A 144,179-nucleotide genomic window follows, 5' to 3' on the forward strand; every position below is an offset into this window, starting at 1 on the left:
CCTAAATCAATCTTAACTCCAGATCTACCAAGCACTGAGAGTGATCAAATCTCTTGGGATGCAAACCTCTTTTAGAGTGAAAATAGATGTGATCCCTTTGGGCACTTGGTAGATATGAGTTAAGATGGATCTAGGCTGGTTAATATATCAATAATCAAGTTATTTAATTTATAAATAAAATTAAAAAAATAAAGTGAAATATATTCATTTTTATTTAAATTTATAATTTAAAAAAAATAAAACTTGAAAGTAAATTTATATTAATTCAGATTTTTAATTAGTTATATATTTTTATAAAATGAAATGATTATTTAAAAATAAATATGTATAAAAAAATCAATTACGCACATAGGTACAACTTTGCATATTCCATATGATGAACATACATATATTGTCGACAGTATATACATCCATCATGTCACTTGCCCGAATTGAACCTAGGTGGGGAGGATTCTATACCTCCCAACCACATGGAATACACCCAATTGGCTTTATATATATATATATATATATAACCATTCAAATTGTAAAGTGTCTTTCACTTTTCTTGAAGAATGATTTAAAAATAAATTTGTGTTAAAAATAGTTCTAATTATATTGTATCTTTATTAAATGTCTCAATACATTTAACATTTTGATGGTAATTTTACTTCAATTTTGTCTCAATACTCTTTAAAATATTAATGATGATTTTTCCAATGCTTTAAGATAGTCACAATGGTTTTGTTCCCACATGTTATTCTAGCATATAACATGTACTATTTTATAGTGAAGGTGTCTCTCCATGGGGTTGGGGTGGGCAAACACTATTCATCCTAGCCAATAAGATCCATCCATTTTTGTCTCCCTCCATATAACCATTTTTTACCATGTGGCACTCTGAACAGTGCAATATGCGAACATCACCACCAACATCTCTTGACACTCTAAAGAGTGCAAGTCGTCAACCTCACTGCCAACAACTCTGACTTGGTCAACACATAACTTTCCAAGAACGCCCAAAGAAGGTAGTTAGGACACAATCTCGCACACTAGATCCGAAGAGCTAGCTTATCATTTGAATCCACACTCACTCCTATAATCCTCCCGGGCATGATTCTCTTATACTCTTGTGAAGTATCCCAAAAAGTGGCATGAGGCCTTCCAAATGCCATTGAAACCCCCAAACTCTGAGTAGATCCAATAGCCATATCTGTTTTGAACTCCCCAAGGATTTCGATATCATCAAAGCCAACAAATGCAACCATGAAAACCTTAACATCATTAGCATGTGCATTCCTAACAAAATCAAAGTAATCCTAGACCTCCCCTTTGGTTCTAGGATACTAGACTAGAACCCCACAGACATCCTTGGAATTATTGTAATAAAAATCCTTCAAAATAACCTTCAGGACCTTCATATCAAGGGTGTATATCTGAATTGACATGGCTTATGTTGCCTCAGTCTTTTCATCGAAAAGAGAAGCATTGGACATGGGAAAGGTGGTGAGATCTGTAATCATTGTTTGGAAACTCAAGAGTGGCACCAAACTCCCCTAGGTAATCTCTGCCTAGTCATTTTTTTGTCTAGCTCTTTGAAGTTTTCCTCTGAGTTGTATTGACCCGTCTGGTAAAAGAAACAATTTGAAAATTGATCCATTTTGGCTTCACAATTTTCCTTGCCACCATGGCAACATAACAAACTAGCAATTTCCTCAATACTCAAAGAATTAAATAAGGAAGTGTATAATTTATGTGGTCATTTAGCTATTTACCTGTGTAGTTTTCCATTAGTCATCTTACTCTGGGCATAACCAAATGCTGCAATGACAAATTTTCATCAACAAGTAAGAAATCACTGAAGTAGAATGTTGCTCTTCGTAATGCAACAATTTTTGTTCTTTTCTTATAATAATAACATTATCCTCATTCCTAAAGTAGTGTCGACTAGACTAGTGGAATATCGTATGAGGACCCATTATGCAGCCTGGAGAACGAGTCGCTAGGCTCTAAGACCATGATGAAGATCGATCTTGAGCCCTAATGGAAATCTAGGACTGGCTGCACCACGTGGTAGAGAAAAGACAGATAGTTGGGTGTGACATACCTAGGGCAAGGTATGTCGACACTTTCTACTATGCATAGGTTGTGAGCAGTGGGTTTGCCTCGTGGCACCTACACTAGAGAGTTTGGAAAACCTTATGTTCATGCATTTATCGGTAGGATCTGTTCATGGTGCTTGGGGTAAAGATTTTTGCATTAATTAATATTATAAAACAGTTTTATTAAATAAAAAAATAAAAAAGCTTTATCTCTACAAATTTAAAGGACATGACAATGATGTTGTTGGTAATTTGGAAGTCCTATGAATTCAATGCCCTTTCTTGGAAATTCCACCATCTTTGTTTTGTTGAGTTTTGGAACAATTAGATGTGAGCAGGTGTAAAGAAATAGAGGAGTTAAGAATCACTGTCATCTTCAAAGACTATGTATTCACCAATGCAATGAGATACTAGAGCTACTAGGTGTGGGACATCTAATGTTTTTGGAGAGGCTCAACGCATCTATCTGTCCCAAAATCGAGTGGGATGCGGAAATAATGGAGCATAATAAATCCATGATTAAGTTGGTCCACTATTAAATATACATTATCTGAAGAAAATCATTGGCACGGGTGAAAACGAAAGCCATCATCCTAACTAAATTTGTTGTCGCTACACATCTATGACACTTGGTTAATTCTTTAGTTTCCACATTGCAATAAGGTTGCCATTATTTGTGAAAGATATATGACATTCATTGAATCCACTTTATTTCAACGCAATACATGCTACACCAAGTTGTGTTGTCAAATGTACGTGCAGTCATACATTTTATATATCTCAATTTTTTTTCAAATAATCTTCACTGAGCCGAGAGACTCATTCTACAACTTGGTATGAGGGTGAAGTGCAAGTATGTTTGTCCTCAACATGGAGTTGACACATATCCCTCTTAAAATAAAAATAAAATATTCTCTAAATAGAAAAGCAATGTCCACTAAAAAAATGAATATGTTATGCATGCTTAGTTAGTTTTCCATATGATATAATATAGTTTCATGTAAAGTGATTACAAGTAAAAAAAATGTTAAAAGAAAATGTTTTAATGTTGCATATAATAAAAATATTCAATGTGGGTGATCCATAAAATATTTTAATATGAATTGATATGGATGTACACTTGAAAATATATTAACCATATGATATAATATAATTTCATGTAAAGTAATTAGAAGTAAACAAATGTTAAAATAAAATATTTTAATATTGCATATAATAAAAATATTCAATGTGGGTGACCCATAAAATATTTTAATATGAATTAATATTGATGTATATTTGAAAATATATTAACAACCAAAAAAACCATTTTAACCGTGCACATGTTATGTAAAATATTTTAATGTCAACTATGTTTATGTACTCTATATCAGTAAAAAATACAACTTAAACACCTTCAAAGAGGTTTGCAGGTGAAGAAATTTGATTTATCTGAATGTAAAATATTTTAATGTCAACTATGTTTATGTACTCTATAGCAGTAAAAAATACAACTTAAAACACTTTTAAAGAAGTTTGCAGGTGAAGAAATTTGATTCATCTGGTCTCATGTTAGATCTGCTTAACATGAATTTATACTGGTATAATACTTATTCTATTAAAAATAAAAGTTTTTAAATTTAGTGATTCAGTTTTTAAATATAATCTTCCCAAATCTTCTATCCTTTTGTATATCTTTTCGCTTTTAACTGCCATTACTAATTAAATTTAAAAAAAATCTTCACAAATACCCTATCTACCCTATCTCAGGATTGGTAGCATTCCACGATAAAGCTATAATAATTTTATGATTGCCAGTATTCCACGAGGTCAATTCACGGTCAGGAAAAGTACCTAAGATCTAATAGTACTTGATATGTGCAATAGTTTGAAAGTTTCACTTTTGTAATACGTGCAATAGGTTCTAGCTGGTCCATGTTCTCTGCTAACAGGTTGTTCCCATTTAGCTTTCAAGTATCATTTCAGAATTTTGTTTTGTTTGCATAATACTTTGGATATGTGACAGCGATATTCGGCTTTAGAATGACATAATAGGTTAACTGTGAAAAAAACAAAGAGCACTAGCGAGAATCATGCGTTAGCTTCAATTCCGTAGGAGAAAAACAGAACAGCAACATAAAAAGAGAAAAGGACAGAAAGAAGAAAACTCTCATTTGTACACTGAGAGGAACCGGGCGTAGACAGGTAGTTGGGTGATTCACCTACCAAGTCCCAACTAGTAATAAGTCAAATATGCACAAGATCACTGTCCTAAATACACTTCACTACATGGCGTATGTACACCAACATAACAGATTGAGAATTTCTGGAATTTAATACACTTGAGACATGACTGGTTCCAGACTAAGAGAAGAAGAGTTAAGCTTAGAAAAAGAAGGGACAAGATGATTTACCTGCAAGACAATCGGGAGCCATAATATAGCAGAGTTTTAAGGATAGTTTGTGAAGTGGATGATTAGCTAATCAAATTGGAAGACATGGCTTCTGAAAACATAGCGCAGGAAAATAAAAACATGGATTGTGAAAATGTAGCAGCAAGAGGAATCCATTTTGTGTTGGTTCATGGAGTACAGCATGGAGCATGGTGCTGGTATAAGATTGTGGAGCTTCTTGAGAAAGATGGTCACAAGGTGTCAGCAATCGATCTGATGAGTGCTGGTACAAGTCCTGTTACAGCTGATTCCATCACCTCATTTGAGGAATATAATCAGCCTCTTATGCACTTCCTTGCCAAGCTCCCACAGACAGAAAAGGTGCTTGCATTAATTCTGGTTATAAATCCATACTTAAGGTTGAAATCATTTTCTTGTTTTCAATGGTCATTAATGTAGTTAGAGGAGATTATGCTTGAACTTGACCTACATGTCCTCTTTGGAGCCCTTTAGCAATTAGACTGATAAATAAAAGTGTACCCTTCCAGATCAATAGCTAGATAAAATGGGATATCTGGCCTCAAGAGATCATTTCTTCTGAATTCCTTTCCTGTACAAATTTTGGTGAAATTTCTTTGTTAGATCTCAGCAAGCTCAAAGCCACTGAACCATCCTAGATATTGACTAACAAAATGTGCAGTAGTTGAATAAAGGATGGAGACTCGTCATTGCCGTCAGATCACTTGCTAAAGTGCAGCCACACCAACTTTTGAATTGATGCTTTGTCCAATGCTGATCATTCCTGGCCTTAAACTTCTTTTAAGCCTTGGCCAGCTGTTCCTGCACCTTTGGATGGATCTACCTAATTCTCTCAACAAATTTGTTTTCTTATCTACCCCTGATTCTTCTAAATCCTTGATTGCTTGCCGCTGCTCAAGTAGAAGATGAAATGGGACCTGCAGAAGATATCTCATACATGTCTCAAAGGGTCACATGTTGGTAGATGAATGCACAGCCCAGTATTCACACTGGTGAATATAGGCTAACTTCCATCTCATGTCTTACGGTTTTGCGATTGTATCCCCACCAATGTTGCGAACATCAGCATCGGGATAAAATCTGCCACGGTTTGGAAAATCTAAAAATCTTAAAAAATAGAAAATATCGGTAAAAAACAGCAAACATCGGTAAAATCAAGATACCATCAAAATATTGGTAAAAATTGGCAAACATAGACTAGGCCAAAAAATAGTGATTTCGAGATAAAATGGGGATGGCGATTTCGAATGTTAAATTTGCTGGAGCATCAAAAGAATGCCAGTATTAATAAACTACCACCCTACAATCTGTGATCCATTCTTCGTCTAAGGAAAGGTTGCCAGTAATCAAATCGCATGCAAGGTCTGCCTTGAAGAGCACTCCGATCCTATCTTTCACCCGTTGCTGCATGGAACAAATCCAGTGAAAAGCCATGTCTTTCCTCCAAATGATTGAATTACACTCTCCTCTGATTCCCATGATGCTGCTTTGGCTACCACGTTACCCTCCCTGACTTCGACGGCTTACCTTAACCACATTCACATGCAATCGATTCAACATTTGAATGCCATGTACTTGACATTCATGGTGGGTTGTAATAAGATTTTTATTTTTTATTATTATATTCATCATCAATGGTCTACGGTAACTTTGTTTCCTGCAGGGATCCATTGACCCTCACAGTTCCAGGAGGTAGTGTTAGAGCTTGATTTGCCAAACTTATATACTGCCTTGTTCAGGCCTCTTAAGACATTTTTAGCTTCGATATGAGGATCGAGGTGAGTGATATCATGATTCTTAGATATAGATGACAAAGACGGGAGTGCAAAGGGAAGGTTCCCAATCAAGATGACGAATGGAATTGTTAGAGTCGCATATTATAATTAGAGATTTGATTAATAAGGATTGTCCCAAAGTAATGCCAGGATACATTTCACCCTGATTATTAGAGGCTGTGACTAGGCTCAATGAGTATTCCATCTCAATTTGTCCTTTGGGGACAAGAAAAACCCCCCTCATCTGCTGCCCTTGAACCTATGTGATATATTGGGTCTAGGTCACTCTAGTATTGCCTTGATCTTAGCAAGATCAAGTCTCAAATGCTGCTGAGAAAAATTCACACTTCTTCAAGTTTAGAAGCAACCTCTGTTCCGCAGCATTTCAAATACTAGCTTTAGGTGCTGAGTATGCTCTTCCCGTGTCTAGCTGAAAATAAGGATATTATTGAAATATACAATCACAAAAGAATCTACACATGGATGGATGATTTCATTCATGAGTCTCATAAATGTTGTCAGAGCATTGCAGAGTACAAAGAGTAAAACCAGCTTTGGTTTTAAATGTGGCTTTCTATATATCTTCCTCTTTCTTCCACACTTCATGGTATTCATACCTAAGATCCGGTTTAGTGAAATATTTTCCATTTTGCAGCTAATAAGCAGGTCATCAATCCTCAATAGTATATAATGATTCATGATTGTTATATGGTAAAGTGCCCAGTAGTCAATGCTACGCCAAGTCCCATCTTTCTTGGAAACCTACACAACAGGTGCTCCACATCGGGGAAGCACTTGGGCTTGGCTCCTTGGTCAAGTAATTCTTGGATTTGTCTCTTGACTTCCTCTAATTCCAACAAAGAAGACTGTATGTAGTATGTGGCAATGGGGAATTTAACAATCATTTAATCTCATGCACCACCCCACATTTTGGAAGTAACCTTTTGGCCTATTAGAGCATTTCCTTGAACTGATTTATTAAATTGTCCCACTACTTCCTCTGCCTCTTAGTACAGCTTGCACCTAAAGTCTCTGCTTCTAGACCCATCCCATCAGCTTTGGGTTTCAACACCAACATCACAAACTTTCTACCGACATTAGTCAACCTCTTCACTTGGTCAGTTGTTATAAGAGAGATCTTTTGCTTTCCGTTGCAGGCATTGATGAGAATGGTCTTCAATTCTCGACCCGTCTATATTTATGAACTCTTATGAGGAAAATGGCATCATTGTCCTAAACGTAGCGGCCGCCAAAACATGACATTTTCATGGAACAACGTCACATTCCACCTCATCCATGTAGCTCTCATTCATGGCAAATTGATCCTACGTTTTGCAATTTAGTGTCTTTATGTTGCCAACCCAATGGATAAGGCTTTGGATGGTTATAGGTCTTCAATCCCAACCTCTGAACTCAAGTTTCTAAGATTAAGTTCTTTTGAGTCCCTCAATCGAACGAAGCACTGACTTTTGTCTTTTAGATTTGAATTTAATGTGGAAGAGCTTTTCAGGTTCTCCAGCTTGTTTTTTTGCACCACTATTGCTATGTTCTGCTTTATGGTCCAAACCAGCCTATCATCTGGGTCTAAATGGCATTTACTTTCATGTCCCTCCACAGTTGAAGTCACGTTTTTTCTTCTAATGATGTTTTCTGTTTTGGGGTTGAAACTCAGGATGCAGTGTCCAGCACTTTGTGTCTGTGGCTCTCAATATTGCAATGAATCATTTTGGTAGAATCATTCTATTTTTGCAAAAAATTTACTTGTTTCCCTTGCTTGTTTTAATTCTGGGTTTTGACAAAGCTTTCTTTCTGAGATGTATTTCCAGAGCTCTTTGTTGGCCCTTCCCCTTCAGCTAAGTGTACAATACTTTGCTGCAAGCATCATCATCATCCTTGACTTCAAACAGTCTCCTGTACCTTATTGTACCTTATTGGGTTGCACTGTATTTTACTTCATGTGCTATTTTAGAGAGTTTAGCCATGCTTCTTGCTAGTACAAGAGATACTTTGGCACTCCTTGTTACCCACCAAAACTGGGAAACCATGTAGGAATTTGTTTTTGTCCTATCTTGGACAACAAGCTAGCTAGTAGCCCCATACATTGCTCAGTATATGATGATAAGCCATTCCTCCACCATTTGCATCAGGCGTACGCCTCTCACCATCCAACATTTTTATTGAAGGAAGGTGGGTTTCCTCTCAGCATGTAATTGAACCATTTTGCAAATCAAGTGCTTTTACTTAATGTTTTAACTTTTGGGCATTCTAACATGGATAAAGAGGTGATTAGGATGATTGACCAATATTGACTGTAAAATTGTTCTCTAACCTTACCAGGGGGATTAGTCTTTGGCCCTAGTCCAGTGGGACCTCCTCTGAGGCCTTAGGGTTATAGGAGGGGCACTACTTGGGAAACTTGGATTGAAGTAACATGTCCATGACCATTCCATACTTATCACTCTTCACCATTCCTTTGATTTCACATCCATCCTTTAGGTCGGCTATCATTGGTTCATTGGGATTTGGCATCCTCATATATACATCCTTGAGTTGGGGTCGGAAAACATTTCTCTAGAGGTTGATGCAACTAAAAGAAAGGTAAAAGCATACGATGGCCCTAGTAAAAGAAAAAGAAAAATTAAAATGCAAATGATGGCCAAAACATTTATTAGTGTGTGGGAAAAATCCTAGCATGAGCTCTACCCCCCTCATTAGCCATCACCCAGTTCTTGAGCACTAGATGCTCCATCACATAATAAAGGAACCCTTGCATGTCCCAACCCTAATGAGCGAGAATCGGACTCATCATCAAGGGGTAAATTAATGCTACATCATTAAAAGCAAGCTTGGACACCTGAGTTATGCTCCTTATCAAAGAATTATCACAAATAACTGAAAGGCACACCAGAGGGGTAGCAAACGCAGGCCGAGGAAAGGGGTAACTCATGCCTCCACGATTTCTCCCTCCATATATCTATACACTCAGGATGATGGACCTCCATCAGCTAGTCCCATGACCATGACACCTAGCCATGAAGCATTTCCCCTCTGTTGCCACCACTATTGCAAACATGTATGAATTGAATGGTTGACCTTGGATATGTCACCTCCTGTTAGGGATTGGAAAAACCTAATAGGGTTGAACATCTGGCCACCTCTAACAAGGTAGGGAACACTTTTATAGGACTTGGTCTAGTTAATATTTGAAGGTGATCCCCGCTTGAAGCCTTATTATGCCCTTAACAATTAAGTATGGTCGACTATGATGTATCTATGGTGACTATCTCTAATGAATGGTAACTTTCAATTTAGTTTGAGATGGATTTTCTAGGTGGTGCTTCACAGATCAGCAGAGGCCTTGAAGGCACACATTCCATGCCTTCACTCCACATGATGCTTGTTGATTTTTGGGTAGCATCGGATGTGCTCTAGCTCTGAAATTTTGTGGAGGGGCTAGAACACATGAGATCTCCAAGACCCAGAAATCGTTTGGTGAAATTCCACACGGATTGTATTTTATTAAAATAATTAATATTTTTAATGGGGTTCCTAAGCTTAAACTTAGGAAAATTAAATTATTAATGGGTATTAATGTAAATATGTGTGAGAAGCTTCTGAGAGACGAGGATCAAGTCTAATTTAATATTAGCCTTTGATTAGAGATTAGATAACAACCATTGATTTCTCAACATGAAAAGTATAAATGGAGGCTTGGGGTCAGTTGGAGAATACATGCAGAGAGATTGAGGAAATCGATTTTTTGAGGTAAGAAGTTCTCAGGAGGCAAATCGATTGGGGAGATCTTGCAGCTGAGGGGCAATGATAGTTCAGGAATACAGACAAAGAGGCAGAGAGAGACTTGTGGAGGCAACGTAATAGCCGGGAGAGCTTCCGCTCAGCGAGTCTGGCCCACGCAGTGTTGACGCAGAGCCAGGAGGGCCAGCGCGGAGGAAGAACTATCTTCCACGCAGAAAGTAGGGGAGCTACTAGAATAGCTAGGAAAGCTGACACATTGGGCAGAAGGGCTAATGCAGACTTGATGCAGAGACTCTGAGCTCCACGCAAGCCCACGCAGTTACTGCGAAGGGGCAGTGAAGTTGTAGTCGGGGTGAGCCAGATTTTGTCGGGTAAAGTGAGGTAAAACTCACTCAGGTTCTCCACTATTGTATTTCTCTGTCACTGGTTTGTCGGGAGGGCAACCAACATTTGTATTCAAAACTTCTTCTTAATAATAGAAAACCCTCAGAGCTGCTATACTGGTTTTCCCACATTGGGTTTTTTTGGGGACGTTTAGAACAAAAATAAGTGTTTCCTTTGCATGATGTCTCATTTATTTTTCAGTTCTTGATCTATATAGTGGTGTAGGTTGCAGTGTATTTACATTTATATTTTCTGCATATTTTCCAAAAATAACTTGTTAAATGAAGAAAACAACTAGGTAATGTAAATTAGTTTACTGTAGGAGGATTTCTGGTTTATTAGATTCATAATTTTTCACATGGTATCAAAGTGATTGTAGATCAAGGAGGACTAAAGCCATCATCGAAAGAACAAAAGAAAATCTATGTGCGAAGGCAGCGATCCCAAGTGACAACGTAGTTTCTGGCCGAGAGAGCAGAGGAGGGGTGACACAGTCACCAAAGGAGGCTCACGCAGAGCCTGCATCAACCTATTTGTATGACATTGTAGTTATAGAGGGCATGGCAGAGACTATTGAGTCTCATTTTTCCGGTTTCTAGGGCTAGAGGTGCAGCGCAGACTTCATCTGGAGTTGCTAGTGGGGTGCTGATTATGTTGGTGTAGAACAATACCTAGTGGGGCTAAAGCAAAGTAGAGGGAATCAGTTCCTCAGAAGATTTCTTGCCAAGAAATCTAGATCCAGTGTTGAGAAGCAACAAAGAGAGATCAGAGAGGGGTGGTTCGACAGTTTTTGGCAGAAGGATTTCCATGAAGGAAATCGAATTTCAGAGGGAGCTTATTCCTTAGAGGATTTCTAACGCCAAAGAAATTAGGATTCGAGTTTTGCTGGGGCAGCAGCGAAAGAGGGAGAAGAGAACCTGCTCAACACTCATTTGAGCAGAGACAACAGTTAAAGGATTGAGGGATCAAGAGAGGTTGGATGGAGCATCCAACTTTGTCATCTGGAAGGCTAGGATTCTAGTAGTTTGGACAAAAATCGCATCAAGGATTATGCCTTGAAAACAGTTGTTGTTCTGGTTGATGTCGATCCTCTCAAAAGGTACGAGGAGGCTCATGAAAAAGTGAAGTGCATGATCTTAGACGGGATCAAGTATCATGTGATCCCACATTGTTGAGTAGGACACAATAAGGGAAATGTGGGAGGCCTTGACCACTTTGTACGAGGGAACTTCCGTTCAACAGAAGATGTCGCTTGAGATCTAGCTGAGACAGTGTCAGATGTAGAAGGGAGAAGAAATCGATCCCTTCCTTCTCAGGTTGCAAAGGATCCGAAACCAACTAAGTTCCATAGGGTCTACACCAGATCCTGAATTCATGGTCAGGATTGCCCTGAATGCAGTCACTAAAGACTGGGAAACCTTTGTCCAGAGCATCTTGGGCAGGGCTTCTCTCCCTAGTTGGGAGGAGATATGGGCAGCTCTTTGACAGGAAGAGATCAGGTAATTGACTAAGGCGGGAAGTAGTGGCAAAGGGATTAGAGTGAGGAAGGAGGAAGAGGAGGATGCAACTCTCGCATCAGAAGGATAGTAAGGGAAACAAAAGAGGAAAAAGAGAGATATATCTAAAGTCAAATGCTTCAGATGTGGAGAACTGGGTCATTTCGCCACTCAGTGTCCTCAGAAGAAGGGCAAGGAAGAGAAGTCCGACTCAAAGGCTGCTCCAGAGCAAGCTGACAAAGAGGGAGATGATGATGATTGCGCCACGAACACTCATGCACCTCTAGAGAGGAGGTGAGGCAATATTGAGCTATAGTCGAGAGGACTACACTGGGGCAGGTTCCTTGAGTTGCCCAAACTCTTGGATCACATATAACTAAGGAATCCCTTAATGATAGTAGCAGAATGACAAGAGTCAGTTGACGCGAGGGATGATGGAGTGACAGTGGCAGAACTAGAGTTCCAAAGTCTGAAGTAGCGCAGTAGAGTTTTGCAGCAGTGCGGGAGGCACATAGCAGATACAACAACAACACAGTAGCATCAGAGGGTTAGCACAAATTAGCAACAAAGGTAGCTTTAGCATCACGGGGCATCCAAACTGACAAACATGTCAGCTTTTGGGTGAATTTTTAGTTACTTACTTCTCAACAAATGAGTTGCAGTGCAACAGTTAGTAGTGGCAGTGCTATGGGCAGCATAATGCAACATATTGAGAGGGAGCTGCAATATAGATGTAGCAATGACAGTGGCAGTGCCATGGGAAGCAGCACAGGTTGGAGTAGCATAGTGGATGAGGGGTAGCAGGTCGAGCATCAACAACATAGAGGACCGATGTCATGGATCAGTGTGACACATCTGTTGGGAAGTATTGCTAGAGCACATTCCTCGCTAAGAGGGAGTGTTGATTTTTGGGTAGCATCAGATGTGCTCTAGCTCTTAAATTTTGTGGAGGGGCTAGAACACATGAGGTCTCCAAGACCTAGAAATCATTTCATGAAATTCAACCCCGATTGTATTTTATTAAAATAATTAATATTTTTAATGGGGTTCCTAAGTCTAATCTTAGGAAAATTAAAATATTAATGGGTATTAATGTAAAAATGGGTGAGAAGCTTCTAAGAGATGAGGATCAAGTCTAATTTAGTCTTAGTCATTGATTAGAGATTAGATGAAGACCGTTGATTTCTCAACATGAAAAGTATAAATGGAGGCTTGGGGTCAGTTGGAGAATACACATAGAGAGATCGAGGAAATCGATTTTATGAGGTGAGAAGTTCCTAGGAGGGAAATCAATTGGGGAGATCTTGCAGCTGAGGGGTAGTGATAGTTCAGGAATATAGACAGAGAGGCAGAGAGACTTGTGGAGGCAGCATAATAGCAAGGAGAGTTGACGCTGGGCCAGTCTAGGCCCACGCAGCCTTGACGCAGAGCTAGGAGGACCAACACAGAGAAAGAACTGCCTTCCACATAGAAAGTTGGGGGACTGTGGGAACAGCCAGGAAAGATGACGCAATGGGCAGAAGGGCTAACGCAGAGCCTCAGAGAGCTCCATGCAAGACCATGCAGTTACTGCGAAGGGGTAGAAAAGTTGTAGATGGGGCCAGCTAGTTTTGCTGCCGGATAAACCACGTTCTGTCGGGTAAAGTGAGGTAAAACTCACTCAGGTTCTTCGCTATTGTATTTCACTGTCACTGCTTTGATAGGAGGGAAACTGACATTTGTATTCAGAACTTCTGCTTAATAATAGAAAACCCTCAGAGCTGCTGCACTGGTTTTCTTGCATTGGGTTTTTCCGGGGACGTTTAGTCCAAAAATAAGTGTGTCATTTGCATGATGTCTCATTTATTTTTCAGTTCTTGATCTGTATAGTGGTGTAGGCTGTAGTGTATTTACATTTATATTTTCTAAATATTTTCCGAAAATAACTTGTTAAATGAATAAAACAAGTAGGTAATGTAAATCAATTTACTGCAGTAGGATTTTTGGTTAATTAGATTCCGAAATCTTCACAATGCTCAATCCATACTACACTTTTGGAGAGCAGTGGTGAGCTTGTAGATGTAGTGTTTCCCCTCCATAGTAGAGCGTTGGCCATTTTAATGATAACAACAATTGATTGACACCTTAGAGCATTCCTAGATGTTGAAATGTTGAGCTCACTTTGCTTAGTGTTGGAGATCCTTGATGATGTACCCAACATGCCCCTGGGCTAGCCTTGACACTGTTTGATGAGCATAGCTTGATCCAAAGTCCAGACAATGATGGTCATCCCTAGGATGACAAGGGATGGCTTGTACTAACTCTTGGAGCCCTAATGCTAGAGAGAGATTGCACCATATTGTCTTTATATCCCCCTTTGAGATGATGCAAGGTACCCTGAGTAGGCTTTTGACACATTGAGACATTTTGAGTCATGACTTGAGGGTTTCCCCTCAATCATTGAGTTGATTATGATGATTAGAGATGCATCCTTCCTATTCCTATTCCTAGAGAGGAGTTTCAACCTACATGTGTGGGTTTTTAGTAGCTTATTTTTTTGTATTGAGCTATTAGGTTGGTTGTAACCAATTTTCTTCATGTACACTCAAAATCAAATGTCAGAAGGCTTTTAGGCTAATTATTGAGAGTGATTTACCTCATATTAATAGACGACCACTCCATCCTTATTTTTCATCATCACTCATGGATTTTGGCCTCCATTGAAGAGCTCAACTTAGCCTTGTGTAAAGTCGCTACTTATGGAGATGTGATCTTTTCCGAGCTATTGCTATTGGAGATTGATTTTCCTTGGAAATTTCTTTAGAGAACTCAACTTAGCCTCGTGTAAAGTCACTACTTTTGGAGATGTGATCTTTTTCGAGCTATTGCTATTGGAGATTGATTTTCCTTGGAAATGTATTTTTGGGATTGAAAGAAGGCTATTTCATGGATCAATTGTAAGTTTAATTGCAAATTTTTATCTTTTATTTTTTTTTCATGTGAGTAATTAATTCTAGGATTTTTCTTGTGCAATGTATAAATGCATATTGTTTATGGAAAATCTTGGTTGATTATTGCATGTTAAATTTATCTTCCTTGAAATCCATAGGGGACCTCCTAGAGAGCTTCCCCCATTTAATTTCTCTAGTCACAAAGAAGATAGTTAGGGTTTGTACAAGTGAAAATTAGGTTGTCCCCCTTACTCTTTCTGTTAAATTTAGCTCTAAAGACTCCATCACCCAAGCAAAGATAGGCACTAGTATCCTTGATGTTGGTCAAAAACTATAGAAGCTTCAATATTTTCCTTCTTTTTATTTTTCTAAGTCCTTCAAGGCAAGCTGATAGGTCTATTTTGTAGGGTTGAATTCAATTAGGGCATTTCTAGGTGAACATTGGAGCTAAAGATGCTTGAATTTAGGTTTGTTTAGTCAACTCACTCAAATTATGGTATTTTACATGGTTAAATTTGTGCTAGAAGCATTGTCGTCATCCTCTCTAAGTAATTTGTGCCCTAAAATTACCCTAATCCTAGCTAGGGCTTAATTTAAGGGTTTTCTCCTTTGTTGAATATATCATTTGAAAACCCTTTCTTCGCACTTGTACGCCTAGAAATTTCTTTGTTGATATATAACTTGAAACGCCAGGTCACACGTGCCTCTTTTAGGGCTTGGTCTATGGTGTGTTGTTCCTATGCAAGAATAATTGTGTCTTTGTCCAATTTTGAGTATATTTACCTACCCTATATTTACATCACCATGAGCCATATAATCTAGATTACCCTTTAGGTGATCATTAGGAAGCCTCCTTTGTGGTGCAACTCCACTAAAGAGTAAGATGAATATTGTTGAGGTGATAGTTGTTGAGAAATATAGGGCATTAATAGTTAAAATATTTCTCAGCTTAATAATTTCTTGTGATATACTTTTACTTCTTAACTTATAGCATTTTCTTCATTATGTTATTATTGTGTTCTTTTCATCAAGACAATTACCAATGTGCACAATAAAAGACAAGTGACACAGTATATAGGCTTGTTTTCCAGGTCCAAAACCTCTCACCTCTTGAGAGGAAAAACCCGATCAAAGTTCTTTTTCTAGATCTTCAATTGACAGGTACCATGACCATGACAAAGACCATTGAATCAAGTATCCTCCCAAGAACCTTGTCACTAACCTTGATGCTCTGACTCTTCCCTTCCTCGACTTTCTTCTTGATCTCGAACTACTCTTCTTGGCTTCCTCTAGAGAAACTCTATCTCTATCCTTCACACTACTTCTTTTTGACTTCCCCTAGAGAATCTTGGTCTCTAGACTTCACACTGCTCTACTCGGCTATCTATAGAGAATCTCGGTCTCTGGATTAGAAACCCTAATATCTATACTGCTTCTCTTCGACCTCCTTTTATGTAGCAATAAGTTCTCCTTTTATCTTCTCTTCATGCCTTCGGTTCTTCTTCTTTTGTACCCAAAACGACTACCCCAAAACAATACTTCCTTTGATGACCCCAGAAGAAACCTTCCTTTGCTATACCCAGAAGAATCCTTTCTTTGCTATATCTTCTTCGTACTTCTATTTTTGGTCTCTTCTTCGCACTTCTTCTTGATCGAGTGCTTGTGGAGTTTCTTGCGTCTAAGTGAGGCCGAGTGTGGCTATATATACACTTCATTACATATCCTTTAGGCCGACATGATCACAAGTAGTTAGGCCGACTTCTTCTAGCAATTTCTTCCATCGTTCTAGGCCGACTTGAAGAGGATAAGTGCCAAGGTCTTGGAGGATACTTTACATAGATAAGTTCGATGTTTTACAAAGTGTAACATGACTTCATTACATAACAATGACTCTATCATTTTATGACTAGATGACAAATAATTCCTAAAGACTCTCAATGGGGGTCTTGACTCAAAAACAAAATCTCTTGCTCATGAAATCCATGAAGCAAACAATACAATAATTGTATTTTTCTTATTTACATCTCATTACATAAAATAATAATTACATGTCATTATGAAGACCGAACCTAGTTACACTTCTCAACAGTATTCACAATGGTACTTGGACATTCTCAATCTGAAGAATTTCTCATAAGAAGAATTTTGGATTGGTAACTCATTGGTATAGCATCATATCAACCATTATTGTTACATAGAAAGGGCTTGACTAAAAAATCTATCTCTCCACAAGATCTGAGCTCAATGTTGCTGAGACCAATGATTTATAGAAACTCTCATCATTGTCTCTCGTGGAACATCCCCTACCCGGGTACTTAGGGTGTGTTCTGTGAGGACTATTCTTATCTTGGTCTCCCCAACCCTCAAACAATATCGGTCATCCACGATTACTCCTCTATTGGATGCCCTATCTCATCCTCATAGAGTATCAGATGCCAAATAATTACCCAATCCTCCATTTTGTCTTCCTAGGTGAAGACTAGAATGATATGTCTATCTCTTCCTCTTAGATAGGGAGGACATATTCCAATAAAGGAATGTACTCATTCCTACAAAAGGAATGTACCTAAGCTCCCTCTTGTCTTAGGAATTTTCAAGTTTCTTCCAAGTAAGAAACTTCTTTTCAGGTTCCCTCTTAACTAGGGACCTACAACAGCTCCTCATGTGGAGATCATGGAACAACTAGCTTCTTGAAGAGCTCCTTCCTTTGATGTCATGATTTTATTCTTCGTTATGAAGTCTTCATCTTTTGGGACTTCTTCATAGGGAACAAACCATCCATCACTTTTGTCCATGAGTTATTTATGTCCTTATTTCATCAGAAAGTGATCCATCAATTTCCCATATGGTTTTGCTTTATGTCATGCTTCTTTCTTCATGTCATATTTTCTAGAAGGATCTTACATCCTTCTATATGGTTTTTCCTGGAAGTCATCCACAAATCTTCCCTTTGACAAACCTACATAAGCCCATCCAGATATTAGTTAAAAAATAAGAAATGAACACTTAAATCATAATTACCTTTTTGATGATCTTTCATCATGACATCTTCTTGTAGGTATAAACATCTTGCATGCATGTTGACACATTTCCTAAAGATATTCATTGTCAAGGGTCTCCACCTTTTTCCGACTCCTATCAGAGTCTTCATATATTTTCAGGGAGATATTCTAGTCAAATCTTCTTGGTCTTAGATGTTGAATGCCTTTTACCTTTGTTGCATATTTTACGATCTCTTCCTCTCTTTTTTCACACACTTAATTCTAGTAGCTTCCAATCAAAGTTCCTCAATAGCCTCCTCATGTTCCATATGAGAACATATTATGTCGATTTCATCTAGTGTGACTTATTCCTTTCGGCAATCTTTCAGAGGAGGAGATTCTTTCTTCCTTTGATCATATTTCCCAAGATGGAAATAATGATCTATATTATCTGCAACCATATGACATGACTTTGATAATAATCTATGTAAGCATACATACCTCATCTTTCCTTTGGGTCATCTAGACTTCCTGCAATAGTGTCCTTTGAATGAGAGAGTTTTATCCTTTAGATCAACTTCATTGTTATGTCATCATACCATCATTCCTTGAATCCCATTAGTTGGAATTCCCGATGAAACACTTGCTTTCTTTCTAGATCGGTGAATCCTTTAATGAGGATTCCATGAGAGAAACTTGAGGATCTTTCATATCCTCACCCGACATATGTTTCCTTATTGACTATTGCATGATGATCCCAGTCAATGATGACCTCTACTTCTTTCTATAAGTATCACTTGAGGTTTCAATGAGGTTTACAAGGGCTCCCATTATTTGTAATTAATAGAATTTATTCCAGACATCCTTTCTGCTTCCCATGTCAAGAGCTCGTACTTCTAATGCTTGTTTCATGATGTTATTTTATAATTCGATGCGTCCTATCTTATTTACATTGCATCCTATCTATAAGTTACAAGTGAAAAGTACCTTCTAGTGAAGAAGAACATCTCAGTCATAGTAGAGATCTTTTACTTATTCCTTCTTAGGCTTCTTTGTCTCAGGTTCTTTCACTTCCTCAGTAATAATGGCTTCTTCCCTATCCCTCTTGTCCTTATTACATTTAGGACAATCTCATATATAGTGCCCAATTTCCTGACAACCAGAGCATCTTATCTTAGTCATGTTCTTCTTTTTCTTTGGAGGACCAAACTTTCCAAATTTTCCTTGTCTTCTTGTCATGGCAGCATATGCTTGATTCTGCTCATTTGGTCCTACATCAAATTTTTCCTTCAGTTTGGTTTCTTCAATCTTGCAGAGTGACCATAGATCTTTAAATGGAAGGGTCTCTTTCTTCCCATATAAACTTGAAGTGAAGTTACCCCATTTTTCTAATAGTGCATTCAGTACAACTGGGGTCATCTCTCTATCAGTCATGAGTTCTCCTAACTCTTGTACTTGATCTCAAATTTTGATATCCTCATGAAGTATGAGGCTATTCCATCTTCCTTGGATATTTTCAATTTGTAGAGTTCTTGCCTTAATTAGATTACTTCTCCTAGAGTACTCACGGAAAACAATTCTACCAGTTCATCATATATTTCTTTTGCAGTCTCCAACTTTTATACATATGGGATTAGAGAGTCTTTTATAGATTCTATAAGAATTATCTAGGCTCTCACTTCTCCTTCATGAATCTAGCATGTGCTTGAGTATCTTCCTTAGGAGGTTGGGTTATCAACCCCTTGATGTGATCCATGAGCTCATTCTCAATAAGATTTAGGTCTGTCCTTTTCTTCCTTGCAAGGAAATTTGTAGCCCCAACTAATTTATTATTTTCCTTGCAAAAGGAAATTTTGGTATTATCAGATATAGTCATAGACTTACTTGAGAGATTGTTACTTGCTTCCTCCTTAATGTTGATGTTGACAGAGGATTTTATTCTTGAGATTTTGATGAGAGACGGTTGGATTCACAATCTTTCTTAAATGTTCTAGTCTTCCTTCTTGAAGATGGTTTCAAGACTCTTGTTGGTGTAGATTTCTTTGATCTAGGGTTTTGAAGATCTTGCCCTTGGTAGCCCTTGGATTTTATACGATCCTTCTTCAAGGCTTGATGTCTTCTTGATTGAGTGCCCCTTCTTGACTTCAACACCTTAGCTCTGATACCATATTGAGAAATCTAGGGCATTAATAGTTAAAAGATTTCTCTACTTGATAATTGCTTGTGATATACTTCTACTTCTTAGCTTATAGTCTTTTCTTTATTATGTTATTATTGTGTTCCTTTCATCAAGACAATTACCAATGTGCACAATAAAAGACAAGTGACAAAGTATGTAGGCTTGTCAGCGAGGGCTAAAACCTGTCACCTCTTGAGAGGAAAAACCTGATCAAAATTATTCTTCTAGATATTCAATTGATGAGTACCAAGACCATGACAAAGACCCTTGACTCAAGTATCCTCCCAAGAACCTTGTCAATAGCCTTGATGCTCTACCTCTTCCATTCCTCAACTTCCTTCTTGATCTCGAACTGCTCTTCTTGGCTTCCTCTAGAGAAACTCGGTCTCTATCCTTCACACTACTTCTTTTTGGCTTCCCCTAGAGAATCTCAGTCTCTGGACCTCACATTGATCTAGTCGGCTATCTCTAGAGAATCTCGGTCTCTAGATCAGAAACCTATCTCTATATTGCTTCTCTTCGACCTCATTTTATGCAGCAATAAGTTCTCCTTCTTTCTTCGCTTGATTCCTTCGGTCCTTCTTTTGTACCCAAAATGAGTACCCTAGAAGAGTACTTACTCTAATGACCCCAAAAGAAACCTTCCTTTGCTATACCCAGAAGAACCTCTCCTTCGCTATACCCAGAAGAATCCTTTCTTTGCTATATCTTCTTCGTACTTCTATTTTTGGGCTTTTCTTTTCACTTCTTCTTGATCGAATTCTTGTCGAGTTTCTTGAGTCTAAGTGAGGCTGAGTGTGGCTATATATACACTTCATTACATGTCCTTTAGGCCGACATGATCACAAGTAGTTTGGCCGACTTCTTCTAACAAGTTCTTTCGTCATTGTAGGCCGACTTGAAGCGGATAAGTGCCAAGGTCTTGGAGGATACTTTACATAGATAAGTTTGACCTTTTACAAAGTGTAACATGACTTCATTACATGACAATGACTCCATCATTTTATGAGTAGATGAAAGATAATTCCTAAAGACTCTCAATGGGAGTCTTGACTAAAAAACAAAATCTCTTGCTCATGAAACCCATGAAGCAAACAATACAATAATTTTATTTTTCTTCTTTACATCTCATTACATAAAATTATAATTACATGTCTTTATGAAGACCGAACCTATTTACGCTTTTCAACAATAGTGGCAATCTCCCTCATTGTTGCGACAAGGTCTGGACTTTTCCTTATGAGGCCTCCCACAAGGCTTACTAGATTTTGAGGAAACATTTTTAGCACCATTGTCAGGGAGGAATTGAGTCAACCTTCTCGTAATCCAAGTCTAAGATTAATTTAATTAATTGAGATTATCCCATAAAAAAGGATAAATTTTATCATCTAGCGACTCCATTGGAAGAATGAAACCCTAGTTCTTCACTGAGCTTCAAAGTTTCAATGCTTGTAGGGTGAAGAAAGCTTCTCTTAAGGCATTGTGAATTCACCCTGGCAACTCTCCATTTGGTTGTTATGCAAGATCAAGGAAATGGTTCCTTGGGATCTACATGAGATGTACCCTACTTTGGATATTAAGGATATTCTTGGATATCCAAATCCTTTTGATACAAATGCTATGATAAATCTTTCGAAATTTAGTGGTGAGCCTTCATCAATTGATTAGGTAGCAAAATTCATCAAATCTGTTTTAGAGGTCAATGTGGTTCATGAGGATGTTCTCATGACATTATTCATTAACTGTCTCAGGAATAATCCAAATGAATGAGTTAAATATTATTGTGGAACTAAAATAATTCCCTTTATTAAGATATTTATTAAATTTGTTTTAAGTATTAGTGGGTAATGTTTCAAAGTTATGAAGATTCCCTTTAAAATTTGGCCATAGCCATCAAAAGGGAATGCCTTCTTCATCCCTCTGAAGATGTAGAAATTGAGGAAGAAGATCATTGTCATCTGAAAGAGAAGACCACCCCTATATCAAGTAGAGTATATTGAAAAAAATCCTGATCATTCTATTGATGAAGAAAATCAAGGTTGGGATGAAGAAGAATACCATGAGCAAGTCCCTTTTGGATCATCAAGATGAATATATTGAAAGTGATATTGAAGATGCTCTAGGAGAGGAGCATGGTGTTAATAAAGAGAATCCTACTAAAAATGATGCTTTGACAAGTGAATTTGAGGCTAACTCCACCCTTTTGATGGATATTAAGTTTGATGATACACTATGTGAAGACTTGAAAAGGGTGATCCCATTTGTTCCTTGGAGATTAGCACTGATGAGTTTTTACATGTGGAAAAGGAGAAGTGGGATATGAGGGCCATAATTTTGATAAGGATCTAAATTATGACACTAATGATGATGCCAAAGATGACTTTATTCTACCTTTCACTCCATATGACGATCAACAAGACATGATTGTTGATTTGTTTGAGCCATCTTCCTGTCTTCTTGATGTCACTCCTTAGTCACATCCGAGTCCCATAGATTCTAAACATGATGAGCCAGCTTTGGATGACCTTTATGAATTTCATTATTCTGAAGAGGAGCTTAGTCGTTGAGATCTTCTCCTCTAGCCATCTCCATCCTCATGCCACTCACAACATGTCGCTTGTAAGATCAATGATGGTTGGATGCCTGAGATAGCTATTGGACAAGAGTTCCTGAAATTGATCATTGATTATTCCATATCCAAGATGAAAGAAAGGATTCATGAGTGTAGAAAAAATTTGGTTTCTCCATTTTCATCATATGTCCCTTCTCATGGTAGCAAATTGATCTATGGGTCTTGTTGCACTCATATTTGTCAAAATTCAAAGGAAGCAGAAGTACAATTTTTTTCAATAGGATCAGATCATCTATCAACAATGTTATGTGTCATTATAAACCCATTTTGCAAGTTATGTAAGGTAAATTATCCTAGTAAGACCTTGTGGGTGTATAAGAACCTAGGTAAGCCTATTATTTTGGAGAAAAGTTTCATCCTAGGAGGTTTTTCATCTCAATGAGTTGTGTGTGTGTCTAAACATAGATGGTCGACAGAGTTTTTCCCTCCAACCTCACTGCAAAGCTAGGGTGGAATTCTTCTTCAAAGTCATATGTGAGTCCTAGTGTTATAGTTGAGCCTTATGTAAAAGTGATTTGGGAATAATTTAAGCTACTTGGCTAAATTATTTGATTACAAATCACTTGGTCTACTAGATCATGTTGTGTCACATAATTGGGTATGTGCCTTGACGGTCTAAGCCAAATGTGTATTCCCTCTTTAAGGGTTGTAAATGTAAACATATTATGTAAATCAAGGTTGAAAAAATATTAAATCCCCTCATGTGTAAAAATTAATTAATTTTTCTGGAAAAAAAATTAAATAAATCTTAAGCCAGAAAATTAATTCATTAGCGTCAAATTAAATTGTCTTAAGAAAATTAATTCTCCAAGTGGAAAAATTCGTAGGTCTTAAAAGAAGTCATTTTTGAAAGTCCTCCACTAAGGGAATATTGTATATTTCAAGAAAATTTGGACCCTTGGACCCTTGTGGTTAAGTCAAAGTCAAAATTTTGAGGAAATTAGCTCAAAATAATTAATTTTGAGCTAATAAAATGGAGTTAAATGAAAAAATAAAAAATTCCTCAAAAATAAAAATTCAACGGCTAAGATTAAAATATCTTTAAGAGTTTATCAATGACCGAGATTATTTTGACAAGGATAAAAAAAACTAGTCGTTATTTTTCTACTTGGAGGATTTAGCTATAAATTAGAGAGTCATTTGAGTCTCTAGAACAATGATCTTTGGCTAGAAAATTGTTGTTGAAGCTTTCATGTAAACTATTGTTCTACTGGGAACTATTTTTTCTATCATAATAAATACTTTGGAGTGCAATTTCAAGGTGTTCCATGTTCATGATTTGTGGTATGTACAAACTACAGACTTTCCTATGTTGTGCTGAATATTGGCAAGATCTGTTTTCATTAGATGGACATAAAATCATTTTATTGATAGTTTTGGGCTAATATTAGGTGGTTTGGTTCCCCATATGATTAACAAGTTGTCTTGGGATAAATACATAGTGTTTGTAGGTACTTTAGTCCTTGGTCTCCAAGTTCACAAACTTGGGCATGAATTATTTTGCCTGGATCCCAAATATTTGTATGGTGGATTTAATATTTTCTAAGGCTATAGTGTGTATTGGGTTTCTAAAGTATTTTTAGCCATACATCAAAGAAAAAACTCCATAAAAATAAAAAATCTAAAAAAACTTATTTCAAAACCCTTGTACATTTGTAAATTTTGTGAATAGATTTGTAAATTAAATTTGTAAATTATTTTTGCTAATTGGGGTTTAGGTTTCTTGAGATTTTGTATATATTTGTGGTTTTGAAATTAAAATTTATTTTTTTATATTGAGTATTTGGGTTTCTATTCTAAATTTGTTTCAGGATTGAGGAAGAAATTGACATTGGAGACCTCAGAAACCCTAGACATCTAGGGTTTTCAGGTTATTTTTGCAGGTTGCTTATTTTCAAATCAGGGAAGAAACCCATTTTCTGAAGGCCCTAGCCCTTACCCAACCTAAAAGGCTAGTGTTTGGGACCTATTTTGCAAGCATTAAGAAGGTCATAAGCCCTACAAGGGCTAGATCTCATTGCAAACAAGGGTTTCTTCAAGGGATTGACATTTTATCTCTAACAATTTGTTTTGCAGCGATTTTGGGGTTAACATTGTGTTTTCAGGTGGTCATCTTCATTGGAAGTCTTCCTAGCCATCTACAAGGCCCCAAGGCCTCTTGGTTTGCTATATGAACCCTAGCTTCTCACTGTTTTACCACTGTTGTAATTTTTATTTTTAACAATGATATATAAGCCCTAAAATCACATTTAATTTGGTCAAAATAACTCAAAATTGCAAAATTTGAATTTTCCTAAATTTTGGCCATTTGGGCATTGGTTATCTAGCCTAGATCTGATTTTTTGCTTGTTGGAATTTTACTACATAACTGAATATATCAGATCTGAACTTTTTTTGAATAATTCACCTAAAAGGCTCAAAATTTCAAATTTTCAGTTTTGGCAATTTTTTTCAAGTTCTGGGCATTTTTGGCATTTGTTCAAGCACTAATAGCTCACTGGTTTTTCTGATTTCCTCATTGCTATAACAAGTTTTTGAGATCTGATATTTCCAAATGTCACACTCTAAAAGTCCTAAAAACTTGATTTTTTCAATTTTGATAAAATTTTCCTAGTTTTGGGCATATTGGGCATTTGTTGTAGCATCATTAACTTGTTGATCTGATGATTTGTTTGTTGCTGTAATAAGTTACTTCATATTTGACATATTACTGAACTCCATTTTAAAGTGAGCTAAATTCATAAATTCACCTCTACTAATCATTCGGAAAATTTTTTGTTTCATATATTTGGTAAATTCCATGATCTAAAGTGATTTTCTTCTTGTTGTCATAAGTCTAATAAGTGCTGGAATTTTTTGAAATATTACTGCTGATTTGGATATTTGAGATCTAACAATTGCTTGTCTTGCTCCAAGTTACAAGGATTTCTGAATTTTACACTTAAAATACTCATACATTTAAGCTCTAAATTTCTGAACTTTTGGTTGGTTAAGTTGTTTTGACACTTGGAATCTAATTGGCATTGTGATAAGAACATATTGAGTAAATTTTATTGGCATCGTTTAATTATTGGCTAATTGACAAATTAGATAATTTATTTTAAGTATCTTATGGATTAATTCATTGGCACTTGTATCCTTAAGCACTTGCCTTGTATTAAGATTGTCCTCTATTTGCTGTTAAGTATTGTTGTGATGAGGAGTAATCATAATTTGAGTACTTAAACAATCTTAACTCAAGTAATTTCACTCATCTTCTTTGCACAGGCATTCTAGGATCTAGCTTGCAGTAAAAACTTACCTCCTAGCATAAGCTAGGTTGATAGACTCGTAGGGAAACCCTTTTCCGATTAACTTGAGGGATTCAACCCTTCTTAGTGGTTAACACAATGACCTTGCAATTGCCAAAGCAATAGTCACCGCATCGCCGAAGGCATTGGGTGGTTGGAACACAGCGGGAGGTATTGTTAATCAGGCATTTTTCTACTTCCTGTTGGATTCCATCCCACAACATACACTGAAGAATATTTCTCAAAACAATTAAGGAAGAGGTTCAACTTAGAATGGGAATTTAATCTAAAATTTACCAACATTCCTGCATCACACCTAGCTCTTAGAACTTGCATCCCATATAGGTTAGTCTATCATATCAAGTAGTGAGTGTCCATCCATTTACTTGGTATTAATTTACATTAAGCACGAATTGTGACTCCAGAAGGCACTAGTCTCATACTTAAAATCTAATCTAATCATTAATCTTGCTAAATTTAACCAAGTATCTAGGCCACTCATCCGTGTCTCCCAAACAAGTTGGTTCCCAACTTGTTTTCCTTCACCTCATTTCCATAGGGTCTACCCCCCATAGCCTGTTGTTGGGAGACAACTAGAACGGAGTGGGTGAGGATCAGAGTGACATCCCTCGCCTTGAGCGATTGTCGTGGTGCCTGTACATTTTGAGCGACAACAGGCCTTTTATTTCCCTAAATACCATCCCTATGACTTGGAGCTAGCGTTTGAGTGTGATGATATGGTTGATTATGATGTTTCCTTATTTTATCTCATGATTAATTCAAGGGGTTAAAGGTATGACATTGATCTAATGACGTGCTGGCTACATTAGTTATATGACTATACTTAGTTAATGTATTGTATGCTAGCATAGGTTAGAGTAGGTAGTTGCATTGCATTTGTGAGTTACATTAATGTGTGAGCATCCTACTAGATTAGAATGCATTTAGCTAACCTTTCTCTTTTCATTATGGTTTTATACATCATATAAACGCAAGGGTGATGATCAACACCCCATACACGTGCTAACAAACAAAATGATTTGACTATACAAATAACAGATCTGCAAACCTAAGGATTGTTGGGGTTCTCATGAACTATCGTTCAAGCATATAGATCATGCACTCTATGGTAAGCACATGTCCTCGAGTTGGAGCTAGATGTTACCCACCAAAAGTGGGTAACTCCATCGAAGAAATTTTTCTCCTATCTTGGACAACCAGCTATCTCACAACCCTATACATTGCCCAATATATGATGATATGCCACATTCCTTCGCCATTTGCATTGATCATAGACCTCTCACCATCCAACATTCCTCTTGAAGGAAGGTGGGTTTCCACTCGATAGGTACTTTAACCATTTTGCAAATCAAGTGCCTTTACTTAATGTTTTGGGCATTCTAACATGCATAAAGGGGTGATCTGGATGATTGATTAATATTGATTGTAAACTTGTTCTCTCACTTTAGCAAGGGGGTTAGTCTTTGGCCCTAATCTAGTGGTACCTCCTCTGAGGATTTAGGTTTATAGGAGGGGCACTACTTGGGAAACTTGGATTGAAGTAGGATATCCATTTCCATTCCATACTTACCACTCTTCACCATTCCATTGATTTCACATCCATCCTTCAGGTTGGATATCACTGGTTCATTGGGATTTGGCACCCTCATATCCACATCCTTGAGTCAGGGTCGAAAAATTTTGCTATAGAGGTTGACGCTGCTAAAATAAAGGTAAATCCATAAGATGGCCACAATAAAAGAATCGGAAAAATTAAAAAGAAAAAAATGGTCATAACATCACTTAACACGTGGGAAAAAACCTAGCATGAGCTCTACCCTCCTCATTAGCCATCACCTAGTTCCTGAGCACGAGATGCTCCATCACATTATAAAGGAACTCTTTCATGTCCCAATCCTGATGAGTGAGAAGCAAACTCATCATTAAGGGGTAAATCAATGCTATGTCATTAAAAACAAGCTTGGACACCTGAGTTATCCTCCTTATCAAAGCATTATCAAAAATAAGTAAAAGGTGCACCAGAAATGTGAAAAAAGCGGGTTGAGGAAAGGGGTAATTCATGCCTCCATGATTTCTCTTTCCATACATATATACACTTAGGATGATGGACCTCCATTAGGTAGTCCCATGACCATGGCACCTAGCCATGAAGTATTTCCACTTCATTTCTACCACTATCGTGAACACCTATGAATTGAAGTTTTGACTTTGGATATGATGCCTTCCCTTAGGGTCTGGAAGCACCTAATATGGTTGACTATATAGCCACCTCTAACATGGTAGGGAACCTTTTTATTGGACTTGATCTAGTTAGATATTTGAAGGTGACCCCAACTTGGAGTTTTATTTTTCCCTTAACAATTAATTATGGTCCACTATGATGCATCTGTGGTCATTATCTCTAATGAATGGTAAGTTTCAATTGAGTTTGAGATGGTTCTTCCAAGTGGTCCTATTGTCACACAATCTAGTAGGGCCATGTTACCGACCACCTTGTGAGTGATATCCATAGGAGAAATTTTTTCTCCTAGATGGCCCTCAATCGGTAGCTAGCAGCCCCTTGCAGCGACCAGATAGTTCGATGTGCCATTTTCTTTGCCGCTTGAGCTAGCCATGTGGTTCCTCACCCATCTGTTATGATCGTATGTTTGAAGGTGGGCCTTCCAAACTTAAAGGTGTGGCTTATCATTGTGTGATTGAGTATTTTTGTTTACTTATCATGGACACTTTTGGGCACGGATTAGTGGGGGGATTTGTCGGAAAGAGTGGAATAGGTTTGTACTCTTGTCACCTCTACCATTTTGGTGGTTAACCTTGTATTCTATGTTGATTATGGTAGAAATGAATGTGTTCTAAGCCTAAAAATTTGCAGAGGGGCTTGGACACATGTATTCTAGAATACCCAGAAATCGTTTTGGGAAATTCCACTCGAAGACAGTTTTATTAAAATAATTAGTTAGTTTTAATGGGTGCCTAAGTCTAAACTTAGGAAATTAAAATAATTAAAGGGTATTAATTAAACTGAGGGTGAAACTTCTAGAAAAAAACGAGGATCAAGTCAAAATGATCTGAGCCATTGATTAGAATCTAATCTGGGTTGTTGATTGATCAACGAGAGGATTATAAGAATAATTTCAATGGGAATTTTGAATATGAACCAGGCAGATACTCAGTTTCCCAAGCAGATCAATTTTCTCACTAGCTGAAGTTCGGCATGAGAAAATCGAATCAGAGGGAGAGTTGCAAGTTGGAGAGAGAGAACATCAGCAATAGTTGGGAGAGTAGGAAGCAGAGAGAAGACGTAGAGTAGAGGAGGGACAACGTAGAGGCAATGACGTTGGGACTGTGCAGCCACTATGCAGAAGGTAACGCAGTGAGGGCATCAGGTCCTCTCCAGAGTCAGAATTTCACTATGAAGCGTGAGAAAATTATCTGTAAAATTTCTCTTCTATTCTGTTGGTTGTATCTTGTAGATGAGATTTTACTGAAGATCAATAAAGAAACCCTCATTTGCTGTACTGGTTTTCCCACATTGTGTTTTTCCAGGGACAATTGTCCAAAAATAACTTTCATTGTGATTGTACGTGTGCTAGTATTTTTCCTTGCATTTACTTTCCGCAATATTTAAATTGTGAAGGCTGCAGGAGAATTTATTTCGATATTTGTTGTAGAAACACTGTCAATAACTTATTTATGAATTAATAAGTAGAAGAAATAATATCAGTCACTACAATTGGATTTCTATTTAGGAATTTTCACATTCTAGTCCCATGGGATCTCCTTTATTGGCCACTATGCTTTAGGGATGACACTACATGGGAAATCTTGATTTATGTTGCATGTTCCCACTTCCCAAAACCATATACATCACTCCCCTTCTGCTCATTACAACCCCATTCATGATATTTCTCATTCGGGTCCACATTGGTCCATTAGGTCCACAAGGAGTTAGCCTCCCCCTCCCCTTGTCCACACCTTGGGTTGGGCCTAGAATGATGTCCCAGAGGTTGATGCAGCTAAAAATACAAGAAAATCATATTTGACCACTCTCAATAGGAAATTGTACCATAAAATGCAAAAGATGTTCAGGACATACAAATTTAGCACGTGGGAAAAAGCCAAACATGAGCTCTAGCCCTTATACATGGCCATCACCCTGGTTCTTATGGGCCCTAGATGAACCCCTCCATCATTAAGGAACCCATGATTGTCACAACCCTTGGTGGGAAATGAAATGCCCCACCTAAAGGGGGTATTTATTGCTATATCCTACACATCATGCTCTCATCCCCTAAAGCCCCAAAGGGTGGAAAAAAAAATGCCGGGGTGACTCATGTACCACGATTGCTCCCTCCTACACTAATATACTCAAGTGTGGGCTTCTCTCTATTAGCTACCCTTATACCATGGCATGTGGCCTAGAGCTTCCCCTTCACCCCCACTCCATTCCATCACTATATCATAAGCCACCTACCGTTTGATGGATATACTGTGGGCATGTCATTGTTATCTTTTGGTAGCATCGGAAGTGCTCTAGCCTTGAAAATTGGTGGCGAGGCTAAGGCACATGAGTTCTAAAGAACCCAGAAACTATTTGGTGAAATTCCACCCGGATTATATTTTATTGAAATAATTCATATTTTTAATGGAGTTCCTAAGTCTAAACTTAGGGAAATTAAAATATTAATGGGTATTAATCAAAATATGGGTGAGAATGATATAGAAGGTGGATAAAGTCATATTTTAGTCTTAGTCGTGATTAGAGACTTAATCTCGATCGTTGAAGATTCAACAAGAAAAGTATAAAATTAAGGCTTGGGGTTCATTTGGAAATACACACAGAGAGAATGAATTGATATAGAGTTCGATTTCTAGGCTAGGAAGCTGAGAAATTCGAACTAAGTGATCATTCTGCAGCAGAGGGGTAGTGAGAAGCTGAGAGGACATTCCGGAGAATATAGAACAGAGAGGCGGAGAGAGCTTGTAGTGACACCATAGTAGCCTGGAGAGCTGACGCTAGGCCAGTCTGGGCCCATGTAGTCCTGACGTAGAGCCAGAAGGGCCAGCGTAGAGCAGAAAAGTTTCCTTCACGCAGAATCCAGAACTGCTGGGAATAGGTGGAAATTTCGAAAATGCCAGAACAGCCTAGATAGTTGACGTAGAGGGTAGAGAAATTGATGCAGGGCCAACACAGAAATAGTCGGGGTTAGCCATTCTTGTGCCGAATCCGCCGAAATTCTACCAAGTGAAGTGAGGTAAAACTCACTCAGATTTTCCGCCAGTATTTTCTCTGTAAAGGATTGCTAAATGAGCATCCTAGATTTGTATTCAGATATTTCTCCTGCATAATAATAAACCCTCAGAATTGTTGCACCAGTTTTCCTGCATTGGGTTTTTCCGAGGACTATTATGTCCAAAAATAAGTGTGTTCTATGTATCTTGTTCTTGGCTCTATTTTTCATTCCATGAGATCAAATATTAAATTAGTGTAGGCTGCAGAAGTAATTTTCTTTAATATTCAGAAGAATAACTTGATGAATGTAATTTAAAATCAAGTAGCTGAAGTAGATTCAAATTTACTGCAATAGAGGTTCCTTCGAGTCTAGGAATTTTCACATCGTATCAAAGCATTGACTTTGAAATAGAAAGAGCAGATCCAGTGCTGAGCAGTGGGGCTGAAATATGTACTTGGCAGAAATTTGAATCCCCTTGAAGGGATTTCTCAGTCCTTGCTAAGAAGCAGATCCGAGGAAATCTCTCTTTGAGTGAGACAACAGAGAGGTATGATTTCCAATTCGTGACTTTGCAGAGGTAGATGGAGTGATGCAGAGCCTCAACGCAATGCTTGAAGGGTGCAGTTTCTACCGGGGCAAAAATATGCTAGAGAAAAACGAAGACATGCAGAAGGGGAAGTTTCTCCTCGGAGAAATTTCCACCAGAAAGTTTGAATTTCTCACTTGTGGAGAAACTGAGCAGTGCTAAGCAGTGACTAGAGGAGTCAGTTTGATAGTTGGGTGAGATGGCATGACATGGTCTTAGAGATTAGGATAGGTTGGAAGGTGCTTCCAACTATGTCATATGAAAGACCAAAATATTAGCTATTTTGGAGGAATATGATCTCGAGGCCTATGTCAAAAGTGATGTAGTTGTTCCCGCTGACAACAATCAAAAGAAGAAGTACAAGGCCGAGCAGGGGAAGGCAAAGAGGCTCATTCTTGATGGAGTTTGAGATCATGTGGTCTCACACTTGCAGGGAAAGGATACAACCTAGGAGATGTGGGAAGCCTTGTCGTCTATGTATGAAGGCTCTTCTAAACAACAGAAGATGTATTTAGAGAAGAAGTTGCAACAGAATTTGATGCAGAAAGGAGAAAGGGTGAACCTCTATATTCAACATCTTTAGGACACTAGAGGCCAACTTGTTGCAGTAGGATCCACTCCTGAGCTAACCGCGATGGTGAGGATAGCCTTGAATGGAGTCTCGGATGAGTGGAAAGTTTTCGTCCAAAGCATATTGGGCAGGGAAAATCTACCTTCATGGGAGGAGATGTGGGCGACTCTTCAACATGAGAAGTTAAGGAGGGACCTAGTGAAGGTTAACCTCAATGGAAATAGTGGGAGTGGCACAAAGACAAAGGAGGAGGAGGAAAACACAGCTCTAGCATCGAAGGGATAGCAGAAGCAGAAGCGGAAGGAGGACATTTCAAAGATGAAATGTTTCAGACATGGCGAGATTGATGAGAAACATGACCCAAAGGTTGTAGCCATGAAGATAGATGAGGATGAGTTTTCCGTGAGTGCCCATGCATCTCCAGGTGGGAGATAGGGTGATATTGAGTTGTAGTCAAGAGGACTACATGTGGGCTAGACCTGTGAGGAGTCCACCTCTTGGATCAATTCCTTGCTATGGAAGCCCAAGATTCAACAGTAGCAAGATGGAATTAGCATTAGATGATGCAGTGGAGTGTTTAGAGGACAGATACAATAGATGGGGACTAGAGACTGATCATCGCAGAGCAAGGTTGGCAGCAGTGTAGTTGGCACAGTGCAGGAGTCAACAATAGTGGAGAAGATTCAGAGGGTCAAAATCAACAACAGTCAGATTCCAACATTCATTGTATTATGCTAAACACAGTTAAGTTAAGCTAATTTTGGATGTTTTTCAATTGCTTCTCTTAGCAACTGAGTTGCAGTATGGATGCAATGTTACCAGTGGCAGTGCTAGCAGCATAGCAAATGCAACGTTTGAGAGGGAGTTGTAGTATAGATGCAACAATGGTAGTGGCAGTGTCATGGGCAGCAATACAATAGTAGCAGCAACACAGTGTTGGTCGTAGCATCAGTGCAGAAAGGAGGTGCTTCAGAAATAGAGCAACATGCAAGTGGACATTGTTGCTATAACACTTTCCTCACTAAGAGGGAGTGTTAGTTTTTGGTAGCATCGAAAGTGTTCTAGCCTTGAAAATTGGTGGGGAGGCTAAGGCACATGAGTTCTAAAGAAACTAGAAACCGTTTGGTGAAATTCCACCCGGATTGTATTTTATTAAAATAATTAATATTTTTAATGGAGTTCCTAAGTTTAAACTTAAGGAAATTAAAATATTAATGAGTATTAATCAAAATATGGATGAGAATGATCTAAAAGGCAGATCAAGTCATGTGTTAGTCTTAGCTATTGATTAGAGACTTAATCTCGGCTGTTGAAGACTCCGCAGGAAAAGAATAAAATGGAGGCTTGGGGTTCATTTGAAAATACACATGGAGAGAATGAATTGATCTAGAGTTCGATTTTTGCATCTAGAAAGCTGAGAAATTAAAACTAAGTGATCATTCTGTAGCAGAGGGGTAGTGAGAATCCAGGAGAAGGAATTTTCGAAGAATACAAAACAGAGAGGTGGAGAGAGCTCGTAGTGGCAGTGCAGTAGCCGAGAAAGCTGACGCTAGGTCAGTCTAGGCCCACGCAGTCCCGACGCAGAGCTAGAAGGGCCAACGTAGAGTAGGAAAGTTGCCTGTCACGCAGAATCCAGAACTGTCGGGAACAACCGGGACTGCCGGAACAGTCGAGATAGCTGATGCAGAGGGTAGAGAAGTTGACATAGGGCTAACGCAGAGCCTACGTAGGGCCAGCGCAAAAATAGTCGAGGTTAGCCAGTCTTGTGTTGGATCAGCCAAAATTATGTCGGGTGAAGTGAGGTAAAACTTACTCAAATTTTTTGCCGGTATTTTCTCTGTAAAGGATTGCTAGATGAGCATCCTAGATTTGTATTCACATATTTCTCCTACATAATAATAAACCCTTAGAGTTGCTGCACCGATTTTCTCGCATTGGGTTTTTCCAGGGATTATTGTGTTAAAAAATAAGTGTGTCCTATGTATCTTGTTCTTTTCTCTATTTTTTGTTTCATGAGATCAAATACTAAATTACTGTAGGCTGCAAAAGTAATTTGCTTTAGTATTCTGAAGGATAATTTGATGAATGTAATTTAAAATCAAGTAGGTGAAGTAGATTCAGATTTGTTGCAGTAGGGGTTCCTTCGAGTCTAGGAATTTTCACAGTCACCCCCTTTGGAGGATGAAACCACCTAATAGATTACTTGGTTAACCCCCTTTTGAGCTTGGAGATACCTGTACATGTCAAATCCCACTATGGAAGATCATGCCATTATGAAGTGTCCACTTGTGTTTCATGATTTGTAAGCTCTTGTACTTGATTACTCTAATGATTTTTTGTATTGGAAGGTGAGGGGACGCATTGGATGTTATGCAAGATTGCAGATGGGTCTCCATTTGGGGTTTGGTCTCCCTATATGGGGTTCAAGCCCTCCAGAGAGTCACGTGGAACTTGTAGGGTGAGCATTGAGAGCCATGGGCCTCCACCATAGTAGAGAGCACATCATGGATCCCCAACACCATTGAATAATTTTTCATGTTCCACCTTTTGGATGAGGATGATGCACCTGGATCACCATGCCCAATCGACTTCACACCAATATCACAAACTTGTCAGATGTTCCAGGGTCTAGATGAGGATGTGTCTCACGATGGGGGACAAAGGAAGGGCTTATGTCATCATCATAGCCCTTACAAATGGTTTACAAGCATTATCGATCCACTTGGAGACCCATGAGGATGTCATTGTGCCCCCACACCCACTTGGGGACACCACATGTGACTTGCTTGTATATCAGGGTTCCAACCCCTTGGAAACTATGTTTGGAGCCCTTTCTCCCAACTTGGCACACTTTGGACTCCACTAGGCCCTCTAAATGGTCTAACAACTCATTGTGTTTACTATTTAGCCCTCTTGAGAGGATTATCTTTCTATTTTGGAGCTATCTTGGTGGGCTTGTCACCAAGTTATATCATTATTATACGTTATTTTATTACTTGGGGATAACTTAGGCAAATTAGACCATTTGAATCCCCTATTGGATTGTATAAATAGAAGAGAGGCTCATTCATTCCTCTCATCATCACTTGGATTGGATTAGTATCTCTTGAGAGATTTTCGTGCTTGTTTTTGGGACGAAATTTTTGGAGTTTCTTGATGCACTATGATGTTTAGATTTTCACTATTGTCTTTCCAGCTTCTTTCTAATGCGAAGTTGATGAATGGATATACTCTCTCTCTCATGTAAGTGAAATTTTAATGCTATTCTTGTTATCTTACTTGTCTAGCGCTTGGTATTGTTATCATTATTCTTGTATGGGTTAAAATAATGCGAAATTCTTCTAGAAACCTTGAATAAGTGATTTAATGCATGCATTGCTCCTTAAGGGAGTGGGTGACTGTTCCTAGAGGCACGTCATAAGTTGAAATACCTAGAAACTTCATCTCCTTTGCAAATTTGAAGTATAAAACCCTAATGACCTTGTTGTTGCAACTTGAAAGGATAACGAAAGTCATCTAGGGTTCCTTAGCATATGAAAATTCTCGATCTAGGTGTATGTTGACTCCATTAAGCCTAAGAAGTAAGGCATTGATCCTCGCATCCCTTAGGTGGTAAAAAATACCCCTCATTTTCTCATCTCCCAATTCTAGGCCTAACCCTAGTACGTCACCTAGGGTATCAAGCGAAATCTTTTATATCCATCCAAAACCCTTGAATTTTGGTGCAATATTGTGTTGGAGTTTTCTCAAGAGGTCCTCCAAGTTTGAGGAAAATTCGAAAATGGAATCCTGAGATATAGCGAATCCTAGCCAAAAGACCATCTCTTTCCCTAGGTTGATTTGGGTTAGTGTCCCCATTTGGATCATTGCATTCAAATTTCTAAAGAAAATTAGTCCTTTGATCCTATTATCCTCCGTAACTAGGTCAAGCCCCTCTTTTGTTGATCAACTCCACACCCTTGACCTAGTTTGGGTCCACTTGGGTTCTCTGTGGTCCAGCAACCTCGTAACTCAAATTCCAAAAGGATCATGTAGAAACCACTTCTCCTTAAGGATTCTTAGGTCAAGGGATATTCCCCAAACCTAGGCTTAAGTATCCTATTAACCCTTCCCAGAGAGCCCATCACCTTTCTTCTTAACCAAGTAAGCCATTTAATTGAGTCTCTCTTGTAAATAGGTTCTAGGAATCAATCTCCATCCATTTATTGACATATTCATCCTTTTGATTCCTCTTATATTAGTCTCCTCCCATCAGTGAAAGTATGTAAACAATAGGGAGATATAGTTGAGGTGATAGTGGGGATATTGCTCCATTGTTGCCACTTGACTTAGTAGTTGCTCTATAGGATCCCCTCCTAGGTCCCCTACTAGTTTGAGCGGTAACAGGCCCTAAGAGGGGGACCTATGGGACAACTAACAGACCAAGTGACAACAATGGGACAAAGATCCATTGTTACCTCAGTCAATGTCCCCTACACTTTACGAACTTTCATCGACGGGAGGAGTCACAGTAGGAAGGAAATCACTTGTAATGGTAATGTCAATGACAAGGTGTGAAGTGATTCCAAAGGCCCATTCAAATAGAGGCACAATGATGGTTCAATGCTTCAATGAAGCTAAAGGCTCTCCAAGAAATACCTAGGATGGAAATCAAGACTTAGGGCTTGAGATTGACAATGATGATAGGTAGACCTAATGTCAAGACACTGAAGATGAGATAGGACCTCTCAAGAAGCTTGTGAGATGGTTTGATACTTCAAATAGGCCCTTCGCTCTTCTTGAGAGACCTTCTAAAGGCTTATGCTAGACATATGGTTTTTAGGATAAATGTGGGAAGAAATTCCTCCAAGGTATTCTCTAGGTCAAGGTAAGAGAGAGGAACAAATCTCTTACGATTTATTCTATCGAATACAAGGCTCATATGACCCTCAAGAAGGGTCCTCGTATCTAAGAAAACTAGCAAGGTTACCCTCCTAAGGCACACCTAGGACACACAAATTTATGGAGAAATACCGTGGGATTTATACCAAAATTTGAGATCCTCTAGAGAAGACACAAAGGAAGATTTTTATCCATACATAATTTGAAAAGTCCCCCTCTAAAGAATTTTGTTGGATTCCCTAGATAGATGCCCAAGAAAGAGGGGCTAAAATTTTGGAGAGAAAAGAAGGAATGATCACTAAACCTCTTCGACCAGTGCCTAGTTCCTAGGGCTATGGAGTCTAATATGATTCAAAATTCACCAAAGGCGTCTTCAAGGAGGCTAAATAATGATGCCCTAGTAAAGAATCTTTAACATTTACCCACCAAATATTTATGAAGTTTCATGGAAGAAAAGTAAAATCTCATCCACTAGGAAACATTCATCAACTGTCATGCAATGAGTAACATATGCATTTTCCAACCGAATTGCTTTCCAAAAATAAATTTTAACAAATTAGGGCACAATAGCATTTACTAGTTGCAACAATTCCTTACATTAGACATTATTCTAAGAAAAATACTCAACAAAAATCACTTACAATATGAAAAATTGATATATCCATTCACAAATCATGTAGTAGGTCCAAGAAGAATGAAACTTTTAGCTTCCAAAGACATCGAAATGCATCAAAAGTCTCCACTAGAGTCGAAGAAAAAGTGCAAAGTATTTTTACAAGAGAAAGATCCAAGTGGTGATGATGAGTTATCACAAATGAGACTCATCTCTATTTATATGAGTCTCTCCTAATTCGATTTAGCGTAATTAGCCCCAAAAATTATAAAATGAATTAGATACAAGTCTTGGTGACAAGCCCACCAAGTAGCTAATACAAGTTATGAAAAACATCGATAAGTGAGTTGAAATGATGATGTTATGATGAAGGAGCGGCGTTGGATGACCTCATTGAGTCCCCTATGTGCCAAAATGAGAGAGAGGGCTCCATTAATGATTGACAAGGGGATAGCCCTTTAATCTCTATAGAAGTCGTCATGTGGGTCCCCAAGGGCTTAGGGAACATCTATTGGTCTCATGGGTCCCCAAATTAAAGATAAGCCTTGTATTATGCTCCAAATGAGGGCTCTGATGATGGTTCCTGCCATCCCATGTCTCAAGGATGAGACAAACCTATTATATGCCTTGGATCAACTACCCTGATCATGCTAAGCCAGTTAGGTCATGTTGGTCCAAGTGCATCATCTTGAGAATAATGTGGAGCAATGAACAAAATGATTATGGTGTTGAGGGTGACCATTATTGAAAAGTGTAACTAGGTTCAGTCTTCATAATGACATGTAATTGTGACTTTTGTAAATTATGTAATGAAGAAAATAAATTATTATTGTAAGCCTTGCTTCATGGGTTTCATGAGCATGTGATTTTATTTTAGATGGCTCCCATTGAGAGCCTTAGGATTTGTCATTAAGGTCAAAGAATTAATGTCATTTATGAAGAGCTCTCCTTGAGCATGTGTAAAATGTATCTGAGTCAATTAAATGTCTAGAAAGCCCTCCAAAGACAAGCATTGCTCTCTTCTCTTGATGTTGGCATATAAAATGAAGGAATAAATCATGTTGGATCATCCAAAGTGACACACTCATTCGGATGCTAATGTCGGCTTAAATATATGGTTGAATCACTATATATAGGAGTATAGGCTCCTCGCATTTCCATAGTCTAGAACTTTGCATCTCTAAAATTTCAATGAACTGAGATATCAGAGGAATTCAGATCATCTATGTTTTGCTAGAGGCTACAGTTGGAAGGTTACAAGATTATAGTTATATGGAGAAGGGAATTCAAATCTCTCTTAAATGTAGATCACAGTGACACCAAATATTGGTCTCTGTATAGACCATAGTTCGATACTCTTGAAACAATCACAAGTTCAGATTCTTCTATGGAGTATGGTGAACAGATTTCGAATATCCTCTCTGAGTTTTTGGTGATGATGAATAGTCAAACATCTTTGTGATTCAGATGTGAGAACAAAACTCAGTCTAAGAGGCAGAGGAAGACTTTGGGTGTCTAAGGGAATTCAGATCCCTCTACAGTTCGTATTTCAGTGGCAACGAAGAAGATGAGACAGTTGATAGTGCAACACAGTCATACATTTCGGTACTATGAAGGTCATGACAGTGAGAAGAAGATATTAAAGACAATGATGAGAAGATCTTGATAAGACAGTGATGTGAAGACAATGTCTTTATGCAAAGAATGTTGAAGCGAAGGAAGAATCACGAAGAAGAAAAGATAGTCAAGAGAAGCAGTGTCTTGGTCTTGGAGTGGCTAATAGTTCAAGGGTCTTAATCTTGGTATTCATCAATTGGAATCTCTAGAAGAAGAATTTTTGTGGGTTTTCCTCTCAAAGAGTGAGAGGTTTTGGCCTTGGCTCATAACCTACATGTTGTGTCTCTTGTCCATTTATGTTCATGCATTGGTTATTGTTTGATGAAGAAGAACACTAATAATATAATAAGAATAAGATTCTAATATAAAGAAGTAAAAAGAATTCACAAGCAGTCACTAATATGTGGTTAATTAAATATTTCTATGTGCTCAATTGCAGAGAGTGAATCACCATCAAACACGGGCACCCCACGTACCACCCTTCCCATGACATGATTAGGGTTCCCAGGGATGCTAGCAATGTCCAAAGCAGGAAATTGATCAAAATAAAGACAACCTATTTGAAATATACATTAAAAATATGTAGGATTCACCATGGTGAATTTAAATATGCCTAGAAAAATGCTTGCTTCACCCTACAAGAATCGACCTTAAAGTTCAATGAAGAATTAGGGCTTCATTCTTCCAGTGGATTCGCCGATAATGATATGTCAATATGTCGTATGGGGAACAAAACACACATCTCGTGTCCTTGACAATGACGCCAAAATGTTACCACTCAAACTAGCAGGGGTCCTAAAAGGGGATCCTTGAAGGGCTACTACTAGGCTAAGGGCAACAATGGAGCGATAGCCCACTGTCACCTCAGTTGAGGCTGCCTACTCTTTACGGGCTTTCACCAATGGTAGGAGACCCGTTATGATAAGGATCACGAAATGGATGGACCAATGATAGGGCAAGGGGATTTCCTAGAAGTCTATTCACAAGAGAGGCTCAAATATGTGGCTTGTTTGTCTTGGAAGACAAGATGGAAGGCTCTCAAGGAAGGGCTTGGGGATAGTTCCAAGGGTCAGGTTTTGAATATGTGCCTTATAAAGGAGATCCCTACGCCCTAGAATTCTTGTGGGAACTTGGATTCTAGGTGATCTTTGAATAATTAACCTTGATAGTGCATGGGACCACACGAGACCAAGTGGACCTGAGGTTAGGTCAAGGGGATAGATTTAGCAACTAATGATATGCTTGACCTGATTAGGGAGGGGAAAGGGATCAAGGAATGAATTTTCAATAAAAGGAAATGCAAGGATCCTAGTGAGGTTTCTAGCCGAAAGGAAACCAAGGGCAATAATTGGTCTTCGAGCTAGGGCTTGCGATATTTCAAGATCCTATAATCGGAATCTCATGAAATCTCGAGGGCTTCTTAAGGACACACCAGCACGATTTTGGACCAAAACTCAAAGTATTTGGATGACTATATTATGAGATAATTAATGTTATGTGACCTAGAGGACTAGACCTAGAGAAGAGGAGAGGGGAGAAGGAAAATAGGCTTAAGATGATCACCTTATGGTGGAACAATCCCTAATCCTTTGTGGAGATTTGGATTCAAGAGTATTAATGACTATGGAAATTTAATTTTCTATGTCAAGGAGGCCTCAAAGACAAGTTCGCATAACATTAGGGCAACAAAGAAAGTGACTCCAAGAACTTTATACTTCGTTTTGCAAGATTTATGGCTTATCAAGATGAATTGCTAAGAATATTCATCTCTAGGAACATTCATTCATAATACATGGCCCATACATGAAGCATCACTATCTAGAAACTGAATTTCCACAACTTCACATAAATGGATGCAGTAAATTAGCCCTAATATAGCGAAATCCCAACAACAATGTATGTGACAAGAATAGAAAAGAAAATAGCATTAAATTGTACTTACATGTATGAAGAGTATATCCAACTATCAAGAATTTTCCAATCAAGAAGCTCCAAGACAAAATAAAATAATCCAAACATCAAAATTCATTCCATGCTCCAAAATTCGTCCTCTAAGAAGGATAGTGAAATTCTTAAGAGAGATACAAGTCCAATCCAAGTGATGATGCTAAAATGAATTCACATCACTTGTATTTATACACTTCTAATGAGTTCTATTTAGCTAATTAAGCCTACATTAGCCCCTAAAATAAAATAATGTGCAAAATAACTAACTTTTGGTGACAAGCCCACCAAACTAGCTCATAAACAAAAGAATAAGCCTCTCAAGAGGTCGAATAATCAATAATACATGTTGTTGGGCCTTCTAAGAGACCTGATGAAGTCCATAGGTGCCATAGTGAGAAATAAGACTTCCAAAAGTAGTAGACAAGGGGTTGGCCCCTTTTTCTCCAAATAATAAACATGTGGTTCTCCCAATGGGTGTGGGGGTATACAAGTAACCTCATGGGTCTCTAAGTAGATCGAAGATGCATGTAGACCATCTGTAAGGGCTTAAATGATAATGTAAGTGATGCCACATCAACATACAAGTCCTGGGTCATCTACAAAGTGCATGATACAACTGTGGGGCCAATAAGGCATGGTGAACCAGGTGCATGTTCCTCGTCCAATATATGAAACTCGAGAAATCTTTGAACATCTCTGGGGATCCATGGAATTTTGTCTACTGCTGTGGAGGCCCATGGCTCTCTACACACACCCTACATGTGTCAATGTAGGCCTCTAAAGGGTTAGGACCCCGTATAGGGAGACCAAACCCAAAATGGAGACCATCTGTAATCCTGCATAAGATCCAATCTGTCCCCTTGCCTTCCGGTACAACAAGTCATTTAAAGAAACTGAGTTAAAGGGCTTGAAAAACATGGACAACAAGTGGGCACTTGATAATGGCATGCCATTCCATAGTGGGCTTTGGCATGTGCTAATGTCTACAAGCTCCAAGGTGGGGTAACCAAGTGCCCTATTAGGTGGTTTCTACATTTAAAGGGGATGATATGTCCAAGGTACATCCTTCAAATGGTGGTGGCATGTGATAAAGTGATGGTACAGAGTAGGGGATGGAGTGGGTAATCCTGGGTCACATGCCAAGGTACAAGGGTAGCTAATAAAGGAGAAGCCCACACTTGGGTATATAAGGTATATGAGAGAGCAATCGTTGTACATGATTCACCCCGACCTTGATTTTTCCACCCTTCTTCATTTGCCTTTTGCCTTTTATGAATTTTCTTTGGTTAATTTCTTGGAGCTCAAGGAGTAAGAGCATGATATGTAAGGTATAACAGTGGATACCCCCCTTTGAGGTGGGGTAGTTCATTTCTCACCAGGGGTTGGGACAATCATGGGTTCTTGAATGATAAAGTAGGCTCATCTAGGGCCTATAGGAACTAGGGTGATGGGCATGAGAATGGGGTAGATCTCATGCATTAGCTTTTTCCCACGTGCTAAATGTGTTTGTCTTGACCACTGTTTGCATTTTGTGGTACATTTTCCTATTGAATGTGGCCAATTATGCTTTTACTTTTCTTTTCAGCTGCATCAACCTCTGGGGCATCATTCCAGGCCTGAACTAAGGTGTGGTCAAGGGGAAGGGAAATTCTAACCCTATGTGGACCCAGGTGGGAGAAATGATGAATGGGATTATAATGCACGAAAGGGGAGTGATATATGTGGATGAGGGAGCGGGACCATGAAGCCAAAATCAGGGTTTCCCATGAAGTACCATCCCTAAAGCCCAAAGGTCAGTAAAAGAGATCCCACGGGACTAGGGTCCAAGGTTAACATCCAAAAAAGGTCTAGGGGAAGGGAGAACAAACCTAGCCCACTTGTTAATTTTTTATAACAATCGTATGTTCTATGCTTTAACACAATTTACTTTAATGTTCCTTATCAACCCAATGAAAAATTCTAATTATCTTCAGTATCAATCACATTAACTTATACACATTGATAGTAAATGTAGATAGAACATAAAAACATATGTAGAAGAAAAGCCATGACAAGAGGATGCAAGATGTGGCAAATGCCAGGGACAAACCCCAATGTGGGGAAACCCTTCAATCAAATCTTCTTATTATTATTCAATAGTTCAATAGAGAGGGAGAGAGTACAAATATCAAAAATACAAGCCCAAAACAATTATGCCAAATCAATAGTCAATGCAGTCTTAATAAAAAGTCACCGGTGGTCAAAGCTGCCCCCTAAGTCACTTGACACGTGGATCTGGGATTCGACGGATACGAGGATTTGAGTGTTGAATATGAACACGTTGACCCCCCAGAATAGGATACGTTATCTATCTATCTATCTATCTATCTATCTATCTATATATATATATATATATATATATATATATATTAAAAATTAGATATTTCTTACACATTTTCTCATTAATGAAACAAATTCATTGATTTCAAACATTGATCTTCATCTAGATGTAAGTTTTACAAAGTAACATTATGCATACTAATACAATTGTGACATACATGATAAATCGTAATACATATTCAATTCATAAGTGATCCAATAGGAGAAAGACAAGATAGTAAGATAAATATTCTACAGTTTTCTCATTAAGTCATCAAAATCAAAATGTGTTACATAGGTAGTGCAATGCCAATGGAAAATAGAAATACCAAATACAAAACAACTAAAAGTATACAAGCCTCAAGGCAGTAGCTAGCTCATGACTCATGAGTCATCAATCCTCATAGTCATCATCAAAATCGACATCACTGTACTCATCATCATGGTCACCACTGCTCTCCTCTACTGCATCCTCCTCCCCTGTATCCAAATTCATCTTTGCATATACTGGTATGGAGGATGATCCCTCTACAGTATCACCATCATCAAATGTGAAAAGCTCTAGCATTAGATCATTGAGATCCAAGTTGGCCAATGCCAACTCAACACTGATGTTTAGACCCATATCATCACGAAAGATATCCCACATCTTTGTCTTTCCCTTCAACCACTCATCCCTCTGCCTGTAAATAAGACTAAGGTTGGTGTGCACATACACCATTGTCTCTGCCCTGGACTGCTCAAGCTTTCTCTTATTGACATTATACAAATTCCCATATGTGCTCCAATTCCTCTTGCAACAAGAGGATGAAGTCACCTAAGAGAGGAGCCTCATGGCTAACTGTTGTAGAGGAGGGATTGTTGCCCTATGATATGCCCACAAAGAATAGGGATTCTTATCTCCCTTGTCTCTAATCAAATAATATCCTGCAAATCGACCAGTGCCAATGGAAAACTCTGCAAAGGCATCCTCCACCTCATCAAGGGATTTTCTATCCTGAAAAACCTGCCTAAATGCATCTTTCCTCCCTTGTGAGATTTCACCATCCATGTGAGGAGGGAATCTGCGGGAAGGTCCACCATTCAACCACTCATGGCTATAGTATTTTGGGTTCAATGAGTGAGCCAAACATTGTAAAGGTCTGAAATTCTTGTCCCATCTATTGACAAGAATATCCTGAATGGTGGTGAAGAAGGCCTCTGATGATGTCTTGTACTCAGGGCACTCACTCTATAAAATAATTCTCATCACAGACTCAATCATGGAATCCAAATCCCTCATAAACCTCTCCTAGGATGGGTTGGTCTATCTCTACAAATCGAAGCAAATAAATGATAGGGTCCATGATCTGAATAAGTAGATGTACCCTCTCCCACCAAGCATCATCTAACACTATGTCCTTCACTCTTTTAGAGGCTACTTGATCTGTCTTTCTCCAAAAAGGCCAAAAATATGAAATAGCCATGGCCCCAAGAGCGATCTTGACCTCCCCCAACCTCTTCAACATGATGAATGAAGAGGCAAACCATGTATTCGAAATCTTCAACAATGATAGAATATTGTACTCCTTGTAGATAGTGAGGGAATTTCTATGATTTTGTACAATGTTACGGATATGTTGTGCATCCTAAATAATGTTACCAATCCAAAGCACATAAGAAGTAATAGATTTTAGTGCTAATTTCAATGAATTGACAATGCAACATGTCCAAAACACTTGTGGATATTTAGCTTCCACAATCATGCCAACATCCTTGCAAATAGGTGCATTGTCTGTAATTATTTGCACACAAGAATCAACACCTACATCTTCAATAAATTTAATAAACAACTCACCCATATATTATGTATCCTTGTATCGTCCAAGTGCATCCATTGCTTTCAAGAAAACTGGACAATTCAAGGAAGACACAATGAAATTGTTGAGTGGGTGTCATGCTGGATCTGTCCATCCATCGGAAACAATGCTAACCCCAGATGTTGGCCATGATGCTTTAATAGGTTCAAGCATTTTTTCCATTTCTTTTTCTTTCCTTCATCAACAATGTGGTTCTAAGCTTCTCTGACCCAGAAGGCACATACCCTGATAGAGCTCGACACATCTCAATAAAGAGAGGTGAGCATGCAACATTAAAGGATATGAAGTTTTGATAAAAAAAAAGGCAATGGTGAGATCAAGATCATCCTATTTTTCCTTCTGAAAAATCTTGTCCATTGGACCAAGTGAAATTGCCTTTCTTTTTCCTGCTTGTCACCCACCTGAACTCTCAAATGGGAATTTGTTGCTACTTTTCCTCAAGAATGGAAGGGGGCCATCATTCTTGGTTTTTTTAGATTTTGCAGCCACATTTTCCATACCAACATTGGACTCTCTTTCCATTTCTTTCCTCTTTGGTAAAGGCACCTTTGTACAAGATGCAATTCCACAACCTGGTAAAGCCAACAAATGACCTATCACACGGAAATATGTGCTCGTGAAAGTAGTGTGGAAATAGCTGCATTTCCAACTCACATTGCCTCCTCTCTTCACCTTACTGCTTGGCCCTTTCTCTCTTGTGACATATTTCCACAAGGGATATTTGTTATCTTGAGGAGGAAGTCTTCCCTCAACATTTGAAGTTGTTGTTGCAGCCCCACTTGAAATAGAGGGAACACTTGCAGCACACCTTGATGAAATTGGGAGAGCAGGGGCATCTCCAGTGGGGACATTCTTCCCCTTCCTTTGCCCCTTCTCCGCTGCCCTTGATTGAGCAATGAATGTTGTAAAATAATAAAAAAAAATGCAGAAATTTGTAAATGAAATGCACATGAAAACTGTTGTAATAAAAATGCAAAAAAAATAGAGAGAAAATGCACTTACCTATTGGTTGAATCTCCTTGAAAATGATCCCACACCCTTTTCTCCCTGCTCCCAAACACCCACAACAAACCAACAATAAACTAAACAGGTCAATGTGAAAATATAATGGCAAAAGCTATCTTTATAACGCCACGTGGGTTATTAAATTCTGGATTCGAATCAGAAAATCGGGACACGTCGTGTCCAATCGAGACACAATCCAGATTTAATCATGTCTCGATCGAACATGATCAGACATGTTTGGAAGGACACGAATCCAACCAAATCGTGTTCGATTCGCCCGATTTGGGACTCGACGGGACTGGGGGATGAATCCGGTTTTATAGGCTGCCCTAAAATGTCCTCCAAGTAGCTCGGTCAACAACAAAAGAATGTGGCCAGCCAAGGGAGTCAAAGTCAACCCAAAACTTTCTCAGTCAACCCAGTCAAAGTCTGTTGTAATTTTTTGGTCAAACCAAAATGTCAAAGCAGAAGTCAAATCATTCAAACAATCACCAATCACCTCAAAATTAGTGCCAAAGAATATGGCTTGCAGAAATTGAAATTCTGACCACAAATCAGAAGTCAACGTTGGTCAAATGATCCAAGTCAATACTGGTCAAAGCATGCCTTAATCTCTGAAATTTTTGACCTCCAAATCCAGTCCAGAAATCTTACTTCCTCCACATGTGAAAAGTAAAGAGCCTCCAAGTGGTACGAACCAAGTAAGATAGGAGAGAGAAGAGTGATGAGATGAGTGATGTCCAAATGAGAGAAAGGTCACTTCTATTTATGCACTTCGTTTAAGGTGAGGAGACACATCCATTGGGCTTCTTGAGCCTACATTTGACTGAGCCTAACCTTGACAATTTGATCATGAGAAAGAATAAATTCAAAATTCTGTTTCTGCTTGTCAGAATGAGGTGATCTTCATATCAAAATTGTACCTCTCGAAAATAGGAATCCAATGCAATAATTAGCTCAATCATATCAACTATTGTAAGGTGGAATTTGGCCCTAGTTGCCAGTTTTAACACTCCCTCTCAAATAGTGAGAATTTCACTTGCCAATCCATCATTAGCCAACCTATCATCTTGAACCATCCCTACCATCACTGCCCTATACTGCTCTGCTATACTCTGCTGAACCATGAAGTAATAATGAAGAAGAAGTGATCAAGAGTGAGACATAAGATCATATCACTCTCCACTGACAAATGTCAGTCCTTGATCCTAGATCAAGTTTGTTGAATACTATGCATCCTAGTCACAGGGAGTACGGAAATACATGATGCGTCCATCAGTAGTGCTATGGTCCCTAACCATCTTTTTCTAACTCATTGCCTAGATGAGATGTACTTCCCATGAGTTTCGAAATCAATGAGTAGGATGTGTGCCAGAGCATCAGCAGGAGAAGGTGAACCACTCGTCCTACTCATATGCCATAGGAGAAGGTGAAACACTCATCCTATGCATATGTCAACCATAGGGGAAGGTGAACCACTCACCCTACATGCATGTGTCTGGGTAGGGGAAGGTTAACCACTCACCCTACACACATGTCAACCATAATGGGTATCACAGTGGAAGGTGAACCACTCACCCTGTATCTAGTGCACCACTAGGGGAAGGTGAACCACTCACCCTGTATCTAGCGCACCACTAGGGGAAGGTGAACCACTCACCCTATGGTCGCTCATAGTTCCAGAAGTACCCCACGCCATCAGGAGCTCCTAGAGCTCTATGTCCAACTCATACAGGACCCTCATAGGAGGGTCATTCCACGACTCCAAGTTTCTCTTGGAAGATTAAGAAATGACCTTCCCAAAAGGCTTCATGATCATGTTTGCAACCTTCTCATTCGTTCTGATGTGTTGGAGCCTAACTGCTCCCCATTGTACCATATCCTAGATAAAGTGGTACCTAATATCAATGTGCTTGGATCGGTCGTGGAACATGGGATTCTCTGATAGAAAAATCCCACTTTGATTGTTACAAAAGATCACAGTGGTATCTAGCACATGCTCAAATAGCTCACTGAAGAGCTTCCTCAACCAAAATGCTTCACAATAGGAAATACTTGCAGCAATGCATTCAGCCCCAACGGTGCTTAGAGCAACCAATTTCTGCTTCTTTCTCATCCAAGATATTGAAGTAGACCCCAAAGAGAAGCAACACCCATATGTGCTCTTACGATCCACCACACTGCCAGACCAATCAACATCTGTATATCCATGTAGCCTCAAATTCCCAACAATGTATCTTAGTCCATAGTGGATTGTTCCTAAGAGATATCTCAAGAGATTCTTGGCAGCAATCCAATGAAATGTGATGAGGCTTGACCATATATTGACTCAACATGTTCATAGTGAAGCATATGTTAGGATGGGAGTTGACCAAAAACATCAAGCCACCAACAAGTTGACGATACTTGGTAGGGTTCATCAATTCGGGCCCAACAACACTTCCACATAGCTTCTTAAAGTTGAGTTCCATCGGAGTAGTCACAGAGTTGCAGCCCACCATTCCACATCTCTCAAGTAGCTTCACAATGTATTTTTCTCGAGAAAGGAAAATCTCAGTTGGCCTTTGCTAGACCTCCAACCCTAGGAAATAACGCATCAGTGCTAGGTCCTTCATCTCAAACTCGGAAGCCAACTCCCTCTTGCATTAATGAATGAGAGGGCCATCACCTGTTAGAAATATATCATCCAGATAAAAGACGAGAATGAGAGGTTTTTCCTTTTCAACCTTGAAGTATAGGTTCGGGTTAGCATCGCTCTTTGTAAATCCCAACTTCATAAGATATAATTTGATCCTCTTATACCAAGCCCTAGGGAATTGATTCAACCCATAGAGGGGTTTCTTCAACCTACATACATGTGTCTCATGATCTTGAACCTTGAACCCCTCGGGTTGTTCCACATACAATTCCTCCTTAAGTGAGCCATGCAAGAAGGAAGTTTTGATATCCATCTGGTATAAGTTCCATTCTTGTGAGGCAGCAAGGGTTGTAATCAAACGAATGGTGGTATATCAGGAAACTTGGGAAAATATCTCATCGTAGTTTTCTCCTTCCTTTTGAGAGAAGCTTCGGGCTACAAATTTGGCCTTGAATTTCTCAGCACTCCCATCAACGCCATTTTTGATCTTGTAGAGACATTTCAAATTGACCATTGACTTGTCCTTGGGTCTAGGAACCACATCCCAGAAATCATTCTTCATGATCAACACATACTCCTTGTTCATCGCATCATTTCAAACTTGTTGTTTCAGGACATCTTCGAATGTACAAGGCTCAGATTGAACAATGGTACTCATGGTAGCTAAGTACCCTTGGTACATATTCGGCTACTTTCTTTCACGAAATCTCCCCCCCAATATGATATGTTTCTCAGCATCTTCAAGAGTGTCTTTGAGCCATAAAGGCCTTTTCCTTGAAGTAGAGGGCTCACTAGGAGGTGGATCAATGGGATCCATTATACCTTCAAATGGAGCATCGGTTCATCAGACAAAGGTTCATTCTGCTTATCTGCATCAACATCATCATTGTCCTTGCTTGGAATAGGAAGATCTCGGATCTTTCTAAGAGAATAATCTTCATCGAAAGTGTGACATCATGACTTAGTTCCACTTCCTTTTGACCAGGCACATAGATTATATACGCCTTTGAATTTTCACTGTAGCCCACAAACGTTCCTTTCTTCCCAGACGCATCTAGTTTTTTTCTTTTCTCTTTCGGTACATGAAAATATAAAGGACAACCAAAAATTCTAAAATGAGAGACATCAGGTTTCTTACCGGTGAAAACTTCTTCGGGCATATTGAAGTCCAAATATTGATGTGGGCATTGGTTTTGGACATACACAATGGTGTTGGCAGCTTCTCCCGATAATAACTTTGGAAGACCTTGATCATGAACCATAGCTCGGGTGGCTTCTATGATAGTACGATTCTTCCTTTTGACAACACCATTTTGTTCAGGAGTATATGCAGTAGTGGTCTCCCTCTTAATGCTAGCTTCTCTACAATAGTCTTTGAGTTCATTTGACTCATATTCTGTACCATTATCGGTCCTCAATATTTTTATCTTCTTTCGTGTTTGATTCTCGATCAAGGCTTTGAAAGAGTGGAACCATTTGAATACTTCATCCTTCTTCTTTAAGAAATAGATCCATGTTTTGCGAGAGAAGTCATCCACAACAATAGAATAATACAAATATCCACCCAAAAATGACACGGGCAACATACCTCATAGGTCAGAATGGACCAATTAAAGGATACCTATGGTTTGAGTCTCACTTGAGGGTAATGGTCCCCTTGTATGTTTTCCAGCTTCACATCCCTGAAAAACACTTTCATGATTTAAGTTGAATTCGAGCATCCCTGTGACCATCTTCCTTACATCGGGTAAGGCTTTGAAATGAAGGTGAGAAAATCTTTGGTGCCATAATTTGGATTGAAGAGAAGTATCACAAGTCATTGCTCCCAACAGACTTCCTCCAACCTGATAGAGACCTTCAACCCTAAATCCAAGAGTGAATACTGTAGAAATTCTAACTATAGATTAACCTGATAATGCAATATAACTAAAGCAAAATACTTTAATCTACTTCTACAATCAATTTGTGGAAGTTTAAAATATTTGAGCAAGATGAAGCTGAACACATATAACTAGAAGAAGAATTAATGCACATGAAACACAGAAGAATACTCAGGGGAAAGCCTTAGCTAAAAACCCCACTATCTATATTATCATACAAGTTGGAAATATCTCAAAATTATACAAAGCCTTAGCTCTCACAGCTACCCAGCTCTCAGTACAATCCTCACAGATGCTCACAAGCAAAATAGACTTCTCATAAGTCTTCCACTCTGTCCTCCAAGCTCCTATTTCCTTGTGCAGTTCTCTTGGGCGATCCTCCAGTTACCAAGTGGAACACTGATCACTCACACTGGTCTCACACCCTATAAAACTGCGCAATCCTAAAGGAAATGAATTCCTTCTACATGCATGAGTTTTGTTTATAGGAAAACACATGCAATTGATAGTACACTGTCCCTGTCTTTAATCCTTATCTTTAATCTCAATTGGGTCTTTCTCAGAATAGACATGCATGAGTCAATGATGAGAGAATCTTCAGTTATCTGGAGTACACTAGTTGAGTGCATGCATGCATCAACTGACTAATAACTCACAATTAGTTCCTCAAACAGTTTGGAACTAATTTAACTAGACTTAACTCAGTAAACTGAGCTAACTAATTACAACTCAAATATAACTCAATCTTATCTCCTTAATTAAGGGATAATCTTCTTAATTTAAAGGATAACTGTTGCATGACTTTAGAAAGACTTCTAACTTGAATTTCTCCAACTAATTAACTCAATATGAATTAATTAATTATTTTTCAAGCAACTAGTGATACTAAATTCGAATTTTAATTCAAGGACAAATTAAAATTGGAATATTCTTGTTGCCACATTTCAACACTCCCTCTCAACAAGAAAGGGATTATCTGCCACCCCAATCCTGTCTCTATGGAACTCAAATTTACACTTTGACAATGCCTTTGTAAAATTGTTAACATCTTGCCCCTCTGTCGAAATATATTGCAACAAAATGATCCTCTTTGCTACACAGTCTCTGAGATGACGATACCAGATATCGATGTGCTTGGACCTATCATGAAATACTTGATTCTCAGAGAGTTTGTTACAACTCTGATTATCACAATAGACCATAGTTGGATCCATCCTCTGATCAAACAAACCAACTAGGATTTTCTGCATCCAGATGGCCTCACATGCTAACTGACTTGCAGCCATGTATTTAGCCTCTGTCGAGCTGAGTGCAACCGACCTTTGTTTCCTGTTGTACTCCCTCCTGATGTGCTCTTCTGATCTGATGGACTCCCTACCCAATCTGCATTAGTGAAGCCCTATAGCTTCACTCCCTCTGTCCGTCTATACCATAATCCATACTAAGATGTGCCTTTGAGGTATCTGAATACATGCTTTGCCGCCTTCCAAAACATCTTGGTAGGCTGAACCATCGCTTGACTCAGCTAGTTCACCACATAGCATAAATCTGGTCATGTGTTCACTAAGTACATCAGTGAACCCACAAGCTGCCTGTACACAATAGCCTCAACTACTTCTCCTGAAGTAGCATCCTCCTTCCTCCAGTTATCTGCTAGAGGAGTCTGCATGGGCTTGCACTTCTCCATGTGGAATCTCCTGAGTATCTCGTTGGCATACTTTCCCTGAGACGCAAACAACTCCCCATCCTTCTGCCACACTTCCATTCCAAGTAAGTAATGCATGAGACCCATGTCTTTCATCTTGAATTCTCTTGCAAGGTCCTCCTTGCAAGACATGATCAAATGATCATCACCTGTCAATATGCGATGATCAACATAAAGTACAATGATCAACAACTCACCTTTCACCATGATGTGGTACAAGTTCGCATCCGATTCACTCTGTGTGAAGCCCAACCCGATGAAGTAGTTATCTATCCTGGTGTACCAAGCATGAGGCACTTGCTTCAACTCATACAAAGCTCTCTTGAGTCGGCACACATGTGACTCACAATCGAAGATCTCAAAACCTTTTGGCTGCTCTATGTACACCTCTTCCTCAATCTTGCGATTGAGGAATGCAGTCTTCACATCCATTTGATGGATCTTCCAACCCATCTGTGCTGATAGTGTCAACCTCGATATGATAGATGAGTACCTTGTGACAATAGAAAAAGTCTCATCATAGTCAATCCCCTTGACTTGTGAAAAGCCATGGGCAACAAATCTTGCCTTATGCTTAGCCAGACTACCATAGGCAACTTGCTTGACCTTGTAAATCCAATGGGAACTCACAACTATCTTGTTCTCCAGTCTCGAAACCACGTCCCAAACACTATTACGAACTATGGAGTCATACTCCTCCACCATAGCATCAACCCAAATCGGCTGTTGCACTGCTTCCTCAAAGGAAGATGGTTCAGTCTCAACAAATTCCCCAATAAGGGCCATGTTTCCAGTGTACCTCTTAGGTGACCTCCTCTATTTGCGCTGAGAAGTTGGTTCTCCGACATTCTCTCTCGTATCCATCAACAATCTATCAGCTTCTCTTGTGCGCTTTTTTCCATCTCTAGAAGACTCTACTTGAGTGGATGTCTCCACTACTGGAACCTCTTCATGTGGCTGCTCCGCATCAGTCTAAGCTCCTCCTCCTTAGGAACCATAGTTCCTCCACAGCCTGTAGTTGGAGCTCCCTCTCAAGGGAAACTTCCATGGCCTTCTACTCATCAAACTTAAGATCTCTGGGAACCACTATCCTTTGACTGGTAGGCAAGTACACTCGATAGTTGATGATGATGATGATGATGATAGTGGTTACCATCCACTGAGATCAAATTGGTCTATCGGACCTATAATTTTCTTAGTTTTTAATTGTTTAGCTTCTCATCTTTCTTGGCGAGATTGATGTTGTAGCTTTCTTTCTTTTCTCTACGGTCTTCCAACTTCCTTTATCTTGTATCTCCTTCATTTCTTCTAGTTCTTGGGACATTGGTGTCTTAGCTTCGTGATCTATTGTGTTCATCCTTCTGAAGATAGTCAAAGAAGAAGTTTGGTCTAGGAAATCTTCTTTGCTATTAAATGAAAATTTATTTTGTGCGGTATTCGAATCCTTATAACTGTTGATGCTTGAGGGGTTGTTGAGTTCAATTTTTTGTTGTTGGGTAGGGCTTTCTCCCTGCTTGTCTTGAGAGTTGTTTCTTTCTTGCCCGATTTCTTGTGATTCAAAGTTTTCTCTAGAGTATTCTTCTTTGATGACAGTGTAGTGTTCTTTTGTGCTCCTTCCCACCATGTATATCTGTGGTGGTTTTTTCTAACATAATTTTTCTGGGAGGCTTTTGGGCAATTTTTGGCTAGATGGCCTGTCTCAAAGCAGGATCGACATCGGAAGAGGAAACTTTCATAATCGAGTTTCTAGTTCCACGCATAGTCTTTACTTGTTAGATTTATTTCCGTTGGGAATCTGGTGCTAAAGTCCATTTCCACACAAATGCATGCATAGGTGGTTCTGGCATATTCCTCTATTTCTGGGCACCTGTAGTAAATTTTCCCAATTGCATTTCTAGTGGCTTTAGCGAGGAGAGATTCCACAGATGCAAGGGTGGGCTTGGCAATCTCACCCAAACTGGTGCTGAGGTTATGAATGCTATTGAGGGAACGAATGATGGGTTCCATTGCTTCATGAATAGGCCCGAGTTTTCCCAAAACCAAGGGTCAGAATCTAGAATACATTGTCTTACATTACATGCTAAGGCTAGATTTTCTTCATCATCATTCTTGAATGAAGAACCATCTCATGTGCTGCCCCTGATCTCCTCCTCCATGAGATCCGACCACAGTCGTTCCCAATCTGATAGTTTCTCCCTTTCATTCACAGAGTCTTGGTAGCTATTCCAGCTCTTTGGAAGGCCAAGGAGATCGAGGCTTACCATATCATCATAAACAGTAGTTGTTCCCACACTGGTAAGCTCATCTCTATAGGTGGTGAGCTTGTTCAGATATGTGGAAATAATATTGCCCTTCTCTATCTTTATTTTTCGAAGCTTATCCTTGAGCGCCAATTTCCTCTAGTCACTACTGTTCTGGTAGAGGTCCTTCAATGTCTTCCACATTGAGAATGGAGTATCCTTGACATGGAGACTCGAGACAATATGGTCTCGAACTCCCTCAAGGATGATCTGTCTCGCCTTCGCCACACACTTCCTCCATTCAGCCAACTCTTGTGCATTAGTTGAGCTGACTTTTGGATTTCTTGATCAATGAATTCCTTCAAGCCGTTGTCTTCTAATACATCCTCCATGCGATCATTCCATGCTATGTAATTCGAGCTACCATCCAAGGCATACTCGAGTCTCCATCCATTGAATGCCATTGGCCAACCTTGAAGTATGATAAGAATTCAATTTTTCACCGGCAACCCCAAACTTCAAACTTCGAATTCTCTTCTCAGTATACTGTTCATAGCTTCGATAACCTTTTCTCCAATACCATGTAGAAACTCTAACTGTAGATTAACCTGATAATGCAATATAACTAAAGAAAAATACTTTAATCTACTTCTACAATCAATTTGCAGAAGCTTAAAAGAGTTGAGCAATATCTAGCTGAACACATATAGCTAGAAGAAGAATCAATGCACATGAAATACAGAAGAATACTCAAGGGAAAAACTCAGCTAAAAACCCTGCTATCTGTATTATCATACAAGTTGGAAATATCTCAGAATTACACAAAGGCTTAGCTCTCATAGTTAGCCAACTCTCAGTACAATCCTCATAGATGCTCACAAGAAAAATAGACTTCTCATAAGTCTTCCACTCTATCCTCCAAGCTCCTATTTCCTTGTGAAGTTTCTCCTGGGTGATCCTCCTGTTACCAAGTGGAACACTGATCACTCACACTGATCTCACACCCTATAAAACTATGAAATCCTCAAGGAAATGAATTCATTCTACATGCATGAGTTTTGTTTATAGGAAAACACATGCAACTGATAATACACTATCCTTGTCTTTAATCTCAATTGGGTCTTTCTCAAAATAGACATGCATGAGTCAATGATGATAGAATCTTTAGTTATCTGGAGTACACTAGTTGAGTGCATGCATGCATCAACTGACTGATAACTCACAATTAGTTCCTTAAACAGTTTGGAACTAATTTAAATGGACTTAACTCAGTAAACTGAGCTAACTATTTACAACTCAAATATAACTCAATCTTATCTCCTTAATTAAGGGATAATCTCCTTAATTTAAGGGATAACTGTTGCATAACTTTAGAAAGACTTCTAACTTGAATTTCTCCAACTAATTAACTCAAGATGAGTTAATTAATTACTTTTCAAGCAGTTGGTGAGACTAAATTCGAATTTTAATTCACAATTTTAATTCAAGGACAAATTAAAATTGGAATATTCTTGTTTCCACATTTCAACAAATGCATCCCTTGGGTTCCTTTTCCAAACTCGAACCTTCCCATTAATGAATGTCACCTTGAAACGCAGAAATAGAGACCAAGTTCTTTTTCAGATTAGGTACATATAACACTTCTTGTAAGTGGAGGGTTTAACCTTGATTTAAGTGAAGAGTAACGGTCCCAATTCCTTTCATGGGATAAGTGGCATTACCGCCAAGTATAATCTCCATATTCATCTTCTTTTCAACTAAGTTTGAAAGAGCTTCTTTGTACCCAATGAAGTGCCTTGAGGCACCACTATCAATCAACCAATGGTCCAATGTATCTGGAGGAGAGGCGATGGAGAGGGAAGAAATAAGATAAAATTATTTTTTCTTTACAACATTGACTTCTTCATACCTGGAGTTTCTCGACTTCTTGGGAGGACGACCATTTCCATTTCGAGCAGCGGGAGAATTATTCTTTCCTTTTTTGTTGAACTTGTTGTTCCTTTGATTGTTATTACCCTTGATGTTGTTGTCATTGTTGTCATCATCTCTTGGAGTATACTTTCTGTGAGGAAATTCTCTAGTGAAGTGGCCAAACCTGTTTCAATTGAAGCACCTTCCTTTCCTTCCTTATTTAAATCCCAGCTTGAACCCTTGTCCTTGATTCCTTGGACCAACATTGTTCCTTCTCTTAGAATGAATGGACAAGGAGGTATGATTGTTTCCATTTGAGGGTTTGTATCTTTCCATCATCCTTATTTCTTCTTGATTGCATCTAGCCAATAATTCATCAAATCCCGGAATCCTGTCATTGTTGAGGATGGTAGTGTTAAACACATCCCAATCTCTTGTGAGGCCTCCAATTACAATAAGCAAGAGCTCTATGTCACCAATGACTTCACCAATAGATAGGGGATCATTCTTAATCTCAGTAATCCTCATGAAGTAGGATTGGATGGATTCTCCTCTATCCATCTTGATATATTTCAGCTTGTTCTTGAGAAAGAGAATTTGATTTGCATTGCTTACTTTGAACATCCCAACTAGATTTTCATACATCTCCTTAGATGTTTCCAAATTAGAAATATAGGCAACCAAATGCTTATCAATAGAATCAATAATAATCTTCTTAGCTTTAACCTCACCTTTCTTGTACTTGGTTTGTGCAGCAGTGGATGCATTTGAAAGAGGCTCTGCTATTCTTCCTTTGACATAGTCCATGGCATCATTTTCTTCTAATGTCAAATCCAAAGTCATCTTCCATGCATGATAGTCAGGTTTATCCTCAAGATTGTCCTCATATTTAAAGAAAGATGAAGTTATCATTGGGACTAGTTCCAAGTCCTTGTCCAACAACTTCCCTTAGTGATTGCTTTGCTTCACTCTTGATTGGGCTTTGTCTTCACCTGAGCTCTAATACCATGTTAATTTTAGATAAAAATGGTATTTTCTATGCTCTAGCACAATTTACTTCAATGTTCCTTATCAGCCCAATGAAAAATTCCAATTATCTTGAGTAGCAAACACATTAACTTATACACATTGACAGTAACTACAGATAGAACATAAAAATATATGTAGAAGACAAGCCACGACAAGAAGACACAAGATGTGGTGGATATTAGGGACAAACCCCAATGTGGGGAAACCCTTCGATCAAATCTTCTCATTATTCTTCAATAGTTCAATAGAGAGAGAGAGAGTACAAATATCATAAATACAAGCCCAAAATAATTCTGCCAAATCAACGGCCACATCAGTAGTCAATGCAGTCCTAACCAGAAATTCAACAGTGTTCAAAGCTTCCCCAAAACATCCTCCAAGCAGCTCGATCAACAACAGAAGAATGCAGCTTGCCAAGGGAGTCAAAGTCAACCCAAAACCTTCTTGGTCAACCTAGTCAAAGTCTACTGTAATTTTGTTGTCAAACCAGAAAGTCAACGCAATAGTCAACTTGGTCAAACAGTTCCCAATCACCTTCAAATTAATGCCAAAGGATGCGGTCTATAGAAATCGAAATTATACCCACAAAATAGAAGCAAACGCTGGTCAAGGCATGCCCTAATACCTGAAATTTCAGCCTCCAAAACCAATCTAGGATTCTGCCTTCCTCCACACATGCGAAGTAGAGAGCCTCCAAGTTGTACAAACCAATCAAGAGAGGAGAGAGAAGAAGATGTGATGAGATGAATGATGTCCAAATGAGAGAAGGGTCACTTCTATTTATCCACTTCGTTGAAGGTGAGGAGACACATCCATTGGGCTTCTTGAACCTACATTTGACTGAGGCCGACCTTGACAATTTGTCCATGAGAAAGAATAAATTAAAAATTCCATTTTTTCTTATCAGAATGAGATGATATTTATATCAAAATTGTACCTCTGGAAAGTAGGAATCCAATGCAATAATCATCTCCATCATATGAGCTATCCTAAGGTGGAATTTGGCCCTAGTTGCAGACAAGAGCACAGACCTAGCCCACTCTTTCCACCAAATCCACCCATTAATCCGTGCCCAAAAGTTTCCATGATATGTAAACTACAATACTCAATTACCATGTGACAAGGCATACCTTTAGGCTTGGGAGGCCCACCTTCAAACATATGATCATGAAAGATGGGTGAGGGGCCACATGGCTGGCTCAGGTGGCGGAGAATTGACACAATGAGCTAGTTGGTGGTTGCAAGGGGCTTGCTAGCTGCCGACTGAGGAACATCTTCTAGAAAAAAATACTAGCAATATCACCCACAAATGGTGGGTAATAGGGCCAATACACATTTATCTATTAGTTGGAAATTGTCATCCTGACACTAAAATGGCTTGCAACCTTGGAGATGTGAGGCTCTCTAATAAGCTAAGATATTTGACCTTTAGTAAGATAGAGATTTTCTAGCTTGTAGAGCATCCCATTCTAGAGATGATAGTCAACCTTACCATCACCTTCTTCAACATGAATTTGGCCTTCTATATATTGAAACACCTCTATAAAGTGATTTCTTTCATGTATACCTCTTTGTATGCATCTTGGATAAAAGGTTCCTGTGCATAAGAATTCCTAAATTTGTGATCTTGAAGGTGGGTGGCCTTGAAAGCATGTTTTCCAAATTATTGGCATTGCCATTCTTATACATGTTGACTAGATGAAACTATTGCCAAAACTACATCCACTTGTAGTGTTGGTTTGTTAAAGCTTACTCTAGGCTTGCAAATGTTGTAGTGGTTGGTGAGTAGTGTGGATAATGGTTTCCTTTCCCATTGGATAGTTCTTCCACTTCTTAATTGCTTGAACCAAGGTTAAGAATTCCTTATCGCATGTGGGGTAGGTTAGGATGCCACCATGAAACATTTTAGAATAATAACATACTAGCTTACCTCCCTACAACAAGACTGATCCCATAGCTTGTCCACTTGCATCGATATCCACTTTGAAAAGCTTTTGCAAATTAAGCAATGCAAGAATTGCCGCTTGATTGATATTCAATTTCAGTTCATTCAAAATTTTTTGTTGATTCTTCCCCCACTAAAAACTCTTACCACTAACTGTTATGGCATGATGTAGTGCAACTACAATAAGAAAAAATTCCATAAACTTATGTAGGTATTGCACTATGCCAACAAAGCTCCTAACTCCAGTGACACTAGTAGGAAATTTCCACTTGAGGACAACCTCAATCTTCATGATATCTATCTTGGGTTCCCCTCCACCAAGCACATACCCCGAATATACCAATCATTATTGAGCAAACTCACATTTGTTAAGGTTAGCGAACAATTGATGCTTTTCCAGAGTCTTTAACACCTATATGAGATGTCAGATATGATGTACCCAAGTAGAGATATAAACCAATTTATATTTAAGTACACTATCACAAATTAATCTAGAAAGGGACACAATACATCATTCATCAAAGGCATAAATCTAGCTGGTACAATACAAAAACCAAAAGAATTACAAATTGTTCACATAGACCTTGCCTTGTCTTGAAGGTAGTCTTGTTAAATGGAGTTAGAAGAGGAAGGGTTCAACTAAAGTAGGTGCACTAAATTTGGCAGAGGGACCCACAAGTGGGGCCATGGTGCAAATTTCACTTTTTCTATTATTTTTGACTTTGGAAAATTTGAATGTTCTTATAATAAAAAATTAGAGTGATCTCAAGCATCCATGGAGATTTAATCTCAGCCATTCGTGGCAGTGGTGGGCCCAAGTCAACCACTAGAGAGAAAAAGGGTGCAAAACTTGGTCATTATGCACTAGAGACTTGGTGGCAGAGAGGCAACAAGAAGAGAACACTTCAAGCTCGGGCTTCAACAAATTAGAGGCTTTAGATTAGCATATATATAGGGTGGAAAGAGAGGTTGTTACAACATCAGATCTTTTCCAGACAAGTGCAGACTTCAATTAGGCCATGTTCAATTCGCAAAGGAAGCCGTATTCAGGTTGTACGAGTTCATACAATGCACAAATTGACAAGGCCGAGAGGTTGTGAGAGGGTATATCAGCGTGTTAAGGAATTTGATGAAACAGGGGAAGTTTTCCGTTTATTTTATTTTTTTTTGAAAAATATTTATTCTAAAACAGCCTAATAGAAGCCACCAAGTTTGCAAGTCTTCCCCAGTTGGGGTTTCCTAGGTAAATTTGTTGTGTATGATTTTATGATGTGTTTGTCTTCATTTGTTCATTATTTCCACTGCATGGTAGTTATAACTTTAGTATATTTTTCTTTTAGAATTAAAGTTATGTTTAAGCTCTTTGCTTAGTGAAATTCACAGATTAGTTTGTAGAGTTTTAAGAAAATTAACATGGTATCAGAGCCACGTCTCTGAGTGAAGACCATCACCCATGTTTTCGACCTCAAGTATAGGTTAAGGCGCAATGCATTGAACGGTTGTGTTAGGGCTCTAGTAGTGTGACCTATGGTTTTAACCCACAAAGCACAATTTTTACCGGTCAGACTAGCTAAGGTTTCTGAAGAGTTCTACCAACAAAATGTCTTTCCAAGGTTTGAGACCAGAGCACAATTTTGAGGGAGTAGCAATTTTTTGTTCACGGTAGGAGAGGACTACTGTGGTGCTTGAGGAGTAGGGTGTGAAGGAGTTTGTGGATAACCCACCAACCACACCAACTATCCCCAAAGAAGTTAGCTTAGCACAACAATAATGATGCCAGAGCGAGAAGGATCATTCTTGAGGGAGTCAAAGACCATATTGTTCCATATATTTTAGCAAGAAGACTGCCAAAGAAATGTGGACATCCATTTTGAACCTCTACCGAGGCTCAAGTGATGCGAAAGTACTCGTTCTCAAAGACAAACTAAGAAACATCTAGATGGGCAAGTCCGATCCCATAATCTCTTACCTCTCTAGGTCCACCTAGGTGAAGGATGAGTTGGCTAGTGTGGGGGAGATAGTACTTGAAGCAAATCTGGTGAACCTTACACTATTAGGCCTTCACAAATCATGGAACAAATTCTAGGACATAATGAATGGCAGAAAGAAGCTTCCAGACTAGGAGTGGTTGTGGGGTGACTGCATTCAGAAGGATATTTAGAGGCAGGCTAGATTTGGAGCTCATGTTAATCATGAGAACAAGGAGAACTTTTCCCTAGCTAACAAAGGGGGCAAGGCCAAAAGAAAGTAGGGCTCCAAAGACAAGAAGAGAAGAAATATCTCAGCAAAATACAGTTCTTCCAATATCATTAGTTTGGACACTACGCCACCAAGTGTCCTCAGAGGAAGGAGTCCGACAAAGACCAAGTGGCAGCTTTGGCATAGGTGGGAGTTCAGTTCCAAGTTTTAGAAGGATTTCTTGCTCATATCTTGCATGGAAAGCTCAGTAGCTAGCAACATATGGTATATTGAGAGTGGAGCATCCATCCATATGACTAGGAATAAGGAATACTTTAGCCAGTTGATGGAGAAGGACATGCAGTTTCACATTGAGCTAGGAGATGATGGCAGGCACTTGAATAGGGGGGTAGGTATTATCATATTTGAGAGAGTCTGGTAACCCTCTTCATCTCAAGGAGGTCCTCTATGTTCTAGATCTTAAAAAGAACCTTGTTTCAGTTTCATCCCTAGAGGACAAGTGTTACAAGGGCATTTTTAGCATACGAAAGGCATACCTCAAGCCCTTAAATTTTGGAGCCATGAAGCCGATTGGTGTGAGGGTGAAGAACCTTTAAAGGCTACGATTTGAGACAGTCGTGCCATTGAGTAGCAGAAAAGAGGGCCATGAGCAGGTTCGAGACCTTGGGCAGCTATGGCACAGACGTATGGGCCATTCACACCATGGATCCTTGAAAATCCTTAAGGAAATAGTCACACGGTTGCCACAGTGCAACACAAACCAACATGATGTGTGCAATGGTTGCACACTTGGCAAGTAGTGCAAGACATCCTTTCCCAGTAGTGAAAACCAAACCAAAGGAATCTTGGACTTAGTTCATTCGAATGTATGTGGTCCATTCTCTTCTCCATTCCTCATGGGATACAGGTAGTACACCACCTTCAGTAATGACCATTCGAGGAAGACGTGGATCTTATTCATGAAGAAGAAAAACGATGTGGTCTCGAAGTTCTAGGAGTTCAAAGCATTAGTGGAGAACCAGATAGGAAAGAAGGTCAAAGCATTCAGATTAGATAATGAAGGGGAGTACATTTCCAATGCCTTCAACGATTTATGTGCCAAGGAAGGCATTAGGAGGGAGCTCAACACACCCTATAACCCTCAGCAGAATGGGGTGGCAGAGCACAAGAACAAGAGCATTGCTAGAGTGGACAAAGACATGTTGCATGACTAGGGACTATGATTATTTTTGTGGGAAGAGGCGTGTAACACTATAGTCTATCTATAAAACAGGAGTCCACATAAGGTGCTTGGATGAGTTACACCACCAAAAAGAAGCCAGATGTTTCTCACTTCTAGATTTTTAGCAGTTTGGTTTATTTCCACATGCCTTCAGAGAGTCAGAATAAGCTAGAGATTACAATAGAAAAAGGTGTTTTCGTGGGCTACAGTGAGACTTCCAAGGCATATAGCATGTACATACCAGCACTGAGGAAGATAGTTATCAGGCATGATATTAATTTTGAGGAGGAAAGGGCTCTCAGCAAGTCCTTAGAGCGTGAGCAGGCTACAACAATATAGGTGGAGGAGCTATAGGCTCCTAAGCAGGGGGCTCAGCCAACTCCTCAGGCCACGTCACAACCAGTTGTTGCGCAAGCCTTACAACAGTTACTTGAGGAGAGAACACACAAGCAGGAAGAGAGAGAAGAGCGAGCATGGCCCACTCTATTAATGACACATAGCATAGGTAGAAGTAAGTCAAGGTGGGTTGATTAGTTGATTCAGAAGGCTTATGATAGGGTTGGGGCACCCAGCTCTACATGTAGGCAGAGAAAACAACCATAGAGATACTCAAGTTTTATGGCATTAATGGCTGGCGCCATAGACATATAGGCTTCTAGCTACAAGGAGGCAACCTCTCGGTAGGTTTGGTGTGATGCTATGGTGGAGGAGTACTCTTCCATCATGAAGAATGATGTCTAGGAGATTGTGCCAAGGCTAAAGGGTATATCTTGATTCGATCCAGGTGGGTCTACAAGATAAAGCACAAAGCTAATAGGAGCATGGAGAAGTACAAGGCTATATTCGTAGCTAAAGGGTTTTCTCAGGTGGAGGGAATTGACTACAATGATACTTCTGTACCTGTGGCCTACTATTCATCAATTAGGATCATTATAGCACTTGCAACACGAATGGAGTGGAAGATCCACCATACGGATGTGAAGACTGGCTTTCTCAATGGTGTGGCTAAGTAAGAGATTTGCATAGAACAACCAGAGGAGTTCAAGGCACATAGTAAGGAGACACATGTGTGTAGGTTCAAGAGATCTCTTTATGGGCTCAAGCAAGCCCCATAAGCGTGGTACTCTTTCATTGATAGTTATCTTTGGGGACTGGGATTCACTGAGAGTGAAGCAGACCCTAACCTTTACTACATCATCTTTGGGGGGCAACCTCTCATTCTTGTGTTGCACGTAGATGATCTCATACCGACAGTGGATGAGAAGCTCATCAGTGATTGTAAGAAGGATATTTCAACAGAGTTTGACATGAAGGATATAGGGCTCAAGCACTATTTCCTTAGGTTTAAGGTTTGGCAAGGAGATGGATAGATTTTCTTGGGATAGGGAAAGTGTACTCTGGAGATTCTCAAGAGGTTTAACATGCAGGATTACAGGCCCATGGCCATGCCTCTAGTGACAAAATGGAGGAAGGTAGATGCTAGGAAAGCCGAGAGAGTTGATTCCACTCTCTACAGACAACTTAGAGGGTCATTGATGTATCTTGTGAACACAGGACCAAACCTTTACTACGTAGTGAACCAATTGAGTCAGTTCATGGTTGAACCTACTAGAGTACATTTGGTTGTTGCTAATAATATCCTTAGGCACCTCAGAGGCACAATGGATTATGGATTTATGATAGACAGGTTGATGGAATGAAGCTGGAAGGCTTCATAGATACATATTGGGTAGGGGGTTCCACAAACAGGAAGAGTACTTTAGTGTTGGGTCAACAGTTTTTTCTTGGTTCAGTAAGAAACATAGATCAATGGCACTAAGCTCAATAGAGGTTAAATACATGTGTACAATCCTAGCAGCTTGTGATGCCATTTGGTTGAGGAAGCTGCTTGTTGGGATTTTTAGACAAAGGTTGGAGCCCACAGTCATACACTCTGACAATCAGAGCTGCATTAATCTCTTTGATAGTCCAGTGTTCCATGACTGGTCCAAGCACATCGAGATTAGGTACCATCATATCAGAGACTGTGTTCAGAGGGAAAGATAAGAATTAAGTAAATTCCTATAACAAAACAGACAACAAACATATTGACCAAATTTTTGCCTATAGGGAGCTTTGTCTATTTCAGAGACAAACTATGTGTAGTTCAACACACCTTCCTCTCTAAGAGGGAGTGTTAAATGGAGTAAGAGGAGGAAGGGTTCAACTAAATTTAGCAGGTTCACTAAATTTGGCAGAGGGACCCACAAGTGGGGCCAAGGCACAAATTTCACTTTTTTTTTATATTATTTTTGACTTAGGAAAATTTGACTTTTCCTTTTGTAAAAAATTAGAGTGATCTCAACCATCCTAGGATATTTAATCTCAACCATTCATGGCAGTGGTGGGCTAGGTCAACATATAGGAGAGAAAAAGGGCACAAAACTTGGTCATTATGCACTAGAGACTTGGTGGTAGAGACACAACAATAAGAGAACACTTTAGGCTAGTGTTTCAGTGAATTAAAGTCTTTAGATCAGCACAAATACAAGGTGGAAAGAGAGGCTATTATAGCATCAGATATTTTCTAGACCAACGTAGAATTCAACCAGACCGTATTCAGTATGCAGAGGAGGTTGCATTCAGGGTGTACAAAGTTGTACATGTTCGTACAATGCATAGATTGACTGGGCCGAGAGGCTATGAGAGGGTGTATCAACGTGCTGAAGAATTTGCAAAAACAAGGGAAGTATTCCATTCATTGTAAAAAAAAATTAACAATATTTTTGCTGAAACAACCTAATAGAAGCGACCAGGTTTGTAGGTTTTACCTAGTTCTGTACAATTTTACGGTATGTTTGTCTTCATTTGTTCCTTATTTTCGTTGCATGGAAGTTAGAAAACTTAGTGTATTTGTGGGTTAGAGTTAAATTTTTGTTTCAACTCTTTGCTTAGTAAATTCACATATTAGTTTGTTGAGTTTTAAGAAAACTAACAAGTCTTCTAGGTGTCTTGTTTCTTAACTTGTACTTGGTGGTAACTCAATTTGAGATACAAATTAGTGAAGTACTTGGCATGTTGCAACTAATATAACACTCCATCACTCTTGGTTAGAGGGTATTGATTCTTGAGGATGATCTTGTTCAAATATCTATAGTTGATACACATTTTCCAAGTCACATCCTTCTTCGGTATTATGATGATAGGTGACCCACAAGGTGAAATTCCTCATTGGATTACTCCTAGCTCAAACATTTTTTGCAACTATTTCTCTGAATCCTCTACTTCTAGGTTGGATTGTCTATACAACCCAATATTTGGCAATGGGGATTGAGGTAACAACCATATCTCATGCTCCATTTCCTTCTTAGGCGTTAACCCTTTAGGCTCCTAAAAATTTTCCCTATATGCCTACAACAACTTCTCCAACTAAAATTTCTTCTCTTAGTGCATCCCTTCGGAGATGCCTTTACTTTTATCAATTCATCACTTGGTTGATTCTCTCCTAAGAAAATTAATACAAGCTTTCTACTAAAACTGATCAATTTCTCTACAGTATAACTTCAAAGACATAAGAGTGAATCCACCATAAAATTTAAAAAATAAACTCTAGAAACCAAAATTATGCAAACATTCATCGTGAACAACACCAAGAACATAGAAATAAGTACCATTAAGTTAGGGTAACACCATCAAATACTCCTTATGGAAGGTATCGCTCCACAATTCATGCTTGATACAAACAATACAATTTAACACACATCCAATAAAATGATGCTCATGTGTATTTATACTTTCTCATGAGTATGTGTAAGGGTCTCATGCCCACTACTATTTGTTATTACATTCTTTCCTTTTAATTACATAGTAAGACTATTCCATTATTATGGCCACATTACATTCATTATCTCCTTGGGTACCTGCCTAGGTACCCCATATTATCTTGCCTAGGCACACTACATTCTTGGCTTGATTATCACTTACTAGAGAGAACTTAGATGTACCTTTGTGTGCATTGATGATGAAAGGATTCCCATCCTTGTTCACTAAATATAGATTTTCTCTCCTCATGAAGATTCTATCCCTCATATATATGTAGGGGCTTCCAAACACTACACCACAAACATCAAGTGGTACTACATCTACCTCCACTTCATCAATATAGTTTGCACGTTATAGTAAGTTTGGTCTTGCACTATTTAGTGACCTTTACCTCTACATCCTTAATTACCCATCCCAATGCATATGGTTTAGGATGATCATGAACTTCCAATCCAAGCTTGCTGACTAGATCTTCTACTATGAGGTTGGCCTATTAACCTGAATTGAATAAAGCGCCCACCTTTGCCTCCTTGACCCAAACCTTAATATCGAAGAGTTTAGTCATCTCTTTCTTTTCTAGTGATGAATTATACTCAGGTTCACCTCCTTCTACATTGTATTGTTAATAAATCTTTTCATCTACAATTTAGTTGCTCTCTACCTAGTTTCCTCAATCCATGGCTAGCAAATTCTTCTTCTTGGTATCCTTTTTATGGTTCTTTGGATTCACTTCTAGATATAGCTTCGAACACTTATCTTTGGTGTGACCATTGCTATTAAAATGGTTGTAGTATTTGTTTGTATCCTTGTACTAATCCATAGTGGTTGTTGTCTTCATATCTTTTCCTTTGCACTTCTTTCCCTCCTTGGAAGCATCTTGGTGGTATTTTTGTTTGGAACCAATTGGATATCCGTTTTTTCTACCCATATTCTCCAGGTACTTGGCTTGCACATAAGCCTCATCAAAAGTCCTAGGGTTAAACAAGATCATTTGAATGCATAAATGACTATGTAGACCTCTCAAATACTTAAGGAGTATGATTGGATCATGGGAGATATATCGAACATAATTGCCATTTTTCTAAACTTGGTGGTGTACTCCCTTGTCTTTGCTTGAAGTGATGCCACTGTATCCACTATCCTCTACATACCCAATAAGGTAGAGTTGGAACTTCATGAGGTTTTTAAACACCTCCCACTTAAGCCTAAGTTTCTTTATATGGCTTTCCCCCTAGGTTAGGGCATGGCACTGTAATTTTAGTTGGAGAGATGAAATCTTTTTCTCTTCTCCTATGTTATGGACATTGGAAGAAGTTCTTACTATTGCAACAATTAATTCAACTTAACGACATCAATCTTACCTTGGAAGGGTTTGATGTTCATTTTCACTTCCATTTTAAATAGAGATTATGAAGAAGTGGTGATACTAGAACTTGGTTTTTCTTTCTATATCTCCTTTTCAACTCCTTTTATGGGTTCTCATTATTTCCTAATTTCTTGTTTGGTCGAAATTCTTAGTTAGAGCCACCAACCTCCCCAAAAGGTACAAACTTGTTCTCTAGAGCCACCATGAGGAGCACAATGTCCTGAGATATATCAACAACTTGTTCTTCCAAATTCAAAAATTTCTCCTTTGCCTCATCTTGAGGCTCAACTTTGCCTCATCTTGAGGGTTTTTATGACTAGAATCATCTACCATGGCTAAGGTTCTAAGACTTTCTTCTTAAGACAATTCCTAGATCTCGCAACTTCCCACAAAATGCCAAAGAAAAATAATTTCATATCAATATTATATGTAAACTACCATGGATATTCCATTGTAGTTTGTGACAACAAACCATACGATATTCTAAAATGTTTTATTATGCAGTTTATTACCTTAGATTTTAGATTAATATTACTAGCATGATGCTCTATTTATGGAAATGACTAAAACTGGAATGAAAGAAACAAGAAATGAATGCAAATGAGCACAAGATGTGATCTGGTAAACCCAATATGGGAGAAAATCTAGCTAAGAGGTGAGGCCTACGCTCTACTTTTTTTTTGCAATTATGGAATTCAAGTACAAAGAAAGGGACACTCTAGAGTTTTCACGGAGACTGTGGCTTTAGTGGATGCTACAAAGTTGTCTGTCCCTTTTGTTATGCTTTCAATATCCCACTCCTAGATGCTCCATTCAACTATGGAATAGTAAGAATACCAAAATAATGCAACCCCTTCTAGTATTTGACACAACTTGATAGTACTAGACTCATCCATCATGGATAGACTTCTAAGACTTCCTTCTTAAGCCAATTCTCAGATCTTGCAACTTCCCACAAAACCCTGAAGAAAACTACTTCGTTATTGATATGATCTGTATACTACAATGGATATTCCATTGGAATTTTGACAACAAACCTTAAGATATTCTAAAATCTTTTATTACGTAGTTTATTACCTTAGCTTTCAAATTAATGTTACTAGCATAACATTCTAAATTATGGAAACAACTAAAATTGAAATGAAAGAAACAAGAAAACAAACACACCATGAATCCAAATAAGCACAAGGCACAACATGGTGAAAAGGTGAGGTCTATACTCTACTTTGTTTTTTGAAATTATGGAATTCAGGTACAAAGAGAAGGAAACTCACTATGGAGTTTCCATGGACATTGTGGCTTGAATGGTTGTTATAGAGTCTTCTACCTATTTTTTTATGCTTCAATATCCAACTCCTAGATGCTTTGTTCAACTATGGAACAATAACAATACCAAAAGAATGGAACCACTTCCATCACTTTACATAACTTGATAGTCATCTAGGGTTAGGATTAAGGTTAGGTTTTTGCATGCCTTAACCCTCAATTAATGTTAGTGGTTTGGAACTTTCAGAATATTCTTGAAACTACACATATAACTATCTCCACATGTGTGAGTAATGGGGGTTGACATGACATCCACTCGGCAACATGGTGGTCAATAGGATAGCTTAACTTCTAGGAGGCATAAATTTTCCATACAAACTCCAATTTAGGTGATTTTGCATCGTTGGAAGTATTTTTGTGTGTAGAACAACATTGATGGGGGGAAAGCTGTGCTTGCAGATTATGACCCCAAAAAAGTGCCATTTGATGCCTCAATTCAGCTCTAGAGTTTTACAGACCCCAAATCACCAAAGTGGGACTTACCCCTAAAGTGGACCCTGCAAGCTAATTCCTCCAAAATTTCCACCCAAAAAGTACCAAGATAGATGGAAATTATATAATTATCCATTTGGATTAGATATACAAGTTGAAGCAGCTACAAATAAGGTTTCCACCACCTAGACAAAAAATTTCCGAAAACCTAATATTTGAGGAATGACTTGAATGAAAGGCCACTTTCCATAGTCAAAATCTTTCTCAATGCTAGCTTGATGAAAAGGGCCTTAAACCCAAAGAATTTGGCCCACTCTATATCCTCCTAAACAACTACTATATTATCAAGGATATATTGACCTTGGATTAAACTAGTTTGCTCCAACTTGATGATTTATGGTAAGAGTTAGTGAAACCGCAAGACCTTGGCCAAAATCTTGTAGGATACATTGAGGAGAGTAATAGGATTCCCACTAGTAATCAAATTTACGTCACCCAATTTGGCTATGAACTTAATGAATCCTTTGTTGATAAGAGACATGAGCCATTTATTGTAGATTGCCTCTTGTATATCTTGAGTAGGCTGCAACCAACATAATCCCATGTGGCTTTAAAAGACTGACATAGAAAACTGTGCATTCATGAAATTTATTATCAGCCATTGCCATTAGTTGTTTCAACTTTGACAAAGTCAATTTCTAATTGTAAATTTGTGCTAGGATAGGGGAAACTTTTCAAGGCACAAGGAACACACATTTGCATGCCCACCCTCCATGCATCTTTTGTGCCTTGAGATAGGAATAAAGTGTGACAGTATTCAATTAATTCATCCTAAATGCCCTCTTAGTTGGTTACCTTTCTTGACTCTATATTTAGGGCATCAATCTTTGTTGAAACCTCTTTCATAGAAAGTGTTTTGGAAAACGCCTTCATGGGTTGATGCCCAATTCTAAACTAGTGGAGTTGAAACTTGAAACAAAATTTAGATGCCATGGAACTATTGAATCTTGCCAACCTTCTATAAATGTCTTTATTTGGTAACTTGTGGTTGAAGAGATTTATCATTCGGAGTAATGCTAAGAGCCCTTCTCAAATTTGTCCTTGGTTGCTTTATAGTGGACATTATGCACAATTGCTATTTGATGACCAAACCTTTTGCAAGAATACTATAATATGGTCAATGGAATCATTCCATCATTTTATCTATCCATCCTTATTAGATAGCTTGAGTAGTGTGTTCCAAATCCTTAACACAACTTGGTAGCAAGATGGGTAATGTAGATGGGAGAGACTGAGTAGGTATTTAGATTTAGGAATGCTCATCTTGGCTGTGACATGCTAACTCCCAAACTTGCCTTCAAATGTTATAAAGTACAACCTTAAGGGAACTTCAGAAGATTGTCCATTGTCACCACAACAATACTTCCTCTTGTTTTAGGTCATTTCTTGTGTGATACAAGGGGAGAAACCCTATAAAAGTTTTTTTCATTAGAATAAAATGGATGGTGGAATTTACCAAGACCAATGCCTATCATATTGGGTTATGGAGTCAAAATTAATGAATGAGAGTATTTGAATATGATGAAAAGGCATAGTTAGGCTAATAACAATATACCTTAGATAATCACATGGATCTTCTTCAATATGAAAAATATTAATAGAGGGCCCTTCAGAGACACACCTCACAACAAAAGTGCAAAAAAATCAAGTAATAATGTGCAACCAGATTTTCCCCTTCTAGATTTTCTTTATTTTGAGGATTTTTCTCTTCTTCCTATTGCGACATCTCTCCTTCTCCAACATGACTGACATGAAATGGGAGAATATGTCATCCAATTGATCCATTATCTTCCCAGAGTAGAGATTGCTCCTCCTAACAAACTGAGCTTTAAATTCAGTGCCCTCTTCTTCTCTGGTATGAAAATCAGATACAGATACAATTTTCCTGAGCCTTCTTTCCCTACTGGTTGCTGGATCGGACATGGCATGTTCTCCTTGAGCTCTTTCCATTCCGTTTCTACTCAGACTCATGCAATATTCCATGCATACCTCTCAAGGCAACATGATTTTATGTTCTGTTACCAAATTGATTTGTAATTTTAGGGGAATAGGAGCAACAATGCCTTCTCCCTACAGCTGGCTGACTCAATTCACAACACCACCAAATAAAAGAACATCCTTTGCAATGTTACTTTGCTTGGAATGTAACAAGCATTAAATGGATTAGAGCATAAAAACATAGTTTTGTTACAGATTAGGATAATTGTATGTAGAGTACATCTTCTAGCCTATAGTTCCAGAGTAGCAGGGGGTGAGACTATAGTTTTAAAAACTGAAATAAAAAACCGGTAGAAAAACCCAGTTGGAGTGTTGGTACCTAACTGGTACAAACTGGCCCTAGTCGGCCTAGTTAGATCTCACATTTGTGGGGGAGTCCAGGATCACTGATGGCAGTTTTTGAGGTAGTTTTGGAGGAAACCCGGGGCTGTTCCAAAACAACCCACCTTGGTCATAAAACCAACCCTCCCTCTCCTAAACCCTAAATCTAAACAAAAAACCTAACTCAACACTACCAATGCTAGCAATAAATAGTAATGTTAAATTCTTAAAGTAAAAGTTAAAATTTTAACATTACCATGAATTGAATCAAGATGTTTGAGAGTGGTCTCGACCTCATTGGATTTCATATGGAGAAACTAGAATTTTAGATCTCACTCAAAATCTAGTAAACTTATTAGTTTTCAAAATTTTAGGAATTGGCGGATTCCAGTGTTTCCATTTGATTTTGTCATGTGCGAGGGTATGGGATTGGCATTTGATCAAGAGCATGAAGCCCATTATGTACCTTGATGTTGGTGGTATTGATTGTTGAACTTCATTGATGTTGGTGGTATTGATTGTTAAACTCGTCTACCATGGCCTTAACAAAAATATACCCTTCACTCAAAGCAAAATAATTAGTTAGGCATGCTAATATTTTTCCACCATATTAAAGGTTGAGTAGTTGAGCCCTTCACTGAAACCAAAATCATTGGTTAGGCATGTTGAACTTTTCCAATTTCTACCATATTATAAGGTTGAGCAATCCAAGTCTAAAGACTTTGAGCTAGATGATGTTTATGTAGCTCTTGTTGATGATTCCATTTCTAGTAGTGGTGAATCAATGATGAGTTTGATGAGTGATCATGTTGATCAATGATTTTGTAGTAAGCCAGTGGCCCAATAACTTGTAGCATTGTTTTTGGATTCTATAGGCCACTTAGATCCTCATTGATTATGTATTTTGTTGTTGATGTGTATTGCACTCTGTGCCATTTTGATATATTTCACCCTTACATGGTATATAGATAAGAAAACTTTGCATATTTTTTCTCTAATGGTTTGGAATCATGGTTTGAAATGTTAAAAATACTTTTTTCATTTAAAATTTAATTATTTTATGTATTTCTTTTCATTTCTAGTTCATTGAATCTGGTTTGATCTGGTTCCAGTTTGAATCCGAGTTAGATAGGTGGCCAGTTCGAAACCCGGTTCCACTAGAAATTCTAGGGGCCATGCACTCTTCCAATGATATTATATATTCTATCTTATATACCAATCATTGGTAGAGTGCATGGTGCCTCATCTTTGCCAAGACCTACTACTGTTTCTCTGTGTATAGGGAAAGGTGACAGAGTACCTCCTCCTTTCGGCAGTTTCAGGTTTGTTTTTGCTCATAGCTTTCTTTTGCGAGTGTCCATGTACTTTACATCAACATCTCTCCCACCCAAATTATAAAGCACTTCTCTTTCACTGGTGAAAACACCGCAAGTAAAATAATTGATAATTAAAAAAAATAAAAATAAATTGTTTTTAAGTTTTATTTAACTTTACTAGCCCAGAAATTTCCCCAACCAAATGATGAAGATGTCACCAATCCACTCTAAACTAATGCATACCTCACGAATCTGTTTTATTGTCACATTGATTTAAGGGAAACTGAGGGAGAGCTCAACACTCATCTTCAAATCCGTTGTCTGCAACCAAAACACTGTGTGAAATGCTCTTTAATCTTTTGTTTCAATTTTTCTTGCCTATTCTGTTTCATTTCCTATTCTGTGTTGAGTTGTTCAGGGTCTGTTTTGCAGAGTTGGGTTTTATTTGCAGGTCTCTACATTCTTTAACAAGATTGATAGCAGATTGGAAGCTCAGAGTGTCCAGATCTGTCTCAGCTACCTTTAAACCAGCTAGACAGTGGAAAAGATTGGTGAAGTATGCATTGGCTTAGAGCAGGTTATTGAGAAAAGTCACATGTCATGATATTATTTGGGTTTAACGATTAAGAACTAGGGCAATTTAATCCAGTAGCAATTTTCCTTTTCAGGTCATAAGTATAGATCATTTTAACCATTGATATAATATGAGGCGAGAGATATCAATTTTTTCATTAGGGGAGTTTTGAGGTCTAAAATGGGCCTCCTAAGAAAATTGTACAACCAAAATAAAATTTATAAGAACCAATAGGATTCAAGATGATGATGTCAACCATGGGGGATGATTCACCATTTTTGGAGTAAAAAAGTAAAAAGATTAAAAAATAATAAAATAATAAAACTACATTTTCAACTCATATTTTCAACTTTTCTCCCTAATTTTTTACTCAAATTTCATGCTGGAGTACTCCTTGGATGCAAAATTTAATTTCTCATCTAAGGAGTACCCATGTTGCATACTTTTGATGGACCCTGCTACACGAAAAATGAGAAATGCATGAAAAAATGTGATTGCAATAATGTTTTTCATGTATTTCTCATTTTTCATATAGCATTATCCATTGAAAGTATGCAACATGAGTACTCCTTAAATGACAAATCAAATTATGCATCCAATGAGTGTTTCCACTTGAAATTTGAGTAAACCCATAAGGAGATAAGTTGAAAATATGAGTTGGAAAAATAGTTTTTTATTTTTTCCCTCTAAAATTTGATGATGTAATCTAATCTTATTTTATTATTTTATTATTTTATAATTTCCTTAGGAGGCCCATTTTAGACCTCAAAATTCCCCTAATTTTTAGGATCAAACTTTATTTTAATTTGAAAAAAAAATGGCATTGTTCTCTTTTTATTTTTTTTACTTCTAATTACTTTATCTCCTTTTAAAACTGATATGAAATTATATTATCTAAATATTTTACCTCTTTTTAAAGTTGTTATGAAATTGAAATTGTATGATGGCATATGACAAATTTAATAAACATGCATAGCATATTTATTTTTGTTCTTTTTTATTATAGTCGACATTGTTTTCTTCTTTAGAGAATATTTTATTTTTATTTGAAGAGGGAGACTTTGAGCAAGGACAAACTTTCTTATATATATATATATATATATATATATATATATATATATATATATATATATATATATTGCACATTCAAATGATTTTTTTTATTATTAATATATTTCTAAGTATAGTCAATATCAGTTAACATAGATCTTGAAATAGTTTATTTAAATCCCCCGTTGAAATATTTTTTAAAATTATAAGGTTTAAACATTTTACTTGCATTTTTTTACTTCTAATTAGTTTACTTCTTTTTAAAGTTGATATGAAATTATATTATGGGCATATGGAAAACTTAGTAAACACACAACATATTTATTTTTGTTTTTAATTATGGTTGACATTGTTTTTTTATTTAGAGAATAGTTTATTTTTATTTGAAGAGGGACAAGTGTCAACTCCACGTTGAGCTCAAACAAACTTACACATATCCATCATACTGGGCTATAGAATGAGCCTCTTGGCTCAAAACTCTGGCAACTCAAGAAAGTCAAACTTTGATTGATCCAGAACTTCTATTGATTGTTTTTAGGATCAAAGTTGCTTTAGAATTGACAAACTTTTATGAATAAGATTTAAAAAATAAGATTTCAATATGTATGGAATTTAGATTATGGCAAACTGAAAATTTGATTAAATCTCTTAAAAGATTGTTCCAAAATAAAAAATAAGATATAGATTTATCTTCAAGAACATATGTTCCCTTAAAAATGAAGGATAAGGTAAGTATGAATCAGTAAACTAAAAAGTCAAATCCATGCATGAAAGAGGTCCTTTATCTCATAAACATTGAAATCTTGTAAAGTTATATCTCAATTTAAAAACTAATTAAATTACAATTTTAAATAAAATTATTATTATTTTTAAAAAATAATTAGTTTTATATATAATACTTAGAATTGTTGAGGGTGTAGCTTAATTGGCGATCATTGTGATATGAAGTATTAAAGGGTTTTATTGTACAAGAGTGATGGAGACGCAAAGAGAGCTTGTGCACCACTAAATCACGAAGCTGCAAAGGATCATGGTCTTACAATGTCAGCTTACACATAAATCCCCTCTCGCAAGAAATGATGGAATATGTAAATTCTTCCACATTCTGCCATGCCCAATATCTAAAATAGGGCAAGAAATTGTTCTTGAATGTGTATTCACTGGTGGGATGTTGTAGCGATGAGGTCACACACAGGTACAAGGGAAAGACAGTGATGACCGAAGATGAACACTATGAATCCCTTCACCATTGCAAGGTTAAGCTGATGTTCCAGACTTGTGAGCTGGTCTCTGTTACGGATGTGGCCACTGTCATTGGGGCTAACCCTAGCCACATCATTGTAACTTTCATGTCGGCCTATGGTGTTGTGGTTGTCTCCTCCACTGCAGCCAAGCCTCGATATCACACTGATACCCTCACTCTAGCCTTTGTCGATGGGGCTATTGAGATTTGCATGTTTATGACAAAGGAAATGTTCTTGGAGGGTTTGATTTCAATGTGCTTTTTGACTCTGTTGACGAATCTACACCATTAGTGGGAATTAGTTTCCTTTCTCATGAGGGTGTAAAGAAATCCGTCCAACTTTAAGATCTGGCCAATCAGAGGAGTTCTTATTGTTTTCATAATCTTTCCTGTGGCTCAAATGAGGGTTTATACCAGATCTAGTGGATTTTCCGATCTTTATATGACCATTCATAGGGGGTTCCTTCTACATGTTCGTCAAAGACTCAAATCTCGTCTCTTCACTCGCTGCCAAAATCTTGGATCAACTACGAATCTCCTTTGGCAATTTTCGGCTTGTATATGGAAGAAGACGACTTTAGGACCTACAACCCATCAAGAAATATAACATAGTCAAGGCCCAAGGATGCCTCTATTTCTCTAATCACTAGATTGATAGGTGGAGCCAAAGGATGGGTGCCTTCCTCCTCCCAACCCAAGACTTTTAAGGACGTCCTAAATCCTAGTCACTCATCTTCAAACCCTAAAGATCGATCAAGGAAAGCATTCATTGTGGAACATGCAATGGATACCCCATCTCTTGAAGTGAAAAATGTCTTAAACAACTTTGACGAGGAGTGATTATTTGTCATTTTAATGGATTTTGGTCCTTGGCATCTGCTCTTTAGGAATGGGTACAGTAGAATTGGTCAAATAACATAGAGTTTTTATTATGCTCAAAAGGATTATTTGTAGTGTTCTAAAAATTTTAGAGGATCGATATAAGTTTTTGACCAAGGATCTTGGTTTTAGGGCCATTCCAGCCTTCTCAATGCAACCATGGTTTCTTGACTTTAGTCCTTTTCCATGACGTCTTTGGCAACTCCAATATGGGTAAGGATTTCTAACTTTCCCATCCATTTGACACATTCGGATATCTTAAAAGACTGGTAAATTTAATAGTTGCTTCATCAATATAGACACTAAAAGGATTTCAAAAGGAATTCTCACATTTGTTCACATATGTGTTGAAGTGGACCTAAGTAAAGAGTTCCTGACTAAAATCCTACTCAAGTGGAGGGGTAAGGTTTTTATGCAATTGTTGGATTATAAAAATACTACTTTCCACTGCAAGACTTGTCAACAACCCAAACATCTTCAAAATGTATGCCCCCTTTTGCATGTTCTCCCCAGGATTTGAAGAAAATGAGTCATGGATGGCAAGATCCAAAGAGAGAAAAAGGGTCCAAGAATACTTTAAGTCAAAAGTAGGACAAACCTCAACAATAGGAGGCATCTATTGCCAAATCAAATCCTCCAAACTCAGCTCAGCCACAGGAGGCACCATCTCATCCCTCGGCGGAGGAGACCCATACTTTAAATGAAAATGAAAGAGACTTAACCATAATTGGGGCTTTTGCAATGAGTGGGAAAAAATGTACCCATGAGTCAGATCAATTAGATAGTGACAAGGAAACAAAAAATATGGTAAAACCTTCAGTAGTGGAATTATCTCAAAGAAATTATGTTAATGTACAGTTTTCCCTGATAATTTTGTGGAATGGATTGATGTCTACAAAATAAAAGTAAAAAGTAAAAATCCATGATCAATTTTGGGATCTAATACAAAGAATGTAGTAAAGGTAGTTTGTTATACTGTTTTTATCGGTGATGGATGATATGTTGTACTTTGATATTTTGAGGCAATTTAAACTAGAAATTGCACCAGATGTTGCAAAGGAAATGTCGTAAGGTAGTAGCATAGGAACCAATATCATAGAAGAAAGAAGATGTGACTAGAGTACTCCATAGGGAGATGGGAGATAGGGGCACCCTACCTACCTATGTAAATGTCTAAACTAAATGTGGTGTCATCATCTGTAATGGTGGCCGATTATGCGAGTCGAGGATTTTACGAGGGGGCACTGACTTTTAATTGTGATATGCAAAAAAAAAGGTACCCAACCTAACCATTTCACATTCCCCAGTGTTCTCTCTACATGTGTTAATTTGGTAGATCTGTAACATGGCAAAGGATTCCACCATGACATAATTTCCCATGGGCTGCAGTGTAATTCCATTGTGGGGAGTTCTCTTATAAATATGCATGCTAAATGTGGTTGCATAAAGAATACACAACAGGTGTTTGATAGAATCTGTGAACGAAATGTAGTATCTTGGAATGTTATGATACCAAGGTATGTAGAGGATGGGAACATAGTTGAGGCCATGAAATTTTTTCTTCAAATTCATGAATGGGACATGGTTTCATGTACTGTAATACATGCTAGATATGCACATAAGGGGTATCTTGATAAGGCTATGGAACTATTTCTGCAGATGCTGATGCACATAAAATGTTTAGTAAAATGTCTTAACGGGATGTTGTCTCTTGGACTTCTATTATAGTAGGATACGATATTCTCATATTTGGAAAGGAAGCCCTTCAACTATTTGAACATATGTAACACTCTGGCATAAAACCAAACAGTGTCACCTTTGGTGGTGTTCTATTTGTATGTGTCCATGCAGATTTAGTAGACCATGGTTGGAAATACTTCTATTCCATGAATAAAGATTACAATATCATCCCTACAATACAACATTATTGTTGTATGTTTGATCTTCTAGGCCGCACTTGACACCTTTATGGGGCACAAAATTTTATCAGCAACATACCTTTAGAATCTGATGCAGTTGTATGGAGGTCTTTTCTTAGTGCATGAAAAATCCATAACAATATAGCACTTGCTAGACATGCAACAAACTGTCTTTTTGAGTCAAACCCCCAAAATTTTGTACATTATATGTTTTTCTCAAACATATATGCAAAGACTATAAGGTGGGATGAAGTAGAAAAAGTAAGAAATTTTATGAAAGACCAAAAGGTTGAAACAATACCAAGGCATAGCTAGATTGAGATTAATAACAAGGTATATTCATTCCAAGTAGGAGAATGAATACACTCACCAACACCAGAGTTTTTTGTGCAATTGGAATAATTGGATGAAGATATGGAGATAGGGTATGTGCATAACCAAACATTTCATTGCATGATGTAGAAAAGGAGCAGAAGAAGCATGCTTTGTCTCATCATAGTGCAAAGATAACTATTGCATTTCGACTTATTAATACGTCTCATGTCTAGCTATTCAAGAACCTTCAGATTTGTGCTAACTGTCCTTCATATTTTCAAGGATGGGCTCTATGCTTGTGGATATTATTCATGATGTTAAGGAGATAATGATTCAACATCAACTTGTGTGGCAACAATTAGGTCTATTAGTAGATTTGCAGAGGTAAGATGTCCTATTTACGATTAATTATGTTGTTAAGAGCATTGCTTGAGACTGTCTCCCTTTATGTTGTAGTGTTGAAGCTTGGAATTTTATGAATGTGAGGTTCAATGAAGCGAGGTATTCCACCCATGCACAAATGGTTTCTATTCCTATTGTACTTGTCTACATCTAACACAATCACCCCTAGGATGTGTTTAATAGTGGGTTTATTTGGTCACTTGGGAGAAAGTTCAAGTGCATGGAGGGAGTCGTTGTGCATGATACATGAGGAGTTCATGCACGAAAAATGAATAATTTATGATTGATTGCTTTATGAAGAGAATTGTTTGGGAATGTCTCCTTTAGGTTCCAGATATTGAAGCTTGAATTTTTTGTGATGATTTTCAATGAAGTGAAGGATTTCACTGATGCACAAATGGTTGTTATTCCCACTTTACTTGTCTACACCTAATTCAATCATCCCCAACGTTTGTATCTAATTGCGGTTTTATTTTCTTGTGAATGAGAAAGTTCAAGCACATTGGAGGGAGTGGTGGTGCTTGAGGACATTATAAAAGGGGATGATATGCAAGGATCTCATTCCTACTGAATGAAGAGCCTATGATTGACCTTTTCACTAACACTCTTTGGAGTTATTTCCTTTAGATTGTACTATGTAGATGTTGGAACCTGATATTTTTTTGAATGTCTAGGTCAATGAAGCCAGGGATTCCACCCATGTATAGATGGTTATTATTCCTACTCTATTTTTCTACACCTAACTCAATCACCCCCAACATTTGAATCTGATGGTGGGTTTATTTGCTTGTGAGGGAGAAAGTTCAAGCACAACGGGGGTAGTGGTTGTGCAGCATGCTTATAGCCTAGAATACATTATAAAAGGGGATGATACACAAGGTGCTCATGCCTGCAGAATGAAAAGTAAATAGATCTTGTGCACTACCCTTGAGAAGGATGTGATGGGATTTGACTCTGCCTATTGGCTTGGATTCCTGATGATGGGAGCTACAAATATTAAATTTAAGGCGCGTGTGAGTGATGGTAGGGGACATATTTTTGTATTTTCTAGGGAAATGATAGCTTTTGGTGAACAAAATTGTTGGCTCAAAATTGTAACAATTACGACACATGATGGTTTATAAAACAGACTAATGCTTTATTGTTAATGTGATGCTAGGACTTTCAAATAGTCAAATGTTTAGTGGCAACGATATAGTTACAGGAATTTGTCAATATTTTTTAATTTCTTTTGATTTATGGTTCTGATTGCCTAATTAAATATGTGTTATATATTTCCAAAACCTAGTTGTTATAAATTTCAAAACTCTTATCATTGTTTTGAGTAGGTGGTTAGTTTGATGTTCCTACTTGAGCAGTTAGTCCAAGGAAATGATTCCAAATGATATTCTTAATTGAGTAGTTAGTTGGCACCACTATTAACATACACGTTAAATCATTGTGAGATCCAAACTCGTTTAAGGGCTTAATAAGGACTACAACAACGAGACGCCATTAAATTGCATTCATAGTCAACTTTTTCCTCATTCATTATCTATTATCCCCCCCATGTTAAATTTTTTGATTGAAAACCCCTTAGTGGGGATAAAGTGGCAACATAACTCAATTCAGAAAGGGAAATAGTCCTTATGACAAATTTTGAGGAAGTTCTTGTTAAAATTCCATTATATGGTAAACAAACCTGCAAACTACAAACCCTACACCCTAGAAATTCCATGAACTCTCAAAACTATTTTTTGTATGCTAGATCAATGAACACATAGCTAATTGAATATATGAATTGAAAAGAAAAAATGTACAACAATCAAAACTCCATATACTAACTCATAACAAGAGATCACATTTTTGTCTCTCTTACTAAGACTCTAAGACTTGTGTAGAGAGAAAACATGGAAGCTTCAGGAAAATAGGCTCAGAGCAACAAATAGAACTATGATTCATGACGAGAGAATCAGATTGCGAGATTGACCAGATATTGGAGCTTCGTCGGTATCTTGCTGGTTAAACAGTTGCCGACAAATCAAGGGAGTGTAAATTGGTGGAGTTGGAAATGAAAGGAAAGATTGTTCAGTCGAGGCCAAATCCCATGGCAATGAGCTTGAAAACCCTCTCATTATTGCAGGTCACACCTTTGAGCTCTGACATGGTGACATTGCTAGGGTTTTTATCTTGTCTCCGATCCTTAGTCATGCCTTCGAGCTCTAAGATGGTGATGTTGTAAGGGTTTTGATATTGTCTCTGATCCATTGCGTGGGCTTACGTTCATAAATCTAGCACCCCTGTAGGGTTAACGGGCATTATCAACATTCAACGAATAAATCTCGATAGAGAAATGGAAGTCTGGAGACATTGGCTATTATACATCTTTCTAAGCTTGGTTGCCTCCGTCAATGCATCAAAGTCGTTGATCCTCCAAAAGGAGTCTTTTTCCCATTCTTTCCTCCAAAACTAGGGTTCATCATCTCTGCTAATCAACCCCCTTCATTGTCTCCTCACATTTTGGAATATGAGCTGTCAAATGCAAATGTGAAGTTCAAGCTCACCATCATCGAGGGTTATATGGAATGTCTTGTAACTGTATCAATTTGAAACAGTTGAAACTGTACCAATCCGACAACACAATATTCTTCAATCGTCTATTATTCAATTTGACAGTGCAGACCGGTGTAGAGTGACAACTGGGGGAGTTCTTCTCAAAGGTGAACGACTTATGATGTAATTAAATAACATCTATTTAACTACATCATTTATATTAACGACTTTTAGTATCATTATTTATTAATCTTATAAAATGTTTTTTCTTAAACAATTTTAAGTTCATTTTGATGGTTTTTAATAGTAGTAACATTAATTTATTTTAAAAGTAGTTATGTCCTTTTTTTCTTTTTAATTAAATTGATCAATGAAAAAAATGTAATTAGAAGGATTAAATTAGTTATGATTTTTTGCCTATATGGTATTGATAAGCCATGATATGCTAACAAAGCCTATTTAGAGATATTTTTAGTATTAGTTACACATGAAATGTTGATATTTATCTCAAAATATTTATTGAGCTATGATTATTTAGACATATGGTATTGATAAACCATGATATTGACCCATAATATTGTAAAAAATCTTATTTAAATCTTAAAAATCTTCATAATAAAATATAAATAAATATTCATATTTAAGAATCAAATATATGCTTTTATAATTACTAATAATAAAAATTATAATTTAATTAATTATTATTATTATTATTATTTAATCTCAACAATATAAAATATACCATAAAATAATAATTTTAATAATTGATACATATAAATAGTTACCACTATTTTATTTATATAACTATATTCATCTATATTTTTTTAACAAAATATAAAACAATTATTCTTGAACAAAATAGAAAACCTCTTCTCACTCGCAAAAATGCTCATTCTCAATATAGTTTGGGTCAAAATTCCGTGACCATTATAAAAGTCTATGCCTTTTATATCACGGTTGGCCAGAGCCAACCGTTCTCTAGAGAAAGAATATAGGCCTATTATATCAAATTTTGTGCCAAAAGATATGCGTCAAGGACACCGCCAGATGTATTTTCCATTGGATGTCATTCTTTAACATCAATATCAACCTCAACATTTTTTAAAGGAAAACGCTTACTATATAATTAATTAAAAAAAAATAATATTATTGTATTAAAAAGATTAATATCACAATGAATTATATTTGTTGGTTTGAAAAGCATGGGTCAAAAAATTCTTTTATGACAATATATCATCATAACATCTAGTTCAATTGGGCCTGGAGTATGCTCTAAAATTACTTTTGCTTGGCTAAGAGATCGTCTTCCTCGGACACAAGGAAATCGGTTAATGGCCCAAGACCCAACCCATTACCAACAAGGTATTCCAAGTGGCCTGGTTTTCCTTGAATAATGGTGATGAGTCAACCTGCATTGGCTGACACAAGGAAACAAATTAATGAGGCAAGACCCAAAGGGGACACAAGGAAACAGGTTAACCATCCAAGACCCAAGGCACCACCAACAGTGGCTTGGTTTTCCTTGAATAATGGTGATGAGTCAATTTGCATTGGCTGATAGAAGTTAGAGTCCTCACTGTTGATTTGACAACTAAATTATGATAGGTTTTCCCACCTTGTAAAAAAATAATCTTAATAAATTTAACAAATTTAGTGTGACGAACAGCCTTACCCGCAGAAAAAACCATCAGCTATAACGTGATTCCGAATGTATGGATTCTTTCACCTCTCCTATCATTCATGGCCTGATCTGGCAACTATGAATTGGTTGGATCCCTGAAATGTGCTGGTACTGCATTTCTGTTATAGGTTTAGGAGGGATTGTTTAGGTTATCCAAATCAATATCCTTGTATTTTGGTCCATTAATAATTTTGATTTTGAAGACTCACCTGAGGCTTCCAATTTCTCTGTGCATGAAAATTTTTCGTACTACTGCGGAGAGCACAGATAGTGTTAGTGGGACACAGGTTGGGAGGCGTTAGCGTAGCCCGTGGATCTGAAAAATTCCCGCATCTCATTGAGGTAGGAGTGTATGTCTGCGCTCTTATGTTTCGGCGTGGAGAATCCATGCAGCGGGAAAAGGATATGGTAAGGATTTTACCTCTTTTAAAGACATAATTATAATCAAATAAAAATATAGATATAGTTGAGAGTAAGATGGATCGCCTCTGCAGATGAAGCTGGACAGATACATTGGCAATGGCAGGGAAGAACCTCCGACATCTGGAAAGCTGCCTAAAAAGATTCTGAAGGATTTCTTCTATGGTACAACCTCCACATTGGTAAGTGCATTCACTATCATATATACTATTTTTTGATTAATCTCTTGAGAGAAGTGGCACTAAATATAATTTGATGTTGACAGGATGCCACACTGGCTTCTCTGTTAATCCGACCAAGTCCAACCAGGGCACTGGACAAACCTGAGCCTGGAGACCACAGATGAGCGATATGGGGTTGTTCCAACAGTTTATGTCAAAGCTATTAACGATAACGCGCTCTCTCTTGCCAAACAAGAAGAGTTCATCGCCAATTCGCCACCAGAGAAGGTTTACAGTGTGGACACAGACCACAGTCCATTCTTCTCTGCACCGGAGAAGCTGCATAGCCTGCTCTTGGTGATCACTTTTACATCGAAGCAAAAAGCCTTTACATGAAATTTAATATGTATTCAAATAAGATTTAAATATATATATAAATTAGATAAAGATGTCATTCTCACTTTCTGTTGGGGAAATTCTAGCGCAACAGATGTCGTTATTGTTTCTCCTCTATGAAAATCATGAGATTTTATTAGAAGCTAATCCAATTTTGACATATAGTAAACCTCCAATGACTACATCAAAATACGTTGTGAATGAGCATACGATGAAAAATTTGCTTATAGCTAACTATTTCAGGGATGAAATTAGAAAAACAACTAATGGATAGTTTTTAGGAAATAATTTTTTCATGGTGCAATTTTTTGTTGAATAATTACACATTCCTAAAAGAAGCCATGAGAATATCCATTATCTTCCAAAATTGGACCTAGAAGAAACTGAAGGGGTAAGAACTTTATTTATTATGCAATAGAGAGGTGATGAGTACCAAAACCCTGGTCTATCATCCATATTTAGATTGAGAAAAATAACTCCTAACTCCTAAATGAATTTAAGTGAAAGAAAGTAATCTATCATCACTTGAAAGTGAGTTATCTAACTAAATGATCAATCATCAATCATTTAAAATTATTAAAGAATGTTTTGAATAAAAGCCTAATTCAATTAAAAGTCAAGGATTTCTATCTTTATTAAAATCTAGGGCTTTGATTGTTGTGAGGAAGATTTTAGGCATTAAAATAGTTAAAGTTCATAAAAAAATAATCATATTGTTAGAATCCTCATGGATGTTTTTCGTAGAACTAGGGAAACAACTTGTTCAAAAGACTATAATACAATCCAACATGTATTTCCACAACCTATTGTTAGTAAGATCACAACAAAATATTGTTTGTTGAAACAAACATTTCATCTCATCAAATGTAACGTAAAAACCATTCAAAAGTAGTCTATTAGGTGAGACAACATTGATACTGCAAGACACAAATTTGGGGGATTTCACTAGTATTTTTCTCATTCTGACATGAAGTTAATTAGAGCACCTAAGGATGTAGAGTAGAACTTTTGGCACTAGAACTCTAGGCCTTCTTTCAACTACAATGATGTACTAAAATTGAGAAAGGGTTCTAGGGACCATGAAACCCACTTTAAACACTTTCTTGACTTGACATAGATAGAATTGGATGAGGAAATTCAAGATTGAGCATAACATGGGTCAAATATATTTTGAGAAATGCAAGACTTGGCATGTTAAATTAAACACAATATGCAACACATATGGTTGTAGATACCATAGCTCAATGGGTTGGATTGAATGGCTGAGTGCCATGAATTACAAGAAAGAGGTCATAGGCTCAAACTCCCGAGTTGGCTTCCTATGTGAACATTACTGGCCTCACTCAATGTCCCCTTCCAGGTTGGTTACCAAAATTGTAACCAGATAATTTATGGGAGGTACCATCCTCGAAATGAGGAGAGTACATGGAGGGTTTCCCAACGATGTGCATTCCATCAAAAACAACTATTGTTTTGTGCACCAAATTGACTATGGTTATTATTATTACACACACACACACACACACATTTGTAATGACACATACACACACTCCAAGTTACTAATGCATACCCATATGTTATCTTTTCTTTCATATTGCAGTTTGAAATGTCATGGGAGAATTATTATAACAATGAATTTATATACATATCTTCGTTGTTATATCACTATGTACAAGACTATGAATTTATCATTTTTTTTTATAAATACCCAATAATATGTTTAGCATATCCATGTGGCTTGATGGAAAGACAAACATTTTAAAATTGTTAGAGATACCTTTCCCATTGGTACTATATTATCAGTAGTTTCTTTTTGCTAAGAACTACACTCTTAACCACAAAATAAGATTCAAAGGCAACATTATCACTCAAAGCATGTCAACTTAATGGTTCATATCACATGCAAGCATAGGCCATGTAGTAACAAAGATAAAAGAGTTAGATTGAAGGAATACCACTTCTACATAAGTAATGATAAGTGCCTTTTCTTTCAATTTTTCTATAGTCACTTGAGGACAATAATATGTAAATGAATCATCAATGTATTTGGTTAGATGGTTGTGTGACTTAGTTAAAAAATGTTAATCTATTTCACTTAGTGTATGTTGAACATAAAAATACAAGGTGTGACATAATTGAATCTATTTAAAAACAATTAATTTGGAAGAGGAGCATGAAGGGGTTAGCATATGCATCAAAACTACAATATGTGGGAAAGAATTTAAATTTGCGAGAAATAATCCTATTGGATATGAAAAATATATAGGTGAATGGTGTTCTTCAATAATGGTAGAGAGAACAAGAAAGTGAATAATTGATAAGGAAAGGTTTTGAAAATGATTGATGTGAAGCAATCATATACTATGAATGGAAAATAGTACATGGAACTTGGGGATTTTAGTTAGTTTGGACCATAAACAACACTATATTTGAAATTTGGACAAGAAAACTTGCATGATTTTGTGGTCCATGTAGTAATGGTAAATATGACCATTGTGGATCCACTGACTAAGTTGATAGATGAAATTATGTATCATTGCTTATTGGTTAATGTATAAATATTGAATTATCCCAATTAAATGAGGACCAACCAACTATTTTACCACATTATATTCATGTTCTAGATTTCATACAACCAAGTTTAGTGTAAATGGGGAATATTAGATTAATTTTGATTAACTATTGTGAATATAATATGCTTTGACAATTTAGGGGAGTCACACAACGACATTCCACTTTTTGCAAGGCACATATATGTAGTGGTTTTCTCAAAAGATAATGAATGGGGCACTAACTATTAGTTGGAACATTGCTTAGAGGGAAAGTAGACTCCAAATATCTCATTAATGGCTAATGAAGTCATTCAATTTCTAATTGGTTTAATGGATTTTAAAGGAGAATATTGACAGAGGATGATAGAACTAAAAAGAAGGGTGGTTTTGTGTTTCAAGATTCCAAACCAAGTGCATCTGTACACCACTTTACAAATATAGTTGTTTCTACAAACCTCAAACTATAAACAATGACAAGGAAGCACTCATTAAAATGTATGATACTTTGTACCTCATTTTGAGTATGAGAAGTAATAGAGACAATTAATACTAGAGATGGTGAGGCATTCTACTTGAATGATCGTAGGTAAATATATAGGTGAGGTAAAATGACATCCTAAATCATGCATTTTATTCTAAGGTATGTGGGTTGTTTGAAATTCTTATTCTTTTACAATTAATTTATAGATGACTCCTAGTTGTTTTAATGAATTAGTCTAACATTGTTTTCATGTTACATGCCCAAGTTATCCAAAAAGTCATAGGCACATGAAGGTCCATAAATAAGATCAATGATGTTTTTCAACACCACCAATAAAATCTTGGGCAGATGAAATTTCTGATCTAAGACATGATTTTATTACTTATTTTGTTTTTCCTAACTCCCCTAATTCCACCTTGTGATTCTCCATGTATCTCTCATCATTATTATCATTTTGGAAGGTACTTCATGCTCGTATTTTTTGATTTTGGGTATCATCGGATGTGCTTTAGCTCTGAAATTTTGTGGAGGGGCTAGAATACACGAGATATCCAAAATCCAGAAATCGTTTGGATAAATTCCACCTGAACGAGGATTTATTACAATAATTAATATTTTTAATGGGTTCCTAAGTCTAGACATAGGAAAATAAAAATATTAATGGGCATTAATAAGAATATGGGTGAGAAACTTATAAGTGACGAGGATCAAGTCTTTTTTAATCTTAGCCATTGATTAGGGACTTAATCCCGGTCATTGATTCATCAACGGGAAGAGTATAAGAGGAGGTTTGAGAGTGAGTTGGAGATACAATTGAGAGATCGGTCAATTCAATTTTTATGGGGCGAGGTTTGCTGAGAAAATCAAACAAGTGATCTGTTGCAATGAGACGGGCAGTAGCAGAGAGTTGCATCGGAAAGGAGTTCTGAGACAATGAGTACCAAGAAGAGAATCAAAAATATCATCAGAGAGGCAATGCAGAGGCTTACGTATCCTAGGAAGGGGCTCACGTATAGATGACGCAGGCCAAGAGGGTTCTTGCATTGGCAGTGCGAGATAATCATCGGGAATTCAAGATTTTTCCAGGAGTTCGATGTTCTGAGATGGGAGGGCTGAAGTCGAAGCTCCTGTGAGCAAATCGATCAAGCAGAGAAGTGACACAGTCTCCCAAAGGAAAGACGTTGGCCCACACAAAGCAGATTGTGTTGGGATTTTCACAGTGCTTGTCGGAGTGAGCCATTCAGTGGATTAGTTGTGACTTGGAGAATGAGGTAAACCCTCGTATGTGTTTCTTATTGCCGCTATTTCTCTGAAAGGTTAGCTGGTGTGAGAGGAAACCTGTTGTGCTCAGATTCTGCTTGCTTAGTAATACAAACCCTCTATATGAAGCAATGGTTTTCCCACATTAGGTTTTTTCGGGGGCGTTTGTCCAAAAATAACGGTGTCCCTTATGTATTTGTCTTGTTCTATTTTCAATTCATGATCTATATGTATGTGTAGTCTACAATAGTTCTGTTTAAATAATTAAATAACTTTTTGAATGTAAAAACAAGTAAGAGATGATAAACCAGTGATTGCAGTAGGATTTATGATGTGTAGATTCAGAAATTCTCACATGGTATCAGAGCATTGCAGATCATAGGAGAATGAAGACACTAGTAGGTAGATCCAGAGAATTTTTTGTAGAGAAGAATTTGTCCCAAGTGACAACGTAATTTCAGAGGCAGAGGAGCAGATGAAGGTGTGACACAGAGCTAGAAAAGTGATTCAGAGGCTCACACAGTCCCTGCATCAGCATTTCAAGCCTATAGAGGGTGACGCAAAACCAAAGAAGAGATCACACAGTGATTGCGTTAGTTCTCCGGGTTAGTACATAGCCCGAGAAACTCAAATCAGTTAGTTGCTAGGGCTGGAGGAGCAGAGAAGATTCAATCAATGGAGCTGGTGGGATGCTATTTTTATTGGTGTAGAACAATGTCTGTGGAGACATATCCAAGGTAGAGGGAGTCACTGCCTTGACAAATTTCTACCCAAAGAAATATAGATCCAGGTTGCAGCAACAAAGGAGGATTGGAGAGGAGTGATTCGACATTTGTCTGGAGGATTTCCATGAAGGAAATTAGGACTTAGAGGGAGTCTAGAGGAGCTAGTTCCTTAGAGGATTTCTAGCGCCAAAGAAATCCAGATCCGAGTCTTGCTTAGTAGCGGGAGAGGGAGAAGAGAACTAGTCCTACTTTTTTAGCAGAGATGGCAGTAAATGGACTAAGGGATTGGGATAGATTGGATGGAGCATCCAATTTTTCATTTGGAAGGCCAGGATCCTGACAATCCTAGAAAAAATTTGCATCAAGGATTGTGCCTTGAAAGTAGTTGTTGTTCTCGTTGACGTTGATCTGTTAAAGAAGTACAAGGAGGCCCAAACGAATGCCAAGTGCATGATCTTAGATGGGGTCAAAGATGATGTAGTACCACACATTGCTGAGAAGCAAACAACAAAGGAGATGTGGGAGGCACTGCCCACCTTGTACCAGGGCACTTCCGTCCAATAGAAGATGCTATTAGAAAATCAGTTGAGACAGTACCAGATGCAGAAGGAAGAAGAGATCGATCCCTTCCTCCTCAGGTTGCAAGGGATTCGCGACTAGTTGAGTTCCATGGGGTTTACACTAGATCCTAAGTTCTTGGTCAGGACTGCCTTGAATGTAGTCATCGAGGATTGGGAGACATTTTTCCAAAGTATCTTAGGCAGAGCGACTCTCCCTAGTTGGGAGGAGATGTGGGAAGCTCTTTGATAGGAATATATCAAGAGGTTGACCAAGGCAGGGAGTAGCGACAAAGGAGCCTGGGTAAAGAAGGAGGAGGAGGAGGATGCAACTCTCGCATCATCAGGATAGAAATGGAAACAAAAGAGAAAGAAGAAGGATATTTCCAATGTCAGATGCTTCCAGTATGGGAACTTGGACATTTCGCCACTCAATGTCCCCCGAAGAAGGGCAAGGAGGAGGCTTTTGACTCGAGGGTTGCTCAAGTGAAAGCTGATAGGGAAGGTGAGGATGACGATTATGCCATGAGTGCTCATGCACCTCTGGAGAAGAGGTGGGGTGACATGGAGTTGTAGTCGAGGGGACTACATGACGGGCAGGATCCTTGAGGTGCCCAAACTAGTGGATCACATACGGATACGGGAGCCCTTTATGATAGCAGTGAAATGACTGGTTTCAATTGGAGCAAGGTGTGATGGAGTGATAATGGTAGAGCTAGAGTGCCAAAGTCTGAGGCAATGCATTGGAAGTTGTAGCAGTGTGAGAGGCACATAGAAGTTTGCAGTAACACAGTAGCAGTAGCAGCAGAGGTCACTTCAGCATAATGAGGCATCTATACTAACCAACATGTCAGTTTTTGGGTGAAGTTTCATTTTTTTACTTCTCAACAACTGAGTTGCAGTGCAATAGTTAGCAGTGGTAGTGCTATGGGCAGCATGAGGAAACATTTTGAGAGGGAGTTGTAGTACAGATGTAGCAGCGACAGTCGTAGTGTAATGGGAAACAATATAAGCTACAACAACATAGTGGATAAAGGGCATCAGGCCAAGCATCAACAACACAGAGGATTGATGCAGTGGATGAGTGTAGTACTTCTATTGAGAAGTGTTACTAGAGCACATTCCTCTCTAATAGGGAGTGTTGACTTTTGGTAGCATTGGATATTCTCTAGCTCCAAATTTTTTTGGATGGGCTAGAATACACGAGATCTCCAAAGCCCAAAAATCATTTAGAGAAATTCCACCCAAATGAGGAGTTATTAAAATAATTTATATTTTTAATGGGTTCCTAAGTCTAAACTTAGGAAAATAAAAATATTAATGAATATTAATAAGAATATGGGTGAGAAACTTATAAGTGATGAGGATCAAGTATGTTTTAATCTTAGCCATTTATTAGGGACTTAATCTAGGTCGTTGATTCATTAACAGGAAAAGTATAAGAGGAGGCTTGAGGGTTAGTTGAAGATACACTTGAGAAATCAGTCAGTTTGATTTTTATGGGGCGAGGTTTGCTAAGAAAATAGAACAAGTGATTTGTTGCAGTGAGAGGGGCAGTAGAAGAGAGTTGGATCTGAAAGGAGTTCTGAGCCAATGAGTACCAGGCAGAGAGGCAACGCAGAGGCCTACGCAGCCCAGGAAGGGGTTCACGTAAAGCTAACATAGGCCAAGAGGGTTCTTGCAGTGGCAGTGTGAGATAGTCATTAGGAGTTCAAGATTTTACTGGGAGTTTGATGTTATGAGCTGGGAGGGATGAAGTTGAAGCTCCTATGAGCAAATCGTTCCAGTAGAGAAGTGACACAATCTCCTAAAGGCAAGACATTGGCCCACACAGAGCAGATTGTGCTGGGATTTTCGCAGTGCTTGTTGGAGTCACCCATTCAGTGGATCAGTTATGAATTGGAGAATGAGATAAACCATCATATGTATTTCTTAATGTTGATATTTCTCTGAAAGGTTAGCCAGTGTGAGAGGAAACCTGTTGTACTTAAATTCTGCTTGCTTAATAATACAAACCCTCTAATTGGGTTTTTCCGGGGACATTTGTCCAAAAATAACGGTGTCCCTTGTATATTTGTCTCATTCTATTTTCAGTTCATGATATATATGTATGTGTACTCTACAATAGTGTTTTCATCACTGTTTAAATAGTTAAATGACTTGTTGAATGTAGAAACAAGTAGGAGATGATAAACTAGTGATTGCAGTAGGATTTTTGATGTGTAGATTCATAAATTCTCATAGTATTCACTTTACATTATGTGTAACACAAATTTATCATCCTTTTCCTTTCGTAATGAGCAAATATGGTGCCCTAAGACATACCTTTCAATCATGCTTATACAACACATGTAGGATAAACATTTCATTTATATGTCTTCTTTGGTGGTTTGAGGCCTGATTCCTAACCCATGAACCTTATAACTTCATTTACTTCATACAAGCTAAACTTGGTGATATAGGACCCCATACATAGGACATGTGAGGTGATATAGGCCCAAAGATTCCATATATAGGGAATGCTTATCAATTATGGATCTTTTGCATGATCCATTGAATTGAAAACAAATATTTAATAACCATGGCAAGATCCTAGTGGTGTTCCTTCCTGTAGCATGTCTAGATCCTAGTGGCATTCCTTCTTGTAGCATGGCCAGATCCTTAAGGTGCATGCATGGTTTTAAAATACTCATAATGGCATGCATGTTGCACTCATGGAACCTAGCATATTACACACATACCTCTACAATCATAAATTACCTAACATATTAAAGGCCCTATGCATATTATATAGCTCATGATGTAGGTCAAAAACCCAAAACCACAAGAAGGCCTTGTACCCACTCATGGTGTGTAACAATTTTATTTTTCAACAAGAATGATTATTTTTTCATTAAATATGCATTGGTCACTGCAAAATTCCAGGAGATTTACATTGCAAAATAAATTTTGAACTTCATGACTAGCATATGTTGTTCGTATCAGTGCCCAAATTACATCCAAAAATTCAGGAATAACAAGTACTCTTATTATACTATTTGTATATATCCGACAAAATTTATACAAGAAACTAATTATTTAAACCTAGTCCTATGTTAACTAAATTAATCACGAGGGTCTTCTAGATTATCCAATCAATTCTCAGTTTCACTTCTACCACGAGGTTGTTCGGCTTGTTCTGCTAAAGTTGAAGATTTGCCACAATGCTACGAAGTGCCTCCACTTCGTCCTCCAAGAAGGAAATCCTCTGACATTATCTTGCCATGGTGTCTAGTGTGCTACTCTAAGAGGCTCTCTCCTGAAGGAGCATCACATTAAGGTCATATATCTCAACCCTCATATCTGCAAGTTCCATATTTCAATGCTCACTGGCATCAGTGGCCCAGAGGCTAGAATCCAATGGGCCACCCATTGATTTGAACCTTTTACATTCCCTTCCCAAGCCACGTCCAATCCGCTATTGTTGATGACCACAAGTACCTGTCGCCATGACAACTAAAGCTCTTTGGAGAGGAGAGTTGCTTGTTGTGTGATAAATTATAACAATGTCCATATTACAATTTTGGGAAAATGTTGCAATGAAACATATCTTATTACACTTGTGGAGCAAATATTCCATTTATATGACACATTTGTCAATTATGGAACATGCACATGTTCCATTGGACCAAAAATTAATCTTTTAAAACCATGGCCACATCCTTGTGGTACTCCTTTTCATGCATGGCCACATCCTTAGGGCATATACATGGTGTGAAAAAACTCATAATGACATGCATATTACACTCACAAATCCCAACATACAATGCACTTACCTCTACAAGCTTGAGTTTTCTACCATATTTAAGGCCCCATGTATATTTTAGGGATTATGACATAGGTTTCAATCTAAATACCATGCACTACTACATTTCGGTGGAAATTCTGATGGCGGAATCCGATGAAATGGCTAAAATTGGAAAATGTGTCGGAAGTTAAATGATATTTTCGTTTTTTTTCTAAAATCCCCATGACCATTGAATATCCGATGATAGTTCTTTAGCAGTCAAATATTCAATGGAATGCCCTATCCCATTGACTATCGGAGGTTTTCCTATAATCCCTCCTGTCATCAAAATTATGTATATAAAATATTACATCTTTGAGATGAATGACGTTGTTAACTTGGTTAAGCAAGTGTGTGCTTCTGGACTGGGAATGAAATGTTGTGTGAATTCTTGTTAGTTTTTCTTATAACATATAATAAGCAACAAAATGTGTAATGATTTACATGATAACAAGGGTTATGTTATATCCCTAAAATGGAATCCTATTTTGTAGTAAATGTTTAATTGTTTTGTTAAAGAGTACACATGAAAATAACACACAAACATTATGAAATGCTATAGGTAGTGGAAGGATCCATAAGGATATAGCTTAAACCCTGGAAACATTAGACATAAAGATCCCTTATATTAATATGAATTGATTACATAAGAGACTGTTTGCTTAGCAAGGTTTGCATATACACATATATGATTATTCGATTAGCTACAAGCCTACAAATCTACACAGGTGGTGTTGCATTGACGTTGAAAGAGTTATTTTCTCTTTTAAGTCTAAGAGTAGCCTGAAAACCTTGCATAAAGGCTTAGTTGGCCTTGCATTCTTAGCAACCTAGAGGTCTTTGAAAAGCTTCCTAGCACTGCTATTTAGGCCTTGGAAGCCACTACATAGTGCCGTGGAGATGCTTACAGGTCTGCTTTGGAGTCAAGAACCCTTAGCGTGTGGCAGGAGAGGTGGAGGTCCTTCAGGAGTTCAGTACAAACCCATGACAGAGAGTGACTAGAGGAGCACCTACGCCAGCATTCCTAGAATTCCCTATTCATGCACAGGGAATGTCTGAGGGCCATAAACTCATTGGAGTGGCTTTTGCCCAAGCTCAGGAGGGGTAGCACCATAAGATTCTTTAGTAAGACACCACAGTTAGTACTGAATGTTGGTGCTAATATTTATGTTTACAAAAACTCAATGGTAGAGCCATGGTTGAAATGACCAACCAGAAGTGATCGATGAAGAGTTGAAGCAATATCTCATGATACTCGTTAAAACCCAAATCAAGTGCATCACATAAGGCCTAGCAAGGTTCCCCTGGTCGAGCCATGATGAAGATCGAAGGTAAGCAGTGTTGCAACGGAAGAGTGTCAGGACTTAGTTTTATAATGAAGCCGACCACCTTATCCATTAACCAAGTAGAATCGTAGCCATGAAAACCACATATTGGCCCACCTAATTTCCCCTCTAACACAATTGGATGAAGATATGATGATGTGGCCCATAAGTAAATCCTGAAAGGTAAAAAGTGTCAGAAGTTAAATGATTTTTTTGTCTCTAAAATCTGGATGACTCTCGAATATCCAAAGACACATCTTTAACACTCAAATATTCGACAGAATGCCCTATCCTGTGGATTATCTGATGCTTTCCTATAATCCCTCTGTCAGCGAATAACTGGCGATGATTTTTTTACCTTCTGATATCTTACACTATATCCAATATGAAAATGTGTTGTCGAATTTCCTACAAATGGTAAATAACCATTGCATAATGTTCAATTCCACCATTAATGGCTTTTTGCGTTGACAACATCTAATATGGGACTACTTTACATTGATCTGTTTGACTAATTAAAATAAATATAAAATATATATATAATTAAATATAATGTTATTAATATATAATTAATATAATTATATATCTATATCTATATATATATATATATATATAGATTTATTAAATATATATTATAATATAATATATATAAATATATATATATTGTTATATATATATATATATATATATATATATATATATATATATATATATATATATAGATATATATATATATATATATATATATATATATATATCTATATCTATATATATATATATATATATATATATATATATAATATATATATATATATATATATATATATATATATATATATATATATATATATATTAGTTGCGATTGTTTTGAAAGGTTGTAGCCTTATTTTGAGGTTAAGTTTTGAACAAAATCATCACTGAAAGTTTGGTGACAAAAAATGTCACATAACATTCCTCAAGCAGACCAAGGATACATGGGATCGACATCGAGGGCTTCTGAGGATGGAAAATTTTATTGGCCTTGTAGAAATTGTAAGGGCTTGAGGCTAAGGAGAATTCTAATAAAATCAACTAAAAAACATTGTGGAGATTACGGACACGCTGAAGGCGGACATGAATATCATCCATTTGTAAGTTGTTTAGTTACATGTCTTTGTATTGTAGATTGTTTTTGTAAATGTTTGTATTTATATTGTATTTTAGATCGTATGTATTTGTATTGTAAATTGTATTAGCTTTCTATTGTAAATGTATTTTATAATATTATTTTGGGAGGTGTTTGAACTATGTTGTCATCTTTATGTGGACTAGAAATATTATTTGGCTATTTTCATTAGGTTTGTTTAAGGGGTTAATTCGAGTCAAGGGTTAGTTAATTTATGGGCTTAGGGATAAGGGGTTATTGTTTAAGGGTTTAGGGGTTAGGGGTTAAGGGATTAGGGGTTAGAGGTTTAAGGGCTCAGGGGAATGGGGTTAAGGTGTTAGGGGGTCAATGTATATTGTTTAGGGGGTTAATTTGGACCTAGAGGATTTAGATGTTAATCATGGGTTTTTATGGAGCATTATTAATAAGTTTTTAAAGTATGTTATGCAAAATATGAGATTAAGAAAGAATATGACATTACAATGATGAATGAAAAATAAGATCAATATGTTTTTTTATTATGGTTGTGACTATATATATGATAAAATGTATCACTTCCTACATGTCAAGAAAAGTAACATCTTTCTTAGATTTTTTCAACATATTCTTAAATATCTTGATAAATTGCAAAAGCATCATCATTGATTTGTTATCTTTGTTCCTTGGCCTAACCTAAGTTGTATTTCTCTTTGTCTTTTTTGTCTTTGTTGTCTTTATATATTATATTTGTAAACTTTTGTTACATAGATGTTTCAATATTTTCTATATATACTAATATTGCTTTATTGATTGTAATTGTATAGTATCAACCCCCCTAGGGCATTGCTCAACAAGGAAGATGTGGTTGTAGTACAAGCACCTGTTCAAGAACATGGAGCGATTAATACCGAGGATCAAGCTAATGATCCTATGGAAGAAGATAATGATGTTGATAACATAGTTGAAGAACATGGGACAAATAGATTGATCCAGGAGACATTTAATAATGTTGGAATGTATGATGATGACAACCAGTATGATGATCATGCTTTTGATTTACCTATACTTAAGATGGAATCTAAAACTATTTATGAAGGCTCAAAAAGGCTGAAAAACATCTATTCTCCTTGCTCTATTGTTGTTGGGTCTCCTTTTTTATGCCTATAATACCTTATATTGCCCTCTATTTTTTGACCAATTTCACCTCAAACCTATGTACTAATTGCCTATCTTCTTCCAAAATATACCTCTTAACCTCCTTATGTATCTATGAGGTAATTTATATTACAAAGCATAATATTTATGTTTTCTTGTAGTAGAATAGAATTATTGATTCTTTGTACTCTCTAATTAATTGGGTTGTTTCACATAGATGTTTAGACCATGTTCCTACACATCCGGTACCAGTGTATTGATTTGGTACTTGTGCTCCTACTCATTCGGTACCAGCATTATCAGTACAGTACTGGCACTCCTACTTATCTGGTACCAGTGTTATCAATCTGATGCTCGTGTTCCCATTTGGTACACGTGCATTTTCCTATCAACTACTCGACAACAGTTACCCGTGTTCACCCACTTACCTGTGTTCATCTAGTACCTGCGATCCAACAACTATGTTAATCCCATACCACTTGCATTGATTGTGTTATTCTGGTACCAGACCCTACTTTCCAGATTCGGTGGTTGAGCGAACTGTCTTCGATGAGGCCGATGAAATTGTTGGTCAATAGCATCATCTTGTTACAACAAATCAAGATATGCTTCCTCCTCATGCATTGCATGTCATGAAGATGAAGTTGAATATGTAAAATGAGTTAAACTATAATATTTTTTAGTGATTTGTTACTATTCTATTAAGCCTTGATATGACACCATTTCTCTATAAGAGAAGGCTTGTAGATGATAGCCAATTAGACATAGTTAGACAACAGAGAAAGAGAGAGTTAGAGAAAGTTGCAGAGTTAGAGAAGTATCTAGATTTCCAGCAGTGTTATGCTGAAGATGTGATTGAACCATTAAGTTTTGTAATCTTTCTCTTTGAATTAATGATATGAGTAGCGATTGATAAGTTCCTTGTGTAAATCAATTTCTTAATTTTGTAAGTTCTTCAAGATTTCCTTGGCAGCTCGGAAAGGGCCCACTGAAGCCATCAAGGTGAGTTATTATTATAGTTATTATTCATATAGTTTTATTTATGTAGTGTTAAGTATTTGATGTGATTTCAGTCTTGTTTCATATAAGTAATTTCTGAGTGACAGTTCATTAGTTTTGTGAATGAAAACTTTATTTCTTAAGCTGCACATTTAATTGTTGATTTCTATTTTGAAGAAAAAGGAAGCTAAGATCAGAGATCTCACCATTCACCTACATGTGCTATTAGTGAAGACTCGTGTCATACATTTCTTGTACTAGAATGCATAGTTTCTTTCAGGACTAATCCTGGTTGCTTTGTTTAATGTTTGAATGCAGTGAATTGATTCTAGTGTAGCGATTGAGATCAACTGCTACAGGAAAATAGAGTTAGATCCATCTTTCTATTTCATGAGCTTGTAATTGGATTTAGCTCATAGCCTTGTTAATATTTTATTTATGAGTTTTACTTTCTAATCTATAAATTGTGTGATGAAGTTAGATTAAAATTTGTGGAGTGAAGTATTAGTTTTGAAGTATTCTTATTTAGGCTATACTCATAAGACATAGGAACTTATCTATTATCGGCACCTATAGTGTATCATCTATATTGATTACGAATCCCTAGTTGATAATTTAATATTGTGGCGATATATCATTCATATAATTGCCCAAAATGTTTGGCACCCTATTCGGGGAGTTGTAAATGGTAATAGGTAATGATTTTTTTTTTGATGGGTTTTGAGTAACATTAATGACGATCTAAGGGTAGAGAGAATATAGTAAGACATGAATGAAGAACCACACATCCACTATAGTGGGGTTTCTCCAAAGTTAAGTTGTCCTCTCTTTTGGTAAGTAGTTAAAGTTTGATTTTTTCATTTTGTGAGAAGATTTATAGATAGGAAAGGTAGGTTTGTTTCATCAAAAATCCCAGAAAACCTATATGGTCCCAAAATTGTTAATCCAAATAATTCTTCTAATCACTGTGCAAGGAAAACTCTTGAGGAGAAAATTTTGGTGGCAGCAGTAGAGGAGACATTGGTAAAGCACCTTGGAGAAGAAACAAAGGCAGTGACAGAAGAAGTTCATACTACATTCGAACATTGCAGATAACCCAATATCTGAACTATTATCTCCTAAAATAGACACATCTCCTACTTCCACAAATTCCAAGTTGTGGGAAGAAAGAATGGAAGGGGAAGGAAGAGTAGACAATCCAAAAAACAATGAAGCCAACAATGAGCCAGGAACGTTTGGATTTCCAATTCTTGACATTACTAGGAATGACACCATGAAGAACATTCCTTTGTCATCATTACCTCACTTCAATGGTATGTCATTTGAAGACTGTGATTCATTTTTATTCAAATTTGATATACTGTGTAGAAGTTATAATTATACAGATAATGCTCAAAAGTTAAATCTTTTTCCAGCCACCTTAAAAAACTCAGCATTAAGATGGTTCATGAGTCTAGGGGAACACACTATTACATCTTGGGATGATATGAAAGTAGCTTTTCTCCAGAAATACCAGGATTACTGTAGACCTAGGGATGCCAAGAATGACATCTTTAAAAAGTAGCAGACCGAAGAATACATCCTATAAGACTACCTAGAAAGGTTCCTTTACAGTTACCAAAAATACAAGCAAGTTTCTCTTGACCTAGCTACAATTAGAACCATTTTTCTAAAAGGAGTACGAGATGACTGCATGGAAGTAATTAATGTCATGAGTGTTGGTGATGTTTATTTAAAATAATTTGCTAAAATTGTTGAATACTACAAGAAGTACTCCCGTAGTCAAGCTAAAGATGAGAAAAGCCCAAGAGAACTTACAAGTAGAGTTGAAAAATTGCTACAGGTGGTGTAACCATAATAGAGTTGGGAAATATACTGGAAAAACTTAAAACTAATATCCTTAGCACAATTAGTAACCAACTAGATACCCTCAATAGCATGAGGAAATAAGAACATGAAAACATTGCTTTAGCTATCTTTTGCCCTCGATGTAGGAAGAAGCATCCTTAAAAGGAATTCCCTTTTAATGCCATAGAGGTCTATGGAATTTGCACAGATAAACACACAACTAATGAATTCCCTTCATTACCTAGGTTGCAAACCATTTACAAAGGGGGAGCAAAACTACAAAATCCATCTTATCCTCCTAGGACACCATGGAGGCAACAAAACCCCTCCATGTTCCAAGACCCTTCCATGCAGTTTGAAAAACCACAGTGGGCCCCTCAAATGTCTTACTCCCAATGGAGGCCTCAACCATCACAAGCCTGACATGCTTGGAAACAAGGTTAGAGGGGGAATCCCTATGGGATATTACTCCACAACCATACCAAACAAGTTTTTACCCAATCTGCACATAATATCCTCCAAATATTTCTTAGTTATTTCCATGGTTTAACGTGGGTTTAACCCACCTCTATTACCTTCATTTCCTCAACAACAGCTACCTATGAACTCATATTCACAACAACCTACTCTTCCCATGAATCAAATTCAACAACATATGCCTATGAATTCAATTCCAGAACAACTTTCTCTACCCATGAATGTGAATCAACAACAAATTCCACCAAACCCTAATCCTCCTCGAACTACTCAATTACCTGCACAACCCATTCCAAAACCTAATAATAGATTAGCTCAACTTGTATAGAATACGGAGCTGCAAACCTTCCCTACCTACACTATCACTTCAGTTTCAATCAGTTAAATTCGACTAAGATCCGAGAAGGTCTTAAATAAAACAGGACCTGCAGTGATCATTCAAGAAGAACAACCAACATAATCACCTCCTGAAGACAAGGAGATACATAGTCAAGAGGAAGATTCTCCTCTTGATGAAGAGGAAAACCCTCCCTCAGCACCCATCAATTATAACATACAACCTAAACCATCTCAGGAGGTTACTCAACCACCCTATCGAGAGAGATTGCTTGTCAAAAATATTGATTTCCCACTAGGATATGATTTAGAGGTTGAATTGCAAAATATTTGTGTAAAGATACCATTTCTTCAAGCCATTAGAGATATTCATACCTACGCCCAGATTGTGAGGGATACTTGCATTAAAAAGTTAGGAAGAAAAAGGAAAGACCCAGCTATTATAAAATTAGTTGGCCAATTGTCAGAAACTATGTCATAGATGCCTTCCAAACACACTGATTCTGGGAATCCAGTAGTGACCATACAAGTTAATGAAATATCTTTACTAAACATTCTTGTTGACCTAGGTGTAGGAATAAATGTCATGGCTATGGATATTATGAAAAAACTGCAGTTAGAAGGATTGAGGCCAACTCAAACACTATTGGAGTTAGTAGACAATTCCATCCTTAAACCTTCTAGAAGCCTGGATGAGATAATAGTCGTACTAGCTTCCTAGGAATCTCTCATGGACTTCTTTGTGATCCATCTGAAATCCTCCAAACATGGGCATCCAGTAGTACTAGGCCAACCTTGGCTAGCCAATACTGATGCCTTTATTGGATGAAGGATTGGAGAGATGAACATTTCCAATGGATGTAAAAGTAAAAAAAATACCTTATTTCTTCCTGCCCAGCCTACTGCAAAAATCCGCTTATGGATAGAGAACCCATATGGAGACGATGAATGTACTAAATCATTGTTAACAATTGAAAAATCTAAATGCCTTCAAGAAAAAACCAAAAATCAAGTTTTGAACTTATTCTTAACATGACATATTGATTTTCCACAATGTGAAGTCTATATGGATGACTTCACAGTATATGGGTAAGATTTCCAACAAGCTTTAGAAAACCTAGAGAAATTTTTAATTAGATGTCAAGAAACCAACCTTGCCCTTAGCAATGAAAAATCTAGAATGATGCTTATAGAGGGTGTTGTGTTAGGCCATCATATTTATGGGATTGGGATAAGAGTAGATCCTGCTAAGATTGAAATAATCGCTTAGATAAAAACTCCAATCTCTCAAAAAGAAGTTAGAATCTTTCTAGGGCATGCCGAATATTATAGAAGATTTATTCAAAATTTTACAATAATAGCCACCCCTATGATCAAACTTTTAACAAAAGATGCAAAATTCTAGTGGGATTCTCAGTGTAAAATTTCCCTTGAAACTCTTAAACAAAAACTGTCAACTGCTCCAGTTCTATGAGAACCAAATTGCGCCCTCCCTTTTCACATCTATATCAATGCCTTAGACATAGCTTTGGGGGATGTTTTAGGCCAAAGAGAGAATCAAATTCCCTATGCCATCTATTTTGTTAGCAAAAATATCTCTCCTACAAAACTAAATTACACAGTCACTGAAAGAAAATTCTTATTAGTAGTTCACGCCATCAATAAATGTAAACATTATATAACTGGGTATGAAGTTTTTTTACATACAAACCATTCAACTATCAGATTTTTAATGAAAAAACCTATCACCAATTCCCGTGTTACTAGATGGTTGTTACTACTGCAAGAGTTTAATATTACTATTATTGACAGACTAGGAAAATATAATCTTTTCCGTGATTTTCTATCTTAACTTGTCCACACAGGTGACAATGCACCAATTGCTGATGATTTTGCGGATGAAAATTTCTTTGGTATTTCTACTTATACTCCTTGGTATGCAGATGTAGCTAATTACTTGGTTACAGGAAAGCTGCCACAAAATTTGTCTTCAAGGGAAAAATAAATAATCATACAACTTAGTGCTAATTATATGTGGCATGAGGATTGTTTATATTGTACTGGACCATATTTGGTGGTTAGAAGATGTGTACGGGAAGATGAGATGCATAAATTCTAAAAGATTTACGTAATAAGCCATGTGGTGGATATTTCGCCGACAAAAGAACTACATGATATAAAGTGTTACAATCCAGGGATTACTGGCCCACCATTTTCAATGACGCAAAGAAATATGTGGCTAACTGTGATGATTGCCAAAGGAAGGGGAAAACTATCCCAACATATGAAATTCCTCTTCAAGCATAGGTAGTCACCGAACCTTTTGATAAATGAGAATTGGATTTTGTAGGAACAATTTATCCTATGTCCAAAAAGAAGAAATATATTCTAGTATTTATAGATTATGTAACCAAATAGGTAGAGATATTATGCTAATGAACAATCTGTTGCTGAATTTTTACTTGCAGAGATATTTACCCATTTTGGTGTACCAAGGGAAATAGTAACTGATCAAAGGCACTCAATTCACTTCCAAATTGGTCAAAAATATTACAGAGCAGTATAAAATCATACACCAGAAATCTACACCTTACGACCCCAGGCAAATGACAGGTAGAGTCTACCAATAAAGTAATCGAGGCCATTCTCACAAAGACAATACAACTGCATCGTAAAGAATGGTCTGATGGGTTACCAGAAGCTTTGTGGGCCTATAGGAAAACCTGGAGAAACATAACATGAAATTATCCATATGAGTTGGTTTACGGAAAACAAGTTTTGCTTCCTATAGAATTCCAAATTAAAACCTTCAAAACTGCCATGTAGTTGGGAATGGATTTAGATGAGGCACAAAAACAAAGGCTAATGGAATTGAATGAACTAGATGAGATTAGACAAGATGCTTTTCAAAGGATGATGCTTGTTTAGGATCAGATAACCAAATGGCACGATAAGCTTATTAAGAAGACATTTTTTCAACCAGTTGACTGGGCTCTACTATATGAAAACAAATTTAAGGATTTCAAAGGAAAATTGACAACATGGTGGCTTGGACCTTATGAGGTAGATACAATCTATGACAATGACTCGGTCAAGATAAAAAACTATCGATGCGGATCAAACTTCCTTTGTTGTGAACGGACATTGATTGAAAGTTTAGCATAAGCCACTATCTAAAGAGGATTTCACAAAACATGTTCTTCAAAATTCTAAATTGCAATTAGTCGGAAAGGGGAACTCTCCTCTTGTTGATCCACCACTGTAACTTTTGCTGCATAGTTTAATTTCATTTTGTAGATATATGTATATAGATGTGTTGTTATATAATGATTTTGGTGTTACCAACAAAAGAAAAAACTGATTGTGTTCTCATGTAGATAAGAAATAAGGTGGACATCTTCCAGGGTAAGTTTATTCCTTTATCTAGCCCTGGTAGATTACTTATGGAAAAGGAGCCTAATGGACTTTTCTTTAAGCTTTTGAGATTCCTAAAAACTGGAAACACTGTGTTGGGTCCCTATAATACTAGTGATTACCCCATTACTATGGTAGTTATACCCATTATTAATATTTTTGTGCCCATATTACCCCCATATTGTTATTAATGTGCCCCATAGAATCCCTCTATTGTTATTTTTGTGGCTTTATATTATTATTGTTAGGTCGGCTGGATTATATTGTGACTCCTTAGACTCCTATATATAGAAAGGAGGTTTTGTCATTTGAATCATCCAAAAATTGTTCATTTATGTAATGTAAAGGAGGTTGCCCCCTTGAAGAGGCTGAATTCTAAGGTGTTGATCTATCTTTTCTATCTTTTCTTGAGCTGGTTTCATAACATTTGGTATCAGAGCTTTGGATTCTAGGGTTTCGCTGCTCCAAAGAGGTCATCGGGGAATTTTTGCTATAACTTTTTTTCTGCGATGTTTCAAAAGTTGAAAAAAAAAACCCATTTGAGAAGAAATCACGCTGAACCTTGGGTCCAAATTTCAGATCTTTTCGTGCTATATTTTCGGAGATATGATCTGAGGAAGTTGGTCTTTTTGCAGACTCCTGAATTACATTACAAACAGGTCACCTAGGGAAAATCGTCATAACTTTCTCTCTGGGGATCGGATTGAAATTTCGTAAGAAGGTACAGAAAGAGGATGGAATGTAGTTTCTTGTATGCATTTTTCAGATCCAAAGGTCGAAACAGTGACTCGTGGCACGTCGTACAAGTTCGCTCTACTGAACTAGTCTATAATCAAGTCACTGTGGGAGATTTCACATAACTCTTCCTTGGAGAATCCAATTTGGGTCAGACTTGTGGCATTGGAAAGAGGACACAGAGGGCTACTGCAAGTCACAATTTAGAACTAGATGATCGAAAAGTACAGAGATACATCAGAGGCAATATCGAGCTCCTACAAAGTGAAAAAAGGTGTGTAGATTTTCTTAAATTTTTGCTTAAGCTTGGTTTGAAAATTTATTTTGAAGGAATTCAAAGGGCATAATAGAGAATTATTATAGGTAACTGATGCCCCGAGGAAAGAAAATGCAAACACCTAGTAAGGAACCTGAAAGCTCTAGCATGACTCATGAAGAAGAAGAAGAAATGCTATATGATATATCAAAATTACAAGAACAAGTGCAACAAATGTCACTTGCACAAAAAGCAACAGAATTTAAGATGGATGGTTTAAGGAAAGATGTAGAAGCTAAGATAGATGGTTTAAAGAAAGGCATAGAAGCTAAGATGGATGGCATGGAAGCTAAGGTGAATGGAATGGATGCTAAAATTGGTGGCAAGGATGATAAGATGGAAGAATTGAAGATAAATATGAATAAGTTGCTACAAGAAATGGTCACTAAGGGTGAAAGGGTACTAAAGGAAACTCATGATGAGAACAAAAGAAATGTTAATCATGATTCCATAGACTCTAATGTTGGATCGAAGACTCACCATATTCCAAAAATCGATATGAGGAAGTTTGATGGCAAGGATCCCACCACATGGATATTACAGATGGAGCAATTCTTCGATCTCAATAATGTGCAAAACACACAAAAGGTACGTATGGAAAATTTATATTTGGAACCAAATCAGTTTGTATGGTATCAATGGCTTTGCTCTCATAAACAATTTATCACTTGGGCAATTTTTACGGAAGAATTGATAGCACATTATGAGGATACAAAAAGCAACACTTTTTTTAGCCAATTGATAAGTCTCAAACAAAAGGGTTCAATAATGGAGCACATTGAGGAGTTCCAAAAATTGAACATAAGGGTAAAAGATATTCCAGAGGAGCATAGGATTGATGTGTTCATAGGGTCTTTAAAGGATAATATCCAACATGATGTTCGCCTTTGGGAACCTGATTCATTAGAGAAGGCATTCAGGTTAGCAAGAAAAATGGAAAGCAAAATTATGGCAACCAGGAAGCATACCACTCACAACTATAAAGACGGAAGTGTTGTTTCCCCTAGTCTTCCACAACCTATAAGGTTGACACCACAACAATTGGAAGAAAAAAGAGCAAAAGGGCTTTGTTACAGTTGTGATAGCAAATACACTAAAGGTCATAAGTGTGCTGAGAAGAAATTATTCTACATAGATTGTGAAGAGGAAGAAGAAAAGGAGCAAGAAAGGTCAAAAGAAGAGGATATACTCCAGGAACAAAGCCTAGATGAAGAAAAAATAAATCCGACCATATCTTGTAATGCATTGGCAGGAATTACCACTCCTCAAACCATCAAGATAGAAGGACAAATCAAGAAGAAAAAGGTAATAGTGTTGATTGATTCAGGAAGCACCCACAATTTTATTCATTGTAAGGTAGCAAAAGAATTGAATTGCTTCCTATATCCAGCACCAGAGTGTCAAGTGATGATTGCAAATGGAGGAACAATAAATTGCTCTGGAAAGTGCCATAATATCAAGCTATCCATGGGAGAATATGTATTGACTAGCCCAATGCTTTCCATTCCAATGGGAGGTGCTGATGTTGTACTAGGAGTCCAATGGCTACAATCCTTGGGTACAATAGCTTTTAATTTTCAAAAACTTTTCATCAAATTTTCTACGAAAGGAAAGGAAGTTGAATTAAGGGGTATTGCAGGGAAACCAGGAAAGATAATCAGCTCTAATGGTATGACAAAGCTTCTAAAAAAGGAGCAAAGAGGTGTAATTGCACAATTATGTTCGCTAGATGTTTCCACATCGGAATCATCTATTTCTCCAGATCTCCAAAAAGTCCTGGACAATCATTCCAAGGTATTTGAGACTCCCAAAGGTCTCCCACCTATGCGTGATCATGATCATGCTATTCATCTGATTCCAGGAAGTGTTCCTCCAAACATCAGGCCGTACAGATATCCCTATGTCCAAAAGAGTGAAATTGAACGTATGGTTGCAGAAATGCTAGAGGCTGGTATAATTCAACCGAGTCAAAGTTCTTTCTCTGCTCCAGTAGTATTGGTGCACAAGAAGGATGGATCATGGTGCATGTGTCCGGATTATAGGGAGCTCAACAAGCTCACTATTAAAGATAAGTTCCCCATTCCTGTCATTGATGAATTACTGGATGAATTGCATGGATCAATTTACTTCACCAAGTTGGATCTTCGTTCAGGATATCATCAAATCAGAATGAAGACTGAAGACATTCCGAAAAAAACATTTAGAACTCATGAGGGTCATTATGAATTTTTGGTCATGCCTTTTGGCCTTACCAATGCACCTTCAACATTTCAAGGTTTGATGAATTCAATTTTCAAACCATTCCTTAGAAAATTTGTGTTAGTATTTTTTGATGATATACTAATCTACAACAAGTCTTGGAAGGATCATGTTGAACATGTTGACAGGGTGCTACAACTATTGGAGGAGAAACAATTATATGCAAAAAGATCCAAATGTTTCTTTGGAGTCCAGGAGGTGGAATATCTGGGTCATATTGTATCTCATGAAGGAGTTAAGGTAGACCCTAGCAAAATTAAAGCCATTAAGGAATGGAAAATCCCCACATCCATAAAGCATCTGCGAGGATTTCTTGGGTTGACAGGGTATTATCGCAAGTTTGTTAAGAATTATGGGAGAATAGCAGCACCTCTAACAACATTATTGAAGAAAGATGCATTTTCATGGACTCCGGAAGCAACAAAGGCCTTTGAACATCTTAAAGAGGCAATGTGCCAAGCACCGGTCTTAGCTACACCGGACTTCACAAAAACCTTTATTGTGGAATGTGATGCTTCAGGAAATGGAATTGGTGCTGTTCTAATGCAAGATGAAAGACCCATTGCTTTTGAAAGTCGTCCAATCAAGGGAAAGTTTTTAAGAAAAGCTATTTATGAGAAGGAAATGTTGGCAATACTCCATGCACTTAAGAAATGGCGACCCTACCTAATGGGAAGACACTTCAAGGTAAAAATGGATCATGATAGCCTTAAATACTTTTTAGAACAAAGATTATCCTCTGAAGAGCAACAAAAGTGGGTCACAAAGATGTTGGGTTATGACTTTGAAATCATCTACAAAAAAGGGAAGCAAAATGTGGTGGCAGATGCACTCTCAAGAAAGGATGAGGATGTGGAAGCATTGTTGTGCGCCATTTCTATTATCCAACCAGATTGGATAAACAAAGCAAGGGAGGAATGGAAGAATGACGAAGAAGTGTGGGCACTTATTCGAAAGTTACAACAAGATTCCAGTACGTCTGATACATTTAGCTGGCAAAATGATTCGTTATGGTACAAAGATCGCTTATACCTCTGTAAGAATTCCCAGCTAAAACAAAAGATTCTTATGGAATTGCACACTTCTCCCTTAGGAGGGCACTCAGGATTTTTAAAAACTTACCACAGGGTTAAGAAGGAATTTTTTTGGGATGGCCTTAAATCAGATATTCAAAAGTTTGTGGCAGAATGTTTGGTTTGCCAACAAAATAAAGTTGAAACAATTAAGACACCGGGTCTATTACAACCTTTATCCATTCCAAGCCAACGTTGGGAGGAGGTTTCAATGGATTTTATCACAGGTTTACCCAAGTCTGAGGGAAAGAGTGTCATCATGGTGGTAGTTGACAGACTTACCAAGTATGCACACTTTTGTGCATTATCACATCCATTTAAAGCCAGTACAGTTTCTACTGCATTTATGGAAACAATTCAAAAGCTACATGGAAACCCAAAGATTATTGTAAGTGACAGAGATCCCATTTTCACTGGAAATTTTTGGACAGAATTATTTTCTTGTCTTGGTACTCAGTTAGCTCATAGCTCATCTTATCATCCTCAATCTGATGGGAAAACTGAGATAGTAAACAAATGTTTGGAAGGATATCTTCGTTGCTTTGTATCTGATAAACAGACACAATGGGTCAAATGGTTGCCTCTGGCTGAATGGTGGTATAACACTTCCTTCCATACAGCAACAAAAATGACCCCATTTATGGCACTTTATGGGTATCAACCACCATCCATCACATCATATTTAAGAGAAAATTCTAAGGTTCAGGTAGTGGAACATCACATCGAACATCAACAACAAGTCCTCCAACTCTTAAAGGATAACCTCGTGTTGGCACAGAATAGAATGAAACAACAGGCAGATCAACATCGCAGTGAAAGAAGTTTTGATGTAGGTGATTGGGTATTCCTACGGCTACAACCATATAAGCAAATGTCCCTCAAGCAAGCTAAGAAGGATAATAAATTATCACCAAAGTATTATGGTCCGTACAAGGTGTTGCAAAAGATTGGTACTATGGCATACAAATTGGAGCTTCCTGCAGCTTCTCGATTGCACCCAGTTTTCCATGTTTCATGTTTAAAGAAGGTTATAGGCGACAAGCTCCCAGTTCAAACAATATTGCCAGAACTTGACGAGGAAGGAAAAATTATATTGGAACCAGAAGCAGTCACAGAAACAAGAACTCAACAGCTACGAAATCGATCAATTTCAGGGTATCTTATCAAGTGGAAGAACTTATCCACTGAAGATTCCACATGGGAGGATGAGAATTTTATGCAGAAGTATCCAGAACTACTCAAGCGTTGAGGACAACACTTTTTTGAAGGAGAGGGGCATGTTGGGTCCCTATAATACTAGTGATTACCCCATTACTATTGTAGTTATACCCCTTATTAATATTGTTGTGCCCCTATTGCCCCCATATTGTTATTACTGTGCCCCATAGAATCCCTCTATTGTTATTTTTGTGGCTTTATATTATTATTGTTAGGTCGGCTGGATTATATTGTGACTCCTTAGACTCCTATATATAGAAAGGAGGTTTTGTCATTTGAATCATCCAAGAATTGTTCATTTATGTAATGTAAAGGAGGTTTCCCCCTCAAAGAGGCTGAATTCTAAGGCGTTGATCTATCTTTTCTATCTTTTCTTGAGCTGGTTTCATAACACACTGGCTAGCATAAACTGGCCCGAGCTCAAGAAAAATCCACGAGACAATGAATGAAGTTTTCTTTAAGTTTTTCAGACTGCCAGAAATTGAAAACACTATGGTCAAGGTTATCATTGATGTCAATATGGAATTGTTGGAGATGGAAAATATTCTTGTGATACATGCCTTAAACCCTTTCATGATGTTTCTCTAACTACATGACAAAACCCTAAGTACATTTATGCCCTAGATTGGTGATGCATGATCTAAATGCCCATAATACTCTAGAAGATGCCTTAGCCATAACACAATGATGCAAGTCCTAATACTTATGATGCCCTTAAGATACATGAATGAAATCCTATGTGTATGGAACCCTAAGCATATGAAGAAGAACTTCACATACATGAATGGATCCCTAATCCTAATGAAGAATCCCTTGTCCTAATGTCCATGAAAAGCCTTAGATCATTGATCATTATTGATGAAGCCTTAAATGAAGATTCCTGTGAAGAAATATTGGAATGGCACCTAGTGTTGTTGATGCCCATGATACCTTTAAAGAATCCCTAATCCTAATCATCTTTATGGCATGATTCTATAAAGAAGGATCCCTAAACATTGGATGCCTAAAACTAAAATCCTAATGGCTGCCATAAATAAAATAATAATGATAGTCTCACACAAATAATTTTATTGGTGGTAAAATGACCTTATTTAAGGATGGGATTGGCATAGGAGTGTAGATGATTTTTTCCTCTCTCTAAAGAGCTATTACATGCCCCCAAACTCCCTACCGTTGAAGAGAAAATGATTTTTTAAGTTGAAAATTTATATTTTTAATGCAAGCAGACATCAGCCAACTCATGCAAGTCAGCCTTACCTCCAAGGGTTGTGTCTCCTCACCTTAATGAAAAACCAGTATAAATATAGGTTTGTCTCCTCATTCTAGCCATCATATTTCAGTGATATTTTTTGAGATTGAGCTTAGAATTGACAGGAGGCCAAGGAGCACATTATAAAACATTGTTTGGGAAACGTGTTTTTAAGGAGGCCGAAGAGGAATACCTCTGTGGTATTCTAGATATGTGGAGAGACTACATTGCAATAGAATTTGAATTTATGATAGTTTTCCTAAAAGCTTGGATTGCAATCCTATGGAAGAATTACAGTCTCGGATCTGTGGTTATTTGGGCTAGGTTATCACTCAAGGTTGGTCCACAAGAAGCTCATATTGTTGACTAGTTGAATTGCAGTCCTATGGTGGTAGAACTTGGGCTTAGCATTGAAGGTTTGGAGTTTTTGCAGCCATTGTGGAAAGGAGTTTAATTCATTTCAAAGACTAAATTTGAACAAGACTTATTCAATCCAGGAGTAGTCTACTATTGAGGGCTTCCTTGTAGAATTTCTAAGTAACCTTTAAGTGGAAGCTGAAGTAGTGTTGGGCAGAAATTTAAATATTGTTATAGCAGATTTGAAGTAGCCTTTTGTGCCTATTCTAGAATATCTTCACTAACAAAATTTGTGGGCCAACCTATGAAGCATTTATTGGTATTCCTAGATTATTTCTTAGAATATCATTGAATATGAATTGAAGCATAATTTGAGGCTTGATTGAAGGCTGATTTTGAATTAGATATTGAAGTAGAATTGAAGTACCCTTCAATTCTTGTTGAAGAACATTGTAAGAATGGTGTGCAAATCTATTGAGAATACACTTGGAGTGGCATTTGAAGAGATTTTGAACATCTTGGAGAATATCTCGGGGCAACCTACTAAAGACACCTTAAGCATTGAAGACTTGTTGGAGAAGACTTAGTTGAACAACTCATTCAAGACCTAGAAGTAGCCTCATTGAAGAACTTGTTTAGCAACAATGTTAAAGCATTACTGAGGAATTTGTGTTGAAAACATCTTGTTAGGGCAAGCATTGTTGTAGACATTTTTAGAAGCTAACTTGGAGGCATTAGTGAAGACCTTGATGCATGATTGAATCCCTCATGGAATAAACTTTGAGAATTTTGTTTGGGTGACATGAAGAGAAGTGGTGACACCTTCTGAGAAGACAAGGTTTTCATTGGCGAAGTGATTTGGAGAATGCAGTGCTTAACAAATTACCAGGGTTTGCTGAAGAAGATATCAGGAGCCGTGAAGAATCATCAAATGTATCTTGACGAATTGAAGTTGAGGGTTGGTGTAGGTTTTAACCCTGTACAGAAATAATCTGCATACGAATTTTAAAACACAGAAAATAAACAATAGCAAGAGCATAACACATAAAAAAAATATACACAGAGATTTTCCCCTGGATCCAAAAACCAGGAATACTAGATTGATTTTTCATTATGTTCCTTTCAATGTTACAATACATATAAATACATGCCGAAGCATCCAATACCATGGACCGAAAACCATCACGCCAAAAGCATGTGGGGAAACCATGCACAAAACCATAGGTAGGTTCGGCCCACATAATATAGAGTCCAAAAAAAATTTCCCCGGGGACCCCGTAGAGGAGGGCTAACCACCGCCCTCAAACCCCCTATGACACCCCCGCTGCGCAGTCGGCACAACGAAGGGGGTCTTTTCCCCCCCTCTAAGCCCCAGTTAACTAGGGTGGTTAGTTGTGGAAAGAATATAACACAACCCAACATTCTCCCACTTGTTGTTTTCTTTCCACAAGGGGCCACAAGAGAGCTAGTCATTTATCTAGCCCTGCAATGCTCATTGTTTCTCTACACTCAGATAACTTCTTAGAGCTCACAGATTTTGTCAATGCATCTCCAATATTCTTCAAAGTGTCCACCTTTACCAGCAACACCTTTTTGTCTTCTATCATATCCATCACAAAGTGATACTAAACATCAATGTGCTTTGTCTTTGAATGATAAGCAAGGTTCTTTGCCAAGAAAATTGCAATTTGGTTGTCACAGTCTATCCTTAGAGCTTCCTGTACTGATCCCATACTTGAACACAATCTCTGCAACCAAACTACTTCCTTGCTTGCAAGAGTGGCTGCCATGTATTCTGCCATTGTAGTTGATAGTGCCACTACAAATTTTTTCTTACTCATCCAACTAACTGCACCTCCAAGTAGGTTAAACACATACCCACTTGTAGATATTCTCTGATCCAGATCTCCAGCCCAGTTTGCATCAACAAAGCCATAAATATCCAACACTCTATCCAATCTTGGCCCTCCTTGGTAGCACAAACCATAATCACTAGTGCCACGCAAATACCTAAAAACCCGCTTCACTATTGTCTAGTGCTCCTTCCCTGGTTTTGACATAAACTTGCTCAATACACCCACTGCATGTAAAATGTCTGGTCTAGTACAGACCATCACATACATCAGGCTATCGATTGCACTTTCATATGAAACACAGGACATGTCCTCTTCCTCTTCTTGTGTCCTGGGACACTGTTCAGCAGATAACTTCACACCTACAGGAATAGGAACCTTCACCGGTTTACTATCCTGCATATTAAACCTCTACAGTATTGTCTCGACATACTTCCTTTGGTTTAACTAGAGCTTCCTCTTTGCCCGATCTCTTTTAATTTCCATGCCCAAAATATAGTTTGCAGCACCAAGATCTTTCATGTCGAATTTGGAGGACAATTGGGTCTTCAAATCCTGGATAATTTCTTTGTCATTTCCAACTAGCAACATATCATCCACATACAAGACTAGATAAATAACATGGTAACCAAGTAATTTAAAGTACACACAATGATCTACTTTGCTTCTGGTGAAGCCAAGTCCCTGTATAAATGTATCAAATTTTTGATACCACATCCTTGGTGACTGTTTTAACCCATACAGAGAATGTTTTAACTTGCATACCAGTTCTTTCTTACCCTTCAGCACAAAGCCTTCAGTTTGATTCATGTAGATCTCCTCTTCCAGATTCCCGTGAAGAAATGTTGTCTTCACATCCATCTGTTCTACCTCAAAATCAAAAGCAGAAGCAACAGATAAAAGTAATCTAATAGAAGCTACCTTGGCAACAAGAGAAAAGATATCACCAAAATCAATTCTCAGCACCTAGGAATAACATTTTTCTACCAACTTAGCTTTGTATTTCTCCACCTTTCCTTTTTCATTTGTATTCTTCTTAAACACCCATTTGCTGCCAATGGGTTTCCTTCTAGCCGAAAATGCCTCTAGATCCCAAGCCTCATTTTTGTGCAAAGATGTCATTTCATCAACCATGGCCTCTTTCCTGAGTTTTCCATCCTCTGAATCTACTGCTTCCTTCATAGTTCAAGGATCATCATCATTAATAGATAAAGAAAAATTTGAACAGAAAGCAGATGGACTATACCTTTCTAGTTGCCTTATTTCTCAAACTGATCTTCTCACAACTGGAGTTTGTGGCTCTTCATCTTCTGATTCCTCTTCTACTGTAGAGTCTGATTCTTCCTCCGTAAGCTCAAACTCTATCTTCTCAGGTTCCTTTGGTTGGACTTCATGTTTAATAACATCTTTCACCTCTCTGAACACCACATATCGGCTGTACACAACCTTCCTTATTACTGGGTTCCAAAGCTTATAACCCTTTAAACCATCCTTATACCCAATAAAGATGCACCTTTTAGATTTACTATCCAACTTTTTTCTTTTCTCCTTTGGAACATGTACATATGCATCACATCCAAATACCCTCAGATGTGAAAGAGAGGGTTTCTTACCAATCCATACCTCTTGTGGAGTCTTATCCTCCAATGTTGATGAAGGTGATCTGTTGACCAGGTAACATGTTGTCTCCACCACCTCTGCCCATAATTCCCATCCTAACCTAGCACCACTGAGCATGCTTCTGCCCTTTCCATCAACATCTTATTCATTCTTTTTGCAACTCCATTTTGCTCAAGTGTGTATGGAGTAGTCTTCTGTCATGCTATACCACACTTCTTACAGAATTATTCAAATTCCTTCTTGAAAAGCTCTCCACCATTATCTGTCCTTAGCACCTTTATCTTCTTCTCTATCTGGTTTTCCACCAAAGCCTTAAATTCTTTAAACCTATCAAAGACTTCATGTTTCTTCTTAAGGAAATATATCCATGTATTCCTTGAGAAGTCATCTATAAATGATACATAGTACATAGACTTACCCAATGATGGAACCTTCACAGGTCCAAACACATCACTATGCACAAGTGCTAATATCTGTTTCACCCTCTTACCACCAATAGGGGAAACTCACCTGATTTTGCTTCCCATATACACAATTTTCATAGAAATAAAAATACAGAGAGCTATTACTCATACCTTCTACCATACATTTACCATGAAATATTCGAAGGCCCTTCTCTCCAATATGTCCAAGCCTTTAATGCCATAGCATGGTCTTTTCTCCGGAGACCACTAGATTTTCTGCGCCACTTTCAGGAACCAAAGAACTGTTGCACCCATCAACAACAGTGCTACCTCGCATCTTGTACAAAGTTCCAATCCAAACTCCCCACATCAATACCAGTGCTCCCCAAACCAACTTGCAGGTATCTTTCTCGAACATTTTTTTTACACCTGCATCATCCAACTTGCTTATAGAATCCAAATTTCTAGCTAATGCAGGAATATCCAGAACACTCGGAAGTGTTCTATTCCTTCCACCTTGCAACTTCAACTTGGCTTTTCTGAGACCAACGATTCTAGCCTTCGTGTCATCCCCCAGGAAGACATCACCACCATCATATTTCTCATGCTCGCAGAACCACTCTCTATGGGGAGTGAAGTGAAAGGATGCACCTGAGTCAATAAACCACGCCTCATGATCTACATGTGTACTTGAAGAAGCCAAGTACACATCCCCACATTCATTTGATGTGGTTTTCGCTTCTGCAGAAGGAGCATCATCAGATCCCTTTCCTATGTCAGGAGCCTTAGATTTATAGTCCCTTTTGTAGTGCCCTTCCTTTGTTCATTTCCAACACACCTTTAGATGTTTTCCTGAAGATTTAGATCTCCCACTCGATGGCTTATTTTTGCTTCTGCTTTGGGACCTTCCTTGTACAGACAAGGCATCACCATTCTAGCTCTCCATATTTTTTCGTATCATCTCATCCATCAGTAAGGATGATACTATTTCATCAAACTACAAGGTAGTTGCATTGCTACCTATTGCAATAACCAGACTATCCCACGAATCTATTAGAGAACACAATAAACTAATGCACTTAACTTCATCTGAAATTTTAATATCAACAGATAATAACTGACTTACCACAATATTAAATGCATTCAGATGCTCTGTCACCAAGTCTCCATCTTTCATCCTCAGGTTATACATCTTTTTCCATAGGAACAGTTTGTTCACCAGAGAGTTAGATTGTACAAAGTCCCTAAGTTGTCCCACAAAGCCTTCATCGTAGATTCCCCTAATACATTCAGCAATACTCAATCTGAGACACACAATCGTATTGTGCTCTTTGCCTTCCGATCCAACTTCTTCCATTCTTCATCGGACACTCCCGTTGGTTTATTACCTGGATATACAACGATCCACTGATCTTTATCCACCAACAAATCCTCCATCTTGATTTCCCACAACTCAAAACTCTGACCATTAAATTTCTCGATCTCTATCTTTCCACTGCTTGCCATCTTCTTTCAACCCCAAAATTGATCCCAAAAATCTCCCAATGAACAAGGTCTACCATAGGTCTGAGCGAAACCCCTTAACAACAAAGGCATCCCCTTGAAGCCAAACCAGCTCTGATACCAAATGTAGGTTTTAACCCCATACATAAATTACCTGCATACGAATTCTAAAACACAAAAAATAAACAATAGCGAGAGCATAACACATAAAACAAATATACACAAAGATTTTCCCCTGAATCCCAAAACCGGGACTACTAGATTGATTTTTCATTATGTTCCTTTCAATGTTATAATACATATAAATACATGCCGAAGCATCCAATACCATGGACCGAAAACCATTGCACCCAAAACCATGTGCGAAAACCATGCACAAAACCATGAGTAGGTTCGCCCCACCTAATATAGGGTCCAAAAAAAAATTCCCCAAGGCACTACCCCAAACCATGTAGAGGGGGGCTAACTGCCCCCCTCAAACCCCCCATGACCCAGCCACTGCGCAGTCAGTGCAACGAAGGGGGGCAAAGCCCCCCGGTTAAATAGGATGGCTAGTCATGGAAAGAATATAACACAACCCACAGTTGGGGCCCTAGAGGTGGGAGCCTCATAGAGACAAGTTTAGTGCCTTGGAAGATAGGGTTGGAGCCCTAGAGGATTAGAATCCTCAAGAAACCAGGTTGGAGCCTGAACTAGAGATAGGGTTGGAGCCCTAGAGGATCAGAGTCCTCAAGTATCCAAGTTTTAGCTTGAACTAGATATAAGGTTGGTGCCGTAAAATTGACAAGGTTGGGGCCTTGGAAGTCCAAGTCGGTGCTTGGAAAATACAAGTTGGAGCCTGGGAGATTGAAGATTTGTGTCTTCATCTACGGTTGGAGCCCTACATATATTGTACTTGATTTATTGTAAAGAAGAAATTAATAAAAACATTTATTCTTATTGTTCATTTTGTGTTCTAAATATAAGTGATCTAACTGGTAAAGGTAACAATTGAAAATAAATACTGATTCATCCCCCTTGTAGTATTTCCAAAAATTGGTATGAGAGCCAATACCTTCACTCAAAGCCTAACAGCTTGAAGGTTGATCTTTAGAGCACAAATGGAAAAGGCAAGGAAGAAAACCTCCAATCCTCCTAAAGATGTCTCTTCCTCAACCATGAAAATTGAAGACAATCAAATTGATAAAGTTCTAGTGTTTAATGGAAACTTTGATGTATGGAAGGTAAGAATGAGAAATTTCTTAATGGCTCAAGGCATTGGAGTATGGGAATCAATGCTTACTGATAGTGCAATGTACAATGAATCCAAGGAGTACAATACTAGAGCAATGAAGACAATTTCGAATGGGCTACCAAATTCTATAAAGGACAATTTGGAAAAATGTTCATCAACAAAAGATATATGGGACAAACTTCATGACCTTCACTCAAAAGGAGCATTAACCATGACCACTAGTCAAGAATATGAGGAAAATCAAGAAGGAAATCCAAAACCCATAAAGGAATATGAAAATAAGAATGATGACATCAAGGCCAAAGAATACCTAGAAGAAGAAGAAAGCAAAGAAGACTTTGAAGAAGATCTCCTGACTAAACTTATAGCTGCCATGGAAGAGATTAACAATTTGAAAAAGGAAAATGAGGAACTTAAGAAGAAAGTGCAAGATGGTGACCAGGACAAGAGAAGGAAGGCATTTTACCTTTTCAAGCTTCAAGTACAAGAAAGATATGAGGAGCTCCCCAAACTTAAGGAGGAATTTCATTAAAAGAAATAAAGAATCATGAAGAAGTCATATCGATGACAAATCAATTAAGTAAGATAAAGAAGAGGGAAGAAAATTTGTCAAGCCACCTTGAACAAAGACTCAAGAGCTTGAACAAACTTGAGGTAGAGATTGGTCAATACAAGGAAGAGGTCTCCTCCCTTAGATATCAAATAGAAGAAGCAAGGAAACAAGCACAAGGATATGATAAGGTGATGGAAGCTTTGGAATTCATACAAGGTCAAGTTGATGAAGTAGGAAAGGAGAGAAACACCATGATATGCCAAAGTCTAGAAGAAAAGGATGATGACATCACCAAGTTAAGATCATAAATCACTTCTCTTAAGGCCCAAGCATGTGAAACAACCAATATGAAGGAAGAAATGGATATCATTCTATCCAAGAAGGATGAAGAATGCAAGGAAATGAAGGAAGAAATTGCATTTATTAAAAAGGAAGTTGACTTGATGAATAAGAACTTGAAATTTTCTCAAACCCTAAATGACATCCTAAGTCATCAAAGGTCTCCCCTTGATAAATCAGGTCTTGGCTATTCAAGTGAATCCTCAAGCAAGAATTATACAAACCCTAATGCTTGAAACAACAATGATGTGAGGAAGCTTGGAAGAATTGTTGATGCTCCAAATTTTAGCAAAGGCAAGGAGAAGAGTAAAGACAACAATGAAATAAACCCTACTCCAAGGATACTTGCAGATGGTGTCAAGAATACAAAAGGAAATGAATATCATCAAATAATCCCAATGAAAAAAGACTTCAAAAGTACATCAAGGAGATATTCATCTCCCAATTACCAACATATATTTCTTGGTTATTGCTATTCTTGTACAAACTTTGGGCACATGGAAAAATATTGTAGGGCATATCACAAAGGAAAATATAATTGTCCCCGTCAATCTCCTAGAAGCAATTTTCCGAGAAGCAATCATTATTACTCATTCATAAATAAGATGGAGTGCTTCAATTTCCATAACATTGGACACATGGCACGTGATTGTAACTTGACTAGGTCCCTACACAAGCTAGAACCATGACAACCAAGCCAAAAAATAAAGTTACATAGATATGGAGAAAGAAGAAAATTGGATCCGAAAACTCTTACACACTCTAGCCAACAACACATGTTGTTGATTTGATGAAGACATCCTTGATAGATGTGATATGCTAATTTTGATGATGAGACTCAGCCAAAAAGGAGACCATGCATATTATTAGGGCAAGCTTATGATTTTTGAATGCTCTTGCAAAAGATATATAGAGACCTTGATGAGTCACACATGGAAAATCATCTTTTGATAAATCCTCTCGAGAGAGAAACTCTGATGCACCATTTTCGAATATGTCTTCCACTTCATCACAAGGCAAGCAATCTTTCTTGAACTAGAGGAGCTTATGAAGGTAGGGGGAGTTGGTTCATCACATGAAAAAATTAAAACACATCTATTGTGGACCACATTGCAAGAAGGAAGAGAACCTTGACAAGGGGAGCAACATATTTATAATGAAGAACTTGTTGGAAATACTGGGGTGGTGAATCAATATTTCTTTTTTCCGACTATTTTCTTACCATTTAAAACATTTATATTCAGAACACAAGATGAACAACAAGAATAAATGCTTTTATTAATATAATATTTGCAGTAAAATAGATACAATATAGAAGTGGTTGCAATCAGTTGCCAAGCACGAACTTGGACTTTTGTTAGGCTCCAACCTCTAGAGCTCCAACTCTATTTTTCCAAGGCACGAATCTTGGACTTAGGAGCACCAACTCCAAAGGTCTTTAATCCTTCTAGTTACTGAGACACCAGTCCCAAGGACACCTATCCTTCCTACTTTTGAGGCACCAATCCCAAGGACTCCACTCCTTCTTACTTCTAAGGCATCAGCCCCAAGGACTCAAATCCATCTTACTTCTGAGGCACAAGCCCCAAGGACTCCAATCCTTCTTACTTCTCACGCACCAACCCCAAGGGTTCCAACCCAATCTTGTCAAGGCATGTTTGATAGTAATGTTATGTTCTCAAAACTCTTCTTTGTTGAGTTTTGTCTATTTATAGCTTCATTGTAGTCTCCATGCTACAATATCAATGACAACTAGTCTTCTTATGAAGGAGTCTTTACAACTCTTCATACTATCCACACAGAGTCTCCAATAGCTTTCATGACCTCTAACAATGTCTCCACACAACTTTAATGAGTCTACTATTAGTTGCACTAAGCTCTACATAAGAAGTAGCTTTCTATTCAAGCATATGTTCTTACTGTCACAGTGAGTGCTTCAGCATGACTGCTTCTCTGCTAACTACTTCTTCCCTTTGACTGTCTCCTGTCCTGTTGGTCCTTCGGCCCTTTCTCTGTTCTGCTAGACCCTCTAGCTGCCTCTGTTTACTCCAGCTTATTTCAACAACGTTCAACTCTCCTTGTTATTTTTTTTCCTATTTTATACATTCCTGATGCTTCTGACTGTCAGATTCCTCTTTCCACTAGCTCTTTGGCTTCCTCAATGCTCGCTTCGTCTCCCTCTGTGCTGGCTTGTCCTTTGGCTTCCCTCTTCTTCATTGGTTTGGATTTTCAGTTTCCTCTATGTTGGCTTACTCTTTGGCTTCCTGGCTTCTCAGTCGCTGTAGCTTCCTCTGTCTCTTCATGCTCACAGGACACGTTCATTCATAAGAGAGGACCAAATACAGAGAGTAAAACTGCTGCCTATTAAAACTGTAACAGAGCCCCTTTTTTCAATGATGAAAGGCATACACAAGACTTTACAGTTTAATGGACATGCCTCGTCCCAATCGCAATCGCAATTGGCTTTAGTTCAGGCCTCCTGAATTATCAGAACCGTTATCATAAGCCTTTTGGCCTAAAAAACCCCATGCAACACAATTATTTGAATTTCACATGAAATATATGAAAATTTGACTTAAATGCTAAAGGGCGGACTTCAAATACATTTTACCACATCTGTAACTGCTTCGGGTCCAGTCTTTATCGCTTCAAGGCTTTTCCTTTGTATTTTAGTTTTTACACTGAAACTTGCCAATACACTGAAAATCCCTTATGCACGAAACTCAAAACTTATACAGTCGGGTTTATAAAACCCATCATGCCTGGTTGTGTAATCGCAATCGGTAATCGTGGCTTCCGAAGGTCCTTTATACTTCGAGCCCATGACATTGCCGATGCCCGACGGTCGATCCTCCTGCAGATGCAATATAGCATTGAGCCATGTTGCAATCAGACCATCGGGTTCACGACATATATCGCAATCGGTGCTTTCGAAGTGGCAAGGCCTTAAGCTCTTGCGATATGGCAGATGCGACATACAATAAAGTCATATTGTAATGTTTAAGCAGGTCCACATGCTTTATCGCAATCGGCGCTTTGCGAGGTCTGATAGACAACAAGGCTTAGAGCCCGATATATATATATATATATATATATATATATATAGATATATATATATATATATTCTTTGCTCCGATAGTGTATTTGCATATATGTATAGGTTTGCGCCTCCGATAGTGTATATGGCCTATATATATGTTTTTGCCTCCGATAGTGCAAATTGCCTTTATGTATAGGTTTTCGATATATATGTGAATTCCACCTTCGATAGTGTATTCTGATGTATATGTACACTCTGCCTTTGATACTGTATATTGCACACATATATATAAAATCTGCCTTTCCGCTCTTCTCTATGCTCTGCTCCTTCAACTCTTCCGCATAGTCCTTCTTTAGGTTCCATTGCTCCCGATAGTGCATTCTTTGACATTTTTTGCTCCGATAGCTCCCCAATAGCTCTGATTTTCTCTCTGCTTCCTACGATAGCTTTGTTTGATCCATTTTATCCTATGTTTGCTCTGTTTTCTCCTTTGTTTGCTCTGTTTGCTCCTCTGATATGTTCTTCTTTGGCATATATATATGTCATATATATATGGCTCCTCCTGTAGCTCCGATAGCTCTGTTTTGCCTCCTCTGGCATGTTATCTCCTTTTTTGATGAATTTTTCCTCTTAGTTCTTCTTAGGAATGTATTACATGCAATGCTCCTCCCATATGGCTCCTCTTGCTCCAATGTGGCTCCTCTATCTTGGCAATGTCTTTCAAAGACCTCCTCTTATACCTTCATACCTTGATGGTTTCTGCATTTTCTGATATGCCTCTCTTTCTCTGATATTCTGCAATAACTTTGATATGCCTCATTTGTTAACTCCTCCGTTAACAGACTCTTTCTTATGGCTTGGCTATCCTGATGGCCTTGCTCCTGTCTCTTCATGGATCTGCTCTACTTCCCCTTGGCTTCATATCATCATCTAGTATCTAGAATATTGCCATATTGACATCAATGAAAACCTAGGTTAACAATCTCCCCCTTTGTTATTGATGAAAATATTCTTCTTCTCTCCCCCTTTGACATCAATGGCAAAGGAGTGATATGGGACTCCCCCTATCAAACTGCTTCTATTCTTCATGAATGGTATATTTTCATGGGTCTGTGACTCCCCCTGTCATAGTGCTCTTCTTTTTTTTACTCAAGATAGAAGGATTGATGCTTTATCATCAATTAGCACATTATTCACTCTTCATGTCTCAGAACTACTTTATCATGGCTTCAAAAATGCCTAAAGATGCTCTACTTCAATGCTTTCAATCAGATTGTAAATAGCCATACACCAAGTGTCCAAGTCCAGGTTTTTATGCTTCAATCCATGTTGTTATCTCCACAGTCAGAATTGAGAGGCCTTCAAAGTCCGAATCAAGAGAAAATGCCACTGAAATTGTCTTTCTTGTTATCTTTCTTTGGAACCCAGTTCCTTTGTGTTTCTATTCTTCTCCTTAAGTCACTGCCATCCAGTGTTCAACATCATTTCATTTTGATGAAATGGTGAGAGGTTGTGCCTCACTATTTCTATATATCTTAATACTATATCGCGTCCAGGAGTTTTCCCTTTAATTCTATTATTAGCCTCGTATAATGGAAATATACCCAACCAAAAAGGAACTTGCATTTTCTAACTTTCCATAGCCTTGGCACGTTTATCGATGCTTACCTTTTTCCAAATCAATCCTCCACCATAGATGCTACCATCCCATCCGACGGTTGATATTACACCCGACCAACAAAGCTGCTTGGTGATCCTGCACCATAGATCAAAAACGTATTTGATCCAACGCTTGACAATGATATCGGGTGAGCTATATGCATGAGGATTACCCACCCGATAAGGTAGTTTCCTCTCTCCTTCTCCTACCACGTGTCGGTCGATGAATGGTATCGGTTGATCAGTCCTAAATACCACTTACAACCTTGAGTCCGCCTGAAAACCACTACCACTATTACAAACCTGCCAGTTAGCTATTGAACGTGGATACGATGTCATATTAAGAATTGTTGCTATATTTTCTAAGTGACCAGTATTAGCATAAGTTATATTTAACTGCACAACATTCTTGTTTCTATGAGCCATGTTTTCCTTGTGTTCTTGTACATATCTTTGCAAGATATTTCCGCTAGAAGATTTAGATATCCAATTTGTGACTGCATTTTAAATACGTTTGCTAATTTGCATCTTCATGTAATGCTTCTGTTTTGTTCTATGCTGCCAGCTATTCTTCCTTCAAACTCCATTCCAGATGTATCTGTTTGTTTGAAGGTTGCCTCTATTTGTGTCCATAATTTACCTGTTCTCACATTAAATCCCTGAGTCAAGACATTTAACATGTGTAATATCAGCACCATAGTTATTTTCCCTATTTCTCTTAGCATTAGATGACCTTCTCTGTTGCTCCAAATACTACTTAGTGATTAAGTGGAAAGAATCTTTAACAATAGTCCAAAGAATGGTTACGTGATCATATTCTTCAATGGAGTACTCCTCAGAAATGATCTTTACCAAAGAATGACAATTAATATAGTTCAACAAGGATTTCATAGGGACCCTTTCACTAATAGCTTCTGTAATAATGATCAAGAAACACAGGATCCCCCTAACTGTATGCATCATCTCTTTCGACAGTGTCTTCCCATCAAACGCTTAGATTGTTAAAATTCAGGCCAATGACATGTGTTGTGGGATGGAGAGTTCAAGGGAATTTCGGATCATATTTGCTTCCTTCTCCATACTTGTGTAACTTTATTCTTTTGCATGGTTCTAGCTTGTGTAAGAGCCCAAGTTAAGTTACAGTCATGTGCCATATGACCAATTTTATGACACTTGAAGCATTCTACATTGTTCATGAATAAGTGTTCATGATTTGTTCGTGCAAAATTGTTTCTTGGAGATTGTTGCGGACCATAATATCTATCTCTATGAGATGGTTGGGGACCATAACATCTATCTTTATGATATGCTTTACAGTCTTTTTCCATGTGACCAAAGTTTGTACAAGAATAACAACAATTAAAAAATGAACTTTGGTCGCTGGGAGATGGAGATTTCCTTGATGTACTTCTAAAGCCTTTCTGCCTTGAGATCCGTTGATGATAAACATTTCCTCTTGCATCTTTAACATCATCTACATTTATTCTTGGAGCAAGATTTCCTCCATTGTAGCCTTGATGTTTCTCCTTGCCTTTGCTGGAACTGGGAGCATCACCATTTCTTTCTGGCTTCTTCACATCCCTTTTGTTTGAAGCATTATCATTCTTGTTTGAGCATTCACCTACATGCCCAAGACCTGATTTATCAAATGGACATCTGTGATAATTGAGCATGTCATCCAAGGCCTGAGATCTCTTCAATATTTTTTTCATCCCTTCAACCTTTTTTCTAAGGAGGACAATCTTTTCTTCCAATTATTCACACTCATTATCCTTCTTAGAAAGTTGTTTCTCAGTTTCTTCTTTGATACGAGTAGCTTCATTTTCTTCTATTTTAAGGGAGATGATATCTGACTTCATTCTGAATATTTCTTCATTCTTTACTTGACTGCTCTCCATTTCTTCCTTCATCCTTGTAGCTTTACATGTTTCAGCCTTGAGAAGCTTGATGTTATATTCTAATTTGAAGATTCCTTCATCTTTTTCTTTTACTTGACAGATCATGGTGTTTCTTTCCTTTCCTGCTTCATCAACCTATCCTTCTATGACTTCCAATGCTTCCATGGTATTTTCAGCTCCTTGTTCTTGTTTCCTTGCTTCTTGTAGTTGAGATTTGAGAGAGGAGACCTCTACCTTGTACTGACCAATCTCTTCTTCAAGTTTGTTCAAGCTCTTGTGCCTTTGTTCAAGTTGACTTGACAAGGTATCTTCCTGTTTCTTTGCTTTATCCAACTGATTTGTCATGGATATGACTTCTTCATGCTGCTTTCTTTTCCTTTGATGAAATTCCTTCTTAAGCTTAGCAAGCTCTTCATTCATTTCTTGTACTTGAAGCTTGACAAGGTCAACTATATTCCTCATTTTCTTTTTTCAAACTGTTAATCTCTTCCATGGCAACCATAAGTTAATCTCTTCAATCTCTTCATCTTCTAGGTCTTCTTTAGCCTTGATGTCATCATACTCATATTCATCTGCTATGATGGGTTATGTATTTCCTTCTTGATTTCCATAATCTTCTTGACTGATGGTCATGGTCAATGCTAGTTTTGAGTGAAGGTCATGAATTTTATCCCATATACCCTTTGATGATGAATATTTTCCTAGATTGTTCTGTATAGAATCAGGTAGCCCATTCAGGATTTCCTTCATTGATTTTGCATTGTACTCCTTATATTCTTCATCCATCCTGCTATCAACAATTACTGATTTCCATATTTCAATGCCTTGAGTCAGTAAGAAATTCCTCATTCTTGCTTCCCATATATTAAAGTTCCCATTGAACCTTGGAGCCTCCTCAAATTGATTGTCTTCTATCTTAGCAATAGAGGGAGAAACATCCTTGGGAGGATTGGAGACTTTCTTCCTTGACTTCGTCATTTGTGTTTGAAAGATCAACCTTCAAGCTGTTAGGCTTTGAACGAAGGTACTTGCTCTGATACCAATTGTTGGAAATACTGAGAGGGGGCTGAATCAATATTTCCTTTTTCTGATTATTGTTTTACCAGTTAAAACATTTATATTCAGAACACAAGATGAAAAACAAGAATAAATGCTTTTATTAATATAATCTTTGTAGTAAAATAGATACAATATATAAGTGGTTGAAATCAGTTTCCAAGCACCAAATTGGACTTTTGTGAGGCTCCAACCTCCAGAGCTCCAACTCTATTTCGCCAAGGCACGAATCTTGGACATAGGAGCACCAACTCCCAAGGTCTTTAATCCTTCCAGTTCCTGAGACACCAATCCTAAGGACACCTATCCTTCCTACTTCTGAGGCACCAATCCCAAGGACTCCACTCCTTCTTACTTCTGAGGCATCGGCCTCAAGGACTCCAATCCTTCTTACTTCTGAGGCACCAGCCCCAAGGACTCCCATCCTTCTTACTTCTCAGGCACCAACCCCAAGGGCTCCAACCCAATCTTGTCAAAGCATGTTTGGTAGTAATGTTCTGTTCTCAGAACTCTTTTATACTGAGTTCTGTCTGTTTATAGCTTCACTGTAGTCTCCATGCTACAACATCAATGATAACCAGTCTTCTTATGGAGGAATTTTTACAAATCTTCATACTATCCACACAGAGTCTCCAATAGCCTTCATGACCTCTGATAATGTCTCCACACACTTTAGTGAGTCTACTATTAGCTGCACTAAGATCTACATAAGAACCAACTTTATGTTCAAGCATATGTTCTTACTATCACAATGAGTGCTTCAACATGACTGCTTCTCTACTGACTACTTCTCCCCTTCAACTGTCTCCTATCCTGTTGGTCCTTCGGCCCTTTTTCTGTTCTGCTGGACCCTCTAGCTACCTCTGTTTCCTCCAGCTTATTTCAACAATGTTCAAATCTCCTTGTTCTCTGTTTTTCCTATTTTTTACATTCTTGATGCTTCTGTCTATCAGTTTCCTCTTTCCAATGGCTCTTTGGCTTCCTCAATGCTCGCTTCAGCTCCCTCTACGCTAGCTTGTCCTTTGGCTTCCCTCTTCTTCATTGCTTTGGCATTTCGGTTTCCTCTGCACTGGCTTACCCTTCAGCTTCCTGGCTTCTCAGTCACTGTAGCTTCCTCTGTCTCTTCGTGCTCACAGGACACGTTCATTCATAAGAGAGGACCAACTACACAGAGAAAAATTGTTGCCTGTTAAAACTATAACGGAGCCCCTTTTTTCAATGATAAAAGGCATACACAGGACCTTACAATTTAATAGACTTGCCACATCCCAATCGCAATCACAATCGGCTTTAGTTCAGGCCTCCTAAACTATCAAAACCATTATCATAAGCCTTTTGGCCTAAAAAACCCCACGCAACACAATTATTCGAATTATACAGGAAATATATGAAAATCTGACTTAAACGACAAAGGGAAAAATTCAAATACATTTTACCCGCATCTATAACTGCTTCGGGTCCGGTATTTTTCGCTTCGGGGCTTTTCCTTTGTATTTCGGTTTTTACACTGAAATGCAAAAATACACTAAAAATACCTTATGCACGAAACTCAAAGCTTATACAATCTGGTTTATAAAACCCATCGGGTCTGGCTATGTAATCGTAATCGGAAATTGCATCTTCCGAAGGTCCTTTATACTTCGAGCCCATGACATCACCGATGACCGACGGCCAATCCTCCTATGGATGTGATATAGCATTGAGCCATGTTGCAATCAGACCATCAGGTCCGCGACATATATCACAATTGGCGCTTTTGAAGCGGCAAGGCCTTAAGCTCTTGCGATATGGCGGATGCGACACACAATAAAGTCATATTGTAATGTTTAAGCGGGTTCACATGCTTTATCGCAATCAATGCTTTGCGAGGTCCAATAGGCGGTAAGGCTTAGAGCCCGATATATATAAAATTCTCCACTTTGATAGTGTATTGCCATATATGTATAGGTTTGCACCTCCGATAGTGTATATGGCCTATATATATATATATATATATATATATGTTTTGGCCTTTGATAGTGCAAATTGCCTTTATGTATAGGTTTTCAATATATATGTGAATTCCTCCTCCGATAGTGTATTTTGATGTATATGTACACTCTGCCTTCGATAGTGTATATTGCGCACATATATATAAACTCTGCCTTTCCTCTCTTCTCTATGCTTCGCTCCTTTAACTCTTCCACATAGTCCTTCTTTGGGTTCCATTTCTCTCGATAGTGCATTCTTTGACATATTTTGCTCCGATAGCTCCCCGATAGCTCTGATTTGCTCTCTACTTCCTTCGATAGCTCTGTTTGCTCCATTTGCTCCTCTGTTTGCTCCTATGTTTGCTCTATTTTCTCCTCCGATATGTTATTCTTTGGCATATATATATATGTCATATATATATGGCTCCTCTTGTAGCTCCGATAGCTCTGTTTTGCCTCCTCTGGCATGTTAGCTCCTCTTTTGATGACTTATTCCTTTTGGTTCTTCTTCGGCATGTATTACATGCAATGCTCCTCCGATATGGCTCCTCTTGCTCCAATGTGGCTCCTCTAGCTTGGCAGTGTCTTCTAAAGACCTCCTCTTATACCTTCATACCTTGATGGCTTCTACCTTTTCCGATATGCCTCTCTTGCTCTGATATTCTGCAATAGCTTTGATATGTCTCCTTTGTTAATTCCTCCGTTAATAGACTCTTGCTTATGGCTTTGATATCCTGATGGCCTTGCTCCTGTTTCTTCATGGATCTGCTCTGCTTCCCCTTGGCTTCATATCATCATCTATTACCTAGAATATTTCCATATTGACATCAATGACAACCTAGGTCAACAGAACTTTCATTGATGAAGAAAATACAATGGGAGCAACATATAAAGAAGTAGCTTGATAAAGGGAGCACTTGGGCACCTCATTTTCCATTGATGTCGAAGGGGGAGAGAATGTTGAAGGGCAAGAATATTGCCATCAATGAAAAAGGGGAGACTGTTGGTCAAGTTTGTCATTGATGTCAATATGACATTGTTGGAGATGGAAAATATTCTTGTGATACATGCCTTAAACCCTTTTGTGATGTTTCCCTAACTACATGACGAAACCCTAAGTACATGTATGCCCTAGATTGGTGATGCATGATCTAAATTCCCATAATACTCTAAAAGATGCCTTATCCATAACACATTGATGCAAGTCCTAATACTTATGATGCCCTTAAGATACATGAATGGAAGCCTATGTGTATTTAACCCTAAGCCTATGAAGAAGACCTTCACATACATGAATGAGTCCCTAATCCTAATGAAGAATCCCTTGCCCTAATGTCCATGAAAAGCCTTAGATCATTAATGATGAAGTCTTAGATGAAGATGCCCATGAAGACATATTGAAAAGGAACCTTAGTATTGTTGATGCCCATGATACCTTTAAATAAACCCTAATCCTAGTAAGCTTGATGGCATAATTATATAAAGAAGGAGCCCTAAACATTGGATGCCTAAAACTAAAATCCTAATGGCTGCCATAAATAAAATAATAATGAAAGTTTCAAAAAAATAATTTTATTGGTGGTAAAATGACCCTATTTAAGGATGGGATTGACATAGGAGTGTAGAGGATTTTTCCTCTTTCTAACGAGCTATTACACACCCCCAAACTCCCTATCGTTGGAGAGAAAATAAATTTTTAAGTTGAAATATTATATTTTTTAATGCAATCCAACATGAGCCAACTCATGCAAGTCAGCCTTACCTCCAAGAGTCTTGTCTCCTCACCTTAACACAAAAAAATATAAATATAAGTCCATCTCCTCATTCTATCCATCAGATTTCGGTGATCTTTTCTGAGATTGAGCACAAAATTTAAAGGAGGCCAAGGAGAACATTATAAAACATTGTTTGAGAAACACTTTTTTAAGGAGGCCGACGAGGAATACCCCTGTTGTATTTTGGATATATGGAGAGACTACATTTCAGTAGACTTTGAATTTATGACAATCTGACTGAAGTCTTGGATTGTAATCTTGTGGAAGAATTACAGTCTCAGATCTATGGTTATTTGGGCTGGGTTAGCACTCAAGGTTGGACAAGAAGCTCATATTGTTGACTAGTTGAATTGTAGTCCTGTGGTGGTGGACCTTAGGCTTAGCGCTGAAGGTTTAGAGCTATTGCAGCCATTGTGGAAAGTAGTTTAATTCCTTTTGAAGACTAAATTTGAACAAGACCTATTCAATCTAGGATTAGTCTACTATTGAGGGCTTCCTTGTAGACTTTCTAAAGTAACCTTTAATTGGAACCTGAAGTAGTGTTGGGTAGAACTTTAAATACTATTATAGAATATTTGAAGCAACCTTTTGTTCCTATTCTAGAAGATCTTCATTAACCAAATTTGTGGGCCAACCTGTGAAGCATTTATTGGTATTCCTAGATTATTGCTTGAACCATCATTGAATACCACTTGAACCATAATTTGAAGCTTGATTGAAGGTTGATTTTGAATTAGACATTGAAGCAGAATTGAAGTACCCTTCAAGGCTTGTTGAAGAACATTGTAAAAGTGGTGTGCAGATCTATTGAGAATACACTTGGAGTGGCATTTGAAGAGCTTTTGAATGCCTTGGAGAATATCTTGGGGCAGCCTATTAAAGACACCTTAAGCATTAAAGAATTGTTGGAGAATACTTATTTGAACAACTCATTGAAGACTTGGAAGCAACCTCATTGAAGAACTTGTGTAGGAGCAATGTTAAAACATTACTAAGGCAATTGTGTTGAAAACATCTTGTTGAGGCAAGCATTTTTGAAGACATTTTTAGAAGCTAACTTGGAGGCATTAGTGAAGACGTTGATGCATTATTAAATCCCTCATGGAATAAACTTAAAGAATTTTGTTTGGGTGGCATGAAGAGCAGTGGTGACACCTTTTGAGAATATAAGGTTGTCATTGATGAAGTGATTTGAAGAATGAAGTACTGAAGAGATTAACAGGTCTCGTTGAAGAAGATATTAGGATCCATGAAGAATTGTCAAACTTATCTTGACGAATTGAAGGTGAGGGTTGGGGCCCTAGAGGTTGGAGCCTTATAGAGACAAGGTTGGTGCCTTGAAAGATAGGTTTGGAGCCCTAGAGGATCAGAGTCCTCAAGAAACAAGGTTAGAGCCTGAACCATAGATAGGGTAGGAGCCTTAGAGGATTAGAGTCCTCAAGAAACTAGGTCGGAGCCTGAACTAGATATAGGGTTGGGGCCCTTGAGGTTGGTACCTCAAAGTTGACAAGGTTGGAGCCTTGGAAGTCCAAGTCGGTGCTTGGCAAATACAGGTTGGAACCTGGGAGATTGAAGATTGGTTTCTTCATCTAGGGTTGGAGCCCTACATATATTGTACTTTATTTATTGTAAAGAATAAATTAATAAAATCATTTATTCTTATTGTTCATTTTGTGTTTTAAATATAAGTGATCTAACTGGTAAAAGTAACAATTGAAAATAAATATTAATGCACCCCCCTTCTTAGTATTTCCAACAAACACTGATGAGCATGAACTAGCCCGAGCTCAAGAAAAATCAACGAGATAGTGAATGGAGTTTTCTTTAACTTTTTCAAACTCCTAAAAATTGAAAACATCGGTGAGCATTAACTGATCTCGGCTTGAGAAAAATCCATAGAACAATAGTAGTAATTAGGTTCATTTTCCAATAAAATGGAAGTGACAACAAAAACAAAGGTCAACCTAGTTTCAAAAAGACGAGGATATCTAGCTACAGAATGCCTTCAGGTTGCAGAACATGGAACTTGATCATTGACTTCTTTTTCCTCATTTTCTGACATTTCCACTGCAATTTCATAATTCTTGTACTAATGTGTGTCTTTTGTAATTTTTCCAATAGAATAAATTCACATGCAACATCAATAATCACTATCAACTAATCCAACTTGACCTTCTGAACATGATAAGCTACAAGGGGAAGCCTGTAGGATCTCAATTTGAAGACTGTACATTTGGGTATGTTATTAAAATGTCATCTGTTACTAGATAAGAAGTCTTTTGTGCTCATCCTGTATGGAAGAAAATCTTTGTGTGTGATCCAGTAATGGACGTATGAGATCAATATTTTATTTTCTCCTATTAAGATTCATATTAATCATGTGATGAATATATAATTATCTTCATAAGAATTTGATTACCATCACTTGTTAAGCCCCTAACCTAATCCTAAAGTACTTATCTTCATTCCCCGGTTGTTCCAAGAAAAAGTTCCTTTAAAATATGATTAAATGGGATGGTTATGGGTGTGATTGGATGAATTCCAATAATAATATGAGAAATTAATTCTAAAATCAAGCCTTTGTTGGTTGTTTAAAAAATGATGTTACCACCATTTCATAACAATAAATTTGAATGATGGCGATGAATGATTATCGGAACATTGATATGGATTCTCCCGTACTGCTATACTCGACCGCATAGTATTCATCATGTTTAAACATTTATTTTCATGAAGTATGATCTCATCAACGAGAATGATTTCTAGATCAGTTTCGCATATAACGTATCACCATCATCCCATATGAGTTCACCTAGTAATTATGGAAACAATGTTACCGTTGCCATTCCCTTTCAAATTATAAATGCTCCTCTAGATGACTTCGCCATCCAAATGAGCATCATTTATATTTTTCTTGGCCTTTGACCTTCATTTCACAAGCAAACACTGATTCATCTAGCACTCTGTCAACCATTTTTGGTACTCTGTTATGAGCCCATTCAACACTCTGCCAACCATTTCTAGTACTCTGTTATTGTCCCATCCGACACTTTGTCGACCATTTTCGGTACTCTTTAATATCACTTCCTGTACTCTGAACTACTATTTCCGAGACCCTATTAACACCATTTCTAATACCCTATGTCACCAATTCTGGTACTCTGTTATCATCTCTAGTACTCGGTCAACTCTAGTACTAAACCCTTCCCAAGTATGAGACCCGCTCTTAAAGCCAACACGTGGGTAGATAGGCATGAACTAGAGTTCCAGCCTTATAGAGAAAATGAGGAATATCAGTTGTTTAAGGAGAAGTTTAGCAAGATGGATGGATTTTGTTCCTTAAGAAGTTCAAAGGGTACCATGATGGAATTTCTCGCGGCTTCAATCAAAATTATGATGGTGAGAATGTTTAGCTAGGAGGTTTGCAATTGAAAATCATAGAGGCTACCATAGTAGAGGCCACGAGATTACCGGTTGTAGGGGAAAAATATTCCAAGGGTGCGAGCATTAATAAGGAGCCTTGTCAAAAGTTCTTGATTGCTAAACACTTGAACCCTAATTGGACTAAGCATCCCCATGAATTGGGTAAAAGAGGAATATAGGTTGATGCTCAACAAATTGAAAAGGTTCTTGACCTGTGAAGGTAGGTATGCAGTTGTTGACAGTGCTGGACCCACCAACATGTCAGGGGATATCCCCGGTAAGAAGTCCAAACTAGACCTTAGACTGTTTGATGTAGGAGTCCTAGCAGTGGGGTAGTACAGTATCACCTTGACTGCGGTTGTACGTAGAGGTGAGTAAGAAACCCATGTTGGTAGCAAGGGTGTGACATGTGTAGCAAGTCAAGGAAGGTGCATGAATGGGTTTAACACATGTAACGAGGGTATGAGTGCGCCCCTTAGAAACTTGTGACAACACGCGGCTTGAAAGGGAACACACGAGAGAGATACATTACAAGCTAGAAATAAGGTTAGCCAATGATCCAAAGTGATGGTTAAAACAACAACACATCTAGATAAGATTCATACAAACATATATAGAAAAATCCATACATACATGTGTAAACAAAAAATACATATATCATTAGAGTAACCAAGATAGTTGAAATACAATAACAACATATTCATGAAATATGTTGGCTCTGTTATATTAAGGAAGTGAAAGCTCCAATCATACATACAACTATGATCAACCACTAGTCCCGACAATGAAATGTTACAGTCACTGTTGCCTGCTCCTCTAAAGAGATATACTAGCTTTGCACTGTGGAGAAGCCAAGGCTCGTTACAATTTACTCCAATCTTTCTCTAAGATACACCTATAGGAAGCTTGGCTCTATAAAGCCTGTACAATGAGTTATGAGGTTCTATAAATAGAGAAGGGTAAGGCGGCCCTTGACATTCCCCTTTGTGACTCTTCACCTACCCTCATGACTGTTCAACTACTACATGACTGTTACATTCTATCATTAACACTTGGTCTTTCAATTTTACAAGATGTTACGTTACAATCTGAACATGTACCCATGTGAGACAAAATAGGATTGAGTTAGCCTTGCAAGATATCACTAAGACTCAGACAGTTGTGGGAAGACCAACTCTTCGACATCCTTGTGATGATCAATGGTGGCAAACTAATGCCAAGCTTGGTAGTCCGTGATGGTGTTCGTGTGCTCAATGGTGACATCCTGTTGAAAGAGAACTCTTGCCTATGTTGCATTCAGGTACACTGATTTGGCACCTCTGTCCAACTCATCTGATAACATGCGCATCATCATCTTGAGTACAGATGGACTAACAACATACTGATGCATAGTGTCTGTGTTGATCTCCAAGTTTGTGTTGGTGGTGCATCAACTCATCAAAGTACATGTGAAGCTCTAGTCGAACTTGATTTATTGTCTCGTGTCAATGAGTGTGCCAATGGATGGGATCACGTGCGTGCACATAATGACAACCATGCTTCTGAACACCCGTGCATGTGAAGCCTACAAACCGGTGATGACCTGCGAGAGTTCCTCATAGTTCCGAATCTGACTCTGGATGCTTTCCTTCAACTCTACCACCTTGGGCTTCATCATCTTTGGCAAGTGTAGTGGGGATCCTTTGTAACTCATTTTCCATGTTTGAATGTGATTGACAACAATGTATAGATTTGACAAGATGCGTGCTCTCCTGGCACAACGCTATTGCCAACTGTTGAGATGGATAACTAGCTTATGCATGGTGACGAGTCTCAAATACAACATCTGCATGAATGCCTCTAGGGATGATAATTTATCTAGTATCGCTCTCTTCAACTCTACTATGGTGGATGATGTAACTTGTTCTCCTCCTTTGTTAGCCACGTGTAACCCCTTAGCCATGCGCTTCTTCTCAGCTATCAAGAATCGAACACTCAAGCTAGTGGCTTCGACATATGCTCTAGTAGCATCGACCAATGCTACTAGATGCTTGCACACATTGGATACAATCACTCGTTCTTCAAAATGCGTAGGAGATATGTGAACATACGGAGTGGGCACTTTGCGCGACTGCACAACTCTGTGTTGTGACTCATCTAAAGATATGTTGTGCATCTCTGCCTCAGGATTGTCTTCAAGGATCTTTGTGTCCCCATGATCGCTTGGGACATTCTCTCCTTCTAGATGTGGTGAATTCAGTGGGGTTACCTCTTCATTTTGAGGCATGAGGTCAATATACTGATGTGACTCTGGCTAGACCATATCCGTGTCCATCTGCTCTAGCATCTGTTCAATCTCTTGAGCTAAGTCCTGCTCCTATGACTAATCACCTTATCTACTCTCTACTAGCTACTTGAATGAGTCTATAACCTGTATGGGCACAGTTTCATCAATCTGTGCATGTTGCACCTCTTGTTGTACCTGTCTCTGTTGCGCTTCCTTCTCTCTTCTGCGCAGCTCCTGTTCTTCCCTGAGCTGTTGTTGCAACTCCTGCAACTCCTTTTCTATTTCCTCCATCTTCTGTTTCTTTATGTTCCCCTACGTGATCCTCTTATCGCACTCTCGCCTCTTAGCCTCAATCTCCAAAGATTCTTTCGACACAAGTGGATCTTCTTTAAACTTGCAACTTTGATTTTCCTTTGCACTGTCAATAACCTTCCTCTTGCCTTTGTCATGCGTGGGTCTGCTACTCTTTTTTGTTGTTGATGGTGTTTCTCTCTTTCATATTGATATCCTTGTCTATGAACGGCTTGGTGTCTTCATAGATGGGCAAGCTCATAGACACTTTCTCAACTACATCTCCAGTTGCACTCTCAATAATGTACTTTGACCCTGCTCTCTTGGAGGCCATTGTACCTATATTGCTGAGAAGCACACGAACACTTGTGATACCTAAAGATAGAGAAACACTCATGGAAAGAAATCTGTCAGTTGAAAACAAAAAAAACTTTGAGGACTGACATGCAAAATACCCCGGTGACTAACTAAGAAGATTGCATAATTTTCACAGGGAGGCTGGGAGACTCATTGCCAATACTACGCAAGGCATAGTCTGGGCCGTCAGGAAGCTGACTGACTGCTGGAACTATGCAATGCATAGTCCAACATGGCCTGCTGAGGACTGAAATTGTACAATGCATAATTTCAGTTAACAAGGGCATGCAAACCCAGCAAACTGCATTACGCAATTTCTGGGGACAACAGGGAACTGCCTCCCAGAATTGCGTAATGCAAGCCTAAAGGTCAGTGCTAGCCATATTTGTGCATTTTCTGGGAGGAAGGTAGAGCCTTCACTCTCAAAAATGTCAATTTTGTATCTAGGCAAGCCAAGGTCTGCGCCAAGGTAGCCCAGACCCGCTGATGGGTGACTAAAAACATGAAAAGGTTTAAATGCATGGCGAAACTGAGTGTAAGCAAGAGTGAATGATCATGCATGGAAACAGTGAGTGCAAGATTTAGAAAATAGGAAAGAAAGCATGTATGTGAAGCGAGTCGCCGTAGCGATGACCGTTAGTGAAAAAACAATGTCATGTATGTGACAGCAACGAAATGGAAAGGAAAACTAAAACAACACTTCTACAAGCTAACATGCATTAAAAATACAATAGGCATTCAACAAAACCAAGCAAACAACATTTATATAAAGAGAAATACAAAAAGGGATATAAAAGCAGCAAATGACATGAAAAGAAGACTTACCTGGAGAAAGATGAGCTAAATGTGTTGAAGACTCCTAGATACGATGTGGGATGTCAGAGCTCTAAGATCGGTGTGAGGAATGAGCTCTGTAGCGTTCAATAATAAGTTGGACAAGGATGAGGCTTATGACGTGAATGCCACAAATCTAGGAAAAGCGACACTTGGAGGGATTTTCTAAAATGATCTTTGCATGTAACCTTCAGCTATTAAAAATAGATCCATAAAATCTAGGGATTCTTTTTGCCTTTTTCTTTTTCCTTTTTTTTTGGAAAAGCATCCCATGCATGAAAATCAAGATTGTTCAGTCCTGGAGGGAACCGGTCAACCTGAAAGCACATGCAACATTACGCAAACCTGGGGATGAGATTTGCGCAGTTTCAGGGCTAAGAAAGACTAGCTATCCCTCATACATAGCACAATTTCTAGACTGAAGCCTTGGCTCTCAGTTAGAGTTGCAAAATTTCTGAGCTAAAGCCCAATGCTGGGCTGGATTGCGTAGTTTTCAGAGGGAAGGATCCCTAGATGGATTGCGCATTTCTCGAGCCAGTTGGATAGCCCAACAAGATTGCACAATTTCTAGACAGAAAGTTGGTGCCCCTCTAGAATTGCGTAGTTTTCAGGGGGAGCATCTCAGCTAGAAAAATGCCTAATTCTAGAATGACATCCTATGGTGGGAGACAAACAAGCTGACATGCGCAGGCTGACAGGCCACTAAAACGCAACTAAAGACTATGTACTTACTCAATACACGACATGCTACTAAGGATGGTAGGTAGGGAGGTTCTAAAACGAAGTGAAGGAAAAAATTTGGAGGGTGGTTGTAGCCGCTACGACACTTGGTGACACACTAGTAGAACTCCAGCTCTATGAATGGACCTTGTTTTGTGAAAAAAAAGTCTAACTCCTTCGGAAGTATTGTTCAATTCTTTGATCATCTTGGTTTTCACACTGGCTTGATTGAAAGATGTATTATCTTCCATGCTCTTGGTTGGTGAACACACATTCCAGGCCAAGTCAACACAATTGTTTCGATTGGGATGAGGGGTATATTAGTGCACAAGCAATAACACTTTTTCATTTAAGAGGTAGAAGAGGGATCCCGACTTATTGAGAGAAGAAGAGGTTGTTCCTTTAGAGAAGTATTTTGTATGGACCTCTAACATACTTTTTACGATTTCCCCCTTACCTTTCTCTACTTGACTGAGTTGACAAGGCTTAAACAAAAATAACCGACTAGAGTAGGTGATACTAGTCAGCGTGCAATTGTTGTGTTTCCATGAAGGTTCACTTTGAACATAACATATTTTCCATTGGTGTATCATTGACTAAAGAAAACAAATTCCAAATAAAGAGATAGGACAACAGATAACCAAGTATTGAGAGTTGTACAAGTCCTCTTGCACTTTACCCTACTTGTTTCAAGAGTATCACACAGTTCCATGCGAAACTAATGTACAAACGTAAAAACAAAACAAACAAACAAAAAAAAGAGTAGAAGAAAATGTGAAAGCAAGGCGAGTAAGAAAAGAAAGCAAGCAAGCAAACAAACACACAAAGCAAGAAGAAAACATGCATGAAAGCAAACAAGTCATAAAGCAAACACTACTCCTACTTCTAAGCTAATGGTGCATGGGCCTACTCATGTGAAGTGATATTTCCAATGTAGCCACCGACGCATTGATCGACCCATGTTGGTGAAGGCATGGTTCGCGAAGAGCACAATCGCCTGAACCAACAAACATGAAAGATATAACAATGAATACTAACACACTCCGAGTATAAATGTGTCCACAAAAAAGAAATGTGTGAAAGAGAATGACATGCAATCTGTGGACTTACCATGGTAATGTTCTACACTGCGTTAATATGTTAAACATATGCATTCTCTTGACAGTGAAATGCAAGAAAACGCGAGAAACATAGACAATTTGCATCGCGGAAGTGTGCTTGTTGTGTAAGATTCCTCCAATGCATGAGCGATGGGATCATGTAGTTCGAGTGGAGGAAGAAAAAGCTATGTGTGGGATTGACCTTCAATGCATATAGATGAGTGATGAGGAGCCTTGGGTGTTTCAATAATTTCCTGACTAGAAGTGAAACCAACCTCAGGATAGCGAAGGCTTGACATAACCATCAGCTCGGGCTGAAATTCCTCGACAATCTGCAGGTTTTTGACTTCATCGACGGATAGATCATCATAAATAGGTGGCTTTGAAAAATCAATATTCATAGAATCATCATCGTGATTTAATACAGGAGTAAATGGATCACAACAACCATGATCAGAAAAATCAATGATTTCATTAGCATCCTCATGATTAGATAAATCAAATACAGGGGCAGATGAGAAGCAAGAATTTTCACCCTCTACGTTTTCAGAAAAAGCAGATGAAAAATCAAGTGGATCTTCAATGAATAATTTGTCGTCTCTGCTGTCAAATGACGGAATGACATCCGGTGTTTTCTACGAATGATCAATAATGGGTGTATCCGTGGATGGATTTACACAAGGAAAATCATAGATAGCAGAATCACCAAATATGTTAGGAAAAAGTAGAGGAGGCACAGACAAAACGATATCATCCTTTGCCGGGGGTCCCAGTGATACTCATCATGAATGACAGAGTAGGTTGGTTGTGAAACACCAACTCTGTCGATGGATTGGTCCTCGTTCACAACAGGTGTAGAGTTTGAAATGGAAGAACACAAGACAATTCAATCCGAAGGATTAAAAGAACATGAAGATGGAGGTTGAGGTAACAAATGCATGTAATAACCCATGGGATTCGCAACCAAATCTATGTGAAAATTGAGAGAAGTGATTCTGGGAGGATATGACAGTTGAACAGACATGTGAGCATGTTTTCCCACATCACTCTGTAGTGGTGAAGCTATTTCATGATGGGGAGGCAGACATTCACCTGTGACAATGACTGCGCCCACTTTTTATTGCGCAAATCCATCACCGAAGTATGTTGAGCAGGGTTTGAACTTCAATTTCATCTTGGGATTGAGTGATTTGTGAAGACAATATTCGAATATACCCCAAAGATATTGGAATGTCATTTGGTTTTTCAAAGCTTCAAACTGCAGTACATGGAAGCACTACCAAAAATCCATAGGCGATTCATGTGGATTCTTCCATTGTTTTAGCAATTTTTTGTCAAGAGGTTGAGGATCAAAATGATGGACAACTTACTTATGCACGATGACATGTCTGGAATACAACATCCGCATGACTACCTTGAGGGAAAATACTTCATCCAATATCGCTCTCTTCAACTCTGCTATGACAGATGATGTAACATGTTCTCCTCCTTGCTTGGCCACTTGTAACTTCTTAGCCATGTGCTCATTCTCATCTATCAAGAATCGAACACTCAAGCTAGTGGCTTTGGCATATGCTTTGGTAGCATCAGGAAATTCTGCTAGATTTTTGAGGACATAGGATACGATCACTCGTTCCTCAAAATGTGCAGGAGATATGTGAACATCCAGAGTGGGCACTTTGTGCAACTGCACAACTTTATGTTGTGACTCGTCCAAATATATGTTGTGCATCTCTGCCTTCGGATTGTCTTCAAGGATATATGTATCTCCTTGATTGCTTGGGACTTTCTTTACCTCCAAATGTGGTGAAGTTGGTGGGGTAACCTCTTCGTTTTGAGGCATGAGGTCAATATCCTAATCTGATTCTGGCTAGACCATATCCATGTCCATTTGCTCTAGCATCTGTTCAATGTCTTGAGCTAAGTCTTTCTCCTGCAACTGATCACCCTATCTACTCTATGCCAGCTACTCAGATGAGTCTATAACCTGTATGGGCATAGTTTCATCAATCTGTGCATGTTGCACCTCCTTTTGTACCTATATTTGCTGCACTTTCTTCTCTCTTCTACACAACTCCTGTTCTTCGCTGAGTTTCCACTTCAAATCTTTCAACTCCTTTTTTGTTTCCTCCATCTTCTATTTCTCTCTTTGCCTCTGTGTGATCCTCTTGTCATGTTATCACCTCTTAGTATCAATCAACGAAGCCACTTTCAACACAAGTGGATCTGCTTTGAACTTGCAGCTTTGCTTTGCCTCTATGCTGTCAACAACCTTCCTCTTGCATTTGTCATGTGCGGGTCTGCTACTCTTTGTTGTTGTTTATGGTGCTGCTCTCTTTCACCTTGATATCCTTGTCTATGAATAGCTTGGTGTCTTCATATATGGGCAATCTCATAGATACTTGCTCAACTACATCTCTAGTTGCACTCTCAATGATGTCGTTTGACCCTACTCTCTTGGAGGCCATTGTACCTGTATTTCTAAGAGGTGGATGAAAAACTGTGATACCTGGAGAAAGAGAAACACTCATGGCAAGAAATCTGTCAGTTAAAAACCAAAACAACTTTGAGGACTAACATGCAACATACTTGGGTGACTGACTAGGAAGATTGCACAATTTTCACTGGGAGGCTAGGAGACTGACTACCAAAACTGTGCAAGGCACAGTCCGGGATGCTAGAAGGTTGACTGAATGGTGGAACTACTCAATGTATAGTCTAGCCTGGCCTGCTGAGGACTGAAACTGCGCAATGTGCAGTTTTAGTCAGCAAGGGCATGCAAACCCAACAAACTGCATTGCACAATTTCTGGGGCCAGCAAGGCACTGCCTCCCAGAATTGCGCAATGAAAGCCTAGAGGTTAGTGCTAGCCATATTTGCACATTCTGGGAGGCAGGTAGAGCCTTCACTCTCAGAAATGTGCATTGATGTCTGGGCAAGGCAAGGTTTAGGCCAAGACAACCCAGACCTACCGACGGGCGACTGAAAACATGAAAATGTTTGAATGCATGGTGAGACTGAGTGTAAGAAAGAGTGAATGATAATGCATGGAAACAATGAGTGAAATATTCAAAAAATGGGAAAGAAATCATGTGTGTGAAGCGATTCACCGCAATGATGATTGTTAGTGCAAAAACAATGTCATGCATTTAACAATAGTGAGATGCAAAGGAAAATTGAAACAACACTTTTACAAGCTAACATGCATTAAAATGATAGTAGGTGTTCAACAAAACCAAGAAAACAACATTCATACAAAGTGAAATATAAAAAGCGACAGAAAAGAAATAAATGACATGAAAAGCAAACTTACCCAGAAAAAGCTAAGTTAAATGTGCTGAAGACTCCTAGATGCAATGTGGGATGTCAGAGCTCCAATATCGATGTGAGGAATGAGATCTGTAGTGTTGAATACATAAGTTTGACAAGGA

The 144,179-nt window shown here is 37.9% G+C and overlaps 1 pseudogene across 1 annotated transcript; it reads left to right on the top strand.

The window, feature by feature from the left end:
- Window positions 1–4,369: 4,369 nt before the first annotated feature.
- Window positions 4,370–85,583, top strand: LOC149263686 (putative methylesterase 11, chloroplastic; annotated as a pseudogene). The gene is made up of 4 exons (XR_016249711.1): window positions 4,370–4,834; window positions 84,859–84,999; window positions 85,086–85,193; window positions 85,277–85,583. The product of XR_016249711.1 is annotated as a putative methylesterase 11, chloroplastic (transcript).
- The last annotated feature ends 58,596 nt before the right edge of the window (window positions 85,584–144,179 follow it).

This window comes from Pinus tabuliformis, chromosome 6, assembly GCF_031772625.1.
Source record: "Pinus tabuliformis cultivar Carrire ecotype Pingquan chromosome 6, CPIR1, whole genome shotgun sequence".
Lineage (NCBI taxonomy): Eukaryota > Viridiplantae > Streptophyta > Pinopsida > Pinales > Pinaceae > Pinus > Pinus tabuliformis.